At 48.2% G+C, this 143,752-nt stretch overlaps 1 protein-coding gene and 2 long non-coding RNA genes across 35 annotated transcripts; all 3 read right to left on the bottom strand.

Moving 5' to 3' along the window:
- Positions 1–2,336: 2,336 nt before the first annotated feature.
- On the bottom strand, positions 2,337–6,915 carry LOC134481804 (uncharacterized). Its single transcript, XR_015637205.1, has 4 exons — positions 5,684–6,915; positions 5,172–5,305; positions 2,978–3,180; positions 2,337–2,870 (listed from the first exon to the last, which is right to left on the bottom strand). It is a non-coding gene; the product is annotated as an uncharacterized LOC134481804 (long non-coding RNA).
- A 34,073-nt stretch (positions 6,916–40,988) lies between these two features.
- LOC102557119 (uncharacterized) lies at positions 40,989–43,882 on the bottom strand. Its single transcript, XR_015637204.1, has 3 exons — positions 43,640–43,882; positions 43,453–43,547; positions 40,989–42,443 (listed from the first exon to the last, which is right to left on the bottom strand). It is a non-coding gene; the product is annotated as an uncharacterized LOC102557119 (long non-coding RNA).
- A 4,617-nt stretch (positions 43,883–48,499) lies between these two features.
- Positions 48,500–143,154, bottom strand: Bcl11a (BCL11 transcription factor A). Of its 33 annotated transcripts, none has more exons than XM_087583622.1 (6): positions 142,257–143,154; positions 141,219–141,391; positions 134,002–134,331; positions 63,505–63,606; positions 58,479–58,621; positions 48,500–48,998 (listed from the first exon to the last, which is right to left on the bottom strand). In XM_087583622.1, exons 2-6 carry the CDS (start codon positions 141,271–141,273, stop codon positions 48,897–48,899), a joined length of 732 nt encoding a protein of 243 aa, XP_087439748.1. In that variant the 5' UTR covers positions 141,274–141,391; positions 142,257–143,154; the 3' UTR covers positions 48,500–48,896.
- Positions 143,155–143,752: the final 598 nt, after the last annotated feature.

Genomic DNA, 143,752 nt, shown 5'->3' with positions numbered 1-143,752 from the left:
AAGGGGAAGGGGCAGGGGAAAGGGAGAGGGAGAGGGAGAGGGAGACCCTGGTGCTGGCTCCTGACTCCTGGCTACCTATATCATATGTTGATAGTTTGAGCTGGGCATCTGTCACCTGAACAGGCCCGACTGGGAATCCCAGGCAAAGTGTTCATCTCTGGTTAGGTCCTTGTGAAGACTGTAGATGCTGCTGTTGATCTCCAAGCTCCATGGTCCACTCAATAACTATCTCTCAGAGGACGCAGACTTGGACCACAAGGGCACAGCAATGGCTATCGCCCAGGCTGTACTGGTTTCCTCATTACGCCAGTCTTGGAAGCCAAAGCCAATCTTGCCCTCACTTCCCTCCTCCACAGTTAGTCCATTACTCCAAGGTTTCTGCTTTCTACCTTTACCTCAGATACATCACCATGTAAATCTGCCTCTTGCTTCCAGAAAGAATACTGGCCACAGCTGTTGTGAGCCGTCTCCCAGGGACCACAGCCAGAAGCTTCTGTGCAGTGAGGTCCTGTCCGCAGGCTGCCTCATACTGTGGCTCTGGGGTTCACAGGGAAAAGCCAGGCAGGTTCCAGTGCCTGGCACCCCTGCTCTAGCCTTCTCACCTCTCTGAATTTTATCACCTCATGTAAAGGAAAGACCCCAAGACGTCTTCTAAAACCCCAGTTTCCTCATAGGTAAGCTGGAAGAGTTTAGCATTGCCTACCAGAGCTATGTCCAGAAACAAAGAAAGACTTCCCAACACAAGCAAGCTGTGACAAACATCAGTAGCGCTGTGAGAAAATCCTAGAAGGACCTGTTAGGAATGATGGTGAAGGCAGCAGAGACACTGCGTGGCCAGCAGAGAATCCCCCCCCCCCCCCCACGGTCCAGAAAGAAACCGAACACTTTACACCTGGTATCCCATTTTATCCTTACAGGAGTGTTCTGGGACTCACCACCATCTCCACCTTCCAGGAGAGGATCCTAAAAGTCTCTCAGTTGAGTGGCCACAGTCAAGGTGATGCTGGGTTCTGTTGGAGCTCCATGAACATCATGGTGCCCAGGAAGTCACTGGTCACTGGGAATCTGCCTTCTCCATCTCCACCCTGCAGCAATACTGACCACTTTGCTTCCTACGTACAGGGTTTCTGAGAGGGTCTGCAGGGAGGGCTCAGAGAAGCTCTAGAAAAACATCAGGTCTCATTATTACAAAGGCAGTGGCTAACAGTGGCCCGTGCATCTCTCTCTCCTCATACTCATGCTGACGGTATGCTGGAATATGTCAACAAACACTGAATGTGCCCACTAGAGAGGAGATCCACACTGAACCTGCTTTCCACAGCAGACAGGCAGACTCCTGATGGGCAACCTAGGCTAGGGAGACACTCTGGAGACACATAGTCAGGATTAATCCTAGACATCCGCACAGCCCCAGAGCCTCATTTCTCATGTATAAACTGGGAAACCTAATTGTACCTATTACTGAGTTTGAGGAGCAAAACAAAGGGTTTTCTTTGGGGGAGACAGGGCATTTTGAAACAGGATATATCTGTGTGGCCCAGACTGGCTTCCTTCTTGCTGTATAATACAAATTGGCCTCCATGTCATGGCAAGCATCTTGTCTTGGTCTCCCAAGTACTGGGATTATAGCATGGACCACTACAGACGGCTTTATCTTTCACCTTTTAAAAGCAAAATATTAGATATTCAAAATATAATAGGATGCAAGTCACCAGTGTCTTAGGGTTTTATTGCTGTGAAGAGACACCATGACCAAAGCAACTCTTATAAAGGAAAACATTTCATTGGGGCTGGCTTACAGTTTCAGAGGCTCGGTCCATTATTGTCATGGCAGGAAGTATGGCAGCATCCAGGCAGACATGGTGCTGGAGAAGGAGATGAGAGTTCTACATCTTGATCCGAAGGCAGCCGGAAGCAAACTGTCTTCTGTAGGCAGTCAGGAGTGGAGCTTGAACATAGGAGGCCTCATAGCCCACCTATATAGTGAAGCAATTCCTCCAACAAGGCCACACCGATTCCAATAAGGCCATACCCCCTACTAGTGCCACTCCCCATGACTAAACATTGAAACATGAATCTATGGGGCCAAACCTTTTTAAACCATCACAACCAGCAACTTGAAAGATGCATGCTGTTGATGACGTTAGTTATGCCATGAGGCCCCTTGGTTCTCTTCCCTGACAGAGATCAAGCCTCCAAAGTTGATGTAGGCCAAGGGTCAAGGCACCTTCACTGAATAGGGACAGGTAGCAGATTTCAAGTGCTTTCAACTTTGTGGACCACATGGTCTGTGGCAAGCATGGACAGGCTCTGAATGAAAGAGTATGGAATTGTTTCAACAAATTTTATTACGTAGAAATTTGAATTTCGTATAATTATCCGACGTCAGGAAGTAATTTCCTCCTGTTTTTTTTTTTTCCCCAACAATTTAAAACTGTAAAAAGACCATTCTCCGCTCAGAGGCCATACAAAAAGCAGGTGGACTTGGCCCATGAGTACAGTTTGCCTACCCCCAGAATATCTCCTTTCTCCATGTGTTTTAATACCCCAGGTCCATGTGCATTTATCTGTGTAAGTTATTGCTCTGTGTGTCCTAAAATGTCATATAAATGCTTTTACTGTACCTTTTCTTTTATAGCTGACTATCCAGGCCCTGCCTTCTTAACATTACACTTGTTGAGATTTATATGAACTGTCACACATGACTTCAGTGTGTGACACTGCTTAGCTGCTGAACTGGGTCTCACTCCACGACTTCCCCACAATGCACTCACGGGATGACTCTTAGCATGTCACTGTGAGTTTATGTCAACCGCCTCTCCATTCCTTTTGAATGAATGTTCAGTGGTTCCTATTTTATACAGGCTGCACTGTAAAAAAAAAAAAAAAATCCTGTCTTAGGATGTTGTTGCTGTGAATAGACGATGTGACCATGGCAAGTTTTATAAAGAACAACATTTAATCAAGGATGGCTTACAGTTCCGAGGGTCCAGTCCATTATCATCATGGCGGGAAGCATGGCAGCGTGCAGGCAGACTTGGTGGTGGAGGAGGAGCTAAGAGTTCTACATCTTGAGCCACAGGCAGCCAGAAGACTCACTTCTACACTGGGCAGAGCTTGAGCATAGATATGACCTTAAATCTCACCTCCACAGTGATGCATTTCCTCCAACAATGCTTCCTATGGCCAAGTATTCAAACACAAGAGTCTATGGGGGGGGGGGAACCTATTCAAACCACCACACATCCTTAGAGCTATCTCCTTGTGACAGATGCTAACATTCTCTAGGAATGCTCTCACAAGTAGGACATCATAGAAGGCCTTAGCATCCGACCTGCCTCCAGGCTGTCCTCCTCTCACCCGTAACTGTCAGTCTCCTGGAGGCCTTCAACGTCAGCATACAGTACTGATGTGTTGATTTGAAAAGGCCAACTCTGGCAAAGTGTGCAGACCAACAGTGGGTCCTTTACAGAGCAGATCATAGGATGTTCACACTGCCGGGAACCAGGAGGTTAGCAGAGAGGAATGGAAGCACACTTCTAACAAAAGACATGTTAGGATCGAGCATGCTGCAGGGACCCCAGGAGACCAGCTTACACAGAACAGACACAAAACCTTGCAGAGTTTGGATGTCAGGCAGAGGCGTTGGGTCAACGGTGGAGAGTAAGAGTCCAGGCAAGCTGAGGCTAAGGGAGGTGATCGCTGTCCCCAGGAGTGTTAGCTCAGCCAGTTCTGAGTTCATTGAACTTGAGAGTGGATAGGGTGTGCCAGAGCTGAGATAAAAGATGTGTCATGGACAGATCCAGACTGACAGCCTCTTACCGTAAGGAAACAGCATATGTCCCAGTTTGGGCTGGGCCTGTGCTGCCATTGTAGGCCACACTAGATCTTTTGAGAATCTGTTGAGGCCAAGGAGAGAGCTGGCCTCTTTCTAAGCGGCGCCTCCCACTCTCTGGTTCTGGTCGTGGAAGACAGCATAGCAAGGGGAAGTGAATGAGTGTCATGGTCCTGCTAAGCCACCCCATCAAATCACCTGGCCTTCTGCACACTGTACCTTTAAACCCTCCCAATGTGTGTGGTTCAGGCAGAGGTGGGCAAGCCACTCTTTAACCCCATTGTGATCACAGACGATAACGTTTCCCTCTTTCCCTACACATCAGTCAATGACTGTAAGGTCAAACTTGAAGCAAGCTTTTATCAAATACTGGACAAGTGGAGGGGCTCTGGCCAAGCCCGTCTTCGGTTTTCTAGAAAATGGCCATGAGTCACACTTGCAGAGACTTTAAAAGGCAGCCCCACAAGGCCACCATATTACCATCAATTCCTGTCAGAGACAAGCGTGCCTCACGTATTTCCTGCTCATGTGCTCCCTGCCTGCATCCAATCAGGGACAAGCATACATCTTGATGTAGTTCCTCTTTTGGCCTCCCATTAACTTGCAAGGTGTATTATTCTTGTCTCTGTCTTGGTCTCATGATTATTATACTCTGGTTATGACATAATTTCAGAGAAAGAGAAAACAGGGGACAGAGGACACTCATTGCACCACTCAGCACTTGTACATTTCTGAAGCCCTTTGTACATGCATCTCACCTCACACAGCAGGCCACGGGATGCACGACACAAGGCGTGTGCATCCCCTGGTGGGCCAACGGGGTTGCTGGTTCTAACCGGGACAGAGCAGTGTATGATAGGGGCCAGAATTTACCTTTCATGCACAGTGTATGTGATGGGAATGTGAGGGAAGAGAGAAAACCTGCGAGAGGTGTTTGCAGTCAGTGTTCTAAAGGACGGAGGCGCGGAGAAGCAGTAGGGAAATGAGCAGATGAAAGGGAGAAAATGCGCAAGACTCACTGGGGCTGAGTCCATCACTACGGGCTCTGAATCTCCCCAGTGCGCAGCCTCTCAGGATGACCCGAGTATGGTGGCTACAACAAGCACCTGCGTTCTCTCTTCTCCGGGTGTCCTGAAGACAGGCCTGGTCCAGCTCAGCCTCTCCTTCCCAAAGCCCTGAGAGAGCCAATGCCTTGGAAGTATTGCAGGCTTTACTATCTGGAGCAGACTCCTTACTGCCTCTGCACTTTCCTGCACTTGATTGGCAGATGAGACTGGCTATGCTCCCGTTCATGTAGCCATCATAAACATAGAAGATGGAGTCTGTGCCTAGTCACCTTGTGACTCGAAAGTGGACCCACTGATCCCTTTCTCCAGATGTAAACTCTGAAAAGCACTGGTCTCCTTAGCAGTGGAACCTCTGTCCATGGCTCCGGATTTCTGGGTCCCCGCAGGGCAGCGTGCACGGTCCCTGGAAAAGGTGATAACAGTTGAAGTACTTAAAGCCCAAAGGAGGGACGTGATTTGCTGCTTCTCAGTGCACTTGTGCTGCCTTCCTCTGGGTTAGTTGTAAAGGTTACAGAATGTGCCTTGAAAGTTCTTCCTCCCCGGCAGAGTCTTTAACATGGTGTCCCTATACCCCTAAAGGACGAGTAAATGAACCCCGGAGTAGAGAGTCTTAGAACTTCGGTGTACACACTTCCTAGACTCTGTGCTGGCTTTCTATCGCGGCTGTAACAGATTACCACAAACCAGCCTCTTAAACAACAGAAAACGTGAACCCAGTCTTTGTAGGTCGTGGTCATACCACATTCAGTCCTCTGTGAGAAGTCTCACACGGTCAACTCACCCCTCACTGAAGAGTCTAAGGAAGACAGCTCGTTCCAGCTTAGTCAAGCTTTGGCTGAAGTCTGTTTCTCCTTGGAGGGAGGACTGAGGTCTTCTCTCCTCACCAAACAAGTTCTGATCCAAAGTCACCTATAATCTATCTCATGATCCAAGGTAGAAGCCTCCGGCAGCAACAGACTGAGCCCCTGTAAAGTATATTTTAAAGTCTCCTGGGGCCCGCCTAGGACTGACCTGTGTTACAGCTGTGGATCTTGCTCTTCTGGCGGAACTCGGAGCGGTGTGAACAGGGTGTGTGTCTCTGACTCTCTTGCTGGCTTTTAGGACCCTTTTCCTCACAGCGGCTTGCTCCATCTGGCCTTAATATGAGGAGAGGTGTCTAGTCTTACTTCACCTCACATTTGGTTGATATCCATGGGAGGCCTGTCCTTTTTAAAGTAGAAACAGAGGAGGAGTGGGGAGGGGAGGGAACAGAAGGGGGACTGAGAAGAGAGGAGGGATGTGAAACTATGGTTGGGATGTAAAAATAAATAAATAAATAAATAAACAAACAAACAAACAAACAAACAAAAAGAAAAAGAAGTCCCCTGGGATTAGAGAAGATTCACGTAGGTGGCTCAGGACACTCTCTTTTGAGGTCCTTTACCTTAAATGCTGCTATAACCCCCCTGAGGCCTTGAAAGTAGTATGTCACAGATCTGGAGATCAGGACATCGCCACCTTTGGAAGGCTTTCTGCTGGCCACCATACCAGAGATTTCAGGCCCTCCTACCATTGTAGAGACTGGGGCAGCCGAGGATACTTAGGGTATTCTGACCAAAAGACGAAAATCCCCCAACACAGAAAGATTGATATCGGTGCTCCCAAGACTCGGTTTGCATTCAGCATGATATCAGATTATATTATCTGTCATCTCAGACGAAGAACCAGTGTGTGTGTGTGTGTTGGGGGGGGTGAGTTTGAGTGCATGACGTGCACGATGGAGATGTCATAAAGGACCTCATCATTCGTCTAACATACACCAATAATAATGATAAGCGTGTGCCCCTTCAGTGGCTGGGACTCAGAAATAAGAGCCCAGTGGCCTTCAGGGAGGACTTACCTGTCTTTCTTAGCTCCGGCAACCTATGGGTTTAAAACACAACTAAGAATACGACATCTGCTTTTGTGTGTCGAAGAACCTTGTAATACCAAGCTGTTAAAGACCGTGTGCCCGTCTAGCCCCGTCGCTCCCACTAGAAATTTGATGTAAAGTTATAACTGTTAAGAATTTGTTTTCTGTCTGCCGAGTCTCCTCATTTCTACTGAGGGGTGTGTTTTGAAGAACACGAGTTGATACAAAAGTATAAATAAATACGTGAGGCAGCTGTGAACTCCCAGATATATTTTTATATTTTCAGTCTGAAGTTCTTGGAGTAAGGTTTGGAAGAAGTTGGGGGATCATGGGAGTAAGGACCTGCGATGGAGAAAACATGACCCTCTGGGGTTATTTCAAAGCTTCCCCAAACTTCCAAGATTTGTCGCTTTTGAACTTGCTTCTCTGGTTGTGTGTGATTATGAAGCAGTTTAGAGAGTGTTTTCCACACATCCCCAGCCCTCACACACGGCCTCTTGCTTAGCCCGAGAACCTCAGGGAAGGAAACGTAGGTCCCTGCAGCTTCCATTTCTAAAGGTGTAAACAGAGTTGGGGTCTGAGCCTCTAAGTTTCTTGCCTTTGGGGACAGCAGGAGTCAAGAGTTTCTGAATGGCCGTGGGGGTGGGGGGCTTCCTGTGCAGGACTTTACACATTTGCGGGCCCATCAATCCAGCACCTCGGGGACAGGAAGCCAGCAGGGTTTGTGGAGTCAGATAGCCAAATAAAAAGAATCACTCTTGCCTTCCTGGAGTTAATTAATGCTGAACAGAGCAGCTCAGCGCCAAAACTGACCAGGCTTCTCTGAGCACAAAAATCCACATTTTACCCATAAAGCCAGCTAAGCCTGACCCTGGGACCCCACCAAGGCAGGTCAGACCTAGCTGGGGGGTACAGAGGAACTCACACTTTCCCTGCCTGCTCCTCGTGGTGTTTCCCTTCTGGGTCTTGTTTTTATTCATTTTTCCAGTTTATAAAACATGCTCACTGATGGGCCCTTGGGCCACATGTGGAAAAGCTTAGAAGACACAAGTACAAAACCAGACTGATCAAGAGCCGGGAACCCAAAGCAGGAATTCCCCTCCATTAGCCCACCTCTACGCCTGCCCGCCCCAGAAATCTTCTAGCCTCCCAGAATTCGATGAAAAGTCTATAAAATTGGGTTTTTATAGGAGGAGAAAGAGGTAGGCATGGGAACCACTCTGCCTGATACCTGGGCCAGTAGCAGTTTGACAGGGAGGATGCTTGAACAAGGAATACAGACCTCAGTGTTGGGCATCACGAGGCTCTTCAGCTCTTTCCAGGCCTTGGGCTTCCTCCTGGACATCCAAGTCACACCCACGTTATCCAAGCCTACACCTTGCGAATCCTTATCAGAAGTTCAGGTTTCCAAGCCCAGGACGGGAAGGTCAGACTATGTTCTGAGAACAGGCTAAACAAGAGGCTTTAAAAGCTCCCCCTACCCTTGTTAGAAGCGTGGCGCTGAGATTATTTTAATCTACTATTTTATCCTGCCGACAGATAACACGAAAGGGGGAAGAAAAGACAAGGAGGTCAGGCATCGTTCCAAGCACAGAGGCCGCCATCTTCCTCGGCAACATTCACTGAGTGTCTACCATCTGCCTGGAGCTAAACATGAGATGAGCTTGTATTCTGGAGGAAACTGGCTTAGTCTCAGGGTGGAGGAACACATACTGGAGCAGGAACCTAAAGGATAGATGTGGGCTACCCAGGTCAATGGGGGAAGGCGGGTTAGGAGCAAGCTTCTGTGGATGACATAGGATACTCACGTGACCAAAGGAGGCAAGTGACCTTAGATACACAGTGAACGAGCAGTGTAATCAGTTCATGTCTTCAGAAAACTAACCCCAGCAGGTGAGCTATCCCCACACCCAGGTGAGCTACCCCCCAGCAGGTGAGCTTCCCCCCCCAGCAGGTGAGCTACCCCTCAGCAGGTGAGCTACCCCCCAGCAGGTAATTAACACCTGGAAATCTACTTTGTCCTAGAGATGAAAGTCCTCAACTTAGAGAGTTGTGGTCTTAGCCCCCATTTCCATCAGGACTTTTGCAGTAACAACCAGAATTATGTCCCCATTTATTGAGGATGATGGGGGAGGGGGGACCTCAGAGAGTGTAGGGAAACCCAGGCATGGCCCTGTGGGTGTATATGTCCTCTGGCTGGAGACAAACTTACTGAGCAAAGCATCAGACCGTGAGGGGAGAGTTCGAATTTGGATGCCCAATAACCAGCTAGAAGCCAGGTACAGGAGCTCATGTCTTTAACCCTAGCTGGAATCCAGGAGGAAGGGCAGGTAGTTCTGGATCCTGGGGTTTCCAGTCAGGCAGCCCAGTCAACCTATGAGTATGGAGTTTAGTGAGAGACCCTATTCAAAAGATAAGAATGAAAGTAATAGAAGACAGCACCCATGTCAGCCTTGGGCCTCCACACCCCACATGGCAACCCAGGGGCATGGCTGTCCTTGTCCCTCTTAGGCTCGGAAGAAGGTGTTCACAGGCCACTCAACACATGTGACATCTGTGCGCGTGCAACACACAAACAAACGCATGTACAAAAACAAAACCACTAGAAATAGCACAAGTGTGGACTTCCAGGTGGGACCTGCTCCTCCTTGGGGGTTCAGCAGGCATCTAAAGACCATGACCCACTAGCTGGAGTCCCGGTTGGCCACGGATGACTCTCTCCAGCCTGTTCTGACCCCTCCAGGACAAAGGTGAGGAAATGAGTGAGACTGTTCAGCCTCCTCCTCATCGATTGGCAGTACCACTGTCAGACATGTTGACTGGTCCGTGAACATCTTCCTGAGGCTAACGGACTAAGCAAAGCCAGGACATTTGCCACACGAGCCAAGACGTCACCAAGATCCTAGACTCTTTTCCCCACATAAAGGAACCTTCCAGAAGGACAACGTACTCCAGTGGCTGCTGCGCTGTGGTATTTCTCACAAGAAAGAGAAGGGGGGTCTCTATCAAAAGCAGCTATACACCCCCAAGTTGTCTCAAAGTCAAGATAATGCAGACATTCTGTTCCCGATTTCTGAAGGAAGGTTCTCTGGGGTTTATCAATCCTGCTTCCTCCCCTTCATTTAGTACACAAATAAATGAAAAAGATGTACTTGGCTGAAAAGAAATAAGAGACTAGGAGACACGCCCTGGCCAAAACATGGGGGGTGGGGAAACGGGCAATTTTCCCAAAAAGCCATTGCATAGGTTAGAATCACCCCAGGGAAATGTTTAACTTGCTCCTTGGTCATTTATGTGAGCTTTAGGCCACTCTTGGGCTGAGGAACTTAATGGAAAGAGTATTTACCTTAGCAACCGCAGCAAACTGGGATCCAGCAGGCATGCTGAGAGAACACAAAATCCCTTCACAGAGGAGGCCATCAGTTAAGAAAATGTCACACTTCACATTTGGGGATGCCATCAAGGGATCTTTTAAAAATATTTTTCTGTTAATGATGGCCAAGGGTGGAGAAAGGGAAAGGAAAGGCTTGCTTGAGGTCCTGTTCAGTTTTCACATGCACGCACGCACACACTGGTCCCTCCTATGCCCTCCATGCTGGGCAGTCTTAAAGCAAGGAAGGGTGGCTAGGAAAGAAGGAAACTCAACAGAATGTGGAGTGGAAACCATGCTACCCTTCCTCTCTATGACCAGTGGTGGCTATGCCGGAAACATGCCCCTCGAAGATATGCATAAAGTCTGGGTTATTTCCCCACATGCAGAAAGGGCCGGGTATCCACAAGTGTATTTCTTGTAACTCACTACATCCAGTTGGTCCTCCATCCCTAATGTATCTCATCCTAAGGGTCTGTGTCCAAGATCAGGCACACAGACAAGCGTATATGCACAGCATGCATGCAAGCACATGAAGGATGTGCTATTTAGATGTGGTCGGCTGGACCAGATGGCACAGCTGGCCTACTTGTGGACGTGGACTATCCAAAAGGATGCAATGTGCACATGAACCTTGCAAGGAGCTCCAGCATACTCTTAGCCTGACAATTCCCTGTTCCACATGGGAGGCAGGCTTCTAATGGTGGGGGAGGGGCACAAGTGATAGGGGAGGAAGAGGATGAAGGTGTGCAAGGGAAGTATAAAAGGGCAGAGAGTGGGAAAGGATCAGCATGAAGACCTTGATTCCAGTGTCAGCAAGAAGCTAAAGTCCGAAAGCACCATTGCCTGTGGGGTGTGCTTCAGCAGGGCCTGCTCTGTCTCATCACCCTCTTTGTCAAACAAGTTCTGCTGCCATCCTTGTTCACAGTTCAACTCCTGCAGAAGCCTGCCAAGCTAGCCAGTGTCTTCCTTTCTGTGCTCCTTTTGCTTCTGCCATGCCTCACAGACTTCCACACACCCTCTGAACATCCACGGACGCCCTTCCAACACTTTCCTTTGGATCAGATCTGTCTCCATTGAAACTGAAAGTTTTTACCCAGAGCCCACTTGCCAATGTCTGAGGATCTCTAAGGTGGTCTTGACTCAGGGTGGTATTGCTGGTATCTGAGGGTAGAGATCAGAGTTTTGCTAAGTACCCTAACATGCATAGAGCAGACCCCCACCCCCAGCGTGACTTACCCCCAAACATCAATAACACCCAGCTGATAAAGCCTGAGTGCACAGGACAAGGGCATCCCTTATCTTTGAAATCACCCTAGTATGTCAGTTTACCACATCAAATACACAGTGGACTCTGAACATGTTACATGAAGAGTAGATAAACATATCAACATGGTTAAGTCCACAACCCAAAGTGTGGCTACATTTATCTCCCAAAATGCATTTGTCATTGAAAGAGATAGAATTGCTACACTTTAAGCTCTGATGGCCAGAGGACCACGGTTACACTGCAGAAGCTACCAGAAAAAGCCCTGGAGGCTACGGCTCTTCACAAAACTCATCACAAAATTAATCACCTCAGTAAATATATTGGACAGTATTTCAATACGTAATTCAATATGTATCTCTTTTTTCTCAACCTGTATTATGCTAATTGGTTTGCATAAATTATGATTTTCAACATCAATAATTTGCATTCTTCTGCTCTCTATGTCTTCACACCCTTTAGTCCCTAAGAACTCTGAAGTGCAGTGTTAGAAAAGCTGCTTTAAAGTGCACTCGAGAGGCAGAAGCAGGCAGATCTCTGTGAGTTCAAGGCCAGCCTGGTCTACATAGTGGGTTCCAAGAGAGCCAGGACGATGTAGCAAGACCTTGTCTAAGAAAAAGAAAGTTCATTTTCAGGATTTAGGCAAAACTTTCCATTCAGAAAGCAGTGTGACTCTCTGTGCATACCTGTAGCACAGAGACGCACCTTCACCCCACTCCCCTGTCCCCTAAATCCTACTGTCAAATAAACACAGAACCCTCAGGTGAACACAACATCAGGGAGACCCTGCTCCCAGTCTGTCTGTTACTCTGAGCCCCTAACTACAGAGAACAAGCCTGAAGATCTGCAAAGACCTTTTCCAAGACCCACAGTGCCATCAGGATGCCTGGGCCTTTCCCTAAGGGCACAGCCTAATTTGATTCAGGCCAAGTCCTAGAGCCTTTATAAAGCAAACACTTTGTGCTGGGTACCATGCATAGGGCTGGGTATGCTAAGCACAGCCATGAAAACGGGGTCCCAGTGGGGATGCAGGCCCTAGAAGATGGTGGCATGCTAGAATGGAAGGCAGACTCTGACCTACGGCCTCAGCGAGGTCCAAGACATCTGTGGCAGTCCTGAAGCAGGACGGAGGACTTCAGGGGCTGCTGAACTTCCTCCATGTAAAGTCCACAGGATTCTATTTCTCAAGGGGGGGCGGGGGTCAATAGTAAGTCAGACCTATCAGGAGCTGAGCCCGCTGGGGCCTGAGGGTCTCTCTCAGACTAAACATCTAGACCCTGAACTCCCACAGATGTCAGTCTGGCTGGACCGCACAGTCGGACACCTCTGAAAGGCCATCCACTCCCCATCTGAGAATAAACAGGACCGTGAACTGTTGGATTTTTTCCCCTTGGCATGCATGGGAGGGTCAGGGTTTTCTTCTTTAAGGAAAGAAAATGTCATTTCCTGAACTCGGAGGTCAAGAACAAAGCCCCCTCAGCCTGAGACTTTCCATGGCTGTCCCCTCACTGTGCCTGCCTGGCTCTGCCTATACTTCTGGCCCCCTCCCTTCCTTGAAGTCGGGCCCTCACACCTCTAGCAGGAGCACATCACCCCAGCAGTTGCCTTCGCTGTGACCCAGATTTGTGCAGAATCACCAGCCTAATGGAGCCAGCAACAGGCTGAGGGGGGGAGCCCGCAGGCTTCAGGCAGGGGAGCTAACCCACAAAGATGAGAAAGGAAACTGGGTTCAGACTGACTGCGCCAACCTGGATCAGCCTTGAGGGAGTCTAATATCAAGACGATTCACCGTCAGCGTATTTAAAGTACAGTACGATCTGGGAAGAGTTTCCAGGAACGGTCATTCTGCCTTCACCCCAGTTTCCAGGCAACCACCATTTCAATTCCAGGTGTACAATAAAGCGTACAGTGTGACTACTGGGAAAGTCCTACGCAAAGCACGGGTAACAGCTCTTTAGCTAAAGGAGTGTATGTAACTGAGATTGCATAGCTAAAGTCTAGTGTGCTCTCTGAGATAACACAGACAGACGTCAGCATGTATAAAGCACAGGTGACATCCCCCTCCCCCAAGGATGGGTTCTATCAACTGGGAGCTAATGAGGGGGAATCTGGAACGTTCTAAGGGGATTTGGGGGAGATCTGACTCAATAGCAAGCACTGGGTGGATAAGGTTTGCCAACAAAATGGCAAAAAGGTCGCCAGGTCATTAACAATGTCCATGCTCTGCTTTCTGGGTGGGATAATGTGTGTTTTACCTCCTCTGCATGTTTAACTTTCCTGGTTTCCCTGGTGATCTACCTGTGGGCAAATGCGTAACCCCAACAACAGGCTATCGCTGACTGAGCTAGACCACAGCCTAACTCTGGCAGCTTTGGACGGCCCAGCTCCATCACCGTGGTAGCTCAGAGTTCCTACCTATAGATGGTCCTTAGTCCTGGTGGGCTGGTGAGTCAAAGCTGGCTTTCACGTCAACGTTTTGGGGCCCCAGTACAAAGGAAATTACCGATTCTATAATATTAACAATCGTTATAGGTGGAATTTCTCTGTGGTGGGAGGAGAGAGACATGGTGTGCACAGACTGGAAGGAGCCACCAGTCGGATGATTCTAACACACTAATGTCTGTCTGCCCCAGAGCCTGGCACCTGCTCAGGAGAACAACTTCCCCTTTCCAGCCCTGCTCTAGGTTCATCTACTCTGTTCCCCAGCCAGGCACACCATCCCACGGCTGCTCAGGAGGTCTGAAGGGAGCTCCAGGGGGCCCCTTTTCCTTCTGCACAGCCTCAACCCAAGGTCTTCGTCAGGACAAAGTCCACTTTCAAACTGCCTGGAATTCAGAGGTGTGGCAGTGTGCACATCTTTGACTTAATTGATATTTATTATTTGTTAGCCCCTGATAAGCCCAGAACTGTCAAGCCTTTGAATGGTTAGCTGTGTCATGTCCAGATCTGTAGACCAGAGCAAAGCCATTGGTCCTTTCTCTTTTGCTATATTTATTTTCAGTATGACCACCATTCCCACTAAAACGTGCTTACCCTGAGCTAGCCTAGCCTAACTAAAGGCACAAGAAGCAGCCTTTAGCCATCTGCTCATCCATCAAAAATAGGATACATATTACACTAAAAACTTGGGGGTTGGGGATTTGGCTCAGTGATAGAGCGTTTGCCTAGCAAGCAAGCTCAAGGCCCTGGGTTTGGTCCCCAGCTCAAAAAAAAAAAAAAAAAAAAAAACCCAACAACAACAACAAAAAAAACTAAGGGCCCTGTAGTCATCTCTGGCCCTTTGTCCTTACCTCTGAGCAGTCAACCTCCCCCATGTTTGTTCCAGTTCACTAGCTCAACGCATGCACACACCCATGTGGGCCCCCTTATGTCCAGGCTGCCTCCAGGATCCAACCCTTTCTCACTGCTTTCAAAGAGCAGAAAAAACTTGACAGCAAGCCAGCAAACCCAGGACCGTCTTGGTCTACTAAGCCATTTCTCCCAACCCAAATACCTCTCTCAGCACTTGGGGCAATATCTTAAACCCCTGCTCCCCAGGTCAAAAGCCTCTGACTCCACCTTCCAAAGTGGAGTCTATCAAAGGCTCCCAAGAAGTGGCTTTGGGTCATACTTCCACGACTCTAAGAGATCTGTATCTGGTCCTTGACACAGTTTAGGGGAACGTGCCGAAAGGCACAGAAGCAGCAACATCTGGTGGGAAGAACCTGAAATTTTACTTAGAAAGATTTGGAATAAAATACTGACTTCAGGCTGCCCTAGAGTTATATAATCTTGACTGAGTTCCTTGACCTCCGAAAGTCAGTTTCTCTGTTGAAAACATTTATTCCATGGGGTTGTTATAAAACATAAAGCCAATAGCATAAGTGGATGGTCAATCTCCTTCTTTTCTCTTACAAAAAGGAATTCCCAAAGAAGCAAACAATATGATATTTATTTCTCCACCGAGCCCAGAACCAGTATTATCTTTCCGCCGAGGCAAAAATAAAAATTTGTAAGTAAAATACGTTTTTAAAGAATGGAGAAGTTACGCATTCTTAGGAGACCTGTGTCATAGCACATTTAGATGCTGTACCAGAGACTAGCAAGCCTTTCATTTCAAGGGCAGGAGAATGTGTTCTTTGGGCTTTGAGGTCCCATCTCTATCACAACTACTAGACAGTGCCACACTTTAGACAGCTTAGCTACACTAAAAAGCACTCAGAGAGGCCTGTGGGATAGCTCAGCAGGTAAGGTAAGGTGAGCAGACAAGCCTGACCACCTGAGTTCAGTCACTGGGACCCACAGGGTAGAAGAAGAAAACGTCCTCCTGTAAAAATCAAACTAAGGTAGTCTTTGGAAAAACAGAGCCTTTCATTAGACTAAAAGAATTGCAGAAAGAATATCTTGTGTATTGTATGGGTGCATCACCTGTCAATTAAAAAAACCTATGGCCTATAGGAAAGGGAGGAATAAAAGACGGGACACCTGGTAGGCAGGAAGAATTCTGGGGTAGAGCCAGGTGCTGGTAGAGTCACTGGGGAAGATGTGAGGACGACAGACACTTGGTACCCAAGCAGAGGTAACCAGCCACGTGGCAGAACGTAGATTAGTATAAATGGGTCATTTTAAATTATTAGCTAGTCAGGGAATGAACCTAGCAATATGGCCTAGGTGTTTGTAAATATATTTTGAGTCTGAGTTGTTATCCTGGGAGCTTGGGTCAGGGAGGAAAACAGACCATTGTACCACAGTCTCCTACAAACTATGCCCTGACCCCCACATACTCACCAGGACACAGGGTCTCCTGCATACAAACACATGCAGAATGAATTGTAAGGAAAAGAAGCTGGGGAGGGGGAAACATGTCTGTTGCAGCAAAGTGTGCTTAGAAAAGTTCCTGGGTACATGCCAGGACCCCCAGGTCAGCATCTCACAGAGACATTTGCATATCAAGGTTTCCCACAGCATCCTGAACCCAACCTAGGAGTCCAGCAGCAGAGGAATGGGTAAAGGTGCTATGAATATACAATGGAATTCTTTTCAGTCATTACGAATGAAGTTAATGTTGATTGCAAAAAAAAAAAGTAACTAGAGGTAATCATCTTAAGTGGATTAAGCCAGTTTCAGACGGGCAAGCACCTTCGTCTCTCACTTGTACTTCCTATATTTCATACAGTTACATAACATGTGCATATATATTGTCTAGTGGAACAAAGGGATTCATGGATTAAAAGTAAGAAAAGGGATGACCGAGGGGCATAGGGTGGGGTGGGGATGGGATATGTCAACACACAACAAATACCTACAAGAAAGCAATTAAAATCTTTTAGAAGAGTGGGAAGGTCTGGGTGTGGTGCTGGGCTGCAAATGGCAGACCCAGACCCGAGCTCCACTTGAGCCCCTTGACTTTTCCTGATCACCACTTGGCTACAATGTTTCAAGAGAGTCTGCAGTCTTACAATGTACGGAGTCCCCGCATTACCCTGAGGGGAGCAACCAACCTCTGTTTAGGCTTCTGGTGGTGCCTGGTTACCCCTAGGGAATCCAGTGAGTTCAGACCCAGGCTAACGGACCATGTAAAACATGGCTTACCTTCTAGAAATCCTCAAGGGTTAAGGAAACAGGCAAGGCGAGGAACACAGTGTTTCTGTCTCATTCATTTTTGGGTGCACATCAGGGTACCATTTGAGGTATATGAAGGCTCTACTTTACAGACCTCAGAACTGAGGCACCAAGGGTGAGCAAGGGGACCTGACTACCCAACATGCCTTTCACCAGAAGCCAAGCTCAGTCCTTGTTCTTCTGCCATGCCACATCTCTATATACTCAGTTTTTCTAATCTTTCCTAGGTTCCCACTCTCTTCAAATCAGCAGGGAGCAGACGGTTGCCACAGATAGGAACTCAATTGTTTTAGGGGCGAAGGTGAGTTAACGTATCGAGTCCCGGTTTTCTCCACACGTCGCAAAGATTGCACTTATTTTAAAGAGCAGCCTGTGCACCTGGAAGCTGGCTCGGGGCAGTTCACCAGGGCTGGGCTGCCAGCCCACATCCTCTGCCCCAGACCGGGGCTTTTCTGTGTGGCACCCCTGTCCGGACTTCTAGCTCATTCCTAAGCTCTGGTTTTGTTATCCAAGCAGGTCATTAAGCAGGTGTAATTGACCTTGGTCTATTTAAAGACATTGTTCAAAGCAACAGCTGGTCTAAACGGAGCAATGAGCACTCGTGCCCATCCTAAGGGTTCTGCATGCTTGCTGGAAGTGGGAGTCTCACCACAGTGCACCCAGGAGTGGAGAATTTTCCAGGTAGCTAAAATCAGAGGGCATTTGAGTTCGTCAGAAGTGCTAGTGGATGGAAGGACTCAGAGCTTACTTTTAAGATGTTCTCTTCCTCTCTGCCGAGTGTACTTTCTCAGATCCTGCTTGTACCTCGACACGCCTCCCCGAGCTATTCATGCAAACCGTCTCATTCTTGCCAGCAAGGGCTACCTACATCTCTCTCCCACCAAACTCCAAGTTCCTGAAAGTGCCTTCCAGGCGAGGACATGTTGCCTGGGACAGCTCACTTGGTGACTGTACAACCTCACAGCCAAGTCAATGCTGCCCCATTTTCAAGATCAAAAAAAAAAAAAAAATGTTTGGGCAAAGCCCAAAGAGAGTCGAGAGAAGGCCCAGTAGACCCCGGCATCTGCACCAAGTCCCTTGCTTTCAGTGACTGGGCTCTTTTGTAGAAGTGTCCCCCTTTGACACTAAGCAAAGCCTAGAATAGTGCCGTTCCCCCAGAGTGCCTCACCTCCCTGCCCACTCTGCATGCTGGACAAGTGAAGGAGAGTGGCTACAAGCCTGCATCTGCCCAGCCTTGATAATGTGTCCTCTGTCTATGCTGTGACACCTATGTGGTCTCCAGGGCAGTGGGGTTTATGTAGGACTGTGGTTAACAGGACAGAACAGGACCAGGGCTTCAGTGAAGATAGATTATCAGACTCTGGTGACCAAAGCAGAGATGTAGTGTGGTCCACAGATGAAAAGTCAGCTGTCTGTCTGTCTGTCTGTCTGTCTGGGCTTCCATCTCTCACAGTAGAACTACAGACAGCCTGAAACCCAGCCATCCCGATGCTGCTCCCAAAGCCATTCTAAATGCATCTGACCTTGGAGTTTTGCTCCTCTCCTTTGAGATTTCTGGATAACTGGACTCTGTACTGCAGACCTGGATCTCACCTTCAAGGACACAGCTTGAAATCTAACACCACTCCCCTCCTGGCCAGCCTTTCTGTCAATCCCAAAGCCCCAGACAGCCGCTGTACCCAAGAGGGGAGGGGGCGGGGGGGGGGGGATGCAGACTGGCCAGCCCGGGGGAAGAAAGAGAGCGCCTGACCCTCCAAGGCTTCTCATGCCACCACATTAGAAAAATATGGAGCAGGTCAAATTTCCTTCATTTCTTACGGTTTATAAAAAGCCAGTCTGTGAGTTTGGGTGGGAAGGCGACTGCAGAGGAAGGTCCCTTAGGCATAGAAACCCAGACAGCCTGCATGTCTGGGGGAGGGGTGACACACTGTTTGACAAAGGTGTCATGTGATATTAAACATGGTCTCAGACCTGTGAACACTGACCTCTGCCCTTCCCAGCCCCACCCCCATCTGTCCTTTGCCCCCCCTACCCCCACTTCGAATCTGAAATGTAGATTTGGCTTGAATACAAACACCTTCCTCTGGCCAGAACTAAGTGTTCACACACTCTGACTGCATTGAAGTGATACAATGCCGGGGTCAGAGTAACACAAAATACTAGGACCGCTAGACATAACACAGACTCGATTTCTAAACACCATTATAGGGCTTGGCAGTCCCAGCCCCCACCCAGCCCAAGCAGCAAGCCCAGGACACGCCCCCCTTCCTCTCCCCTGCTTGCCCCGCTGCTGCTGCTTCTTAGGTGTCTTGGGTGCTTTGGTTTTGTTTTGTTTTCATTTTTCAAATATGGGGTCTTATCTAAAGCTAGCCTTTTTTTTTTTTTTTAAAACAAGACCAGGAGCTAGAAAAAGGTTGTGGAAATCTGTTTGTAACCTTCTAAGAGTATAACCCTAAACTGCCAGGAAGAGTAGCCTTCGGCCGGCCCCATGCTGTTGGAAAAATCCACCAGAGCACCACAGCCTTTCTCACTCACCAGACAAGACAGCCCCTCCTGCTGAGAGCTGGGTTCTATAGGAGACCTGAGGGAAACAACCCAGAGAAGGGTCTTCCCCTGAAATGTCACCTCTCGGTGATGATCATCTACTCTGTATCTGTGTGTGCTGGAGTTTGAATGAGCCCCTGTGTGTATCTGCAAGTTAAGCACATGCATGTGAGAAAGTGTGTAGGTCTGTGTAGGGACGTGTTTGCACGTGGCTGAACATAAGAACGTTGGTCGAGCAAGTAAGTGGGCGTTAGCAGTGTGGATGTGATGCACACATTAAGGGTGTGTGTGGCACCCACTGGGTGAGCCATAATAAAGGGTCCCATGCCTTCTCCTGACCTGTTCTGGGACTTCTAAAGAGTATGCCAGACTCTCTCTCTCTCTCTCTCTCTCTCTCTCTCTCTCTCTCTCTCTCTCTCACACACACACACACACACACACACACACACACACACACACACACACACACACACACACCTGGCTTTTCCTGAGACTATCAGTGAAATCCACCCGTGCTCAGTTGTCCTCAGCAACTGACTGACCCCTTAGAAGCTGCTGCCTTGTGTCTCTGGTCCTTGGGTCCTCCATATCTCCAGGTCACTTCAGCCTCAAGTTTGTTTAGATTTAAGGAGCCCCCTAGTCATTGTACCCAGCCAAAGCTATCACTCACCCTGCAAGAGACCTGCCGTAGTAGACGGACCAAGAAACACGCATCCAAACTATTCGTTCCTCTGAACCTTCCTCCTCTCCCCCTCTAGTCCCCAGCAGTGTACCTAGCAAGTGATAAAAGACTCCAGAATTTAAATTTCCCTTTTCTCCATAAATTCATGCTCTTTTCCTACCCCCTTATATTTCTAATCTCTTAAACTCATTTAATTATGTCCAGAGTAATTAAACTTGCTATCAGGGGGCATCTGGAAGGCAAGTTAATACATTTTAATTTTACTTATACAATGAATCTTTGATGGCACCCACGGTGGGGTAGGCCCTCACACACTCATGTATTCTTGCATCTATGCTCGTGAACATAAGCAGTGGTAGAGGTTGGGGTGAAGCTGGGAGCCTCACACAAATCAGAACACCTCATGACAAGGCCTGGGGACAGAAGGTATTGGGGAGCAGTGTTGGAACACAGCAGGGTGGGGTTCTCCAGAATCTCCAAAATCCTCCTGACCAGACTTGGTTCCCAGCTACACAAAATCCTCCGCAGGAAACCTGAGGCCCTGCATTTCCTTTTAAAAGTCAGAGGAAGAGGATACAAATTAATTAATTAATTTAATCAATTAGTTAAAGTGTGGCTTGTCTTGAGTCTCCTCTGGTCAAATTCTTAAAAAGGCCTGGATTATCTTTAACCAGCAGGCAGGCAGAGGAAGAAGTAAGAGGGAATCAGCCTCCCACAGTTATAGCCCAACATGGTTCTGTTCCATACCATGTCCCATTTGTAAACGAAGAACAGATTGGGGGACGGATGCTAGGTACATAGCACGTCCCTACATGTGGTCACATGACTCTGGCAAGGTCCTTCCTGTGTCAAGCCATCCTCCATTTTACCACCTATGGAGTCAGTTGCTGAGCAGAGGTTTGCCAAAACCCCCATTGTGGGCCCAGCCTTGAGACTCCAGGGCTCCTGGGAAAGAGAAGCTCAGGGTGAGCCCGGTGCAGACTTCAATGCCGTGAAGGCGTGAGGAAGAGAGTCCAAATCTACAAGCCACATGGGGACGCGTAGCATAACTGAAGTTTAAACCAGTAAATGACAAAAACACGACAGTGAAACGGGAGCCCATGCTGCCTGACTCTGCAGTCCACGCTTACCGAGCGCCCGGTCTCTCTCTGAGAGTTGAGTGGACTCAGATGCACCCTCCTGCACTGGGAGGCCTCTGGTCTCTGGAAGGCCCTGTTTGCTAACAAGCAACCAAGACAAAATGAATCCCCTCAGAGAGGGTGAAGGATCCCCTGTGGGAAGCATTCACCTCGCTGGAAACAGATGTCCTGGCCCCAAGGCACCAATTGTGGTATCACATCCCCAAAACACAAGCCCTCCCATAAATCACTCGGGGAGCCTGTTTCGTTTTCCTGTTCTGATGAAAGTGACCCCTGGGGGGCTGTGCACAGGCCAAGAGCTCTGTCACACTTGAGGGCTCCACACTTCCCTCCGGCTTACTGTAAAGGTACTGGTCAAAACCACCACGGAACGCCCCGGGCTGCAGCCTTGGACCACACCAGCCCTGTGGGCGGCCCAGATGGCAGCCCTTGCAGCCTGGCTTCCCACATGAATTTGGGGGCGCTCTGAGGCTCAGCTCTTATGTTCTGGCATTCTGATGACATAGGTAGCATTGTCTGTTCCGTGCAAATGTATGTCCTCTCCACTTCTTTAATCAGCGTGGCTCAAGTGGGATTTATACAAAGGAACCTCGCTGATTTGGGGTGCGGTTCGCTGCAGGCAGTCACAATATTGGGTGGAAGAGAAGTGCGCTGGATCCTCTGGCCACACTCATGATTCCCAGCATTCACTGCAGTGTTACTTTGCCTGTTTTAGAACTTACATTTAAGTGTGTGTGGGGTGGGGGGGGGGGGGGTTGACTGTGCAGAGTCTTGTCCCTGGCCTCTTGGAACTGTCTTTGGGATTCATTCATATTCCTCTGTGTGTGTGTGTGTGTGTGTGTGTGTGTGTGTGTATGTGTATGTATGTGTGTGTATGTGGTATGTGTGTGTGGGGGTGTGTGTGTATGTGGTGTGTGTGTATGTGGTGTATGTGTATGTGGTGTGTGTGTATATGTGGGGGTGTGTGTATGTATGTGTGTGTGTATATATGTGTGTGTATGTGTGTGTATGTTGTGTGTGTATGTATGTGTATGAGTGTGTATGTTGTGTGTGTGTATGTGGTGTGTGTGTATATGTGGTGGGTGTATGTATGTGTGTGTGTATGTGTGTGTATGTGGTGTGTGTGTATGTGTGTATGTGTGTGTATGTGGTGTGTGTGTATATATTGTGTGTGTATATGTTGTGTGTATATGTGGGATGTGTGTATGTATGTGTGTGTATGTGTGTATGTATGGGTGTGTATGTGTGTGTATGTGGTGTGTGTGTATATGTGGGGTGTGTGTATGGGTGTGTATATGTTGTGTGTGTATTTATGTGTGTATGTGTATATGTGGTATGTGTGTGTGTATTTGTGGGGTGTGTGTGTGTGTGTGTGTGTGTGTGTATGTGTGTGTGTATGTCTCATCTAGCATACGGATATACCACAGTTTACCTGTTCTCCAATTGGTACACAGTCCAGTTGATACATTTCTCACCCACAGTCCCAAAGGTTTCTCTAATATAGAGTACCACTTCTTTTTGAACAAGAATTCCAATTATTCTCACTCACTTAATAAAAAGATAATCTTGTCTATCCTCTTTGTCAGAATTCAGCTGATGGTTGGCACATGGTCCACCTCTGACTCCTGTGCTCTACCCCATCCCATGGCCACTGTAGACAACCACCAGAGCCTTTTCAACATAACTTTAAATCCTGAACTCAGGGGTTGGGGATTTAGCTCAGTGGTAGAGCGCTTGCCTAGCAAGCACAAATCCCTGGGTTCAGTCCCCAGCTCCAGAAAAAAGAAAAAAAATAAATCCTGAACTTGGGTCCTCCAGCCTTTATTTTATTTATTTCCCTGATGGCTTTGGCTATGGTAGGAATTTCCATCTCCTGGAATTCCTACCATAGGAAATGTAAATGCGACAGCCAGTTCATCGGTGTCATCGAAACCCAGGAGACTTTAATCAGATGCACACGAACTCGGGTCTTCCTCCTCTTAGGTTTTAAGGTTTTGGAGGACCAGGAGCTTGAGTCATAATCTTCCATGACTCCTGAGTACAGTCAGACCCACATTTATCTGCATAAAGGCAGCTATCAGCAAGCACAAGGAGGCCGGAACAAGACAGGGGAGAGCTGGACAAAAGCAAGGAGCCATGGGAAAACCTCAAAGCCTCAGAGTCTCCCTTGTCGCCAGGGTCACTGTGCTCCACAAATGGAGACGGCTCCATAAACCATCAGAACTTGGACATTCTAAAAGCTTGGAGCACCTGGCAGGTGGGATCTGTTGATCCGCCACTAAAGAAGGGAAAGGAAGCTGACTTCATGTCTTTCTGATGGTAGCTCCTGGAAGACTCTGGAACGCTCTAGCAAAGCAGAGCAGGAGGCAGAGGTCTAAGAGGTCAGTAGTAAGTTAGCGTCGAACTGTCCAGGGTAACAAAGCCTGCAGCTTCCTGTGGCCTCTGCCGGATCCCAGCCTGTTCCAGGCCACGTGTGTCCTCTCCATTCAATGGCAATTCACTTCACGGATCTAAGCTTAATACCTTGGTCAGAAAGGCAGTTCAAACCCTCCCTATTGGTAAAGACCAGCCTTCTCCAAGTGACTGCGATGGGGGTCTTCTGTGTGCCCTGGAGTGGACTTCACAGCGGGGTGGACTTCAACTGGCTGCCAGTCTTTCCGGATCATCTTCTTTGCAGAAAAGGAACCGCTCAGCCTTGGGCTCTTGGAAACCCCTCTCACTCACAGGTCAGGACTGCTGGAAACCCGCCTCCCAGGCCTGACCCACCTTCTTAGAGGCATCCCAAACCACCTCTGAGCTTCTTCCTCACTGGCTGCCTAGACACCCGGTAGCTGAATCCTCTACAGGGTATAGGTGCTGGCATCCCTAAAGTGAGGCTTAGGAGGCTTGGGCCCACTTAAGTCTTTCCTTGATGTCAGCAAGGCCTGAGACTTACTTCAGGGTGAATCAAGCCCCATCTAGTCCCGGGTAGACCTCCTTCGACCAGTCTTTCTCTCCACAAACAAGAGCCTCCGAAAGGAGACAGGCAGGGCTGGAAGGTCCCCAAATCAGGGTACCTAGGAACAATCTAGGAAGAGCTCACTTCTCCTGTAGGAGCAACAGAAGAACTAAATTAAGGTATCCCATTATTTTTCTAAGCACAATGACATTAAGGGAATACCTGTCACTAATGGTCCCGGCCCTCCCTCCAGCCAGCCTCCCTTCCCCTCCCCCAGTAGAACTTACAGTCCAGTCTCCAGGGACAGCCTCCCATTTCTATGCAAATCGAGTGTCCATAGTGAATGGGGAGGAGGCGGAGCTGCACTTTCTCCATGGCTGGGTGGCTGGAATATATGCATAATAAAATGCCATTAACAGCTTGGAATTAATCACTGCTCTTACCCTGAATGGCCTAAGATCTATTTTCTGGGGCCTCCTCTGTGAAAACCGTAGATGGCATTTGAAGGTAATGGAGCCTCTGAATATTTTTCTAATTAACACCACATTTTTCCCCTCTCTCTTTCTAGAATGTTGCCCTATCCTAGAATATCATAAATTGTTGTAGATATCCAAGGATTTTCTAAAATCGTACAATAATCCTCAAATGTTCAGCAATTCCCCCAAGTGACTCCCTTTCAGCTAGGCGGTAGTGTTGGGTAGATCCATCCGTGTGATTAGGGTAGCAGAGTCAGGCCCTGATACGCAAGCTCCTTCTGTGGGGACTGAGGAACACACCTAGCCCTGCTAGGCCTCCATCTCCTCCTTCTAACATGGCCTCATTCTTGCCTCCAGCCTATGTGGAATCCACCTTCCACTCTTGGCAGTGAGATCGTTCTAGAACTTTGCTTGTGAGGAGGGGTGGATGGATATCAGTCTCAGGATCCTGTTGCCCCCTGCCTATTCACTCCGGCCAAGCCTATAGTACCACGCGGCCAGCTGCTCTAGAGAAACCAATGTGCGGACTGCAGCCGGGCCTCTGTGGAGCTGAGTCCCTCCACTCTACAACAAGGAATTGGATTCTGCGAGGAGGCACTCTGTCAGTCTGGAAGTGGACCTACTAGGCTAAGCTTCCAGAAGATTGTAGCTCTGCCCAGCACCCCATCTGCAGCCTGTGAACGACCCTTATCTGGATGAACTGCACCTGTGTTCTTTCCCCATCAGGACCATGAGATGATAAATGTGCTGGCCCGACTGCCATGTTTGGGGTGCTTTGACCTGTGCCATAAATAACTAACCCTGCTTAGTGTTCAACTGATAAAAACCTTATAGACTACTCCTCTGGGGATAAGCATCTCCTAAGCCTCGGGGTTGTAAATTGTGAAGCACCTTGAGACCTAGAACATGCCTTGTTTGGGGCCCAGCCAACAAGTCACATTCCTAAATGCTCTCCTGGCCTCCTCCAGAGAGCCAGTCTGCTGTCCCGTACAGTATATCCTGCAATGAGTTGCACTGTTCTGAGTTGTAGGTAGGACATCCTCACCAAAGCCAGTGCCTGAGCAGGGCAGCACTGAGAAGGGAGTCCACTGTCACAAGGAGGTTCATGCTATGAAACCGATCTTACGAGGCTTCTGCCCATGAGATAAACACCTATTAGTAATAGTGATATGAGTCCTTATTGAGCAATCAGGGCGTGCCAGTAGCTTTGTGACTGTCCTCTCGTGTTCTAACCATAGCCCTAAGAATATCTTGGCAAATTTAAATCACTTGCCAAGTGATAAACTGTTAGACTCTGTCAAAGCTGGAATTAGAAACGAACACTTTTTTTTTTTTGCTTGTGTTTATTTATTCTTGTCTTGTTTGTGCGCTCCCATATAAACTATTTTAGTAAAATTAAAATATATTTATTTCGTGTCCCTTTCTGTCACTCAGCCCTTTAGCATGACCATCTCCCTATGCTGTCGTGCTTCTTGAAAATACTTATTTTACTGGCTGCATAATATTCCATTATGAGCAGACTGACCAGGTCTTTACTGTTCAGTACCCAGGCTACTTCCTGTGGCTCGTTCTCATAAGTTTATGATAAACACTCTTGTACTAAAATCTGTGATCACATCTCTATTCTCTTAAGATTCTGTGCTAAAAGTGGGACTGCCGGGTCATGCACGAGAAGGCGTCTTTAAGGCTCCTAATGCATGTTGCCGAATTGCTTCCCTGAAAGGTTGTGCCAGTTCCTATTCCCAGAGAGATAAACGCTCGGCTTGGAAAGCAAGGGGAGTTTAAAAGTGTGAGATATGCTGACCTCTTGTTTAAAGAAACAGCTCCTCAAGTTCCCCCAAAAGGGCCATCTAAGGCACCCTGCGACCCCTGCCTGAGGAAGACTGGTTCAGCTTCCCTGACTGGCTGCTGCAATTCCCAGCGTCCCCAATGTCATTTTATCATGGTTGTAGGAGGGGATTGGCTGAAGTAAGAGGGGAAATGGAAACATTTGCATGATAATAAGCCTGAACGTTAATAATCATGCTCTCACAACATCTGGATATGCTACTGTCTAGCTAGCTTCTCCAGAACTGGAAGGCATTCTCCAAGGGTCTGGGGTGCTCTCACTGCAGAATTGGGGTACCTGTCGGGGTGCTGAAACTATTTTCTAAACACATACATAAAACACAAAGAGAATGAGTGAGCCAGGTCCAAGTGCCACCTGCCTTGGGAAAGAGAAAAGACACTTCTGTGACCAGAACTACTCTTTCTAATTGTGAGAGACCGCACCATTTTGTTACATGTTGTTGTGACCCAAATGAATGATGGGCCTATTTTAACCTTTGAACGATGCCATTTTGCTTTTATAAACAGAAGATGAATTTGGAATGTTCTTCCTCAGCCAGGGCATCTGCAGCTTTAACACTGCATGGTTCTATCTCCAGTTATGTGGGTCCCATGTAGATGAAGGAGTCCAAAGGAGGTCTACTGCACGTAGCCACTCGGGGATTCGGAAAGATGTAAACCAAACCAGGAACCACACCCCTGGATCAGACGGACAAAAAGTTAAATGCTACAATAGTAATACACATGCGTATAAATGTGTGCATTGCACGCACGTGTCAAGGACACAGGCCAGCTTGAGGGAATCAGTTTGCTCCCTCCACTACTTGGTCCCCAGAGCTGAAAGTCAGACTGCCAGGTTTGGCAGCAAGCTCCTTAACCCACTGGGCCCTCTCACCAGCCCTTCTTTGTGTCCCTAGCTTAGAGAATACAGGGATATGCCTCCAACACAGAACTAAGGATAGAGGGAGATCAGACAAAGAGACTTGAAGTCATTTGTACAGCCTACCAACTCAGAAGAGGCTTAGCAGAAAGGGTAAGGAGTCAAATCACAGTAAGAATTAGTAAATGGCTGCATTTCCCTGACAAGCAGTATTGGCAAAGCCCTTTTATAGAGGCGACAGCCACCGCAGAACCTTCTAGATAGGTCATGTAGACTAGGGTGTCTTAGACTCCTGGGCTTAAAGCTGCCTTGCTCTCTCCTGATGCCTCGACCACACTGTCATCTAGGAGTCTGCTCACAGCAGAGGCTTGGGAAAGGTTCATGGTTCTACCTAGAGGAATGAGGGGAGGAGATACAAGCCCTGGCCAAGCCTGGCTGCCTGACACCATCTGCAGGACTTGGGGCAGGGGAATGATGGAGCAGGAGGCCTGGGAAGATGGTGGCTTCAGGGCCAGGAGTGTAAAGCTAGACCAGCTTCCCGCCAGTCTCTGGGGCAGGAAGTATCTTAGTCACACAAGCCCAGGGCCAAGGGAAGAAAAGCATTTCACCATTCCAACTTCAATAATTCACTAACAGAGTTCTCAGCAGACTTCTAGGGAAACAGGATAACTAGCAAAAGAAATCGGAACTTCCTGGCTGTTTCAGCTTCTCACCAATACCTCCATTTGTTTGGGCTGAGCAGCAACTTACCATTACCTCAGGGCACATTATCCTTAGGGTGACCAATACATCTCACTCCGCCTGGGAAACCCCTCCATCTGATGCAGATCAACCTAGCCGGTTGCCAGAGGCTGACAGTACAGTCTCATGGACAACACTGAACTGGGATTATTTTATACAGAACAGCAGGGATCTGGCCATCCAGACAAGGGAACTATGGAACCCCTCACACAGACAATTAAGATGAGGACAGATTAGGTCAGTTGTCAGAGTCTGTGGAATACAGCACTTTCCCTTCCCCGTGAGGACAGAATTTATAGTTTTGGCTTCTCGTCACCCGGGTGGAAACAGCTTGGAGATCATCTAGCACAATGGGCCATAGAGTAAATGAGGAAGAGATGGAGAGATCTAAAGAGCTATGAGCTGCACAGCAACCATCAAGCCTGGTGCTCCTTTCTCCTCGAGAGCTCGCCCCACCACACACATGTGAATTGGTCACCGGAGTCAAAAACAACCAAATTAATAGGCCCCAAGAGATAAGCCTAGGCATCCACGAAAGTCCCTGAAGGAGCATCCCCAGCAGTCACCACAGGGTGACTGTCACCACTGGTGACAAGGCAGGGTGGACAAGGTGGCAGAGTCCTCCTGGGGAGCTCCAGGGTGATGCCTGTGAGGCCAGGATGTGGCACACTGCCATGAGCTACCGTGTTCTTCTGGGTCGTCACAGCTCCAACTTCTGACCAACATCAGAGCCTCAGTCACCCCACAACCCCCACCACACACACACACACACACACACACACACACACACACACACACACACACGCTAAGACCAGAGCAGACTGGAGAAGGGGAGTTGATAACAGCTTCCCCAGAGACTGTCTTCAAGCTCACTGGAACTTTCCAGAAGCCCAGGTAAATACCTGTTCACGTGCACTACAGAGAAGAGAACTTCAAGCAAGGACCTGTTGGCCAGTGTGTTATTTTTAAGGGACAAAAAAAAGGCTTGGTTCCCAAAAAAGGAGTCCTTTATGCAAGTGACTCCTTAAGCCCTAGGGAACATTGGGCTTTTCAATATGGTATCTCCTAAACTCCATCTATGTGGACAGAACTGCGGGAAGGTCATTTGGGGCAGGGCTATTGCTTTGGGAAGCATCCGAATGGACAATGAACACCTCCGCTCTCCTTCTGGACTCAGAGGTGGCCACTCATAAGGCACAAAATTAGTGGGAGATAGACCACTGATGTTACTACCCTGACCAATACTTGTGAACTGAAAGGGAGTTATATTTCAGCCCTAATGCGTGTGACTTTGCAAAGCTAAAGGACCTTTTCAGTTCACTTCTGATGAGTCAAGCCCTAAGCACAATTGTAGTCTGCCACCTCTCCCTGTCTCCCCTCGTGTGGACTCGCTAAGCTCTGAAACCAGCTGAAAAAACGTTCTTAAGCATCGTACCGTACTCTTGGAGCTCACACAGCTCTTCCTCATCTAATCCATGCCTCTCCTAAAGAAGGTTCTCATTTAAAATGTTATTCTTTGCCCTTCGGTGCCTGCATGATTTAGCACACACATCACAGCATTCAACTCATGTGTGCTATGAATGAAGGAGTGAATGGGTAAAAACATGGATCTGCTGACTCTTAAGACAGGGCTTCGCCTTATTGACTAGATGGCCTGTATCAAGCACCTTAACTAGTATGAGCCTCAGTGCCTTTATCTAAAGGAATAGCAGCAATGCCACATGGTTTCACAAACAAAACATGTGTGCCAAGTGCTTCCAAACCAAGCGTGTTCTTCACCCTTGCCAAGTGTTCAGTGAGCTGCCATTTCCCCCTCTTCTTTGTTTTTCATTGCTCAAGAACTTTTGACGTGGGTGTGTTTGATCCCATCCCCCATCCCCTATTTATCCCTCCAACTCTTCCTTGATTTCCCCATATATCCACCTCCCAACATCATCTCTCCTTCTGACTCCTTCTTCTCATCCTCCTCTTCTTTTTCTTCTAATTCACTAAGTCCATTTAAAACCTCCTGCAGGTGCATGGATGTGGAGCCATCCACTGGGGACTGGCAACACACCATTGGCCAAAACCCCAAAGAAGAAAGGTTCTCCTCCCCTAGCAACTGCAGACCCAGCAATAGCTCTTCAGCTGATAGGATCTAGATCAGCCATTCTCATCCTTCCTAAGGCTGCAACCTTGAATATACGTCCTCATGTTACGGTGACCCCCAACCAGAATGCTGTTTTTGTTGCCGCTTCATAACTGTCATTTTGTGACTGTGATGAATTGGAATGTGGCTAGTTCTGGAGATAGAGGTTTGCCACTAGGGTCGAGACCCACAGGCTGAGGAGAGAGTTCCTGTCTCCTGTGTGCTCAAGTTCTGGCTGGCTTGATCTTATTCGAGTCTTAGGCAGGTAACCACGGGTGGTTCGTGCCCATGCATGCAACAACCGTGTCTCATCTAGAAGACAGCATTCCACAGCTCTGGCCCTTCTGTTCTTCCTGCCTTCTCCTCTGAGATGTTCCCCAGGCTTTGTCAGGCCATGGTAAGGAGCTGAGCACTTTGTCAGTGAGCAATCCAATCCATTGGATTGACTGTAGCTTTCTGGATTGTATGACCCACAGTTCTTTTTTTAACTTTTCACTCTGGGACGTGCCTACTATAGTTGATTAGAATAAAGTTGGACTTACTGACTGTGAAGAAGCTCAAAAAAAGGGGGCAAAACACTCCAAAATAAAGACACCTGGAGCCCCAGATGCAAATGCATGTTTCTGTGTCTTCTCATCTCTTGTCACAATTCAGCAATGTTGTCTGAGTTGCCCTGGACCTCAGCATCCTTCAGTATTGCTTCCCTCCTCACAGCTGAGTCTTGTAGATCCCTGTAAGCACTCCATGTATCTGTGTAAACTCGCTTATGCCATGGTTCTCAGTGTTGGAAATTTCACAAGCTAAAGAGGAAGGGAAATGTTTTCAGGAGCATTTAACTTTTTTTGTGTTCTAAACCATATTTCAGCAAATGAGACTCCAAAGCTCCTGAGGACCACCCGAAGCTGTAGCCAGGACAGCCCTGGGCCAGTGGTGTTGAATAGCGTCCTTTAAACCTTCCCTCATAAATACTCTCTGCCTAATGACCCTGGACTGCTCTGCTAACCCCAATACACATTAAATTTATGATTTCTAAACAAGATGAAAGACCCGATTGGATTTATTTCCCTTTTTAAAAAAAAGAAGAAGAAGGCATTCCACTCCTGGCTGTGTGGAGATCTGGCTTACAGTCTGCCTGTTGATCCTTGGATAAATCCTCCATGTGAATTCCTTGGTGCTTTCACCAATCAAATTTCTTTCCCGCCCATTCTAGACCTATCTCCCTCTCCACATATTACACATGGCCAATGACTCCGCATTGATTCCCTGTCTTCTCCTATGGCTATGTCTGGTGTCTTCCTGCCTATCTGTCAGAGAGCAATGGTCTCCAAATTGCCCTTTCTCGGTTCTTCCTTCCATGGAAAAGAATAGAGTTTTAGCCAGAAACAGCCTTGAGATTTCCTCTGCTCAATTTACAGTTAAGAAAACTGAGGCCCAGAGAAGACAATGAATTCAGAAAGCTAAGCCCAGAAGGAACCTGGGTGTCCCCGTTCAGAAGCTGGTCTACTCAGGTGGCCTCACCAGCTCCTCCCCTGGCACAGCATATGTTTCTACTGGATCCCTTGTGATGTCTGGAAGCCTGCCTTCCAGCTTCTAGCTTGGCCTTTGATGTCTAATTGGGAGTGTCACTTGGCTACCATGTCCCCCAAACCCAGTTCTAACAGCTCTAGTGAGACAAACTAAGCCATCCAAGGAGAGGAGACTTAAAGTCAGTTTCCGGACAATCTGAGAATTATAAACCAAGAATCTTCTAAGGGTTCGACTCTGTCATCCCAACCAGAAGACTATTTAAGGACATGCCATTTGAATGTGGAGAATTCACTAGGAGTTGGCCTCGGAAGGGTAGAGTATGGATCTGACCAGGCTCAGGTGTGGTCAGAGGAGGCTTCAGACCCATCTGATTGTAGAGCTGAACAGTTCTGTGAACTGGACACTGGAATCCCCCTTCTCAGAAAAGGTTGTCCTTGGTTCCTCTTCCTATGACAGGTTGGAACCAGCTCTGGACTGAGCACATTAGACTTTTCAAGAGCCAGCTCCCCCTGCCACACACACACACATGCACACTTACCCCCTTGTACACCTCAAAACACTCCATCCAGGACCTAGCATGGGGCCAACCCTAAGGGCAGGCATGCTAGAAACTACCAGAATCTTTGCAGCCTGTCACAATGCCTGGGACATCGTTGCTGGCTACTTCTACCTAGCTCTTCTCCCCTGACCAACTATTGTAAGCCTCAGCTGGCTCATCTGTAAGGATGGGGCATTACCAATCGCTTGACAGCATAGCGAAAAAATGAGAAAATAAAGTCTCCATAAGGTGCACAGCCTTCGCAAAACCACCAGCGTTCTCCTCCCGGGTGTTCTAAGACCTTCCAGAGTGCGCCCCAGATTAACTAACCGGTTTGGAAGAATTAGCTCCTCCTCCTGTTTAACCCCCTCGCCCTCAGTCTCGACCTCCACCAACTGAAGGGTTTTCAAGATTACAAGGGAAGAACTTGGCCAGGTCACTTCTCAGGAACCAGAAAGCAAAATAATTTGGTGGAAAACAAATTCTAATCATCTGCTTGGTTCCTGAGCAGATCCTGCTGAACTATGCCAGGGCATAGCTCACTGTACTGAGAGCATGGTCCCTCTGTTCTGGCCCCAGGATGCAGTCTGGAGCATCTAATGTTTCTTTGCTTTGGAGGTTAAGTCTTGGCTCTGCTATGGTCTAGGCAGATCCCTGCCATTCCCCTGCCCACACCTTACCCTCCAGCCCCTGTCTAAACTTCAGGGCTGGACAGATATGCAGATTGGGACCACAGCTGCACTAACCCCACCTTTAGGCTGCGGGAAGAGAGAATGGCACGCAAACAGGGCAGGTATGGGCAGTGTGGAACTCGTAGGAAGACAGGAATCATTCTCCCCATGCTTGGGTAACACTGAGGAGCCCATCTCTTGTACTTTGAAAGAGCTCAGAAATTATTCAGCAGCGAGAATGCAATCAGAAGGAAACTTCCCCCAGCCTCCTCTTCCGCTAAAGCAAATGGCTCTGAGGGCGCAGTTCACTGGGAAAGCATTCGTGTCAAACCCTGGCCTTAAAGTGGACATAAATATCAGGTCAGTTTCACCGTCATTTATTCCACTCTGGTGATACACACATAAATAAGCTGGAAATGGATCCTCTCCTGCCCCAGGGATATGATCCTGCCCCAGACTCCAGGCTTGTGGCCATGTAGCAAAAGCAGCTGGCCCTTTTCTGCCTGAGTGGGGCAGTGGCAGAGGGACAGATCCCCAAGGGCCAGACTCCTATACTTTCCACACCCTCTCCAGAGTCACCCGCTCCCTCCTCTCCTCCCTTCTGTCCTCCCTTCTCTTTGTTGCTACCACTGTCCCTTCCGTATCATCCATCCTTCCCTCTGGGTCTTCCAGGGTCTACTCTACATCTTTCTGCTGTGCTGATGACACTTTTTTTCCTGTTGTTTCCTAGTTGGGTCTGTTGGCTTGCTTTTTAAACTATTTTTTAATTGCAGTAGAACGTGCATGTAAAAATGCCTGTTATTCGAACCCTTTCCAAATCGTTCTTATCGTCCCGGTGTAACTTCCATATACCATTAACGGTGACCCTTCTCCCTGCCCTGTCAGCTACTGCCAATCTCTAGTCTAGGCCCAAGACTGAGAATCAGATATCCTTTGGTTCTGCCTGAGAGTCTCTCTCTGGCTTATTTCACTCAGCCTGGTGTTCTCAGGGTCCATCTCCACTGTGGCTTGTGTCGACATGTCACTTCTTTCAGTGGCTGGATAGCATCATCCCACGGTGTGTGTGGTCCCAAGTTTTGTTTGGCCTGCATCTGTTGGTGAGCACTCTGAAGCTTTCAGTTTTCAGAGTTGTGAGGAGCACTTCTGTGAGCCCGACTGTTGTAGGCATCTGGCCCAGCCCTTGCTTTCAGTTCTTCGGGGTATATGCCCAGGAGTGATGGTCCCGAGTCACAAGATGTGTTCTATGTTTAACTTTCTGAGGAATTGCTAACATGACCAGTCCCATCGGCAACACATGAGGATTCAGTCCCCACTTGCCGTCAATGGCTTGTGCTTCTCTGTCTTTATTCGATTGTTCAGTTCTGCACTTGTGTTTAATCATCATCTTAGTGTGAGGACTGATTGCATTTTGGTGGGAAGTTGGGAATAGGTCAGGATTTCTTCTGAACTAGAATCAACCCACGATAAAGGAAGCCCCAGAGACCACAGACCAGCCCTGAGGCGGAGATGCTGACAAGGGCAGTCTCAGAGACAATGCTCAGAAAAAGCAAGGACAGTCTCCTCAGAGAAGAGCAGTGGCCCACAGACCTCACTCTATGCTGCTTTCTTGCCACACTGAAACATCTGCCTTGGGGTCTGACCTGACCTCCAGCCAGTTGTAACCTCAGGAGAGCCTCTAAACCACCTCAGGTCTCAGGTTCCCAGTCAGGGAGCCAGGGGCAAGGCAGCTGTCCTGCTTCTGGTTGGTTCCTCGGTGCCATGATGGATACCCAAGGAGAGGATGGAGAGACTGCCTCACCGGCTGGCGTTGCCTATGTGAAGAAACCTAGGGTAAGACCCAAACAACAACTGTGGCCCTCTGTGATTTTGCTTTTCCTCCAAAACCCAGGGTCTGCTTCCAACCAGTGAAGGACTGCCGCTTGGGAGTCTCACAAAAGTGGTGTCATAAATTGACCCACACTGTTTCTTTGAGTCTCACACAGCAGGGTGAAGGCCAAACAGAGCAATGGCCTGGCACAGAGGTACCACGGCTCTCCATTTCCCAGAAGCATCTGGGGAGATGACTTCTCAAAGGCCAAGAGGGAACATGAACTATGGGAAAACCACATTTGAGCGCACACACTGAAAAGTGTTAATTAGCAATCCCACACCACCCATCCTCAGGCCCTGGCCCATCTGTGAACATTTAGATCAATCTGAAGGGGTAATGTGAACTTTAAGAGCCTCAAGAAGAAAATGTCCACTCTGCCTTTTTTTAATGGAAGGGGTGGGAGGGAGTAGGTTTCTCCAGTGTCCTGGATACATGCGACAGTTCCGGTGTACACAGGAGTAAAAAAAAAAAAATCTATTCAGAAGGGAGAAAACAATCTACCCCTTGGGAACTCATCTCAGTTCTTCCAACGGCCTGCTTCCACCTGGGTGACTGTGTAAAGCTGACTCACCACTTCAGAATTCCATTCAGGGCACTGGGCCCCTTGAAGGCAAGGCCACAGGCCTATGGGGTGGGGCCAGGTAGAGAAGGTTTGGCAAGGTAAACCTGGAGTTTGTGAATCAGGAAGAGACTCATCCTGTGTAGGTGGTCACCTGCCCTAGACACTGCAAAGTTGAGGGTTCTCCTCCACAGCCGTGACACTAAACTACATGCTTGGATTCTCCCTCTCCTCCACCCAACTTGAAGTGAGCTGGTCTTCGCTTAAAGCCAGTCATCAAAGTCTACGGGCTTCATGCTCTGCACCCAACCCTCTTAGCAACTCCCCTGTCTGTTTCCCACCTCAGATGGAGGATGTTTATGAAGCAGACCCACAAATCCCAGACGGGCTGCCTTGAGATGTGATTGCTTGTCAGGTTATCTGTTAACTCATTCACACCTGAGTGTTACTGCTCTCCTGCTCTTCATTGGATAAGCACTTTCTCTCCCAATCAATGGTGTTACAAGGGGCTCTCTTCTTTCTTTCTTTCCTTCTTTCCTTCTTTCCTTCTTTCTTTCTTTCTCTCTTTCTTTCTCTCTTTCTTTCTCTCTTTCTCTCTTTCTCTCTCTCTTTCTCTCCTTTCTCTCTTTCTTTCTCTCTTTCTTTCTTTCTTTCCTTCTCTCTTTCTTCCTCTCTTTCTCTCTTTCCTTCTTTCTTTTTGTTTTAATTCACTGTACATCCCACTCACTGCCTCTCCACCCTGTCACCAGGGGGACTCACATCTTATTAGAGGACATTTCAGAAGGCAGCAGGATAAGGGAGGCCAAGATAGTCCGAGTTGCCATGAAACCTTTGCCAGAGGTCAGCTATCCTTCACCATCTAAGGCCTGGGGAGCCCCACCCTGCTCCTCGCCCTTCTCTCAAGGATGTTTTGGGAATGAGTTAGGAGGGGGACACACCCATACTTTCTTCTACTAAGCCAACATCACTGTCAGAACAAATGACAGCTGTCAGTGGATCTTCGAGATCCTGGGCTTCAAACTTTCAGGAGTTCCATCAAAACTCAGAGGCCTGGAGGAAAGGCTACCGCCAGACATTTCTAATGGCTTACAAGAGATACTCAGTGGCTCTGGCTCCATGGTCACCCCTGAGGTCTCAGGGATCGCACGCTGCCAACTGAGGAAGGCTTCTGAGAGAATATGAGAACTGAGGCTGTTTCATCGTTGAGCTTCACAGGGTCACCCACCTGGAGAAACACAGGGTGCAATCCCTTGGTGTTGACCTAAGAGGAAAGCACACCTCACCTGCTGGGGTGGACAGTGGCAGGAAGTCCAAGTGCCCACACAGGCTGTTTGTGCCACTCGGGAAAGAGGAACTGACCTTTTTCTCATGGGGAAGTGCATCTTCTCCTCTAGAAACCACAGGCCCACCAGCGAAGGAGCTGGAGTGAAGTTCCTGTGATTGGCCACTGGGTGTGGGCCTATCATTCGCAGCCCCACCCAGAGGGGCTTCCTCCCTGAGAGCTGGCCAGACCCCTGCTCTCCCTCAGGAAACCGAGCTCTGTAAAGCAGAGCTTAACCTCGGTTGCCTTCCTTTACCAACTCTTCGCCTCTAAGCGCCCAAGCCAGGGAAGCAAGCTGTGTACGCTGACACTTAAATTAGATCCTTGCAATTATCTCTCAATCCCGACTCGCCTCGTACTTCTTTGTCACTTCTTTTTATAGCTAAAGTTGCTTGCCCTCGTTTTAAGTACATTGTGCATAAGACATAGGCCAACTTCTGATATATTCCCACAAGCAAAATTAAATACCAGTAACATGTGTTTTAGTGAATTGGGTCCCTCAATTTGCATCTTATAATAAGGATGTTATCATACTGGTTTATAGCACAGCTCTTTAGTTTTATCTCTCAGGGGCTAGATTCCCCCTCATGAGTTCAATATAAGTCTAAGAACTAATGCAATTCCTACAGCACTTTTCTCCGTGTTCACATTAACACTTTTGTGAGTGGAAGGGTTTTATCCTGAAGTGCACAAAGTACGATTGCCTTTGCTGGGGATGTGGTGAGCCTCCGGGTCCCCCATGCTCGACTGCGAGGGAGAGGAGTAGAGGACTAATCTGGGCTGCCACGCGGCCCAGTCTCTCCCACCTCTTCACACTAAGACATAATCCCTAGTGTGTTCATTCCCTTACATTTAGATTAATTATAAAACATTGTCACCAGAATATTAAAGTAATGTTTAATACACAGAAGGGAATAAGGTACTCTGGAAAATGCATAATTTGCCTAGAATGATTTTGCCAGTTGCATGCAATATGATCTTTTGATTGCCAGCTATAGAAATATTATGACTTAGCTTTCACTAGCTTTTTATTTTTGCAACCATCCTGTCATAGCGCTTTGAAAACTGTAAGCTTGGCCCACAGGGAGAAAAAAAAAAAGGTGCCCATGCTAGAGTTCCCTCTGCTTGGTTCCAAATGAGGGTGACAGAAAGAGCCTTATGAGGGGCGCACCCTGCACGTGGCCAGACTTATGTAACTGTCGTAGTGGAGGACAGACCTGATGCATATATGTGCACGCACACACGCCGTGTCCTTTGAACAGGAGGAGGCGTCCCTGCCTCCTAAAAGGAAACCTTGAGTTGACTCCCTTACTTCAGAGGTTCCAAGCTCTACCACAGCCGTGGGCCCAAGGGAGACAGAAGTCGACACAGTGCTGCCAGAGGAGGGTTCCAGCAAGCAGTAACAGAAATGGGACTGCTGCTCCCTGGGGAACAACAGCCCTTGGGGACTGGTTTCCTTGGCCACCTTCCTCTAGGTACTGGGCGTTGCCCTTGGCTGTGTTGGTTAACAACCAAATAGTCGTCATCCACAGAGGGCTCCTGCCCTTGGACGTCTCACTGCAGGTCTCAGTAGGTGAGGATTCCCACACCAGCAATGGCTTTACAAGTAAAGAACTATAAAAGAGGGGCCCTGTCCCTTCCCACTGGCACTCAACAAGCAGGGCTGGTGACCCTGTTCTGTCATAACACCACGAATGGTAGGATTCTGAGCTTTTTAAGCCTCACATCATTTTTGAAATGTTTCTTGTTGCTCCATGGCACCTAGTACAGCCAACACCTGTCATCTTGTTTCCATTTTCTCCAAGGCTTCCGCTGCCCCTCCAACCTCTACCCTCTGCTCTTTAAAACATACACTGGATATGAAAAACTAAGCCCTCTCCCTCAAAGGGCTTAGTCTGGTGACTTAATTGCCTCTCCATTTGCAGCCGGGAGTCCCCTTGGGTCAGAATTCAGTGTGGTTTCCAGTAGGAGAGGGGATAGGTTTACTCTGCTCACACCCAGCCCACAGCTGCTCTATAAACACAAAGACCCCTCGGGCTCTTAGAGGGTAAGCTGCCCTTCAGCCTGGCTTGCTTGTGGCGACCGTTACCTCTTAGAGAGGAAGGGTAGAAGCCTAGGAGTATACTTTCTGAGAGGAAGACTCTAGAAACAAGAGAGTAATGGGGACCAGAGACCAAGGCCCCAGGTGTTACTGAGGTCATCTCAACCATTGTGGGTGAGGCATGTTCTTCTGTTCCGAAGTGAGACAGGCAGCCTGGAGACGCATATGTGGTAAATAAGATGCCCTTAGGAATGTCTTTGTGTGACTATGGACATAGGCCCACTTCCCATACATAAACCGTCACCCTCACTCAGTGGGAAAGGGGAAAGGCAACTGTGTGCAAAGGTCCCTGACATCCACACATGCGCTTGCTAACTCAACCCCTTGTGTCTTTGAGTGACTACCTTACCGAGATGTGGCTTAGAGCCTGCACTAACCTAGAAGAGGAGACTTTGTAGAGAAGAGGACTTTATTTTCTCACAAGTCTCCAAGACCCCCTTCTCTTATTCTCTATCAACTATCAAGGTTCACAGGGAGACTAACTTCAGTGAGGGGGACACTGGGGCCGTCTTTCTAATACTGACATCCATTTGGATCTCTGGGAATATTTCCTCTCTTCTTACCGACCACCGGTGCACACCTATATCCTTGCTTTTTAAGCCACTGTCTGAAGGATGAAGCCATCACTGAGCCACAGAAATAGTCGGTCTTGTCCTCTGGGAGAAAATCTAGGGTGGAAGAGAGAGTTTGGCACCTCTGTGTGCCTTAGATATCCTGACTTATGACACTGGCAGTTGCAGACTTAGCCCTATGCCTAAGAAAGACAGTAGTGGTTGGAGGGGGGAAGTGAGGTATGGTGCGTCACCAGATGATACAACTCACAACCACAACGCAAAAACATAAAGTCGCTATTTTTTGAAACATTGCCTCCCAGAGAGCAAAGCCCCGGCCTGTCCTGGCTTTGAGCAGGTAATACCTCTCTGACAGGCTGTGTGTTTGTTTACTCCGATGCTTGTGAAACACCTTTAATGACACATCGAAGGATAATAAGATACTATCGTGGAACACAGCTTGTGTAGACAAGTAGTGCCGAGAGGGAACAGTGCAAGGAGCTTCCACTGACCAGACCGTCTTTCGATTCTTGAATTTTCTTGACTCATTTTGAAATCTTCTCTTCACAAACCTCGGAGTTTGATGACCTACCAAAATCTTTGGTTTTTTTTTTTTGTTGTTGTTGTTTTTTGTTTTTTTTTTTTTTTGTTTTTTGTTTTTTGTTCTTTTTCTGGTTGTGTTCGTCATTCTCCTTTCAGACATAATGCTAAAGGGTTAAACGCTCAAAGAGAAATGATGCCTTCTGTATGTACAAATTGTCCCTCTAGGCACTTGCTGGCCTGTCTTGGCCCCAACGACGGTGTATTTAAGCTCTTCTTCATACAGGCCAACGGTCAATCAGTAAGGTAGAGTTTGGGATGGTTTTAAAGGACAGTGTGGGGTGGACCTAGACAAGCACAGATAGGAAATTTACATGACCATAGAAGGTGCTCACTGCCAAAGATGACTAAGCAGTTTGTTCCCAGTGCGGTCGCCATAGCAGAGCCAGCGCAGCTGGCTAATGTCTTCAAGAACTGGCCTCCTGTTGGTCACTTTCCTTCCTCGGAGTCCCCTTCAGGCCACTTGACATCTTGCTATCCAATTTCTTAAGCTTGCCTGTGGACAGAGTTCTGAAAATCACTTACTGACCATATTTTTTTTTTAATGTGTTGGCTATGGGATAAAAATACAAGCCGTTTAGCCCACTATTTAAAGACCTCTAAAATAAGGTTCCAAGTCAGTTCCCAGCAGGTTCTGTGTTTATCGGGATGTTCTAGTGTTTTTGCAGATAAGCCTCTCCTCCAGCCCCACTGGGAGAGCTTTCACCCCCGAAGAGCCACAGTGTTTCCTCAAAGTGGATTGCGCTGCTCGTGTCTGCTTCTCGCCGGAACCCTAGCCTGCTTTCGAAGACCGCTAAGACTTAGCTTCTTTGCACCCCTCCGGTTTTCACCTCTTGTCTATGAATTAATAATCGCAGACCCCTCCATCATCCTGTGCTTTTATTCTTACAGTCTTATCCACCAAACAGGACAGACTCCAAGGAGGGACACTGGACTTGTACCTCCTGATTGTTCTCCTAGTGACCCGGACACTACTTGGCATACTGGAGAGCGCTGGAGAAGTGGGAGAGTGTTTATGTATGTGCGTATTCTGAGGGACGTTGTAATACTGGACATGGGAGAAATACAGACTTTTTTTGTTGTGTTCCATTAGAATAAACTGGCAGCAGGTAATTGGTTACGGTTCAGCCTGGGGGGTGGGGTTAAAATACCTGGACTTCACCCCACTATAGGTCATTTATCTCTGATTGCAGGACAAAGACCGTGTCTCCATTACTTCTCCCTTTCTAAAGCCTGTGGTGTTGGTCTTTGTAAGCAAGACTAGGCCAGTTCCATGAGGAGACATCAAGCTATGCCCACCTCTGCCCCTTGAAAGGCAGTTTGTATGTACTCATGCCTATGATGTTACCTAAAGGAGAGCATTCTCAGTCACCCCCACAGAGCCCCCCTCCCAACTGCTGTCTACGTTGGCAAAGCGAATTATAGATTAGCATTTTAAAAGGCCCACTGTTCTCACCCCATCAGCTTAACTGAGACCAGTTATTTAGCGGGCTTCTAATTAATTTAATTCTCCACTGGTGGCGATTTCTGATGGGCAACAACTGTGCCTTTTGCCTCTTTGTATCCCTCCCCCAGCACTTTACTCAGTCGGCTGCCCGTAGCAGGGCTGCAATAAATATTTGTTGATTGAACAAATGAATGAGCCTTGGCTGCAGGTGGAAAAAGTTCATGGGTAGATTCTTAGATTAGCCACGCAAAACCAACGTGGTCCTCCGGCAAGGACGCGAAGTAATGTAAACCAACGTGGTGCTCTGTGAGGACGTGAAGAAGTGCGCACGTCCCAGGAAGCAATCAGAGCAGCCGACAGAGGTCAACCGTTCACAGCAAGGCCACGTTAATTCTGATTAGCACTGTTGTTGGCTTTTTAAATATGACTCAGCAGTCTTGGTGTCACGAATGTGGACAAAACTCTTAGACGAGAGCAACACTGGGAGCCAGCATGCAGAGGGAGATGAGATGTTTAAGGGTGGGGATTCTCGGGGCTGAAGAGATCCATATCCCATCTAAAGGAGTGCATATCAGCATGGATTTACAACCCTAGAGTCAGAAACCAGAGCCAGAAAGAGTCCTGGGCCCACTGGTCAATCAGCCTAGCCAGACTGAGTCACCGAATTCCAACCTCAATGGGAGAGTCTGTGTCAGAACAATAGGCACAGGAGGTCAACTTCTGGCTTCCGTGTGTGTGTGCATACATGTCCATGCACAGCCAGCCACACGTGTGAGGTCATACTGTAGAAGCAGGGTAGGTCATCTGGTGTCTCTCAGCTTCCGTAGAATGGGAGAATAGTTCCCAGCCCATAAGAAAGTGATGAAGAAGACCTAAGAACGGAACTAAAACACGAGTCAGAGGGGTCTCTCCTTGACCCTAGAAGGTAGGAAAACCTCAACAAATATTAGCCAGCATTATTTGCATCTTAACACATATTGTCCTCTAATCTACAGTCTGGGCAGGCAGCTCACCAGCTTAGGACGAGAAGGGTTATGTTTTTAGTCAGAGATGGCCGGTGGGACACGTCCAATCTCTCCATCTACAGGCATCAGAAGCGTGGAAATTTACCTTTTCTATATTCTTTCAGAGCGTGGGCCAGAGAGAGACTTGTACCCTCGGGGCACAGATAAAATGACCCAATGAACTAGGCCTCACAATCGCAGCTTAAATTTTTCCAAACCAAAATCACTATTGCTTTCTTTCCTGAAACATAGACTTACAAAGAGTATGGGTTTCAGGCCAAAAGCAAAGCACGCACCCCTAGGACAGCCATGAACACTGGGTTCCAGCTCTCTAAATCCGTTTGCAGAGTCAGAGAACATGGAAATGTTCTCTACTGCTGTAACTGTTACTGTTACGTGCTGCTTGAGAGCGGGGGCTAAGAGGAGGGACGCAGGCTCTGATTAGCATCAACTCACAGACCAAAGCAACTCGCCAGTCTGGGTAGAAAAGTACAAGAGGCTATCCTGGCACATCAGCTTCTGTCAGAGGGGGAAAAGCAAAACACTCTTGGAGAAGCAGAAAGGCAAGAAGAGACAGAGTGGCCACAGACCAGTCCACGCAGTGGGACCCTGGCGATGGGAAGGCACCTCTGTCCCTGAATTCTATGCTTTGGGTGGGTTTGTGATGAGGAGTGTTGCTCTGTATGGGGAAGCAGTCAATGGGCAGAGCTAGTCTCTCTGAAACTGGGGTGTGAACCTCTGCCACTCCTAGAGAGCAAAGGAAGGCCACTGATCTCCACAAGCCAGCACTCTCTGAGGAGAGGAGACAGAAGGCCAGAGAGGGCAGCAGGAGCTGCCTGCTCACATTACCACAAAGGAAATTCATGGAGTTGCCTACCTCAGAGTGGGAGAGAGGCAAGTAAGCCTTTCCCCTCATCGGGGATAATCCACTTGCTGCTGTCCAGGGATGCTGCCTTCCAACCGGGCCCCTTCCTGTTTCAGAGTGAGCTCTGCTGTTGCAAATGCTGTAGACAACTGCAGTTCCCATCAGCCCACGGCCATTGAGCATCAACCCATGTCCTCACCAAGGCAAGAAGAGAGGAGACAGAAGAACGGAATACCGGGTTGAAGAAAGGGTGAGGCTGACCATGACAGGGGCCTGATCCAAAAAGAAGATGAAGGCTTTGTCCTAAAGAGAGAATGGACAGACAGCAAAATGGAGAGGCAAGAGGAAGAAGTCTCACGGCCCAGCGCGGTGGGCCCTCACAGCAGCCTGCCTGCCAGCCGTCCCACTTCTCCACCTGTATTATCCAAATTCAATATCCTCCTCCGGTAACAAGATTCAAGGCGAAATATTAGCTCTCTGGATTCCTAGCAGGATGTGATGCAGCCTTGAGATTCAAATCAAGTGGGCGTTTCTCTTAAATCCTGTCTAGAGAATGGAACAGATTGTGAGATCTATTTAAGTCATTCGTGATGAATTTGGTGTGATGAGTGGCCCCCTTTTATGCCCTTTTAACTTCGAAAGCCATCACTCAGCAATTCTTGGTCCATACATTTATTTCTACCGTTGGAGGTGTAGATTCAAGAACCCTTCCCGGAAGTAGCCTGAGCGTTCTATCCAATTACGGACACCACATCGTAGTCCTGAAGCATGGGGCAGGCACATGAGCTCCCTGCTGTGGCTGGTACCACCAAACAAGCCTTTGCTTGTTTGTCTGTCTGTCCCCTTCCTTCTTCCTTCTTTCCTTCCTTCCTTCCTTCTTTCTTTCTTTCTGAGGGGTATTTTTTTTTCTGCCGCCCAAGTTTCTGTTTTTAGCAGAAGGTCAAAGGACAGGGTCTGTCGTTTTAGTCCATTTGCATAAGAACTGGACTACTTGGTTTCCATTTCCGGCTCAGCTGCTAAGTCACCGAGCTTTCCAGTTTGGCGGGGACTGTTCTGTTCACCATGTGACCATAAACTCTTCCTTCACCTTCAGGCCACTTGTCCAGCCTGTGACATGAATAATTGCTATGGATTCTTCCAGCTTTAGTTTCTTCCTTTTCATACTGAATTGACATAGCCAGGAGGAAAATTGATCGTCATGTACATGAAAGTGTTCTGCAGAACGGACAAACATGTAACAAGGAAAAAGGCTATGTGGTTAAAAGTTAGAAGTTTTAATTGGTGCTTAGGCAACAGAGATGTAATCTCAGCTTCTGAACCCTGCTGGAAACGAGTTCTCCGGTTTGACGCAAACCCAGCAGAAAGCAAGCTGAGGAGTGGCGTCACCACTGCAGACTTGGAGGGAGAAGTGTGTCACCACTGCAGACTTGGAGGGAGAAGTGTGATGCTGTTTCTGGAGGGAGAAGGACAGATGCTTTGCAGCACTGTTGAACTGAGTTTCCACTAGACAAAGGATCCCTCAAGCCTGTCTGCCTCACTCCAGACCCAAGAAGGAGCCAACCCCATGCTGGGTACTGCAGGGAGAACACTGACAGTCAACACAGCCCTTGAAATCTAATCAGGACCCTGTCACTACGGTTGGGCCAGAGATTTGGTAGGGAAAATTTTTAATAGAGATGAGTATTAATACCGAGGCTTAAAAACCCATAGTAATATTAAGTCAGCTTCTTCAGATCAATGCTATTCTCTAACAATAACAGACAAACCATCCTAACCATCAAAGGACCTGCCTGTAGTCCGGTGGCTCTCAAAATGCCAAGGATAACTAAGCAGGACATGTCCTGCCAAGGTTTGGGTGCACAGCAAGGCCTCAGTAGAAGCCAAATTTGCAGTCCTCCTTGAAGATCTTTATTAAACCATCACAGGCATTTCTGATATTTAACAGGCTGGTACTGAAAGCACTTCGAATGGCTCTCTGACATCACAAAGTCTTACTGACTTTTGTATGTATGACAGTTGGACAGATGACAAAACTAACGTGCGTAGTCCAGGTCTGAGAAGAAGGTAAGGATGAAGCCTACGTTGTTGGTCCCCACCATACGAGTAGCCAACACTGTGTCCTCCGATGTGTGAGAAGTGCATTCTGGGCAGGCAATTAATCTCTCTGAAATTTGAAGTTTCTCTCTCCAGAGAGGGCACAGAGAGGACCCTTGTCAGATTTGTCGGTCTCTTTCCTGGCTTCCAGTCTTCAAATAACCCTGACCTTGACCTATCACACAGCCAGATGACTTCTCAACCCATCAATCCTATACGAGTCTTCGAAACTTCTACCCTCACCATACCACAAATGGCAATGAGCCCCACATGTGACTTTTCATTTTCTTGCATTGAAAGGTATGAGCGGGGAGCCATGGAAAATTTTTATTTACTTTTAGTGAAAAGTCTTTCTTCTCCAACGGAAGAAGAAGATATTTTTATCCACTTTAGTTCATTACCTTCCAACAACGTGACTCTTAATGCTACCTGCTCATTTAGCCTCAGAGTCTTAGAAGGAATAAGAGAAGTGAGGATGGAAACAGAGCAGATCTGAAAGTGGAGAACACCCAGCACAGTTCTCCAGGCTGCCGATGTCTCTCCCAGGTCTCCTAGTGGAAGAGGAACCACTATTTCCAGGTATCGGCAAAGAGCTAAAGCATCTAGGAGATGCTGGTCACTGATCCCTTGTGGGACTAGAGTTAACAAGCCAGAAAGAGGGTGGCACAGGGTGGCGGTTTCTCTTAGAAATAATTTCTTGTCTGGCAGTCCTATTCTGACCTAGGAAGACTCAACAACAACAACAACAACAACAACAAAAACTCATCAAGGAAATGTGTGTGACCAGGGCTATTTGTCATGAAGATTCACAGAGGGGATGAGGAGAGGAAGAGTCACAGAGAGGGAATGAGGAAGAGGAAGAGTCACAGAGGGGTTGAGGAAGAGTCACAGAGGGGATGAGGAAGAGTCACAGAGGGAATGAGGAAAAGTCACAGAGGGGATGAGGAAGAGGAAGAGTCACAGAGAGGAAGAGGAAAAGTCACAGAGGGGATGAGGAAGAGGAATAGTCACAGGAAGAGGAAAAGTCACAGAAAGGGGATGAGGAAGAGGAAGAGTCACAGGAAGAGGAAGAGGAAAAGCCACAGAAGTGATGAAGAAGAGGGAGAGCCACAGGAAAAGGAAGAGTCACAGAGGGGTTGAGGAAGAGTCACAGAGGGGATGAGGAAGAGTCACAGAGGGGATGAGGAAGAGTCACAGGAAGAGGAAGAGGAAGAGGAAGAGGAAAAGTCACAGAGGGGATGAGGAAGAGTCACAGAGGGGATGAGGAAGAGTCACAGAGGGGATGAGGAAGAGGAAGAGTCACAGGAAGAGGAAGAGGAAGAGGAAGAGGAAAAGTCACAGAGGGGATGAGGAAGAGGAAGAGTCACAGGAAGAGGAAGAGTCACAGAGGGGTTGAGGAAGAGTCACAGAGGATGAGGAAGAGGAAGAGGAAGAGGAAAAGTCACAGAGGGGATGAGGAAGAGGAAGAGTCACAGGAAGAGGAAGAGTCACAGAGGGGTTGAGGAAGAGTCACAGAGGATGAGGAAGAGGAAGAGTCACAGAGAGGAAGAGGAAAAGTCACAGAGGGGATGAGGAAGAGGAAGAGTCACAGAGAGGAAGAGGAAGAGGAAAAGTCACAGAGGGAATGAGGAAGAGGAAGAGTCACAGAGAGGGGATGAGGAAGAGGAAGAGTCACAGGAAGAGGAAGAGGAAGAGTCACAGAGAGGATGAGGAAGAGTCACAGAGAGAGGATGAAGAAGAGGAAGAGTCACAGAGAGGATGAGGAGAGGGTCTCTTGGATCCACCAATAGCCATCCCACTTTCTGTGTATGGAAACACACACGTGTGTGCTCGTGAGCCTTTATATCCCGTGTGCTAACAGCAGAAACACTTAGGGAGAAGCGCGAGCTTTGATTATGACGGAACAGAAGTCAGTAGCTTCTGCTCTGGTTCAGAAGCCTCTTACCAGCACGGGCTTAGCAAGCTTTAGCTCCTCCACACCGGAAGCTGAGGGATCTATCCCATCGAGGAGCAATGCACGTGAAAGTGCTGTGCAGAGCATACACCAGAGCACTATTACTTATGATGAAGAAGCAGGAGGGAATCCAGCTGCCAATTATTGTGCTATCTTTTTACTAGGTTGGGTAATCTAGCCAGAGGGTGAATGGGTAAGATTTTCCCCACTCAGGTTCACAGCCAGTATGTAAATCTGCCAATGCACAGGTGTCCGAGATCTATTATTTATGAGCCTATTTTAATACGCCATATTGTTTCTAATTCTCTTCTAGATCTGTAGACAGTGGAAAATACCAAGCTGAGGAAAGTTCTTGCCGAATTTAGCACCTATCTTTAGAGCAACTAGAGTCACTGATCTCTAAAGTACGAGGCACTCCTGGTGACAACGGTCTGACGGGCACCTCCTTCCTCCAGCAATGACTTCCCTTGTGAAGATCTTTCCCCACATTTTCTTACGTATTAGAGAGTTAAGAAAGACCTAGTTGCTGGGAATGTGGAATCCTAACGTCAGAATATTTCTTAAATAACTCCTGACATTTACTGTCCCGTCCAGTATAGTGTTATCTTTCTTGAACTACATTACAGACAGATTCAGACCCTACATGGAAGTCACCAAAAGCATATATTTGAGAAAGAGGATTCAGTGTGCCATATTTATGCATTATTTAATGGTATGCAAATTATAAGTCAGACAGGAAAACCACACGTCAGCAGTAATAAACAGCAATGCTACTACATTAATTATGATATTACTATGATTCATTCCCTGGTTTTGCATTTTGATTCTCTTTGAAAATGTATGCTATCCAAAAAGCCTACTTCCTTTCCTACGCCTCCTGCCGAGACTTGAGTCTGGTCCTTCTGCCCACCCTATGAGTTTCTGAGGTAACAGGTTCAACAGTCGTAAAGCCTGGAGCAGCCATTGTCTTATGAGCGTTAAAAAAAAAAAAAAAAACAAGCACACACAGCCTAAAGCTCCAACATTTATTATGTCAATGTTAAGCACACTTTTTAAAAGACAACATAGAATGTATAGAAACGAGGGGTTAGGGACTCATGCTCATCTCCACAATACGGGTAATTAGGTCGGCTGGTTTCACAAGGGTTGGACGCCTCTTCGACCGCGGGGCAGTCCGAGGGCCCTCTGAATGGGACGGATTCACTGTTCCAATGTGGGTCTGTTTTTTTGTTTTTTACGTTTTATTAAAAAATATAAATAAAATGGCACTGCAGGCCCAGGCTGGGAGGACTCGGCAGGACTCTTGTCTTCTTGGAGGCTACTGTCAGAAAACATCACAAACTAGCAGGATGACGGAGCTCGCTGACATCGGCTGGGCGGCGCATGTCCAGCCCCGCCCCTGGGGGCTTCAGAGTTTCTCAGAACTTAAGGGCTCTTGAGCTTCCATCCGAAAACTGCCACACATCTTGAGCTCTCGGGGTACTACGCCGAACGGGGGTGTGTGAAGGACCTGGAAAGAGGTTGGAGACAGAGGAAGGAAAAAAGTACAGAGTGACTTGGCCTGGTGACTTTCTGGTCTCTCGCTAGCTTCTTAAAATTATGATTTAAATCAACCACAGGTTGAGCCACTGCCATGATCTCAAATGTACTCTCCCCTCCCCGGATATTCCCACCGCCAAGGTGCTTTGCCACGCCTCCCGCCCTGTTACCCAAAGGACCCAGACTCCCTACCCCGACACATGGAAGTCCTACCAAACTTGGGACACACCTGGAAGGAAACTCTCTTCCTTACAACTGAGAAAACTTAGTAGCGAACAGTCCTTTGTCAAGGATAGTGGGAGAGGGAGGAGGGAAGGGAGACATTTTCGTAAAATGATAATAAAATTATAAAGAAACGAAAATCAAAACTGATGTAAAAGCAGCTTAACAAAAACGTGAAATGTCACCAACGTCAAGGCAGCCAACGATTTACAAGAGGTGAACAGTCTCTCAAGAGGAAACCAGAACCCAAGAGTTGCCCTCAAATTGCACCCACACTGCCTGTAGTTTCTTTCAAACATGCAGGGATTTTCATTTGTCTTTTGTGTGCCATGGGGAATGGTAGTGGTGAGGGGACAGGAGTAGCAATGTTCCTCCAGGATCCCCCTCTGCTGTGGCATTGACTTGCTGCAGCGACCTCAGAGTCCAGATGTGCTGGGGAGGATGGGTACTACCTGGCCATTACAGGCCTCGTTGCCATGGTAACCTGCAGTTTGGGGGGGGCGCCTGGGGCCTCTTCTCCCCTGACTCCATGAGGCAGGAGGCCTGGGGTCTGGAGCTCAGCTGTGCTCCCATAGAGCCCCCCTGAGCAGTAGAGATCTGGACTGAGGGGCCTGCTGTGACCGGGTAGACTCTGGGGAATTCCATTCCTGGTCCAGTGCTAGCACCGCCCTTGAGGCTTTTTTAGATGCCCCTCCAACCCCCTTTGTTTGACCCACTATCTATTTAAAGACCTAATGGGCAAAGTACAGCATAAGCATGTACCATATTCCTTGTTATTCAAAAGCATACCCGTCCCCCTGGGTATCCAGGGGCCTCTGCATTAGAGGAAACGTTGGGGAAGGTGTTTAATTTGCCTTTAGTGGTTGTCTCTGTGACAAATGCGGCAGACTCCCGTGTCCTCCTCACACAATTTTTGCCATGTGAAGAAAGGAAAAACAGTATTTGGATCAATCATAAAGTTGTGCTCAGTCAAGCCTGGTTACTTAAGTACAGTGACCCTTGTGAACTGTATTGGTTCCTTTTCCCATTTGGGAGCCAGGGAAGAATCTGCTGCTCCAAGACAAAGGGAATTAGAATCAGGCCCGACTCCTTCCCCAGACTCCTTCCCCAACGGCTGATTCCCTGTGCTGCAGTGAATGGTAGTGGGCTAACAGGATGAGGAGTTGCAGGAAAGCAACTGTGAATGGCCAAGCACCCGCGTCTACAGTTTGCTGGGGCAGCAGCCCTGGAATACAACCTGTGTTCTAGTGTCTGTTTCTCTAAAAAAAAAAAAAAAGTTTTGGGCAAGCCTTCCCGATGCTTAGGAAGACACTGAATAGAGATGGTGGCTTTCAGTGGTAGCATTCTCTCAAAACATCTCAGGGAGAGGTGCTAGAAGGTCAAGGCCGGCCCAGGGGCATCTCAATTTCTTTTCAGGATGTTCCCAAATAATCCTGGTACCTTTCAGTCCAGCTCCCAGAGTCTGTGAATAAGAAGCCTTAACTTTGCAGAAGAAATGGGATCTAGACCGCCCTTCCCGCCGCCGCTTCTTTTTGAGTTCTCACTTTAACCATTATGAGTATACACAATATGGACTTACTGCATATACAAAAATGGCATTTAAATAACAGTTTTATCCACAGAACACCCCAGGGGAAAGAAATCAACTACTTCACACTTCCTGCCAGGGCTGGCACAGTAGAAGGACCATGTTCACCCCACATCTTAGCCACCTTTGAAACCTGTTGGATTCGGACTTCCTGCAGAGCCTATGAGCAGGGAGAAAATGGTCTCAGAAGGGCCACTAATGCTGGAGCATTTAGGGATTAAAATGTGCAATTACAGCATTTGCCGAATTTCTGCTTAAGTTTTTCCCAAATAGAGGGCTTTAAAAAAAAAAACAATTCCCTTTGGAGCATACTAGGTATCAGGGTTCACATACGTCCTATGGGTATGCCAGGACTTACAAAAACTTAACAGAATTCTCAGTGACAGTAATGCATGCCACGGTGAGAAACTTTTGTTTTTAGGTTCCTTCCTAGTGCAATTGAAAGGGTTTGGGTTCAGGATAGGAAACGTCATGTGGGAGTTCTATTCTTGTGTCTAAAGTTCCACGTCCCCATTGCTCGCCGAGCTTCAGAAGTAATAGTTTATCGGAAGGTTGCAATAAGTCAGAAGACGGTGGAGCCTGAAGAAGCTGTCTCCCAACAAATTTATTTAACTTTGGGACCATGTAAATCAAACTTAGTCAGTGATTTATCACCAGATATTTGTGCCCCTCCCCGTTCCCAGCTTGATTTAAGATATCTCAACCTATAAGGATCTCGTATCTACCATTAATTCTGTCTGTCAGGATGCGAAATCTAATTACGCTAAGAGCATCGTATACTGAGGAATTAAAATAAGTACTGTATATAAAATCTGCACAGCTGCATACTGAGCTCCCCTCAGCAGCACAACAGGGACACGCAGAAGCCGTGTGGATATTTAATATGGTGAGGCATCCGTTGTCACCATCTTGTCCACAGAGGACAAGGCACAGGGAAAGATTTCTGTTTGTTTTGGAATCGGTGTGGTACCCAATTGAAAATGCAGGTGTCTTTCCTCAGTTCACTGACAAATGCCAACTTCTCCAAAGGTGCTTAATTCTCACCCCTGTCCCACCCATTTCTCCACCTGTGCAAGAAATCCTCCAAACTCCCCTCGGTCAGGTCCCCTTCCCCGCTCAAACTGACTTAAAAAAAAAATAACAGCAAGAGACAAACACGTTACTTTATCGCTATGTAAAAAGATAAAAGTCTCCTGGCCCCGGATAAAAGGCATCACACGAAAAGGCCCCTTCACAGTCACCATTGGGAAAGAACCATGAAACAAAACAAAAACAAAACAAAACAAAAAAAAAAAACCCTCTACCATGGGAGGACGAGAGAACAGCTTTTGTTCAAGGTTTTACAAAAATAAAATAAAATGCTGTTGGATCCATTCACCTACACTGGGAACATGGAGACAGTACCACAGAGGCACGGGCTAGATCGTAAAGCAAACTGATGCTGTAACACACAGTAGTTGGAAAACTGACAACACAGATTTCTAAAGAGAGGACTTTTAAAAACAGACCTAACCTGCCTACCAAGCCATTGCAAATTATGAAAAGATAGCTAATCTATCTATCGCCTACAGCAGGATTCAACCATACATATATACATATATATATATACATATATACATATACATATACATACATATATATATATATATATATACACACACACCGTCTGCAGCACGTACAGACCGGAGGATTTCAGAACCACAAGGCAAACCATGGTGTGTCTTAGGTGCTCAGTGGTGGCCTCCCGAGACTTGGCTCGCTCTTACCCTTGGCTGCTGATTTCTGTTTTGTTCTTCCTACATTTTTCCTCCCCTTGTTTTATTATTATCATTATCATTATTATTATTCAACAGAGTTAATATATTTGCTGTCTTTGTTTCTGGATCTTTAGGGTTGAGGTGATTCTCACTATGAGGAAAAGTCGTTATGCAGAATAGGGAGCTGTTTGTTTAAGGGCCCCCACTTTTGGCATCACACTCTAAAACAGGGAAATAATGGAAGAACAGAAAGGACTTTTAGACACAACAGGCACAGCAGAAAATCCAAAGGAGACAACTGAGGGGCGGCTCCCGGGCTCACAGGTACCTAGTGGACCCCGCTAAGGACGGAGCAGAAGTTTTGAACAGTGCACAGAAATTTCCTTCCAACTGATCTAAAACTGTAAATGTCTAAAATTGCTTCCATGGCTTGAAGTATGTCTATTTTAATAATAGTGAGTATATTATGCTCCTTTAGGATAATACACACGTCAAAATGCCCATAGAAATGACCCTGAAAAAGACTGACTGGCCTTCTCTCAAAACTTGTTACTTTGTTGAAAGTAATTTACAGAGTGTGTCAAATGAGGACACAAGAAGCTTACATTGTACTTTAATTTTTTTATTTTTTTCAATAAAGGGACAAAATGGGTGTATGAACAGGTTAATGCAGACAACTGCCAAAAAAAACACAGACAGTGGTTTTTTCCAATAGAACTTAACAAAGACCAGAAACAAATACAGTAAAAAGCCAGGTTGCAATGACCTTTGGTCATCCAAATAAAAAAAAAAAAATAATAAAAACAGAGAAAAATAAAAGATCAAATTAAGCGCCTCTGTTTTGAACAGGGCCCATAAGCAATAATAAATAGTGACTCCCATAGTAAAAGATAAAATTTCAAGTTACGACAAACAGCTTTGATTACAGGAATAGAAAAGGCCAATAACAAAATATTCTGCATTGCCATTTACAAAAAAGTACTGACTAAAGCGGGCTTTCTCTTTAATATGCTTTGCATATGAAATTCTTTCCAATCTAAATATAAAGCACCATTTAGTTTTTGGCAATGAAAAAAACTGCAAAACATTGTTGTTTTTTTTTTCCTTTTTTTTTTTTCTTTCTTCCTTTTACTGCATATGAAGGTAAGATGCTGGAATGCTGGGTGATTGGGGAGGAGGGGCAAAAGCACACTACATAACAAACCAACGCTATTAGCTTGCAGTACTGCATACAGCATGGCAGCAGGAAAAAGGGGGGGAAGGGATATGTACAACCCCTACGACAGCCATCCATGTGACATTCTAGCAGGCTCCCCAAAAACCGCCATTATATGGCTTCTCTGTACAATGTCACACCTCTCTCTCTCTCTCTCTCTCTCTCTCTCTCTCTCTCTCTCTCTCTTTCTTTTTTTGAAGCATACAAATAATTTGCACTATATTATCCTGCCAAATTAAAAAAATATACTGTGGCAGCCTGTCTTTTTTTTTCTACTAACAAAAAAGGTACATTGATACCTTTTGAGTGAACAAGCAACAGTTAAAAATACAAGCTTCCATATAAATACTATAGTACCTAGCACTAGATGAACATTGAATTCAAATACCATTCTAGAAATACAGAAAAAAGACCATAAATGTGTTTTAGCATAGGAATCAACATGAGTGTGCATTTTCCTATATTTAAGTACTATATAATCTTAAACCTTCCCCCATGTATGTTTCTTTTTTTTTTTTTTTTTACAACCTGAAGAGCGGTGTGTGATCCAAGGCATAGAATTTCCACTACCATTTTTAAATGGATAACAGGTCTTGTAACACCACCAAGACAATGGAACCCTAAAATGCTGTTCCCCCTAAACATAATGAAGTGTCTTTTTTAAAAATTCTTTTCTTAACATTTATACTTAAAAAAGTTTTGTACAAAAAAAAAATCCTTGCAACTGTAGAAGCGAAAGAGTCATTCGTTTCTAGGTTAAGTGTGTTGTTTCCATTCACAGCGCTTGCAATGTTGCGTCCAAGTGAGTAAGCTCATTGGTCAAGTAAGTGGCTGGCAAAGTTTGTCTTAGTTTTTTTTTTTTAGGTTTGTTTGTTTTTTTATTATTATTATTATTTTTAATGCTCATCAATGAGATTGTGTTCCATTTTTTTTTTCAGCATCCTTGCAACGTTTCCCTTAATAAAGACCTGTAAACTGGGAAAACTGTACAGTGCACTTAATTGTCCTATCTGGGCAGGTTTATTTTATACTCAACCTCTGTATCTCTGATTAGAGAGAAGATACAGGCGTCACAGGCAGAGTCAAGTGCTATTTCAACACCAACTGGGGCAGATGCTAGCTTAAAACAAAGAAGGAAAAAGAAAGGAAGGAAGGAAGAGAGAAAGGAAGAAAGAATCAAATAAAATAAAAACAACGAACCCTCTTCCATGTTAACACAAATAGCACACAGTGTATGGAAAAGAACTTAAGCACAACTTCCAGGGAGCACGGACATATATACTGCTGTCCTTAAAGGTCTTCCTCTTCTTTTTTGAAGAATGTCACATTAAATGTAAGTCTTATAGATTCATAGTTAATCATCATTGTATCACTACTCGATCATACACCTGTTCTAGTTTCAAATGGCAAACAGTATCACATTGTGCTAACCAATCTCTTACTGTTTTGTTTTGTTTTGTTTTTCCTCTCTCTCTCTCTCTCTCTCTCTCTCTCCATATCAGCCTGTTCTTTCAAATGTCCCCTAAAGGCTTAAGTTTATAATTCGATTGTCCATTCGACAACCAACTGCAGCTGGATCTATTTCTTTTGGCGCCGGAATTTCATTCAATGTATCGTTTTAGACAAGTACTGTCATAAGACTCCTTGCTAGTGTTACCCCATCACATTCCAGGGCCTTTGCACGTTTCACATTCAAATTTGATAACCATTTTAAAAAAATAAAATAAAACTTTAGGCAAACAGCCCATTTTTTTTTACGGTCTCACCAGGAGCAAAGTAGTTTTTATACTGGTATAATCAGGTTTTGTTCACAAAGTTAAAGGCAAAAATGGATGATTAGCTAGGACACAATGGGTCTTTTTTTTTTTTTAAGGTAGCCATTGTTGTGAGAAATACAACACAGAATTACATGCTAGGTCCTAAAGTTTATTACCTCACCCAATGCTGGATTAAGCTACAAGTTTATAACAAGCAGAAAAAGCCATCAACATGGTTTGAATAGATCCAAGGCACTCGTTTTAAAAGCCAAATGACAGAATAAACTTGTTCTTCCGTTAGTTTGTCAATTCAAGGCCTTTTTTTTCCCTCTCCAATTAATATGTGTAACCCTTTAGAGACAGACATTCAGCACGTGTTCTCAGTGCTATCTGTTCTGTCTGCAGAGGGTTAATTGACCCAACACTGTTTCCCTCCTCTTGTTATAAAATAAAGCTGTACATGATATTACAGAATTATGCAGCATGGTTTGTGGGTTTTTTTTCCCCCCTCCCTCTCTCACACTCTCAGAACGGAACTGGAAACAGCAACATGTTTGCTCATAATGAATTAGGGACAATTTAAAATGGCCATAACATACCATACATGCTGTCTAAGTTAAGGGGAAGAAGAAAAAAAAACAAAAACAAACAAAAAAAAAAAAACAACATACACAACATGAAAATTATTGCACAAGAGAAAGGCTCAAAGTTTGCGTAAAATGCAATAGTATTGCCCCAGACATGCATTCAAACGGTGAGAACATAAAGAATTTAAAATTAAAAAAAGAAAGAAGAAAAAGAAAAAAAAAAAAGGAAAAACAAAACCAAAAAAAAAACCAAAAACCAGATGTGCTGGTGACAAGCACTCATTCATATTCTTAGTTTCCATTACTTCTGTTGTTTGTTTGTTTGTTTGTTTGATCACATGGGACTAGAAAAAATTCTACAGGGAGTAGGGCTGGAAGGACGATGGGGAAGGGGTTAAAAGGTGGGCATCAGGTGGGAGTGAGGGAGGGAGGGCATTAATATACCTCTATTCAGTTTTTATATCATTATTCAACACTCGGTCACTGTGCCATTTTTTCATGTGTTTCTCCAGGGTACTGTACACGCTAAAAGGCATCTTACAAATTTCACATTTGTAAACGTCCTTCCCCACCTGGCCATGCGTTTTCATGTGCCTGGTGAGCTTGCTACTCTGGGCACAGGCATAGTTGCACAGCTCGCATTTATAAGGCCTTTCGCCCGTGTGGCTTCTCCTGTGGACAGTGAGATTGCTACAGTTCTTGAAGACTTTCCCACAGTACTCACAAGTGTCGCTGCGTCTGCCCTCTTTTGAGCTGGGCCTGCCCGGGCCCGGACCACTAATATGGGGCGTGCTCCCTCCACTTCCCGTGCCGCTGCGCCCCGAGATCCCTCCGTCCAGCTCCCCGGGCGGCGTGGAGAAGCGCAAGCTCCCGTTCTCCGAGGAGTGCTCTGACGAGGAGGCAAAAGGCGATTGTCTGGAGTCTCCGAAGGTAAGGAAGGGATCTTTGAGCTGCCTGGAGGCTGCATAGCCAGCGAGCCACTGCGAGTACACGTTCTCCGTGTTAGGCATCGCAGCCGGGGGCAGGTCAAACTCCTTCTCCAGCTTGATGCGCTTGGAGAAGGGGCTCAGCGAGCTGGGGCTACCCAGCAGGAGCTTTTTGGACAGACCCCCCGAAGCCGATTCGCCAGGGGAGCAGCCACGACCATTAACAGTGCCATCGTCTATGCGGTCCGACTCGCCGGCCACCGAGTCTTCGTCGCAAGTGTCCCTATGGCCCTCGGCCTCGGCCAGGTGGCTGCGCTTATGCTTCTCGCCCAGGACCTGGTGGAAGGCCTCGCTGAAGTGCTGCATGGAGCTGAGCACCATGCCCTGCATGACATCGGGCAGGGCGCGGCCCTCGTCGCCCACGCCCACCACTGCGCCCCGAGAGCTGTTCTCGTGGTGGCGCGCAGCCTCCAGGCTCAGCCCGAAGCCGTAGTCCACCCTCTCGCTCTCCGTCAGCTCCTCCTCCTCCTCTTCCTCCTCTTCCTCTTCTTCCTCGTCGTCCTCCTCTTCCTCCTCATCCCCGTTCTCCGGGATCAAGTTGGGGTCGTTCTCACTCTTGAACTTGGCCACCACTGACTTGAGCGCACTGCTGGCGCTGCCTACCAGGTCGCTGGTGCCAGGTTCCGGGGAGCTGGCTGTGGAGAGGCCGTCGTCGGACTTAACTGTCATGGGGGACGACTTGTGCATGTGTGTCTTCATGTGACGCTTCAGCTTGCTGGCCTGCGTGCACGCGTGATCGCACAGGTTGCACTTGTAGGGCTTCTCACCAGTATGGCTGCGCCGGTGCACCACCAAGTTGCTCTGAAATTTGAACGTCTTGCCGCAGAACTCGCATGACTTGGACTTGACCGGGGGCTGGGAGGGAGGAGGGGCGGATTGCAGAGGAGGGAGGGGGGGCGTCGCCAGGAAGGGTGGCTTGCTACCTGGCTGGAATGGTTGCAGTAACCTTTGCATAGGGCTGGGCCGGCCTGGGGACAGCGGTGGACTAGACGTGTTCCCTGCCAGCTCTCTAAGTCTCCTAGAGAAATCCATGGCCGGAGGCTCCATAGCCATTGGATTCAACCGCAGCACCCTGTCAAAGGCACTCGGGTGATGGGTGGCCAGGGCCATCTCTTCCGCCCCCAGGCGCTCTATGCGGTGGGGGTCCAAGTGATGTCTCGGTGGTGGACTAAACAGGGGGGGAGTGGGTGGAAAGCGCCCTTCTGCCAGGCCGGAAGCCTCTCTGGATACTGATCCTGGTATTCTTAGCAGGTTAAAGGGGTTATTGTCTGCAATAGGAATCCCATGGAGAGATGGCTGGGAAGGACATTCTGCACCTAGTCCTGAAGGGATACCAACCCGCGGGGTCAGGGGGCTTCCGTGTTCGCTTTCTAAGTAGATTCTTAATCCATGAGTGTTCTGTGCGTGTTGCAAGAGAAACCATGCACTGGTGAATGGCTGTTTGCAAGTTGTACATGTGTAGCTGCTGGGCTCATCTTTACCTGCAAAATAATACAACACCAACATCAATGTTTAAGCACCGAGGCAGGCATCAGCAATTGCTTATTCCAACAACCAGCCTCTCCTGCGCTCATCTCTCAAGCCCCCGCCTTCACCCACCTACCCTGCTGCCTACGTGTTGTCTTCCGTGTCTGGAGCCCAATAAATATTTGTCAAGTTGGTCTTCGTGACATTTAACTCAGCTCCAAGAGTTCCATATCCCAGCCCCACAGCCCAAAGTTCAAGCTGGTCCAGGCTCTGTTAAAAGGAGCCCTCCATTCTAGGGGGGTCTCAGCAAATGTCTTCCATTTGCTGAGGTGTGGGAAGTCGTTACAGCTCTGGGCCACTGTCTCATTGGTTAAATGGGAGTACTGAGACAGGACAAGACCAAGGCCAGAGTCAGCTTGATGTCACTCAGGGAGACGTTTGTACCCTGACTCCTCTGGTCCTAGTCCATTTTCCTGTGGGCCGTAGGAGGCAAAGAGCTAAACTTTCTAACAAGGCAATATCACTGCATAGAGATATCAAAAGGAGATCAAAAAATCAGTGCAACTCCCTGACCCTGCACGGTTCCACTGGAAACACACTCACTGTCGGTATTGCTAAGATGACAAGAGACCCTAGGAAGGGTTCTGCGGAAGAGAGTGGCAATGTTCTCTTACCCTAGTCTGTGTTGGGTTCCTTAACATCCCACAATCCCGTGTTTAATCTCAAGGCGGATGTTGGGATTAAAATCTCAGAAGAAAAATGTAATTCTGATTTAACTGAAAAACTGTATTGAATCCTTTAGGCGTTTGCTCCAGTTCAACAAAAGAGGGAGTAGAGAAGTCAGGAGCGGCTGCTGCCAACTTCAGCAGACCCGGCATACTGGTTGTAGGAGCAGCGGCAGCAGCCAGCACCATGACAGGCGGCAGGCTGAGCAATGCTACCCTAGCCGCCTCCTCATTATTTTGAGAGGCTAACAACGTGAACCAAATTATACAACATCCTGCACCCTCGGCTGAGACTCGGCTCCAGTTGAGAAAGAAACAGAAAGATACAGTTCAGCTAGTCAAACTCTTTGGCCTGTAGCCAAGCTGTCTGGAGAGGGGCCCTGCTCAAGTCACATTGTTTCTCTCTTACTGAAAAGAACCCAAGAGTGGTAAATGCCACTTTGGCAAAGAGGTGGCCAGCTTGACTTCACAAAAAATCATTCATTTTTTTCCCCTGATAGCTAAATTTAAATATATATTCTTATATATGTTTATATATGTGTACACATATACGGGTTTTATGGAATAACCAACCAACGGTTTACCAGCCAACTGTAGCATTTAAGAATAGAGAAGAGACCGTGACCTAGGGAAAAGGGTGAGACTAGCTAATGGCCCAGGGACTTAAAAAAAAAAAAAAGGCCAAGGCTTAAACGATAACTGAGAAATACACTTCCTCCCTGTGTGAGGCTGCAAGAGTCCCTTAAGCCCATGGCTAGCATTTCTAAGTAACTTTTTCAATGGGACAAAATTCACCAGGGAGCTAAGGAGTGGGCACGAGGAATTCATCAATTATATGATTCCTCCATTTAGCAAGTCAGAAAGAAAAGCTGCCAAGGTCTTCTCAGGAGCCCCAAACACTCATATTCCAAAACAAGCCAGCCTCTCTCAAGCGCTTGTCTAAATAATGGACTCCTGCCCTGACCTCGTAATTTACTTTACAATGCATTTATAATCTCACTCAATATAGCCCACTCCTGGGGAAATCTCCTTAACAAGATTAGATGGTAAGATACCAAAATTAGGTTTCAGACATTTGTCTAATGTGGAGGGAGGAAGGCAGGGATTTTGAAAGAAAGTGCTGGCATTAGAATCGCATTATCTGCCTGTTTTCTTCAGAGAGAAATAAAAAGCTTCAATGAGGGTATTTTCATAATTTTTTGTTGTTGTTGAACAATGACTTGGGCTCTAAACATTCAGGGAAAAAAAAATCTGGTTCCAAGCACTGCGACCCTTCATGCCTCTCCTCTTTGCCTCCCTAAGACTTGGGGGTCATTATCATATATTTAGCCTATCAATCAGAGGCCTGTAGCTATGAAGGAGCTTCACTCAGCTGAAGCAAACCCTTAAGGGTCACCCCAAATGCCTTAAAATCATATTTGACCCTATAATCTCCTGAAGCCTGGGAGTGGGCCCATGATTAGCAATGACGGTTTCAAATGTGCCAAGAGGAAGCCCCTGATAAGAGCCAAATTCTGGGCACACTAAGAGTCTCACCTGTTAGCTTCCCATGAGGCTTAAGAAAAGCTCATTGTATTTTGCTTCCTAAAACTTAATTCTTCAGAGCCAGTTTCGTGGTTGTGCTACCGAAGGTTAACACTGTCCCCCCCCCCCAACCACATGGGGCCAGAGGAAACCGTTTCTGAACTTATAATGAGTGCAAACACATAGCCTCACTATCGCCTTCCCATGCTCCCATCAACTAGATGGTCTAGATCACAAGGGCACCTACTGCAATCACGATGTCAATGACTGAAGATTAGGCGGAGAGAGCCTCTCGGAAACTGGTAATTATTACCAGTCCACTAAGAGCAAACGAGGCATTGCCATCTCACCACGTAATCTGCATTTCACTCTGCCCGTGCTGGTGCACCCCACATTACCGTGCTCACAGATTCTAAATCCCTAAACTGCAGTCATCAATAAACGTGTTACTCACTGTAATTTGTGAAATTACTTTGTTCATAACATCTTTGATGGTTTAGAAAGAGCAGAATTGATTTCCTGCATGACAAAATTAGGGCTACATTGATTTATTGATGTGTAAAATATAATAATATTCTTCATTTACTCTGATGAAAATCAACTTCTCACTTTTGAGAGCTTTGCTGGGCATTTTCCAGGATTGTTTTGATTTAATGCAATAAACTGAGCCCTGCCCCTCCCCAGGACAAGAACTCAAGGCACCGAAAGGGTTAAACCCAGCTGTTTGCCCACCTACTTACTGACTTCTACTTTATTTTATGAGAAGGAATGCTCTCCATTTCTAAACGTGTCACCAATGTGGGAAAGTCATGTGACTGAGGCTCACAATTCAAAAGAACAAGGGGTTCTGTGGCAGGGTCACTGAATGTCATTTCCTAGCTTGTGACTTGGTGCCCAACTGAAATGCCCCTGGGCCTTGGGATTCCTACATGTGAAAGAAGCATTAAAAACAGGGTCCCTAAAGGAGAGAGAGAAAGAGAGAGAGAGAGAGAGAGAGAGAGAGAGAGAGAGAGAGAGAGAGAGAGAGAGAGAGAGAGAACCTAACTAGATTGCACTCCAAGCACGGCTTGGAAAGGGAGGCCCAGGGCAGTCTCAGTGCAGGCTTTGGCAACAGAGACAAGTGGGAATTTAGTCACTGTTACTCTTTCACAGCCAAGGAGGCCACCAGGCCAAGGGCTCTGCAAGCCTAGACGGCTGGTCCACACAGCTGCAGAGGACGGGCACATGCCTTCATCTGACTGCTCCTGTACTGCTAAGTATGCACTATTCAGTATGTGGAGGGGGTAGCCATCCACTCCAGGCTTTCCTTCCTGACCACCAACTGGGGCTCCCAGGCCTCAAGAGCACCACACTGTCCTTGGCCTCTCAACTCTGCGCTCCACAGTCTCCGTTCCCAGCCAAGTGCAGACCCCAGACACTATGGCAAAGGGAAACTGCTCCCTACCCAGATGCTGTGCAGGGACCCACATCTGTGAAGTCAACACCTAAACTTTCTGCGTTCTGCGACCTAAGCCAGGCTCAGGCCCAGCTGGGGATGGGGGAGAAGACGAGGTGCTCTGGCGCCCACTGGTACCACCCAGCCCTCAGGACCCAGGGGCTTATGAAATCCTGTAAAATCCCTGTTACCTGAGAGTGCCTAGGAGGTTTTGAATCTGCTCTCGCAGCTCATGGCCTGCCTTGCAGACACCATTCCCATGATGGCTGAGGCTAGTGACTTGTCTGTCCCTGAGAGGAAGCCTCCTCGATAGGCAGACGGCCTTAGCTTTTGGTCTTACGCCTTGATATATGCTCCTTTTTGTTTTCTTGAAAATAAACATTAGCTACCATATCATGTGTCCCTTTCTCCTGAGCCTGTGTGTGTGTGTGTGTGTGTGTGTGTGTGTGTGTGTGTGTGTGTGTGTGTGCGTGTGTGTGTTTGGGGTGGAATGAACTCCTCCTTCAAATACTTTGGCCACACATGACTCATACCACACACTTTTACACAGAGAAGAAAGCCAACTTGGTTTCGAAGACGTCTGGTGGAAAACACTCCAGTTTCATGAAGAGTTTCATAAAGAGATCCCTGCTATAAAAGTTAGTGGTGGCAGAGGCATGCATGTGAGAAGGCAGAATGGACTCTTCAAATTTTACCTCCACCTCTGCGCGTCTTCCTTTAAAATAAGGAGAAAAACAGAAAAGTCTATCTATGCGTTGCGCCTCTGAATGTGTGTATATATGTACACATATAATATACGCATGTATCTGTAAGTATACCACGTTCAGATACACATGCGAATGTATGTGTAACATGCGCTATACGACCTCTGGAGTGGCGGTAAAATTGCCTGTGACTCTGGCCCCTCCCAAGGATGCAAGCCAAGCAGTGAAGTCCAAGCATCCGAGGTTGTAGGAGGAATGAGTGTCCATTGTGAACACAGAGCCACCAGCCACAAGCCAGGTAAGACCCGGGAGAAAACCCTGAAGGGGAAGGAAAGTCACTCTGGGGCTCTGGGTGGGAGGGGAGCTGGCACCAGGTGAGTGAGTACATTTGCAGGTGCCAGTCTATGTTAGAAGAAACTCCCTTCAGGGCTTAACAAGTAAGGCTAATTTTCAGACACTCTCATCTCTATACACACGGACATTTGTAGAAGAGATAATGTTCAACTTACAAATACCCTGCGGGGCATATTCTGCACTCATCCCGGGCGTGGGGATTAGGGCTCCGTGTGCAGACCGAGGAGAGGACAGGCCCCTCCAGTGCAGAAGTTTATCTGTGAAAGAAACCCAGAATCAAGCACCACCACTGTAAACAATGAGCATCGTAAACCACAGGATATCACATTTCCCTTCCATTAAAATAGATGAACATCATTACAACAGCCTTGCAGATAGTACCAGGCCCAGGGCCCAAAACAAACAGCAGCGAGAGCTGTTCCCCACTGGTTTTGTTTTGTTTGTAATTTTGGTCTTTTTTGGACAACAAGGAAGGGGTTGGTTTGAAGTATGAAGCAGGGGCTGGTTCTCGGGTCCTTTTGCCTATTCGTTGTTACTTGATTGTTACAAGGGTAGTAAAATGAGTAGGCCAAGGGAAAGAAGACAGGATTTATCTGCAAGGCTGGTTTATATCATCCACACCGACTTTAGACGAACCCCATGCAAGCAATCAGCTAATAGGAAATGAGTAGGCTTGGGACTCAGGCTGTCTTTCTGGGAATAGCACTCCTTCGCTTCCTCAAATCACAGGTATCTCAGTACTTGGTGGGCGCACCCTAGAGTCCTGTCAGCGCATACTGAGGAGGTATGCCTCTCCACCATACAAAGCAATGAGGAAGAAGTTTAGCTTTTCCATGACTTTGGACAGGACATCCCTTCAGGGTAACAGATAAAGCAACAAAGTGGCGAGGGGAAAACAAGCAGTATCCAGCAGCCGCCTCAAACCTGAGGCTATGCTCTGCACGCCCTGAGGCAAGGCTGGTGATCACCACTGAGTGGGCACTGCAGAGGCATATGGGCACCTTTAGCCCTGGGAATCCTTCGCTCGGTGTCCCTTTTCCCAAATACACGCCAGGTAACTGCCCCTGGAGAGGATGGCCTCCCAATGGAGGGAGACAGGCGGAGGTCATTGGTGGTCAGGAAGGTTGAGTTTGGTGGTGAGTAAGCAGGGCAAGCTTAGTCGTGACAGCACTGGAAAGCATCCCCGGCGAGCGAGCGAGCGAGCGGACCCAGGACACTTCCTTACCCCGTGGGTCACAACTCCACATGGGGTTAAATAGCTAATGTCCAGAACCCACTTCTCATGCATATGCAGTTCAGAGTGGCAGGGGTGTGGCTAAGGCTGCCTCAGAAGTTGGTAGAAGTTGCCCAATGTTGCGTGTTGCTGCAGCCTTGGTTCCAAAACACAGCTCGTGCAGGTCACACGTGCATGCCATGCAGGCTACACAGCGCCAGGAGCACCGCCTGCCTGACCCGGACTTCAGATGGCTGTATGCTCCACACTGTAGCATTTTTGCTGCACATACAGGGTTGTCTGCTCTTATGGAAGTATAATGGTTTAGTGACTTTCCTTACTGCCATCTTGTATGTCAACAAGCATAGCGACTCGTCTGTCTTTGGACTGGATGGTGATGCGTACAATAGTTTATTTTAAACATTACTTGAATCACCATTGTGTTTCAGAGGAGAAAAAGAAATCAAACTAATTTTGGCCTTGAATCCGTGCAGAATTTCCAACAGCCTTAAACATACTTCTGCCGAGAAGTGGGTTCTCAATTAGTGGTTATAAAACCAAAATATCAATGAACTCTGAAAGACACCGAGATGCTCTCCATCCTGTGGTCCCAAATATTAAGCCAAGATTTCATTATTTATGTAAAAATAAATACATTCATCTATCTCATTAGCATGCAAATTTGCTTTGGCCTTTAATAAATGTTAATATTTATATGCAGACCAGATAATTGCTCAAAAGTGAATTTTCTTATAATGTGCCTTAAGTAAACGTTGGATTTGTACATTTGTTTTATGCAGAGTCGTGGAGAAAAGTTTACGAAATTCAATGTGATCACTTGATGCACGTTACCAAGTGCAAGTTGGTACTGTGGGGCCAGATCCCCTTTTATGAGGAGCCTGATGATTACAATGGCCTGCAGAAGAAACCTGCTATTGCTGGGCTGTGATGGAGGCAGACCAAGCCTTAGGCCAGTGGTTCTCAACTTGAAGGCTAAGACCCCTTGGGTGGGAGGTTTCATAGGGGTCGCATATCAGATATCCCGCATTAACAGATACTTACACTGCGATTCATATCAGTAGCAAAATTGCAGCTATGATGTAACAAATGATATAATTTATCGACAATGTGAGGAACTGTAATAAAGGGTCCCAGCATTCGGAAGGTTGAGAGCCTCTGCCTTAGACCATCTATGAAGACACTGTATCCTCTAGGAACAAAGCCCGAATAGAACCACAAAAGGGAACCTGTAACTGTGGGAGACTCGGCTCAAGAAACAAATACGTGTACCTTTTGTCGTTTGTGCTAAATTGGGAAGGGGGGGTTAAAAAAATCAGCTGTCAGCTACATTCTCGAAGTTTTCAAGGAGAAACCTGAGAACCCATTCTTGCACCTGTTCCTGCCTGAGCAAGCTTTTCTGTGGCAGAGCATGAAATTCTCTTCTCAGAAAACCACACACCTGAGGTATTTCCGTGACCCCAGCACAAAAGCAACAAGGTCCCTGAACCCCTGCAGGGGGAGAGTCCAACTTCAAACTCCCTGCCACTTCGGGGAGAGACCCTACTCCAGCACCTCCCCCAAGGAACGGGAGAGCTGTTAGCCAAATTCCAGCCGGATGGCCCATGTGCACCCTAGATGCCTGCTAACCTGTTAGCAAGAAACAAGGCCATCTCAGAGCAGCAGGAACCATCGAGGTCTCAGTGACCAAAGCACTCGAGTTTCCACCTTCACAGTTTGGAATTTTGTTCTTGGCGTCGTAGGAAACCTCGGTGCTCACTCACCCCTGTCCTCATTTAAAGATGGGAGGCTGGGGTCTTGAAAGGAAAGGTCTTGCCATGGCCGTGAGCATAGTCATCACAGGGTAAAGACCTGATTTAGCTCCCAGATCCCAGCCTGTGTTCCCTTCTCTGTTCCCTCTGCTGTGGCCTTCACTGGCTAGGAAGTACCATAATGGTTCTCTCGTGCCAGAGAGACAGCCAGCCAGTGTGGATGTGCTTACTGCCAACCAAGCCTGAGAACCTGAGTTCAATCCCAGGACTCCCACAAGTTGTCCCCAGATCTCCAGATGTCGTGACACATGTGCAGCCCTCCCCCCACTCCCCACCATACCAAAAATACAGAATACTAATTTTCAAAAGGAAAAGCAAGTTCTCATTCTTCTAACTCACCGGGCGGGGTTACCGCTTCTACTGGGGCGGGCCAGCCTATCCGTGTGTCAAGGCTTTCAGAAGGCCTAAGGACACTGACCCCCAGTGTCCTAAACTGGAATACATACCTGCTCTCCAGCAAGAGCCTGTGGCCACCCGGCTATCACGTCCTCTGCCTATGCTTCCTCTGCAGACAAGCCAGGGGGAACAAAGTGCTGCCCCTAGCTGGTAGTTTATTTTAGGAACTAGCACAGGGTCGCGGTCATCGTGACAGAGATGAGGGGTGGGGGCAGCCTGAATGTCCTCTCCAGGAAGAGGGTCAAGCGGGGCTGATTATGAGCTCAACTGGCCCTGCTGCTTCTTTCACTAAAACCACCCTTTAATGTTCTCCCTAGCAAGGAGAATCGACATTCCCACACGAACTGGAAATGCTAAATTGTTAATAGCCTCCCTAGGGTTTAACTTCTTGCTATGATGCCTTCAATTGTCTCATCACAGCTTAGGCAAAAGTAAAGGGTCACAATTAATGCTTCTGAGCACCCACTGGAGGGGACGAGGAGCCAGTCTGCCTTCCCCAGCAGAGGGAAGAGAGCCGCGTTGGCTGGGGACTCCTCTTTTCCAGCTTCTTCTCTCCCCCAGGGAGAGGTGGGCTCCGTAGCTGGCTGGGAAGTGATGATCTATGATGTCTTGCTCTGTTTCTTTGTGGGCACCCTTACTGAAGGGTTCCTAAGTGCAGACCCAGATCCAGCACCGGCTTGATGGAAATGCAGACTTCTTTGGACTGACCTCAGAGTCACCAGTTCAGGAACCGCATGGGGTGGAGGAATGTCTACGTTAAGCAGCCCTCCAGGTGACTTAGATGCAACTTAATTCAAAGCACAGAGTAGGTAGACACTGGAAGCTTTGACACCCCCACAGACCACGAGACTGTCCCTTCCACGACCCTTCTATTTTAAGATTGAGACAAAAATCAGAGAAATTCCTAAAGGTCCTTCCAGGTGGGAGTTCAAAGTTCTAGTCTACCCTCCATCTAGCCATCACTCACCTAGTTGGCCAAGCTCTTCACCAAGTAGGAAGCCCGAGTGAGACAACACTCCGATTACCATACGTCAGGCAAGAGCTCTCAGTTGCTTTCTAGGCTACAGTCGTGGCCTGCCACATGGACACAGGTAAGACTGCACTTGCCTTCCTCTTTCCAGACTCTCAAGTGTGGCGTATCATCTTTCTCTGAAAGTTTCTAAATGCCTCCTGCTCCTTGGGTAGAAGGCTTTTCAACGTGCCTCCCTCAGAAAGGTGATTTGTTTCCAGATCTTACTAAAAAGCAACAATTTGGGAGTGAGTCTGACTTTTTCCAGTCGCTTTGCATTTCACAGGATACTAACTTTTCACAAACTGATCCTGGCAAGATCCTCTCAAATTGAAAATTATTGAATAAAGTGTTGGGTTTCCTCAAGAACATCTCAAAGATTTCTTGCCTGCTACCATGTGGCTTGCTTCTGCAGCTAGCCAGTAGGCATGGAATACAGCCAGCCACGTGGCTGTCTGCTCATGACCGAGTGACAGCACATAGAAACAGCCCAGCCCTGCCCATCACTTCCACCACTCTTCCTCAGTGCTTCTGGAGCGCAACCTCTATGGGAAGCAAAACACAGGCCTAGAGGGCCGAGGCTGACTCAGCGGTGGAGCACCTGTCTGGCCTGTACAGGTGAGACACCAGGTTTGATCCTCATCCAGCAAGCCCCCTTCAAGAAATATTAAAATAAAAATCCCAGACGTCTACACAGAATTCAAAGATGTCTGCTGGTCTCTAAAATGTGTGTGGGTATCTTCCTCTTAACCCTGCACATGTAGCTGACTTGTCTCCAAGCTTAGAGAGCTCTGCTGTCTGTCTGTCTGTCTGTCTCTCTCTCTCTCTCTCTCTCTCTCTCTCTCTCTCTCTCTCTCTCCCTCTCTCTCTCTCTCTCTCCCTCCCTCCTCTGACATCCTCCACAAGAGAATGCATGATGAGCCACTGGGAGAGGTTACAGGCTAGAACACAGAAGAGTCCATCTCTACAGTGCTCAGGTCTTCCCTTCTCCTAGGAGGTAGCCTAGTCTAGAAGCTTCTTTATCCAACTAAAAAGCAAACCCAACCCTTAACTACGCTTTGGGGTCAGCTACGTCTAGCTCCTGACCTGCATTTTTACGTGGGCTACCAGCTCCTCTGAGAGCCTCTGATGGACCAGTGCACTCTAGAGCAGACCAAGCCTGTGTCCTGAGCTGCGTTCATCTGGATTGAACACGCCACAGCTCTGTCACTGCGCAAAGAACCTTCTGGTGTTGCCAAGGTCTGCTGCCTTTGGTTCTGGATTGGGTGTTTTACCCTCTGTTTCTTTTTCTCCACCAGCTGAGGTTTTACTGAGTCAAGGTGATGTTTGTTTTGTTCAGTGTATTTTTTGTTTTTTGAGGCAGGGTCTCGCTTTGAAGCCCTAGCTGGCCTGGAACTAGCTACATAGACCAGGCTGCTCTTTGCCTCATAGAAAATGGCCTGCCTCTGCCTCCTGAGTGCTGGTATCAAATTGTTGCACCACCACACCCTGTGAGTCTCATAAAACCTATTCCGCAAACGCAGAAGTGAGCTCGCATCCCAAACATCGCCCTGCAGAATGTCCTTCTTTGAAGCCTGCTTGGCCTTTACAGTACTGAATGCTACACCAGCGACTTGATTGTACCACTCATTTAAGTCTCTAGTTCTCTGGCCAATTCTCCTCTTTCAGACCTGTGATTATCCACACAGGTTGCTAATGTCACCTTTGCAGAGAGGTCTCATGCTAGGCCTCCTCTCAACAAGGGAGAAGGATGAGATGCCATCTTCGGTGCCCCCCTTATCTATAAAAATGCAAGCCACCAATCTGTCAGGCCTAAACAAAATCTTCTGCAATCTGTGTCTTCAACATAAGCAAAGCATATAATTCAAAAAATAAAAAAAAAAAGAAAAGAACTTGCTTTTCTGAAGAATAACTAACCGAGAAACATTGTGTCCCATCTCTGTGTGGGAATGCAGATTTCCCACTAAAAGGCAAATCTTTCATTTCAAAAGGTTGAATAGGATGGTTCTTAAAAAAAGAATTCCAGCTGGTTAAATTTAGGGTGTTGAAAAAAGTTCACTCCAATAATATTCTTTGGCTCTGGGCCCAAAGTATTTTCACTTGATCGTGAATTAGATAAATTTTATTACACTTTAAGCTTTTGCCTTAGAATAGTGAGGCTTTTTGAGGAGACTGTAAGGGCAGCTGAATAAAGAGACAAATTGTCGTACAACGATTCTTCTGATTGTTTAACCATGTACCTCCCTAGGCGGAAATGTGTGTCCCAGGATACATTCCTCTCCTCGTTCATCCATATTTACCCACAGTGCCCACAATGCCCGAAGCTATGGACGGGCTTCCGTGGGCAGCCCAAAGAAAACTCACTGTCGTGCAGAGCCTCTGTCCAGTACAAAAGACCAAGCTTGAGGAGACACTGCCCCACTCAGCATAGACACCATGTCCCGTCATGAGAAGCCCAAAGGAAGGAAAGTTCTTGTGGGGTACCAGCACCCACAGGCAGTGGGCGGGTCCCTTTACAGTAGCATAATATTTGCATATAGTGAACATTCTTCCAGATTCTTAAATCATCTCTAAAAACACTGCAGGTAAAAATCGGTACATGTTTGGGATAGATGCAATCTTTAAGAGCACTTTTAATAGGATATTGGAGAAATATCTGGACACAGGAGCCCCTGGACTGAAACTCCCAGGTGTCCTTTACTTTGGAAGAAAGAAGAGGGACCTTAGGCGAGAAGTTGACTTGTGAAATAGACGTGGAAAGTCCAGAGAAAAAGCTTTCTACACAGAAGCAGGAGAAGATGCGGGGGGGGGGGGTGTGTGCTCTGCAGAAGGCAGCTTCATGGCACCTAGAGCAAAGGGCTTACCAGACGGCGGCGGCACTCAAACTAAAATACTGCCCAGCCGTTCATCCAGGCGACAGCAGTGAGCGTGGTCACCCAAATGCGACGTCTTTAGCTCCATCCTTTGAAATACCACGTTTTCTTAAAATAAGGGGCAGGCCCAGGTGGGCGGACAGCGCACCTGTCCTGCTTTGCCTCGTCCCCACCCAAACCCACAGTTCTTGTCTCCCTACGGCAGTGGGTAGTCTGCTAAGACGACTGTTTTAGTCCCGAGGCAGAAAGCCAACTGTTGATAGCCGTGTCCTTCTCTGGAGCCATTGCCTCCCTGGCTTAAATAATCTATTTCAGATGTCTCATTGCCTGTCTACGATAGCCTTGTACTTGTCCAACCATTTTCAACAAACAACCGCGGAGAGATGTTGGGGTTTCCCTACCCTTCCTTGTCTGTTCCACCATCAACTTATCCCTTCTTCTCTCGGGAGCCATGGGGAAGGGAGCCAAAGCAGGGGCCTTTGATGACTTATAGAGGTCTTTGAGGATTGTAGGTGTGTGAGTCCATTGAATGCCTCTCTCAGGTTGCTAGTTGCAGGGAAATGGGGGTGACTTGGGAACTGCGTTTAAAGAAGCTAAAGATGGAGACTGTGACTCCTGTAATCCTAGCCCTCAGAAAGCTGGTGCAGGAGGACAGGGAATTCGAGGTTAGCCTAGGCTACATAATGAGTTCTAGGCCAGTCTGAGCTATGAGAGTCAGCCTTAAGAAAAAGAGAATTCCTTTATTCAGTGCACTGAGCCTTGCCACAGCCTGTCCCCACATTCTTCTCTCGCTGGAGCAGAGCCAGGAACCTTAGCGCCTCAGTCCTAGCAACTCACCAGCCATTTCTCACTTAGAATAAATCCCATCCTCTTCCTGGCACTAAGTCTTCTCAACTTTAAAAAAGAGGAGGCTGGATCACCCGAGTGGCTGCTCCCTGCTTCCCACGCCTGGTCCACGACTCTGTGCAATCATTATGGCAGCCGCGTCAGGGTCCTACAGGACACTTCATTGCCTCCTCGGGCACAGACTTGCAAAGTTCACCGCCTGCAGGACCAAAGGGAACCCAGAGAGGTGAGTCCTGAGTCGATGAGAGGGGAGGTCAGAAAACCAGGAAGAAACTTCCCACACACCCAGGCTAAACGTTAAGGGAAAAGGTCCCTGCAGACCGTGCCAGGACAGTGGCAAAGCAAGGACTAGGCTGTACAGAGCAGAGCAATGGCTCGAGAGCATACACTATCTCTCCTCAGCCACCCTCAACGGGGTGGCACGGCCCAGGTGCCCTGAAGTTCCCAGTAGGGAGTGTTCCTGGAAAACCAATTTGTATAAACTGAATCACATTGGCTAACTGATATGACTTCAGAGAAGTCTCCTCGCTCTCCTGGCATCACCAAAACTCCTCAGGGCTTCTAACATTCTACCTTTTAAGTGTGCACCTCCCCCTACAAACATCCCCTCCACCAGGGAGTTAATGATCTGTAAACAAACACTTTAAATTCAGTGGGGGAGCATGCTAGTAAAGAAACCCTGCTGGGAAACCTTTGAAAAAAGTTAACAATCTTTCCGAAATGAGAAAAATTACCCTCTATCGGTTTCCATTGATGGAATCTTGGTTGCGTGTTGGACCTTCTGGAATTTGAGCAAAATTGCAGTCGGTGCCCCTGCAAGCGGCCCCGAGCATGGTTCTTGTGGTCAATTGGTCTAGCCTCGGAGAAACATGCTCACAGGTATCGTACCCACAAAATGAACAAGAGGGGAGGAAACTGTTGTCTCAGTAGCCTGCTAGTCTTTAGAGCCATGCCCTCAGGTAAGTATCAGATGTCAGAGGAGGGGAAATAACCATTTTCAGCTGAGCTGAGGAGAAAGTATCTGGGCTGTGAGGTCCAGGAAAATAGCCATTTGTTTAGCCGCCGCCGTTTAATTCTGATAACGCCTGCCAAGGCAGAGGAGGGTTCGTCTATCAATGCCAGCAGGACACACCACTTCCCAACTACTCTGAAGAGATCCACCCTAGCCTTTTTATCTGTGTCAGTTCACAGCAAATGCCATCTATACCTCTGTGTCACCATTTAATGAGCCTTGGGGAAATGCCAGAAAAAGCTAAAAGAACAAACTTGCAAGAAGACCCCTGCTTTTCTAAGGGTGACAAGGGAGAGAGAGAGAGAGAGAGACAGAGAGAGAGAGACAGAGACAGAGACAGAGACAGAGACAGAGAGATGGACCATTCGTGTGAAGGACCCAGGCAACACAACGACCCAGCCGGCTGGGGAGTCTTCTAGTCTACCCTCCAGGACTGAGCTGAACAACCCTTTCAAGGAGGTGGGGTTTAAAGAATAGGAAGACCCCCAAGAGGAATCAGGCAGGCATCCTGCACAGGGTCAGAATATCAAGTCTTTAGAGCTGGCCCCTTTCAGGAAAGTGTGTGCCCTGGCCCCTGTAAGCTTTCTAGGCTTAGAAGTATCCCGCTGTTAGAGTCGTGAGGTCAAGGCTGGACCTCAGAGCCCTGTTCACCTTCTGAGTGCATGGCCCCTCACCATTTACCTCAAGACCCTTGAGGTGGGCCACAGCAAACTGCACAACATTTCCACAGACACTGCAGACAATTGCTCGGCTTTCCGGGACTATTTCCTGGTACGTGCACTTCAGGGAAAATGGGAGAAGGCCCGCGCTGAATTGAATATTCTGTGATATTCTTGTCAAGAGGTTCCAAGAATCAGAACTGGCCATTCTCCAGAATTAAAACCTCTTAATGCCCCATGGTGAACAGAGAACCGCTCAGAAATTACCAGAGCTAATTTAAGGAGTCAGAGCTCCAAAGGCAAAGGAAAGAAAATGGTGTAGCAGGTCAGGTTCTGACATTTCCTCAGGATCAGAACTAGGCCGCCCTTTCGCCTGAGGTGAGGCTCAATCTAGGTGGTTCTACCGTGAGACGGGGCCTCCTCCCATGACAGCCCGTCCTTTCGGAGCAGGCCTCTGCTCTGGACAGGCAGCGGCCACTGTGCTGTCTCAGCCGCTCAGCAGCTCAGCACTTTGGCACAGCCAAGGCACAGGGGTAGCCCTGACCTGTCACAGAACAATAGGTCCGTTTTCTTAGCTTTGTGGTCTTTTTTTTTTTTTTTTTTTTGGTTCTTTTTTTCGGAGCTGGGGACCGAACCCAGGGCCTTGCGCTTCCTAGGTAAGCGTTCTACCACTGAGCTAAATCCCCAGCCCCATTTTCTTGGCTTTTAACCCAACTTCAAATCTCTCTCTTCTACCACTGACCAATCAAAAAAAAAAAGCAGTCCCTGGGCAAAAAGGGGAAGTGGTATACCAGCACACGTCGGTCACCCCAGAGGTGCAGTGCTGCTGGCTCTCCTGAAATTTGCTGATTCTGCTGGTGCAGAGGGAGCACCTCCAAACCCCTCACACAAAGACTAGACATTCATCAACTCCCGTTTTCACTCCCTAGACACATCTACTTGGGAACTGGAGTGCGGAGTGAAGAAGCTGTTCACCACAGGCACTGAGGGGGGTCTTGGGGGATCGCACAGGCCAATATTCATTTTAAAACTCTGAGACTGCTTGGGGAGGGGTTCTCCAGAAACCCTCTGTTTCCATGCTGTCCCAACCTCTAAGACCCCAGTGTCAAGACCCCTCAACTCTGCTCTGAATGTCAAACACTGCACTCTCCCTTAACAAGCCCCTCAGGCTGAAATCCTTTTTCCTCAGTGCCTCAACCTTCAACTGCCAAGTAGAAAGCCCCCTGTCACAGAGCCACAGATCTCTGCCGCCATGGTGCTCAAGCCCTGTCAGGTGATACAGCGGGTGGACAGCAGGCTGATGCTGTTTCAAAGAGGCCGACCAGGCAAGAAACGTCCTGTACTCCTGCCTCAGCCCTAACGCAATAAAATGTCTTTTATCAATGTAATTCAAGCCCAAGAGTCAAGGGTCTGTCACCATTTTAAAAAGGCTTATTACATGGCCACAAAAATTTGCCTCAGGCTGAAACCTGGCATGCAAGGTACCAGCGTGGGACAGGCTCTTTTGATTTGATTTTATTTTCTTACAAAATCCGAAAATGAAACGCTTCTATCCCTCCCTTCCACCAACCGTTTTTTGATTTATGGAGAGGAAGACAGAAGTCTGAAGTTGACAGGTTGGGACAACTCCACTCAGTTTTTCCCACTCAAAAGCTGCTTTTGTTAAATCACATCTAGCATTTATGGCCTGCGGCTCTTGGCTGACTTTAATGGTTCTTCCAGTGTGGAGCAAGCTGTGGACTTCCCCAGGAAGAGGCCCCGCTGAGGTGATGGCCCTCTCTGTACAGAGAGGAGGAGTGTCACAAAGGCCAAGGGGGCTGAAGGTTAGACAATGCAGGGGGTCACAGAGTATTTGCCTGTACTCTATGGCACTTAGGTCCTTGTCATCCGCATGTGCCTGCCATTGGTTCTCCAACTGGTGGTCCATTCTTGTAAGAGCCCAGTTCTGAAGGCCAGACACCACGTTGCCCAGGCCAAGAAGAGCCCTTAAGTTCTCAGGAGTCTGACACAGAGAGAGTGCATCTTCCTATTGGAGAGCCTGTTGTGAGCAGCTAGAGGGATCCTTCCCCTCCCCAGGGCACCCAGGCTCCCTAATAAATTACTCACTAGCCAAGGAGCCTCTGGGTCAGCCTTGAACCAGAAGGTGATTTCAGCCCCTCGAGAGTGCCCGCTGGCCCATTGGTTCTCTGCACTATTTTGGTGATCTGTAATTGTAGATTTACTCGATGGTTGTTAAGAACAATCAGGTTAATAATTCACTTTGTAAATGCTGTGTAATTACACAGTAAGAAGAGCCGAGATGGTTGTCAAATTTCCTTAGTCTTTGATAAATTCACCTCAATTACTAGTCTGAGATGCTTTCTCTCTCCCCCTTTCAAATTTGTAAAGGCAATTCTCCAACTCGCCTCTCTATTCTCACCTTCTCCGGCACCCTAATCATGCTGTCCCCCTCAAAGGTAGAATCGTGAAAGTCCATCTGTCCAAATACTGCTACCGGGAACACATACAAGTTTTTTCTCCACAAAAAGGGCATGCAGTCAGCCTAGCAAGCTAGCTGTGGAAGGCACAGGTACAACTCCAGCAGCAGCCAACATCTCCTTACCAGATCCCCCCGATCTCAGTCCAGGGAGGAGAGCAAGCTAGGCCCCAGGATGGTTGGGATCTCCCAGTCAAATGACTGTCGAGCACCACAGAACGGGAAACCGAGTCTGTGGCCCAGGCTAGGGGAGAACCTCCCTTCTGGGAGGACACCTATTCACCAGATCACATCCAGCTTGGGACACACACCTCTGCTTGAAGAGGTTGGGAAGTGTGAATGAAGAAGCAAGTTTCACAAAAATTTAAAAGTGGGTGTTCAGGTCCCCCCTGGAAAAGTAAAGACCTTCACGGGGCCTCACATGTATCTCCCAGGAGCTACACAGAAGATCCACAGGAGAACATGCTTCCATGGCTGAAGAAGTGTCTGCACTAGAGAAGCAGTAATATCGGGGCCTGGGTCACCCTGAGCTAGACCTGAGGCCATGCAGGCCACGAGATGGGTGAGCATAGCTGGTAACAGAGGGGAGAGGGCAAGGGTGAGAGAATTACCTACAGCCAGCCTCTGCTACAAGGGTCTGAGAAGAGGAGAGGGGCCATTTGCACTCTGATGCTTTAGGACTCTTTGAGTCTCTGGTGTTCCGCCCAACCATGAATTCTCTCACCCATACTCTCCAGCACACATAACCCATTGGTTCAAGTATTTCCAGAGGCTTCTTTCTGTCCCCAACTACAATGAATCCTCCAAAGGACATTGTTTCTTGTGGCAAGGGGGCTTATAGACCAACACAGTGTCTTAGAATGAGCAGAGCACCATGAGCCATTTGGAAAGTAAGCTGTGGAAAGCCTCAGGGGTCAGACGGTGCCTGTCCGACTGCCAGTTGCTGACACTGTGCCTGCTACCCAAGGTGAGTCCTAACCTCAGTGCCTAGGGACAGGGTGGGCTGCTGATCCCTGACTGAAACACGGCCCTCACCTTCAGATTTGACATGCAGGTGTGGGGCACTTGGCACACTGTGGGAGAGACGAGCCCACAGAAGGGGATGTCCGTTCTCACAGTACGTTTTTTAAGGCCACTCTTTCTGGGGAGTTCAGTTGGAGTTTGCTGGGTTGTTTGTTCAGGTTGTGGTTTCTCTTCCTCCATTAAAAAAATTTGGATCTGTTTTTCAGTTTCCTGTTCATGGAGCGGACAGAAGGAGGGTGCACAGTGAGTGGAGGAGGTGTGTGGGGAGGAGGCTGAGTGGTGGGAGGAGGTGTGGGGAGGAGGCTGAGCGGTGGAGCAGGGCCGAGAATATCCGGAACTGGAGAAAAGTGAGAAACAGAGCTTTTTCTTGGCTTCCACAGTTGTAATTTCCACACCACTGCTTAGTTCCTGGGCACCAGGCACAGAGAGTGGGGAAGGGACATGTGACAAGTTTACCACAAATCAGGATTTGGCATTTAAATCCACAGGAAGCAGGAAGAATAGAGGGACTGCTTATTTATAGATTTGCAGATGAATTGAACAAGATAACCAAACCATACTTCTCGTGTCTCTGAAGGAGCAATTCCATTTCGGGATCTGGAAAGTTCCCCAAAACTGAGTATCGGCCGACCCCAACATACTGCACCGAGGCTGAAGCTCCGGCTCCGGAGAGCAGGGCAGAAGGCGCTGCTTCTGTGGCAGCTCAGGAGTTCTGCTGTGAAGGACAGGTTGGTCCCACACTACATTTAGCTGGAATCAGTTCATCCGATTATACAGTGCCTTGTTTTCTGGAATATGTAATCATCTCTTTCTGATGACATTTTAGATGTCCAACTAAGAAACAATTCCAGCATTAATTGATGGCAGAGTGGAGCTGGAGGAGAGCTGATTGGCAGACCCACCTCCCCCAGCCCCTCACAACAAATCATCCCTTTCAAACCTTGCAGGAAGGATGCTGGAATCTAAGTTTGCTGATAAATGCTTAAAGTCTGATCTACTGATAAAGGAGCTGCAAGAAAGCCTGCACGTCAGCCTGTGATTGTCTTGTGAGATGTTTGAAGAATCAGGCAGCATGACTTACATTATTTCCCATGAGTCACTGCAAGGGTAGAGTGGGGGGAGTGAGGTGAAGTGGTGAGCAGAAGGACGCCTGCTCCTCAAGGCCGCTCTTCCTGAACAATACCAGTGCCATCCCTTGGCCTTCTATTCTCTATCACAGGGTGGAGAAATGGTCTCCACAGGAGAAAACCCAGATAAAGATACCCAAATAGTCCTCCGGGCCTTTGAAAATTATTGAAATCAATGACTTAGATCAAAACTCAAATTCTCCTTCTTTGAATAAAACAAAGCTGAAGAGAAAGCCCAGCCAAGACCTCCAGCTCTCTGCCTGGGGTCCAGCAAGACTCCACTGATCTCAGGCAAGCTCCCACTGCAGCAACAGGGTTCCCTCGGCGTCAATCCATTCCTCCATCTAAGACAGAACCCAAGCCAGTCCTGTCTCCATCAGTCATTTTGATTGTAGTTCTCAAGAAGACACACTGAGTTTGACAGCTTAGATCCCATCAAACACTGCCATGGTCAGAAATAACTCAGAGGATACTCATCTCCAGGAAGCATCAAAATGAATGAGCTGGTGTGTTAGCAGATTATAGATTACAGTATCTGAATGAAGGATACGGTTAGCCAGTCCATGCGTGTGTGCATGCGTGTGTGCGTGCGTGCGTGCGTGCATGCATGCGTGCGTGCGTGCGTGCGTGTGTGTGTGTGTGTGTGTTTGTGCGCTCGCATGTTAGGAGCATTCACGCCAAGTGCACAATGCAGATTTGCTCATCCCTTTGCTTCTCTGCCTGTTTTCTTTGCTTCATATTCTTTCTTTCCTTCCCTCTTTCCCTCGGTGGCTTTCCCCTCTTGTAACCGCCTCATGGTAGGCGAGTGGGTCCCATCACTTTGGCTGAAACCAGACGCTTGTTAGATGTAATGATTATCTGCGCTGTGACACTTACCGCGTGTGAGGGGGTTTGTGGAGCGCGTTACTCTCATTTAGAGCTCCTCCGTTAATTAGGAAGCCCTCAGACTTCCTTGACTGCAGGTCACTATCGACAGCTCACGCTTCTGATGCTTTGCCTGTGACAGTTGTTGGGCTGCCCTTCCAGGAGCTGGCAGGGTTGTCCAGACTCTGACAGTGTCAGAGAATTCGGTCGCCACAGCCAATTCACAGGAAGTTACAGGGAGGTTGCAGTCTGTTTCCCCACAGCCTAGGAGCCTCAAGGGAACCACATTCACGGTCAGCTGAAGAGAGCTCCAGTTTCAAGACTCTCCGCTTTTCTCTTTGCCCTCCTCCTTGAACTCCTCTTTCCCATCCTCCTCTCCTCTCACCTCTGCCCCTCCCCCTCCTGTGGTCCTCTACTGTGGGAAATGGACACACTTTTGAGAGAAGGAGCTCAGACTCAGAGGCAGCCCATCTGCTTTTCATTGAAACAGTAGTGATGGTGGAACAGAAACTGGCCTCCACCCCAGCTGCGCTCTCTCTCTCTCTCTCTCTCTCTCTCTCTCTCTCTCTCTCTTTCTCTCTCTCTCTCTCTCTCACACACACACACACACACACGTGGTCAGCAGGGGCACTTGGTGAGGTCGAGGTCAAGTCTATACTTCTAGATGCCTCCTCACGTGTTTTCCTCCTAAGGGGAGGGGGACTTTGGAGGGGCAGAGAGAAGGGAAAGCTAACAGCTCAAACACTGCATGTGGGGCTAAGGTTAGGAGAGCCACCCCTCCCTTTGGAGGAGCTCAGGGTAGGATGCAGACGTACAGGGAGATGGAGCTCTGCCTATGACCAAGTGTATGTGACTTTGTATACTCTAAATTGAATTGAGGTCTTTCTGTCTCCTGCCTAGGGAGTGGTCACATTGAACTAGGTGCCTCAGACTGGATTGGTAAAACTCTCTGCGGACATTCGACCCCCCCACCCCCACCCCCAACAACAAGGTAGGCACTGTGGGAGGAACAAGCAAGGCAGGAACCACACTTGCAAGTACTCTCAGTTCCCCAACCAGCCCCCTTCTCCCTTGAGGTTGCTGCACACGGATGGACGGATGGACGGGTGGACGGACTTCAGCCTTGCAGCCACTGTCTTAGGACATGCAATGGCTTGGGATGTGACGGGGTGCTGCAGGCTTGCAGTTTGCATGACTCTGCATCTATACTTGGGGCAGCAAGGCAGCCATGGTAGGAGCACCCAGGCTGCCACCAGCTGCGGTCTAGAGCCAGGCCTCTATGGCCCTTGCTGCTGTTGGCTCAGCCATCCACCCACTTGTAGATGCTCATCCCAGGTAAACCCTCTGTGCCTTTCAGCTCATCAACCCACGGCTGCCAGAGCCAGAGTGGACCCCTCGTCCTTTAGATCCTGCCTGTGAGAGGAAAGCAAACCTAGACTCAGAAAAATCATATGAAAATAGAGAGACCTGATCAATTCCTCTAATGAGAAACCTCACTCCAATGTCATCAAACTGCCAGATATTAGATTCTTAGGGACTGTCCCAGAGGCCCAGATAGGAGAAAGGGTGCTTGCTATTGTAGAGTGAGAAACGAGAAGTTCCCTTCTTTGGGAACTGTCACAGAGTGTCTGTCTATAAATAGCAATGCCCCTGTAAACAATAAGATGAACTCAGCCCAGAGAGTGTTAGTATTTTCCTAAGGACACACAGCAATCACAGGTCCTCCACACATGCCCCTGCACCTAAAGGGCGGCTCTCCTTCCCACAGGAACAAGCATGTGGCTCCCATTCTTAATGTGCATGAGGAATGGGATCGTGTATTGCCTCCTTCCCCAGCTTCCCTTTCTCCATCCTGCTGCTCTGGTTTCCTTCTCCACCGGGAGGGGGACCCACTTCAAAGTGTACCCAAAGACTCCTAAGAACCTTCTCACAGCAGAGTGGGAGCAAGGACGGGGGCCTCGGCACTGTAAGGAAGATTTGGCCAAATGACTGCTGGACCAGGGTGTTCTGTGGGAGACTGCTACAGGGTTTGTTCTGTAGGTGGGTCAAGGCTCCCTTCCGGAGACTGGCTTGGTGATTTGTTCTCTCCCCATACTTCACCCCCAATACCAGTCACAGCTCGACTGGACCATTCTGCCTGGCCTCCATCTAGCAAGTGTTAAGCCTCCTTCTCACAGAGAGGGAGAACAGTGCCTCGAATCTGGAGTCCAGTTCACGTGCATATGTACAGTTAGGTGCTAAGGGAGAAGCTCGAAAAGCTGGATTTGGGCGAGCATGGACATACGCAGGAGACAATTTATAAAGACCTACCAATCCAAGACATTGAAAGAAAATGGGTGTACCTGGCCCAGAAGAGCCTTGACCTGTCCCCTTTTTCCAAGCACCATGAGCCCAGTGGTGGACATAAGTGGGGTCCCGGGATTTAAAACTCAGCACTGAGCACATGGAAACCCCAGCTCGGAAACAGGATTGGTCCAGGAGCTGTTTTCACAAAGGCTCTGGTAACAACTGACAACTGACTCGGGGACGGAAAGACGGTGACAGAGAACCAGACCACAGACTTAGAAGGGGTTTGTGTCTGAAAGTTCCCCATAGGCTCCCATGTTTTGACACTAATCCCCAGCAGGTGGCACTGTCTAGGAAGGTTATAAGGACTTAGGGCAGCAATTCTCAACCTATGGATCAGGAGGGGCCAAATGACCCTTCCACAGGGTTTGCCTTAAGACCATCAGAGAATACAGATATTACCTCATATTCAAAACTACCAACATTGCGTTTATGAACTGTAACAAAAATGGTTGGGGTTCCACAACATGAGGAACTGTCCTAAAGGGTTACAGCAGGTTGAAAAATCACTGACTTAGGGTCTATGATGGCCATAGGTTACTAGGGGGAGACCCTGAGCCCGGCCTTCCTCAGGTACTCCTGATTTGTGTCCACGAAAGGAGTCAGCCCAGTTCCCATGTCTCCTTTACTGAGATGGGTTATATTCTCTAGAGCTGTGAGCCAAAATAACCTTCCTTCACTTAACTTGCTTCTGTCGGGAACAGTGAGCGCCAGGAAGGGGAACTAGAACAACTATATCCTTTTTGTGAGCGACACTGTGAATGCTATCACCTAAAACCTAAACGCTTACTTAACTGCATGCCCCAAACCTAGCTTCTGCATCACCCTTTCCTTGCTAACAGAAACGGATTCGGAGCGAATTAATACACAACTTTAAAATAGCCTGCCTGAATGAAGAAAAAAAGACCTAAGACACGCAAAGTTTAAGCAAACAACCCTCCCTTAACACTAACTGGGCTGCTGAGCCAGGCAGAGCGCTGTGAATGGCGAATCCGCCCGCCCTCGGTCTCTCACCTGCCATCCGCAGGCCCCTCAACAAGCATACCTCTTACCCTTGTAACAATCTACTCGATATGATATTGTGTCTTTAATCAGGAAAGTGCAAGACAGTGTGATATCCCGTAAAACTCCCTAACCTCTATTTTGCAAGTCAATTAGTCAAGTGGTCACACTGCACCTCCAGTCAGGTTTCAGGTGTCTGCACCCCACGCCATTACACACAGACGGGATGGAGCAGGGGGAGCAGTATGGTGGGCAGGTACATTTTGCCATCCATATGGAAACTTCAAACGGTGACAATCTCCCCCCAGGATCTTGGGGAAGGCTATAGATAGTAGAATATACTGATCAACAGTATATATTTAAAAGTTAATACAGAATCAGGTAAAGGGGAAACTGAACAAGGTTCTTGGCAAGTTCAAGCTAAAGTTCCCAGAGCCGTGAAAAGCAAGCCTTAACTGGTGCCCTTAAATTGGCCTCACTCTCTGGCAACCGAACCAGCCTTTAACAAGGGTGTCCACGGTCACGTCTTACTCCCTTCTCGTGAGCGGAGGAACGCAAGGAGCAAGAGTGATGTCATTGGACAGTCAAACTAAGGAAGTAGAGGGAGGTTAAGACTAAAAACTCTCAAACCCTTTATGGGAGAGACGAGCAGGAACTTGGCTGACGGATGTGTAAACCAACATGGTCAGGTGACAAGAACAAAAACAAAACTACTCTCACAGCTGCTGCGTCTGGACGTCTTCTGACTCAGTTTCCCAATCTCCAGAGTGAGGTCTCCCTAGCTAAGCCTGGACTATGCAGCCCTAACTAACCACATAACTAGGGGTACACAGCGCAACACAAGAATACCTAGCATTCATTCCCTTACGGAGAAACATTGAACTATCCTAAAATATTTACCTCCATTGCTGCTTCTCCTTCTTCTCCTAAGAAGGAATGAATCTGACTAATTCGTCAAAACCTGTGGAAGACGGGATTTCTGACCCTAACTCAGTTTCTCCAAGAATTCGGCCTATCGGAAAGGATGACTACTCTCTTCATCTCTGTTGAGCTTCGGGAAATGCCACTGCGCTCTCCCCTAAATCCTCTCCTCTGTCCTTGGCAATCAGTTACGATTTGACAGCATTTAAAAATGACAGTACCTGAGGTAAAAGGACAATGCCATAACAGGATTAGAGCAAGTGTGAAAGAGAGGACGCACGTAGCCACTGTCATTTAGGTAATGTCACCCATGATCAGTTTGTGTTTCATATTTTGCTGACACAGGAGTCAGTATCACTTAGGGGAGCCACTGTAGTAAACCCTGTTGTGGCTGAAAACAGTTGCCTTTTGGACGAGGGAAGGGCTCGTCCCACTGCTGGGGGGATTGGGTGTGACTTCCGAGCTTTAGTGGATATAAAAATAGTTAACAGTGAAATGTATTAATAACCGAAGGTTACAAACTAGCCCAAAGTCACTGCCATCCCAAATGAAGCTATCTTCAGACAAAGGAGAAGCTGGTGTGGGCCACGAAGAGGAGGGGCCTTAAGGTCCAGACACCCAGGTAGACTCACACTGAGGGAGCTGGCCCACGCAAGCCCAAAGGCCTAACTCCTTGATTCCTCAGCACTCCAATCTGTGGAACGGCAGCCTGGGGATGCAGTTGCACCCTGCTTTCTACCTTACTCCTGCTGCTGGAGGCCTTGCCTGTACCTACCACGTCTTCTAGAAGCCACTATCCCTTGGCTGTAAGCACGTGGTGGCCCTGCCTGACACTGAAACAGCTTCCCCATTGTCCGGGACAGCCCAGCTGTCCAAGCGACCATCTACAAACAAAAGCTCATTTGACCAGCACCTGTTTGAACCTGACCAGAAAGGGGAAGGAACATCAAAGAGGCTGGAAAGAAGCTCTGACATTTTTAAATCCAAAAGGCACTTAAGCCTTTTCTAGAACATTCTAGGCCACTAGGCTATCCGCTCTCTTTGTTTGCTAGCTAATCTCCAGAGATGCCAGGCCCCTTTCCCTTTTCAATTACTTATCTATTATCTTCTTTATTAGCCCCATTTTTATTCCATTCTAATAATTCATTCACACTCAGGCTAACCTGTTCAACCCCCAAACAGAAGGGTGCTATTAAAGAGGGCGGAGAAGATATGGGTTGTTGCTACCTGCCTTGCTAAATCCCATCGTGATACACTGCAGGTCAGGGGTAGGCCTGACAAGGAGCTGCTGGGCCTTTATTACACAACCTCAGGCCCAGCCCTCTGCATCCACAAGAGTGACACGTACATTTTCACACCCTGACACGCCGTCTACATTGGTAGTAGTCAGATCTTGGTCTCCTACAGCGCTTAAGCTCCAACTGGCCTCATCTTCCAGAATGGACAAGTCAGTCAAAGAGAACCCACTCCGTGCCCTATAACCGCTTCCAGAATGCCACCTTTGACCCCGCTCAGAGCATCTTAAGAACATGGTCTGCAGAATGCAGACCGACTCCTGCATTCTGAGTTCCATGATTCATGTCCAGATAGCTATTCTGACCTTGGTTCCCAATATCCACCAATGGAGAGAGTCTGTTCCGGTGAACATCCTCTTCTAGCCTCACTTACTTCCTGGCTTTTCTTCTTCCTCTCCAGCTTTCTAGAATGTTGTGCTACTGAAGGTCAGTCGGGTCAAGAGGATAGCTCCATCCAGCCTTGCAGGGCAGCAGCCAACCACTCCCTCCTTACAGCCTAGTGCTCCTTTGTGATTGCCTCTCTGTCTCTGACTAAGTACATGTCTTCTCAGCCTGTTTCCTCAGTGCAGGGCCTCTGTCTTCTGCTTGTTCTTTATTGCACAGGAAAAGCATCTGAGATACGACACCCTAGGAGTGCAACCCGACTAGAGTGAAAGACTGCTTTACTTTTTAGTAAAAGGGAAGTCACTCTTCCAAATACCATTTCTGCTCAGAACCGTAATTTTAGCCTCCTCGGTTCCCACAAACAGTCCCAGTCCGGTATCTGTTTGAACTTCCAGATAAAAAGGCGAGTGACCGTTGCATGCTATGCTACACAGAGATTAGCATGAACACCCGCCCTCTTTCAACAGCCACTCCACAGCCCGGGGAGAGCCAACGTGAAGTTCGTAGACCACCTAGACCACGTGTGGGGGATGAAGTCTGACTTGGGGGAGTCAGCCCCCCCACAAATGGCATCTTCTTTATGTGAAGCCCAACTTCAGGGTGGTACAACCCTGCAGCTGTGATTCAGTCACTCACACCTGCACCAACAAAGAAGTCAGCTTCTACATGAGCGTGTCCTGGGCACACCACCGGAAAGAATGGTTTTCCTTTGTTTGTTTTGTAGAGGCAGGGTCTTGTTGTGTAGGCCGTAGCCAGTCTGGCGTCACCGTGTACATCAGCTTGCCTTGAATCCAAGGCAATCTCTCGGCCTTAATTGTTAGGATTAAAAAGCGCAGCCCTAAAAATGCATTTTTAATATTCTTTCGAATCCAAAAACCACTAAGAATAAGACTCAACTTTGAAGCCAGTGGCTACGGGGTCTGTTAAGAGGAACTCCTAGCAGAACCGAAGGCGGAGAGCGGATAATTTAACTGTTGCTGAAAGTGTTATGCAACGGATTCTCCGGGAGAGCGCCCATAGCAAAGCACCCTGGATGGCCTTTCCCAGCCAGGAGAGCCAAGACCTGCAGTCAGGAGAAGCCACCAAGTTGCTAGCACTCGACAGAGGTTTTCACAATAAAGACCCAAATCTACAGGACCCTTAACACCCAGCCCTAGGTTCAGGAAAGGCATCCCATGCAGGCTCAGATGCCACGTGTTTGCCATTGCATCGGGAACTGCGTGACAGGCGGTTTGAAGAAGAAGGTGAAGGTGAAAAACAAAACCTCTCACTTTCAGGAAAACAGGGAGTTACACAGCTAGTATTTTCCCCGTAGAAAGTGGGCCTCAACTGACAAATATGACTGAAGCTGATACTCTTTGTTTTTGTAACACCCACCCCACCGGGATCTAAGAAAATAATTCCCCCTCTATCTCCTTTGCTTTCACACTCTGTGTTGCACACGCATCTCTAAGAGTGCGCTCTCTCTGTTCTGAGTAGATAACCCAGACCAGCTCTCTCACGTAGCGAACGGTGGTACCTACTCAGAGCCCAGACTGCATGTTCAGGCTTTGTGAGTCTTAAGAAAACCCAAATGGCTGACAGACAGACAAGCAGCCTTCTGCCCTGGTCTAGCTCTAGGAGCTCCGTCTGACAGCTTGACAGAAGCGTAATTTACATACAAGTCACTTGCCTTAGTGTACAGTTTGACGTGTTTGGCTACACAGTCGTGTAGCCTCCACCATTGCTTTAGTGTATGGTTTGATGCAGTTGGCCATATAGTCTTGTAACCACCACCAAAATCCAGAAAGAAAATTTCCATTGCTCTGAAAAGCTTCCTGGTGACCTTTCGCTGTGGATCACCCACAAGCACTATCTCTTTGTAATTAGTGATCTGCTTCCTATGAATATAGCTTCGACTCTTCTAGAATTTCATGTAAATGAAATCATACAGGCTGTCACCTCTCATATGTAACTTCTTTTCCACGGAGCAAGATGATTTTCAGACTCATCGTGCTGTTAAATTATTACTGTTTCACTCTTTTATCGTTGGGGAGTATTATCACTCAACTGCTCGCCAACTGATTGACATTTGGGTTGTTAACACTGGACTACGGCGGTCAGTAAACATCTGCCTAGGTATTACATTTACAAGTAAGCATGGCTATGCTTCCCTTACATAAATATACCTAAGGCATTTCGAGGACGCAGAGAAGGTGCTGGCCTGGACAGTCCAGGGAGCCCCACCGTGTCATCCTCCTCTGTCTGCTCCACTTCCACCCCATTCCCTGAGGAGCTCAGGCCCTAGGTCTGTGTTCCAGCCATCTGTTAATCTCCACAACCAAATGTCATCTTCCGTCAGGCAGAAAGCTCCCAATACACTAAGGAGACGATGGGTACAGAGCCCAAAGCATCCACACAGTAGACATCCTTTAGGCCGCATGCAACCACGTAAAAATGAAGCCCTAAGAGCCCCTGTCAGGTCAAAGGATGGATGGCTGGGATGGATTAGCAGGAAAATTGAACTAAAGATTCTTAGGGGGGCTCTTGTTTTGCCTAAAGGCCTAGACAACCTTTAGCCATGGGCAGCACCCAAGGGAGCAGCTGTTGTCCAATGCGATGACCGGTAAAGAACCACTACAGGGACTTCAGACACCCTGTTTCTCTTCCCTCATCAGCCTCCCAGGGCAGGACCCTGGGAGAGGGAGAGCCTCAGAATTGCATCTGCAACAGCCCCACTGCAGTGATAGAAACAGCAAGGGAAAGCATGGAGAGGCCAATGGGTGTGGACAAAAGGCGGGGGTAGGGGCACCTCAAAAAGAAACGGCTCGCTCAGAAGCTGCAGAAAGAAACAGAAAGGAGACTGCTACTGGAAACAGTGGGTTGGTGAGGGGAGGGGTGACGCCCCAGGAACGAGGCACACCTGAGGTAGCTATAACCCTGTGGCAGGAACTAGGCACTTGAGCTTCTCATCTGTACACTACACTGGCCAATGATCAAGACCACATCTCCTTACCCTGCTGGATCTCAGGCATCCACCATAAACAAGCAAGTTGGAATAAACTGCGCCTAATACCCCCGATGCTGTATAAGTCACGTGCCATTTGCAGAGACTAGAGAATGGGGAGAGAAGAGTCAACGTGTTGCAGAGTTATCTGAGATTAGGCAGGAAGCAAGGTAATGGGAAGAGGTATCCGTCCCACCCACCTAGTCTTCAGTTGGCATAGCCAGACAGGGCAATATGACAGGGTTCTGTTACGATAAATAACTCCACTCACTCCTGAGGATTTACACAAACTTGGTTCTTCAATGAGAACTAAGAAAAAGGCTCATCTGTAAAATAGAAGCAATTAGAATGGCTTCCTCCGTTGGGCGATTAGGAAGGCTAAATGAGTGAACATTTATGAAGTACGCACTCATGAAGAGCAAGAAAGCTCTGAGCTTGCGAGAGAGAGTGCTAAGCTCCTGGTATCTATTACTTACGCCCCAGCAGACATGAGGCGAGCAGCCCTTTTCCCAACCAACAGCAAGTGTGGGTCTACAGAGAAGAGGAAAAGATCAATAGTGAAGGATATGGGGAGAAGGTCAGACTCCGTCCCAGAAGACAGAACATGATAGATGGACGTGAAAACTGAATGGACGTTGATAAGGCGTAGGGGTACAGAGAGTGGATCCTTCATCTTCCTTACAGTTTGGGGAAGGACGATCTCCTCAGCCAATAGGGCATATAAATACTTTTCATCTGCTTGAGAAATAAAATCCAGTTCTCCACTGGCAAGAGCCTTCAGAAAGAGCAAACAGCCGTAGACCCATAGACCCAACCATTACTCTTCTATCCTGAACACAGGGGCTGAACCCTTCTTTGGGGCCTGGATAAAGAAACTGTTGCCTGGTTCTGGTAGCTCATGCCTTTAATCCCAGGACTTGGGGAAGCAGAGTCAGGCAGAGCTCTGAGGTCGAGGTCAGCCTGGTGTACGTACGGAGTGAGTTCTAGGACAGCCAGGGTTACACAGAGAAACCCGTCTCAACAAAACAAACAGAGCAAGGGTTAGCCTGCACTAGGCCAACTCCAAAGGTTCTCAAGCCTGGTGCACTGTGTCAATGGGGGCACTGCTCTCCCTCCCTAGCCAAGGTCACATCAAACCTGCGAGGGTTTCGAGTCAGCAGCGAGCTCTTAGACAGGCCTGGGCAGAGATCAGCTTGGTACTTTCTTCAGTCTTATCACTACAGAGAGTGGACAGTTCCTGCCACACGTCCTTCCCTCCGCAGAGACAATGTGTGGGCTCCTTTAGTACCTCAGAACCCAGCACCTTAGAAGCAAGCTCAGGTTCAGCTCGGCCAGTGGGCGCTGTGGGGCTGTTTTCTGAGTGGAGTACAGACATCTTGTGTATGTTGTGGTCCCTGTGGTTTGAGTTTGGGGTTTCCCTAGAGGGTAAATGTTTAAAAAGGACCCCAAATTTGCATGCACAGATATAAGGTGCCAGGCAAAGTCCCTTCTCCTCAGAGGAAGGTCACTCAGCATCCCCTCCCAGCACAGAGCCCTCAACATGGAGGCTTCAGGGGGAGGACACACAGTTGGGAGCAAGGCTAAGGCTCCTGATGCCCGGCTGTTCCCACCACTTTAGAATATTTTTAAAAAACACCTGCAAAACGTACCGTAGATCTGGAAGCACTGAAACAAAGGAGGGAACGAGCCCAAGGCTGGAGGTCAGAGGATGGCCCCAGTGTGAATGCCGAACTCAGGCTTTGGGGATAGCAAGCAGGGACGAGGCTGAAAGCCATGAGCCGAAGTTCCGGGAAGGAAGTACACAAAGGCAACTGGGACTTGTTTGTGGGATCCCAGAACTCCAGGGCTGAGAGGTTCTAGGGGCTGGAAAGAAGCAGGACCTTTGCAGTGGGGCTCTAACACGCATCTATAGGACACCTGACCAGTCAGGCTGTGCCAAGTGCCACACACAAGGGGACAGGGGAAGACATGACTATCCAAAGGGGCAGGACGAAGCAAGCATATAGAACAGAGGCAGAGTGACAGGCTGGCCGAGTGTCTCGTGGTGTCTGCCAAAGCCTTTGGTCAGCTCTGGACACACAGAATACAATTCGGTAAAAGCTGCCTTTAGGAAAGCAGGAGAGAACACCCATCTGCCCTAAGATGGACGGAAACTGAGCAGGTTGCCTTCTGAATGAGGCTGGGTCAGTAGCCTTTCACTTTCCGGATATCAACTTGAGCTCTCTCTGTGCTTCTGAGAGGAATCTGAGGTTAGCTCCTCCTCAGACCCCCTTCCCTGTCTGCAATGCCGATTTCTGTAGAACAGGGCACACTACAGACAACCACCACAAGACATGAGTCAACGGCGCTGACCACTCCTCCTCCCTGCAGCAGAGTACACCCGAGTCCTGGCACCTGTTGGCCAGCCAATCCAAACTCTGTCTGAGCAGCATCCTCCAATAAAGCAGAAGTGAGAGGCGTTTTCCTTGCAGCCTTCCCTTTCTCTACTGACATCCTTTAATGAGCTAGAGAAACGGTCCATGAAAAGGCATACCACTATGGGGCAGGGCGGGGCGGGGTGGAGGGGGGTATAAAATGAATCAGTTAAATGTTCTGCTTTATAAATTTAGATTTGGATTAGACTACAAATATCCGAGAAGTGTTTTTGAGTAAGTCCCTAAAACCTGCTGCCGCCTTAGCAGGCCAGGGATGCATCAGAGAGCTTCAACATGAGGACTCAGACACCAGCACCGAAATGAACTCACAACAGCACGGGCAGACAAGGCTGCAGCTATAGCATCAAGAACGGGCTGAAAACTTGCTCAGCGCTCACCACCTCCCCCACACCACATCCTATAACGGTAATGATAGTGACTATTATGATGATGATCACAATAACAATGGCTTCCACTGGATGGTATCTTGGCAGCTCCTGGAGCCATTTAACAACCTTCATTTGCCTTCAAGGCCTTCCAGCCCAATTGACTTTCCTGTTTCTCTGAGTGACCACCTCAGTACCAAGGATCCTCTTGCTCTACACCACAAAGATAAGGGACTTGGAGAGCCACAAGGCAGCCCCGAACGAGTTGGTTCCGGCCCTTTGGGAGATGACGGTCCAAGCAGGGCTGGTACACACCCAAAGTCCTAGAGGGTGGGCAGGGGGAACAGGGTTGGACTCTGAAAAAGATGGGCCTCTGGGGAGATGGGCGTGAAGCTCCCTGAGGGGACTCCACAGCCCTGGGCAGAGAGGTGGTGGGTGTAGATAATGCCCATAGCGATAACCACAGAGCCCAGGAAGAAGAGGCCCTGGACATCACAGGCTGGGCACAGGAACAGCTTGCAGGAGGATCAGTGTGCTCCTCCCTAGCCTCAACCCCTATCAGTACCAAACAAATCCATAACACACGCCCCGGCCGGGTTGGACAAGAGGGATCCCCATAAGGGGTGTGCCCCGAGAGGGTAGTGAGGTCCCAGTCTCCAAGTGTTGCGTTACCCTGGTACCAAGAAGGCATCAGGCTGCCTCCTCCCCACCTCCTTTCCTAGAAGTGGCCTGGCACACTCACGTACCCTGGTCACCTCTGGCACCCGGTTCTCTCAGATTTCAACAGCAAATAGGTTTAGGACACTTGGCCAAGCTGAGCAGAAGGGAGCTGGTCTCCCCACCTACTCATCAAGGCAGGGAGCAGCTGAAGAAAGGAAGAGGGGAAAGGCAGTGAGGCCATCTTACAAGCCCAAGAGTGTTTGGACTCACCCCATTGCTGGCCAAGAATAACTATCATTTGAGAAGCCTGGAGACTGTGCTTGAGAACGCGTGTGCTAATACCGGTGCGTCTCACACAGGCATTTATACTACAGACCTGTACATCTCCCTGCTAGAGCAGGAAGCCAGTGCGTGCGGAGCAAGACGGGCCGCGTCCCTTCCTGTTTCCCTTCCTGACTCTGTCCAATCCGCACACGTGGACACAAAGGGGAGAATGTTCCGGTTCCAGTTCTCTTACTTTTCTCGGGGTGATATTTGGGTTGCTATGGCTTCTGTTATTTTTTCCATCTTTGGGGGTCTAGTCCAATGAGCTGGGGAACAGTGTCTGGCCAGGCCAGGCCAGGCCCAGGTCAGCCAAGCGCATGACAATAGGGTAGCTCTTTCTTCAGTGGGCTGCCATGGTACAGGCCTTCTTGTATCCTTGCTATAACTTCTGTCCTACTCCCAAGACTGAAGTGAAACAACACACCTTGCAGGAGGCTGCATGGTCTGCACTACCTCAGAGGGCAGGCCTAGGCATACATTGTTCCTCGGAGTAAGATGGGGTGCTAACTCCATTTCCGGTAGAGAAGCCCAAGACCCAACCCAAAGCCACCTGAAAAAAATTAATCACAGCCCAGTTTTGGAGCCCAAACCTCTTAAGAGGTCCACCGTTTTCCCCCTTGGGTCCCTGGCTTAGCAGTAACTCAATGTATAGACCAGGCTGGCCTCAAATTCACCAAATCCCACCCTCCTTTGCCACCCTAGTGCTGGGACTAAAGGCATCCATGTGCTTACACACCAGGTGAGTGTTCACTTAGGATGGCATTTAAGAAAGCCCTGCACTGCTTCACCAGCTCCAGGAACAGGCTCCCCCACACCGAGGAGCCACCAAGGGGCTACAGCGTATGGAGGGTGACACTTTCTTGCCATCTCAGCTCACCTCTCCCCCTCCCCCTCCTCCCCCTCCTCTTCTTCCTCCTCCTCCTCCTCTTCTTCCTCTTCCTCCTCCTCCTCCTCCTCCTCTTCCTCCTCCTCCTCCTCCTCCTCCTCCTCCTCCTCCTAACCCGTAAGCCCCAGGTGCAGCCCCGGCAGCTGGCAGGCATCAGGCAGGACTAAGAAGGGTAGGCAGCAGGCGCCAATCTGCCTGTTCCCAGGGCAGGCCAGCCTGGGCGAGCCCCTTCAGCCAGGGCACCCACCCCATCACAGACTGTTTACTCCAGCTGGCTTTTGTCTCTGGTCTGCCCGCCCGGCTGCTGTTGCTGTTCCCTTCCCTCCTTCCCTCCTTCTCCTGCTTTCGGTCCTCTGCCCAGGCTTGCCTGAGGCTCCTTGCCAACGCGATTGCACGTCAGGGCTATCCCACAGGCACTGAGGGCTACAGCTCCTGTGTCCTGGCTACCCAGGATGCCTGCTACATTCTGAGGGTAGAACGGGGTTGTTGGTTGAAGAATTGCCCCCCAGGGGAGGAAAATCCCCAAGATCGGCCTGGGTGAAGAGAGGACATGGGGCAGGTAAGGTTCCCTGAGACCAGATTCCAAGGCCTCTAACTCCTCCACCTCATGAACCACACCTCTGTGGGCTGACAGACATGCCCTCTCAGCAAGGCAGGGAGTGGCTGGTGGCCTGGCCAGCACAATCACTCAAGCAGTGTGGGCATCAGAGCAGGGAAGCCAGGCGAAAGCAGGGGAAGAGTGGGGCCCTGGTCAGACAGGCAGGAATCCTCTGTTACAGGGCTTCCTGGCTGTGGACTCTCTTTGATCTCGTCAAGCCTCAGTTTCTTCATCAATAAAATGTGTGAGCTGGTGATATTCCAAACCACTTGGGGTTGCTTGGGGACCATCTATAAAGCTAAGCGCAGAGCAGGAGGCCCCTAGTCCCTGAACTCGGGATCAAAGCTGGGTGGGATGCAAGCTCTCTGGGTTCCTTACACTCATCCACAGTAAGGGGACCTGAGTTGCTTGGCCCATCCTGCCGGTAACTGATTCAGCACCGGAGGTGCTCACCAGCTTCCGAAGTCCTCCCAAACCGGGTGCCTCCTCGGTGGCATCCCACACCAGACCTGCTTCTAGAGGGTTGTCAGCGAAGACGGTTTTGTGCTTTTCTCCAACTGTTAATTAGGAAATGCTATCTTTATCCTGCTTGCACTCAATGGCAGCCAATCCTGTACATGCGAATTAGGGGTCCCAGGGAGTCTGGGACGTTTGGGAAATGAAAGAGCCTTCTGTCACATGATTAATGACAAATTAATTCCCAATGTTTGTCCTGTCTTGAGTGTTCTCCTCAGGTGCTGCCTTGAGCGGCGGCAAGAAATGCTGGCCTTTCCTGAGCAGCCCCATGCCTCCTCACAGCCCAGCACTCACGGCACACAAAGCCCTGAGGAGAGGAGCGGGTAGACATACCCAGAAAAGTTATGCTTGCCTCTGCCTTCCAGCTAACTTCTTAGTGAGGGACGGAAGAAGTAAGGATCTTGTCCACTAGTTGTGTTATTCTGGGTGAGATCTCACCCTTGGGGAGCTCCAGAGAAACACGACCAGAGCTGACTCCACACAGAGGCTGGGCACTGGAGGCACTGGAAACCTGGCTGGCGGCTCTGCTTGTCCTAATGACACAACTCAGCCCTAACAGAGACGTAAATATTTGTGCAGACTCTCATCTAAGCAACAAGCAGAAGATGAGTCCCCTCACATGGCTGATGGCCTTACGTTTTATCATCCTAATTTATTTTCCAGAGTAGCCAGAAAGATGCACAGCAGATGTGTTGAACCCCAAAAGCCTGAGCTTATGGTAGGCCAGCCCTGACTCTGTAGGCTGTGAATGAATGGAGAAATAAATCCTTGGGGAAAGCCTCAGACTGATAAAATTAGAGAATAACTCCTATGAAACAGTGCGGAGAGCTGTGCCAGCAAGGTTGCAAGCCTGGACACTTCACTCCATACAGAGCATCTGAAATTTCCCCTGGATCCCCTCCCTACATCAGCCTCGTGAGAGAGAACATACCCATCACACCCAATTGTGCTTTCTTGTTCTAAGAGTTAGATAGACATTTGAACGTTTTCAGCCGTGCGCCAAGTAACACACCTGTAACCTAACTAGGGAAACAGAGACGGCGGACCCCAAGTTCAAAACTTCTTGGTAAGATCTTCTCTCGGGAAGTCTTCTAAACGTGACATTCTTTTGTGTGTGACACAAAGGAATTCTTCACACATTGTGGAAACTTTGTTTTTGAATCGTCACCGTCAGAAAGAAAAAAAAAAGCCTACAAAATTAGCTAACATGGTAACCCAAAGGGCAGAACATAACCAACAGGTAATGATCGAACAGAAATTCTAGTCCTGTCACTTAGAGGCTCCATGACCAGGGGAAGGTGCTTAATCCCTAAGTGGGTTGAGTTTCATGAGGGTAAAACGAGACATAGAAGGGACACATAACAACCACAATAACAAACAAACAAACACCACGGTCAGGCTTCCTAACACCCACCTCTGACCCGTCTTCCAGGGCCCAGGTCTATGTAGGATGGACATCTACTGGCTTGGAACAAAACCAAGGTGCCTCATCTTAATAGATGGTATGTGGGTTTTGTTTTTGTTTTTTACATCAAGGCCAATAATGAAGGTGTCTGTGTAGAAAGGGCAGATCAGGACCCACTCACTCCTACAGGAACGCTCCTACTCCTTGGAGGATGACACCTCACAGACTGCGCCAGCACCATCCTGCAGCTGGGCAGTACCTCCAGACAGCTAGGAGACACACTCACTCCAACCGAGAGGACCAGGACTGCCTGAGGGCTGGAGGGCAGCTGAAAGGAGCCTCTCTTACCCAGGGAACCTGAAGTGTTAAAGCCCCACTCCCCCAACCCACCCCCAGCACACACTACACCACTGCATTCCAAGAACCAAGCCTCTGCCCAGGGACAGCTGGCTCTTACTAACGGTTCCCTGTACTCCCTCCTGCCACTGACTCCCAGGGTGAGCACCCGCTCCCACCCACAGGTTCCCCTGCCTGGCACAAGCAGCCACAGAGCACTAACCACGCTCCTGATGCTACTGGCTGTTCCCAAGCTTACAAAGCCTTAGTGAGCTCTACAGCTCGAAGCTGCTAGCCCAGGACCTGGACCAAGCACCCGGTTGACCCTTGTCCGGGGAAACCTGCTTTGTGAGGACTAAACTGAACCTGTGAGGAAGGTCTGAAAGACAGCATGCAAACTTAGCACCTGTTGATAGAATATTCTGAATCTTTCGTTGGTGTAATGTTTTTGTATTTTTTTCCCAATTAGGCAGTAATTCATCTAAGCTTCCTGAAAGCTTATGGTAACAATTTATTGATTCTAGAAGAGAAAAAAAAGAAAGGGAGGAGGAGAGGAGGGATTCCGTAACACCAAGTACTCATGCCCAACCGAACTCTACATTTCCCAGCACCTGCTGGTAGTCTGAGAACTTGAAAAGTGTCATGTAGTCTAGACTGTCCTTGTGCCAAGGGGCCCTGTTCTCCTTGTCACTTCACAATTGTCTGGCAGGCAGGACTCCCCACAGGAAGCAGAGATACTTAGCAAAGAACAAAACAGGACCCTGAGCTTACCCACACAGCAGCAAGCCCAGCATCCCCCCCTGAACTGCTGCCCTTGGCCTAGCTGTGAGGAGACCAATCAAGACACACAGTTTTCCAGGCCTGACTGAGTCTACCTTCCTCTAAGCCACTGTGTGGCCTCACCCAGGCCAACCACCCACTGTAAAGGCCAAGGAAGCCACCCAGGTCTGAAAGCCTAAATTCTTACACACACTCGAACCTGCCAACCTGCTCTCCTAAAGAGGAAGCTATAATAAAAGAAAAGTCAACTTCAGACTATGTGTGTTTTTAGACTTACGCTAACACTCTCCTTGAAATAGGGGCTCAGCCTGGAAGCCAGGGAGGTCAAGTTCACAGCAAAAGTAAAGGGAAGAACAGGTCTGCTCAAACAACCAGCACCATGTCTGCCTCCTTGAAGCCCGCCTATTCATGTCTTTACCTCGGTGTTTCAGCAAGAAATGGTGAAACCACAAAACAGGTGCCGGGACACTCACTGTGCTTCTCCAAGTCTGCTGCGACTTTGGGGCTGCCGTGATAACAATTTTGATATCATATTGTCCCCTCAAACCTTAGAAAGATCCGATGAGATCCCAGCAGGGAGCACTTTCTACCACCTCCACTGCTCCAAACCATTACAGTATGTCATCCACCAAAACCCGGCTTTCTGCTGAAAGCCCGAGTCTGTGGCTCTAAGAAAGCTGTCATGCCGCTGGCCATCTCTGGATTGAGATGCCTCTTTCCCCTGCTTCCTGACAAGGTAGCACATGAGAGGAAGGACCGCTAAAAATCTCTCTCTCTCTCTCTCCCCCCCCCTCTCCTCTCCGCTCTCCCCTCTCTCCCCATTATTAACAGCATGGTGGTTGTTATGTGGGATGGGGCTGGCTTTTCATAAACTACTATTAGATTTGAAGCAGACACAGAGAAACTGCTTCGAGGTTGTCCTTTAAGAGTTCCATCCTTGCAGACTTTTCCAAATGCCTGCTGCAGTAATAACAGAGCCAGAGGAACACAGTATTTGTCAGGACTTGTAGGCGAGATGTGCTGGAGCGGCTGTCAGCCTGGGGAAAGTCACTCATCAGGAAGTCAGTGAGTGGACTGCCTTCAGCTGGACAAATGCCGCATCTGCACTGTGGGCACCAGAGGCAGCAGATTCCCTGTCTTGCCTCAGAGGCCAGACCCTCCTTCTCCTTACTGCTCACACAAGCCTCCTCCTGCCCCTCCTTTCAGTTTCCTAAGCTCTGTGGAGGGCGGAGTATCCTCTCAGTCACTAAGGTTGTAAAAGAATGTCCCCTTCCACCGGACCTGTCTCCCAAGGACAGAAGTCAAGAAGGCCACCCTGTGATGAGAGTAACACACACACACACACACACACACACACACACCACACACACACCTCCCACACACACCCCACACACCACACACACACACACACACCACACACACACACACACCACACACACACACCACACACACACACCACACACACACACCACACACACACACACCATACACACCACACACACACCACACACACACCACACACACACCACACACACACACACACACACCATACACACCACACACACACCACACACACACCACACACCACACACACACACCACACCACACACACACACACACCACACACACACACCACTCACACACACCACTCACACACAACCCACACACACCATACACACCACACACCACACACACACACCACACCACACATACACACACACACACACACACACACACACACACACGCAAGTCTGTAATTTTAGATTAAGTTGTTCATGGTCCCTTGCATAGGAAGGACCAGTTCTACCTCAGTAAGGGAGCGAGCAACCCTCCAACAAGGATGAACAGAACAATGTGCAGCCAGCACACCCCCGAGATCGGCAGCAGCCACACCTCGCTTCTCTGCCAGACGCTGTGGGGGTGGAGTGGTGGCATTTGGCAAATACTCCGAATGGGCTTTATGCTGGATATGGAAACCGACTACCCTGGACTCCAAAGTGCAAGTGATACCAGATGGCCAAGAGGACGATGAATTACCCGGTCAACAGCACACCTTAAAGATCCTTCTTTTTCAGCCACCAGTTGACACCCACCAGACTCAATCACAGAGAAAGGCCCAAAATAGCTTGCAGAATGCTAAACATTAGGTCTCCCCCTGCCAGAGGGCACTGGGGATGACCAGTAGCTGACACTCTGGCCTCTTTGTGGAACACCTTCCTCCTAAAGGGAAAGTCGCCTTAGACGGGTACACCCTTATTTGTCTGACTTACCACAGGGCTCTGCTAGAGGCCTGTAACGTCTCCTGAATCGTGAGACAGCTTTCAGCACGCCTGGCCTCCCTGGGCAGTGTCTTGTGTTTTCATTCCCAGCTGGTCCTCTGCACCCCAGGAAAACTACGGAAACACAGCACCCACAATGCCTCTATGCACAACCTCTCCTAGGACTAATAACGGGCAGCTCACCCAGCAAATGGCCATGCCCAGCATCCTCCGACATTGTGAAGGGAGCGTTTACCACCAATGAGTGAGCCCCCTCGAGCTTTCATCTTGATGCCTGATGGATACCCATTTTTCCGTCAGCGACCTCAAGTGTCTGTAACGTTGAGATTTACACATGTGGACTTGTAAATGTTATTCCTTCAGAAAACTACTTTTCTGCCTAAACATTCAATTAATGTAATTAAATTGCTACCTGATGGCATTATCTAATTTAACTTGGGATCCAAACTATTGAATAGCATTCGTCTTTTAACACCCTGGCTGGGAAGGCATGTGATGGGCAGAGCTATAAACATGTTGGCGGAACCGAGCTGTTTAAAAATAAATTAGCAAACTATAAAAATAAACAGTGGCATACACATGTACTCAATTATGAACTAACTCTAATTTTTGCTCTGAAATACTGTCTTTGACCTTGGTCATAAACAAGCACTATTAAAAAACGTAATATCCCCACAGACGGGAGGCCATAGATTAAATGGTCTTCCAGCTCGGGAGAACACAAAACCAAGACACCAAAAGACAGTGAGAAACCGAGGAGGAAATCAAAGGAGAGAACGTGTCTGCCTTTCTCAGAAAGGCAATGTGCACAGCACCCGAAGCCGCTTGTGCTTACTGACACGAAGCTGCTTTCTGCCCAAGCCAGCAGTTAAAACCATGGCTGAGTACTTTTGCATTTCCAAATGTTTTGCAATCTCTCAAGAAAAAGAGAAGGAGAACGGCTTCCAAATGCAGCTGTTGCAAAAGCTCACAGTCTGCGTGTGCCCTGCTCTGGGTCATGCTTGGTCTCCTCCCACCTGAGGTAGCCCACCATCCTAACTCTGAGTCCTGAGCTTCTCAAAGACATGTGGCAGAAGTGTGGAAACCATCCTCCAAACAGCACCAGACAGAAAATGGGGAGGGGGCAAAAACCAAGCTGTAGAAGCTGCACCCCGACATGTTTCCACACTAATTCAATACTCTCTTCACAAAGGAGAACATGGGGGTGGGGGGAGGATACTGAACTCTGGCTATCATTACAATTGCTAAAGCAACAGAACACACAGCACTTGCCCGGCTTTCTAAAGCTTCAAAAACCATTCGGTCTTCAGGGTTGGCTGTACCCTAACTTGGCAAGACAGTGAGACCCCACCTTCTACAGAGTCACGATAAAGCTACAGTTCTCTCCTGTTGTGGTCCTCATTGTCCTTGATTTCACAAACACAAGCAGTTGAGCAACCGCTACTAAGTTTCTCGTCTCAAAGAAGCTGCCTAAAACGCCGGTTACCTGAGGGTTTGTCTGCTCTCTCCCTCCAACAAGAACAGAGTATAGAAATGAAGACTAGGGGACACTCAGACACACTTACATTTGGTTCCGGGCAGAAGCTGGTGGGAAGGAAGCTCTGGGAAAGGATTTCTGAGAGCACATCCATGCACCCCGGGCCAGCATCCCTTCAGGAGCAAGAGCAGGCCCAGAGGTGTCCAATCAGGATGGGACATCCACAGACACGGAGGTTGCCAGCCGCTGCTGTGGGACAGGCATCCTCAACAAACACAAGCTGTAAGGTTTGGGAACAGCACGCTGAGTCACTGGGCTGGCTTTTTCTTTTTCTGGATAGTACTTCACTTGCCTCCTACGTAGGACCCTGGGGACAGCTGAGGCCCTTAGATCTCCCTGCCTGTCCTGCCAACAAAGTTGTGACCTGCAGCCCGAACTCTTCGGTGGGCCCGCCTTTGGGTCACCTCTGATTCAGCCTGCTGTGTTTGGCAGTGTAGCACCATGGTGAGGACAGACTGAAGACCAAGGCTGAAATGGAGGCAGGACATGCTTCTGTGTAGCGGGGTCTCTCAGACAGAGAAGGAAAGCACTGTCCTGTCAGCCCTCAGACATGAAGACCTCCTCAATAGGAAGGTGGCCTGGACAGAAGCAAGGACTCCTCCGTTTCTCACCAAGTTTGCCAGATCACGGTCATCTGGTCAGGAGAGCTGAGCGGAGGTCAGAACCAAGGAGCGATGTGCTTGTCTCTGGTCCTCACAAATTACCTAACCTACATAAATTTCCTAGATCTCGGTTTTGGGGGCTTGGGTGTTGTGAGGATGCCAAGAATTATTTGACTTTTCCATGAGAGGGCCCTCATGGAAGGGAAATCGGTCTGTCTGCCAGCTGTGCCTTTTTGGGAATCGGGAAGGAAGTAGGGTCTGTGGGAAAGAATCAAGAGGTTGACCATCAGACCTGAGCACGATGAGAAGACACCACTAGGAAGGCTCTGGAGGTGCAAGGCGCAGGGGTGACTGCCTTTCTTAAAGAAGTCCAGGGTGGACGTGCTCAAAGAATCTGAGCTGTAAGGAGCAGATGAAAAGGTCTTCCAGCAGCTCTGTCTGAAGGTGGCTTGCTGCCCCTCATAGCTCTCTGTGAGAGGCTGTGCGTCCTGCACTGAGGGGGGTTCTTCCTTGCCCACCCCCAACCCCGAGGTCTAATTCTACCCCCATCCAATCACCAAGCCAAGCATCTCTGCTCCATTGTATTCTTCCTCTCGACCCCGACCTGTTAACAAAGTCTGTCAGTTCTAGCTAGCCTCAAAGTCTGTGGAGATTCCAACCCCTTCTCACATCCTCATTCTGTTGGCTCCGGCAACCATCAGCTTGCCTGGGTCATGCTTGTCTCTCTCTAGGCGACCTCCAAGTCATGTGATGTCACTTATCCCTCCAATGATTTCCACCTCTCTTCAGCCAAAGCCAGAGTCACAGGACAGCCCTCGAGGAGTTATTCCCACTCCCAGGCCTCAGTTTCCACTCACCTCCGATTCCCCTTCGCCCTTCTCCAGAAAGCCCTGCAACTGGGTTGACCTTGCCCAGAGGGTTTGTCTGCCATTACTGGGTCGGGAAGCTTGTTCCTCAGACCCACAGGGCTGGTTTCCTCACACGGGTCTTCCCTACCACAAGTCTGGCCACCGTACATCCTCTCTCTAGCTCTTCCTCACCTTATTATTTTCCCAGGTGCCGTCATACCAAACACTGCATGCATGTGATGGTTTACACGGTGTGCGTCTTTCTCAGCTAGGCTAAGAGTCTACCTCCATACAGCAAGAATTTTTTTTTAGGCTCTGACCACCGCTGTATGCCCAACTCCAAGAATAGTTCCCTCTTTGTGGCAGGTGTTCAAAATATTTGTTGAAAAATGAATGAGGAAACCTTCACCATCCCGAACCGCCAGGAGGCTGCTCAACGTTGCATCTATAAAACTGCCAGGCAGCCCAACCCGGGGCGCTTGGATCTAGAGTTTGGTTTAAAGCCAAATTCCATTTTCCCCACAGGCCCTGGGGCCTAGAGGGAAGAGCATTTTTGCATTATAATATAAATGAAGGTGTTCATCTGGTTTGAGGAAAGAAAAAATGTGAGGTGGGGGTGGCAGCGAAGATCAAATGGGAATCTGTTTAAGGTTTACCAGGAGCCATTAGAAGGAGAAGAGTTGGTTAGAAACTGAGGAAAGGTTGACTTCAGTGCACCACTTGGTGGGCATCCTGTGTCCCATGGCCCCTTGAGGCCACCGCACACCGCACAACGTCCCCCCTCCGGGAGATGCTTTAGGCTGACAGAGCCAATCTGATCAAAGCTGGAGACTTAAAGAACACAACTCTGTTAGTGACCACCATGCTTCCCCTGTTGCAGGTCCATGAGCACATTCGCCATTCGTTCAACCTATGCTTCCCAAGCCATGGAGAAGCTGTGTGTACGAAGCTGGAAATCCAGCAGGTGAGGCTTGTGATGGAAAGTTCGAGGAGAGGGGCACGCTCCTCCTCCAGCCTCTGCCCTCTTCTCTATGGCTGCAAGAGTGCATGGCAACCCAGGCGAGAACAGATCTCTTGTCCACGATCAGCAGATCAATGACCTCGGGGGGTGCGTGGGTACATACATGATAGGCTGCAGTCAGATGTGCAGACAGCAGTCACCAAGCAGCCCCAACAACTGGGAAGGGGACTCTTCAAAGGGGAAGCAAATGGCGCCTCTCAGACTGACTGAGCTGCGCACGTAGCGGCTCTTCCCAGTGTCTCGGAACTCTAAAATGGGAGCGTATGCAGCCTCTCCAAAGCTGAGGAACTAGGAAGGCGCTCACCACCCGAGACAGCAGTCAGAGAGGAAGCCTGCTTACTTAGTGGACTCGGAGATCATCCGTGCCTCCACCTATAACCCTGGGACTTGCAGGAAGTGGCAACCTGATGCCCTGGGAAGAGCATGGCCTTGAGACTTGGTGTGTTTGGATTTGTGGACAAGTTCTAGGTGGTAACCAAGTAACTAGGTGGCTGGCACAAGCCATCTGGCTTCCCTAAGCCTGTACATGTTAACCTTCAGGCTCCAAGTCTTGGTCTCGGGCAGAAAGGATTTGCCCTCTTCACTCCAACGCTGCCTCCCCACATATCCAGCGCTCCAGTGAGAACGTTGGCATCCATAAAGGGAGCTGGCCTTGGCCCCTTCACCTCCCTTCCAGCACCGACCATCACACTTGGCATACAGAAAGTGCTCAACAAACAGAAGAGAGCTCACTGACAAGACGGGATGAGGCGGCATCTCCTCTAACTTCTTGCTAGATATTAAGAGAACTTAATCCCCGGTAACTACATGTTGTTTGTCAAATTTAAGTTGGCTTCAATAACGTAATTGTTTACTCGAAGTCGGTTCAAATCCTGGCACTATCCATGGCCCAGTGCAAACGCTTTCCTCTCTTCCGGCTTCTCATCTGTGAGTCGCCTTTGACAGGGGCAGGAGAACAAGCAGGCTTTATTGGAATACGCACCTAAAATGAGTTAACCCACTCAACCGCATGCCCCCCACCCCACCCCACAGCATCCTCCTGGATAGGACACAGAGAAAGGAGCTTCAGCTCATGGGTGTGGTAGACTGAGCTCACGCAAAACTAAACCCCAGAGCAGCTGCTGACAAACCTCACCAGCCCACACCTCTTTGTCTGGGTCGATAGTGTCCCCAGAAGAGTGCAGTAGCTGCCTGGGCTCCAGTGAAGGCCACACAGACCACTTCCCCCAACTGATTACCTCAGCCACCCACTATGCCTCTAGAAGAGAAAGCGTTCTCACTGGGCTGCCTCTAGTGTGCAGCTGGAGACAGACAGGCCAGTTACAACCCAAGAATGTGGGCTGCCTGTCCATGCCTGGGCTCCTAAGTTGGAAGCCACTGTCTTACCCTCTTGCTGTTGCTGCCATTACTATTGCTATTACTCGGACAGTACTAAGTCTTGGAGAACAAGCTGGCTAATACTGGAGCCAAATTGAACTTGGTTGGGTTTTTTGTTTTTGTTTTATTTTGTCTTGCTTTCATTAAGAAAGGTAGCAGACATATCAAATAAATCTAGTTGGTCTGGCTGACCCTATACAATATGACATAGAGAGTAAGTGAATCCCATTGATAAGAGGGTTTCCCTACTTAAACAGAGAAGGCAGAGAGAGGGGGAGGGGAGATGGAGACAGAGACAAAGTTTTGAAACAACTACCAGAACAGCCAGAGCTACCTGGAGGCAGGCAGCATTCAGTCCTTTGGGAGCCCAGGCCATGGCCCGACCATTAGAGGCAGCGTCAGGACTGTGGACAGGATGAGCTCCAGTTCCTACGCCCTGCAACCTCCACTGAGGGGCTTCCTCTGCTCCCTGGAGTAGACCTGCTCTAGACTCTAGGTGACTAGAGGCAGACGGTGCAAGCTACTTAGCCATAGAGTGAAGGCTCCAAGATGCCATCCCTGCTCCCAGTCCCTCCATTTGAAGGGACCAGGGATAAAAGACAACGATGACTGTCCCAGTCTCACGTCTTGCAGTGACAGGGAGTCAGGATATTCAAATCAAAGCTCAGCCTCTAACCACCTACCAGAGTAAGCTACAAACTGAACACCAAATGTGAACCGGAATCATGTGGGGGAAAAATATGAAATTACAACAACAATAAAGATAAAAAGATCTGCGCTCCACAAAGCCTATGCTGAATCTTCGCTAGGCTGGGCAAGGTGGGAAGTACGTAGATCAACCTAAGGAGGGTCCCATCGGGAGTTGCCCTCCTCCACTGGAACAGGGGTCCCTGAAGTCAGAGGGCAGGTGGCCCTGCTCGCCAGTTTAGCTAATCTGTCTTCACTGAACTGAGTGCCAACAAGGGAGGCGGGGACCGAAAAGCCAGCCTCGTGGCTATCAGCCTGCGATGACTCACGCCACGTCTGTGTACTCTGAAATGCTTTCCCATGTCTGTAATGTTTCTTCTATCATCCTACACGCTCACCGTCACCTCGCCTCACCCCAACACACAGGAAAGATGCACTTATCCCGTGCGTTTGGGCTCTGTTCTACCATTAAACGCAATGACCAACCCCTGTTGTCTTAACATGGGTTTTGTTGGAAATAAAAAGACTTGGCCTTGCTGTCTCCCGGGGAATCTGGGCTCTGCTTCTCCAAAACCTTTGTTCTCCACATGTCAGCAGAAAGTTATGGACAAGTCTCCCCAGAGCTGAGTTACTGCACAGACAAGAAAGGACACTCTATTTCTCCGTCTCCGTGAAGTTGTCACCAGCAGAGCAGTCGAGAAGAGGCGCTCTGGGGACAGGATCATAATTCTCCACCACCCTGAGAAGCTGTGGTAGGAAGGACAGGAGAACCAAGTTTATCTGGACTAGTCCCCCGGAGCTCCCAGAAGGGAGAGTCTCCTGCCCAGTTGGGATGACCAATGAGAAACCAGGATTCCTGTGGCCATCAAGCTGGGCAAAGGTCTCCAGTGAACACTGAGTTATCAAAAAGTGAGTGGAGAGTGGGAGCACGTGGGAGAGACACAGGAGGGACACGGGAGGCTCTCGGGTGGTTCATCAATGTCCTCTGTGATCATCGGACCGCTGTGTGAAGAAGAGCTGTGAGGAAACGGCAGGTTCTACAGAGAAAGAAAAACAAGAACCAATCTAGGAGTTGAGCTCAGGGAAGAGAGATTATTCAGGAAGATAATAGTGGCAGAGAATGGAGTGAGGAACTCTGAAATACTCGGGGGTCTTAGCCCCGTGCCGATGAAGAGATATTCTGTCTTCTCTGGAATGCAGAGGAAATGGGTCTACACTGAAGCGAAAGAGATTGAAGGTAGACAAAAGGAAGGATTTCCTGCTATTGAGAGACAGCTTTAAAAATAGAACTGTATGCTTAGGAAGAGGTCAGGATGGCTGAGTCTAATCCTGGTCTGCTTCAGAGAAGGTCACCACCCCAACTCCGTCTTCCCCAGATGTCCCACAGCCTGTATAAGAGAGGCAAGCTGTCCAGGAGAGACGCTGTGCCAACACCAGGACTGCCAACCCCTGAGTATCCAAAACGTCAGGTGGAAAACCGACTGAAACACAACAGAGCACACAGGGAAGAGGAGGAGGAACCAGTGGAGGACTACCCAGAACAAACTGGTGTTTTCCTGGGTTAGCTACGAATGCTCCAAACTACACTGGCAGAGCAAAGCTCAAGGTCAGGAAAGGGCTGCAGCCATCACACACACACACACACACACACACACACACACACACACGGCCACATAAGGCAAAGCAGTGTCCCTGGCTCCTGCTGGATACAACGGTGTAAGCTGGCGCAGCCAGACCACTGTAAAAATGTGGAGAGCCTGCTCTGACTCTAGCTACTGCCTAGCAAGCAATCTCACTGCCCACCTCTCCCTGAAACTCTCCTCAGTTTCAAAGTGTGTGTGTGTGTGTGTGTGTGTGTGTATAGATCTGTGTATGTGTCTGTGTGTGTGTCTATATGTGTGTATGTCTCTGTGTGTGTATGTGTGTGTACATCTGTGTGTCTGTTTGCCTGTGTGTGTCTGTGTGTCTATATGTGTGTACATCTGTGTGTGTATGTGTGTGTATGTGTGTGTATGTGTGTGTGTGTTGTGTGTGTGTTGTGTGGTGTGTGTGTTGTGTGTGTTGTGTGTGTCTGTCTGTGTGTGTCTGTCTGTGTGTCTGTCTGTCTGTTTGTGTCTGTGTCCATATGTGTGTACGTCTCTGTGTGTGTTGTGTGTGTGTTGCTGCAGCTGGAACCCAGGGCTTCCCACAAGGCAGGCAAGCCCTCTATCACTGGAGTTATATTTCAGCCCTCATGTTCAATAAAATTTTTCTTCTATGATGGAAAATACCTGTTCTCAAATATCTATCCTTTCTTCTAAGATCCCCCAGATGCTCCTGTCAACTACAGGAACAAAAGAGCCTTGCCCTAAAGTCAATTTCATGGGAGACGGGACTTTTAACAACAGTTTAGAATAATTACTGAGGTTTAGCCATCTTAATCTAGGAATGAGACCCAAATTTTCTCTACCCAGATTCCATCCGACAAGCCTGGGCCCGAGCTCATCTCATCTTGTCCCACTCCTGTCGGCTGCGCCCCCACTCTGCGTAAATAGCAAAGGTAAGGAGAGCATGAGCTCAGACTACAGTCCCACACAGGGTATCTGAGACAGAGCCCAGGGATGCTACGGCTGGGTACCAAGCAGATTGAAGATTGTGCCTGCAAAATGACTGCAGCTGACCTGGGCCACAGTGGTCACGCAGAGGGGAGGAGCCAGAAGTGGGAGAGCCATCTTCCACAGGGACGCCAGGTCCTCGCACAACGTGGGGGACAAGGCAACCCTAGATCACTAGACCTCATCACACACCAGTGATATACTACACTAGCCTTCCAAAGGGCCGTGAAGCAGTTACAGTTCTGGCTGTCTCTTCCTCACTGTGGCATTCCCCCTAACAGGTCATTCAGAGATAAATGGAGTAGCAAATGCCAGTATTTCCAGCCAGTACTCCAGACCTGAGGCAGAAGGATTTCCACAAATCTCAAGCCAGCCAGAGCTACAAAAGGCACTGTCTTCTCAAAAGCCAAAACAAGCCAACAAGCCTTTGTTGTTGTTATTGTTGTTGCTGTTGTTATTGTTGTTTAGGCAGGGCTATCATTATGTAACCCCTGGCTGGCCTGGAACCTAATATAGAACAGGCCGACTTCAGGAGCCAAGTGATCTGCCTGCCTCTGCTTCCTGAGCAGAAAAAGAAAAAGTCCGCCCAGATTCAAATTACAGGACAAGGTGCCACAAAGCATGCTGGGAGGGCCATTTCCAGGACCCAGCAGTTATGATTCAAGATGATCTGGGCAGATTGCATGAAGTGCCCCTGTCAGAGTGCAAAGGTTATGATGCCTTCAGTTAGATTGAGACCTGACGCCAGTGCGCGTCAAGCCACGCTCTGGGAAGTGGGATTTTCACCCAGCTCCTGCAGAGTGCAGGGAGTCTCTCGTGGGTGGCGTCAAGGCAGAAAAGCTCTGTTTTAGCCAAATGCACTTTTAAATCCTAATGGTGCCAAGGGGAGCTTGGTGGTGGAGCAAGAACGTGTTCTCCCTTCTCCATCTATAGGCATTCACATCTTTAAGGCATTTCGTGGGTTTTTTTTTTTTTATTTCTTTAACCTCTATATGGGAAAACATAAAGCACAGAACATTGCACCTGTCAGGTGCGGGCCCTGAACCATCTCTAGTCAGATGAAAGTCGGAACATCAGACTCTTAACGACGGGAAAGTTAAAGATTAAAAACATGTTGGAACACTTACTCTGCGCAATGCCAAAAATGTGTCTATAACGTGTAAGGAGAGATGAGTTTCAGGCAGAGCAGGAGAAAGACAACGTGTGCGTGCTGAAGGGGGAACGGAGGTCCTCACTGGCTTTCCCCCCCCCTCTCTCTTTCCTGTGAGGGAAATTGCTACTGAAATCTGACATGCTTTGCAATAGCGGATTAATCACTCAGCATAGCGAGGTTGGAGCCACTGTAACTCTGTGCAGACTCCCAGGACCGTGTGCTCTGACGCATGAGGTTGGGAGGAACTGCCATGGCCACTTCCACAGGCACCGGGACACACCTTGCTGCATCCTCCTCACTGCTGCAGGAGCTATAGGGTCCCACAGAAAGGGAGAGCATTTATGGCTGGCACTGCCACTTGCCAACCCATGACTTAGGCATTAATGGCCATGCTTGGCTAACACTCTCTTGGCATCCATCTCCGCTCCTCTCTCTTAAACAAGGCACGTCAGTGAAGCATGGCTGTACTTAATAATTCTCCTTGCAAGTCTCAGGCATAGCTGGGGCGATCTGTGCTTGACCGTGTGTGTGATGTAGTGTTAGGGCATCTTCTTTTCCAAAACCGGACGATCCAAAAGCCAACAATAGTGTGATATACTCTAAATAACGCAATGCACCCTACACATCCTATAGGCAGGGACCCCCCCACCCCAAAACTTTCAAAGGTTTTTATGCAAGACTATTGACGTTTCCCTTAGAAGTTCCCAGGCAAATGGGCACGTGCTACATTTTCACCCTTACAATAAACTCTTCTGCAGGTTTTGTTTATTTTGAGGAAACATTTCACTTTTTTTTTCCAAGACATGAGGTGTGAATGATGCAAAACAGTATTTGGATATGGAAGCTAGTGATTTGCATAATGCATTGCTAATCGGCGAGTATAAATTCTGGAATCGGACGAACTGAAATCAAGTGCCACGGAATTCTTTAAAAAAGTCTAGATAATGAAAATAAAGAACCCCACCCCGTGACGGAGTAATGCACACTTTTGCTCTCCACGTCTAAGAAGGACAAATTATCCCCACAGAGTTTCGTGAGGAATTTTAAGTAAGTGGCTTTGATGTACACCACTACACTCCAACCCAGCATCCTGAAGCATAAAGGTCCCGGATTCTCAGGCACAGAACACCAAGGGGGGCAAAAATATTTGCACCACAAAAAAGCAGATGTTTCCCCCCACCCCACCCCACCCGTGATGACCCTAAGGAATCTACCTTGCTCCTCCTCCTCCTCAGTTCAAGCCAGAATCCTTCTGTCTACTCGGTTCCCACTGGTTTCAGTGGCATTAGCATGCGAGATTAGAACCCCCTCTTTGAAAAAATAAAACGAAAAAAAAAAAAAAAAAAGAAACCAGGAAATAGTCTGAGACAGTAAAAACAAGAAGAGTCACTCCAGCTTCGTAAATTCCCTGTCGCTCAAGCACGATGACGAAACTGAGTTTGAGAAGTGATGTGTCTGAACCTCTCTCTGAGGGAGGGATACAACAGGACCTGGGAAAAGGGAGGGGTAGCCGAGTGATCAGCGCCAGCCCCATTACCCTTAGCAGCGTGTGTAATAGGGACCCAGTAATGCAAAAGGTTAATCAGGTCAATCTCCCAAGAGTCACTTGGATGCTCGAGCACAGACAGGAAACACGTGTTCACACACACGCACACTTCCACATGTGTCATGTTCCATTCACACAAGCACGTGTGCGCACATACACAGGTGTGCACACACACTGGCCCTTGAGGGTGTCGTTATATTTACACACACACACACACTCACACCATGTTACATTTCCTCAGCAGCTGCTCCCTATTCTCTATGCCAGAGAGGCCAAACCAGCCTAAAATTTAATTTAATCTGCTGTAAGCCCAAGTGTTAGGCACTTGGATGGCAGCTAAGAGCGCCACTCTCGGATAACTGAATGACACTTCCTAATAACAGCCCATGCGTTGAGGCAGGCAGGAGTAGACATTTTGTGAAGCCACAGGGACCTGGGCCTGAGAGGGATCTGGGCCTGAGAAGGACCTGGGAAACTTGGCCTCAGCTTCCAAGAGGCAGATGCTGCTAAGAGTGGGTCCACCACCTTGGTTCCTGTGGTCAAAGCCTGTCCCCATCACTGACTTGTTTTGAAGTCACACAGTGAGTCCTGGCTCTTGCTCTGTGGAGGAGGGATGCCTATTCGAGCTCTTCTTGCTCCCACACCGACTCAGGGCTGTACCCCAATCCTACCTGCCACTAGGTGCTCCACAGCACTTGATTGGGTCCTCTCACCCTCCCTCCATGGAGTGTGGTCTTTACCACAGTGCCACCACTCTGAAGCCCTGCTTTCATCAGGATGCCTAGCTCCGGTCCCCAGGACTCTAAGGAAAGAGGCACAGCTCTGACACTCCCACAGAAACACCACGGGAGGCAAGGAGTCTCCTTTCTTCTGGGATTCTCCCTATCATGGGAGCACCATGATAGAAGAGACCCCAGGAGCCATTTTCTTCCATCCCTTCTCCTTAACAGTGGCCCTTGCCCTTCCTGACCCTGACTCCTGTGGGCCCGAAGCAGGTCAGGTCCTAGTAGTCAGGTTTTCCAGAAAACGTCAAACATATAGAACTTGCGAGCATAGCATAAGTCAGGGCCCATGCGGCCACCATCCACCTCCACCTGTGCTCGTCTCATCTACAACCCCAATGCCCGCTGCCTGGTGGATTAATTAAGTTGATCCCTTACATCATATCTTTTTATCAGTAAATACTTCAATATGTATTTTTTTAAGATAAGGGCTCTTTTTTTTTCCCTTTTAAGCACAGCCACAAAACCATTACTATACCTAGAAATAATACTAAAGTGACAGTAATCCTTACCCAATAGGGCAGAACAACTCTAAACTCAAAACCACCTTTTCCCATCTGAGTATGCATTGGAGGACCCTATCCACCCACACGCCAGACAGAAGCTTCCAAGGAAAGCATTCAGAGAGTCAGTGTCTGGGAGCATGAGTGACCTTGTTCAAAGCCACCTTCCATACCAGTCCCCACTCCTGCCCACTTAGGGCAGAATGTACCACACCCTCCAGGGTGCTTACTTCCTTAACTCCCAACCCTGCCCTGCAAGTGCATTCGACGAGCAGACGCACTCCCAGTGTTCAGAACTGGTATTTTTTTTCCCCAAGACAGTGTTCTCTTGGACAGCTCTGCACAGAATTCATTCACAGAGCTTGTCTTAGATCTACAGCTGACTAGATGTGTCAGTTATGCTCCAAATGGGTTTTCACAGGTCAAGGTTCTGCAGGCAAGAGCAAATACTATTTTTAGACAGGATAAGGTCACAATGCTTTTAGAGACAGTGAGGTCTACAATAAAACCTATTGATCAGCCTTTGGAGCTAGTGCTCCAGAGAGACACGGACAGAAACAAAAATTGCCTGGCCGTTTTCTCTGTAGACCTGGTGGGGAAAATCACATTGGCCTTAATATCTTTCGAGATGTACAGTAAGTAACAATAACTGTGTACAGATTACTGACGTTCATTTAACAAATGCAGATGCAGGTCACAAACTTCCCAGTAACTGAGTGGCAGCCAGGCAGACCTCTGCCTGGAGTTGTATTATATCCTTACACTTACAGCTGGGCTCTCAGCTGGGCCATGCGAGCCGCAGGCTGACAGATAAAAGGCCAACCCGGGCTGGGGCTGAGTAAAGTGGGGTCTCCTTGGCTGACACTCTAAAAACTTCAGGACTGACTTAACAGATCATGAGAAATTCCTAAGCCCTCCCTACACAGCTGACAGACTGAGATCGATTGATTACATGTACTATGGCCATACCACCGTGAGCCCATCTGATCTCATCTGACGACAGACAGATCTGTGTGTGTGCGTGTGTGTGTGTGTGCACAGATCTTTTAATGATACTTGATTTGTTTGAAGAGTTTTTCTTTCTAAAACACACAGTAAGTCCTTCATAGGTGTACCACACTAGATTCAATAAGAAAAACATCATTCTTTGCCAGATGAAACTTAGAGTTAAATTTAGAAATACACTAACAGAAGCCCAAGAAGATGAATCATACACTCATACACACACACACACACACACACAGAGAGAGAGAGAGAGGGGGGGGGGGAGATCTCAGGACCAGCCACTAGAAACTCTTTCAGCCAAACCCAAAAGTTCCTGAGTTTACCAAGGTTTAAACAACAACCCTAAATGATTTACTTAAGTGAGTGGGAGCCTTAAGCAAAGCTATGGTTTTAAGGGATGGACAGAGCATCATAGCTCAGATTTCAGAGATCAACTGCAGGATCAGTCAGCGTCCTCATCAACACTGTTATCAAAGGGGCTTTATTACTTTGGAAACTCAGGACCACAGGAACTAGTGTGAAAACTGAAGTATCTCCCATCTCACAGCCCAGCTCAAAACCAAAATATACCATGGCAAACCTAATCCACACGTCACATTGTGACAGAGCCGACCCTATCAGGGAGCTGGGCCTGCAGTAGCAACAGCTTCCCACCTATGCTGAGAAGGCTTGGCTGAGACATCTTCGAAGTAAGGGCAGGAGGAAGAAAGGGCTCTAGTTTTTCCTCAGCTTTCCTCATCGCTGCTGTCCTTCCCCATGATGCTAACATGCATGTACCTGGTCTTTTATCTTCCTGGATTGAGTCTAAACTTAGCTTTTCTCCTTTGTTCAGAGGGCTTTAGTTTTAATTTTTTTATTTTTGTCAGGGATTTAAAGAGCATTTAAAAATCTCAAACAATTTATCATCAATTAGAGAGGTGGTCATTTAAATAAATTACTTTTTATTTAAGTTACAGATCTCAAGTGTGTCTCCATCCTACAAGGGACACACATGTCACATTGGGCTCATTCCCCCTTATTCTGAGCCCAGAGTAAGTTCTAGACAATCATTACCCAAAGGGTAATTGCAAATGCTCCTTTTTGGCATGCTTCTGAAAGCGCTGTGCTACATCTGACTTAATGGCATATGAAAGGCGCTCTCTAGAAAAGGTAGAAGGTAGATCCGTCCATGCTGAAAGTCAGCTGTAAACACAGTATTTAGAAAGATGGCCTGCAATGTTCCCTTGTCCTAGGACAGGCCGTATGCTTTTACCTACGTGACAGATTAAAAAAAGAACAGTTCCCCTCAACTTATGCTGTCTTCCAACAATAACAGAGGGAGAGTTCTTCTCAACACGCTGCATCGGATGCCTTTAACAAGCAAAAACGTGAAACTCCAAGAGCTCAGCATATGCAGGCTGTGTCCATACAGAGAAGCCAGCTTTTAGGGGAAGGAAGGAGCAAAATATCACTGAATTCAGCCAGTTAATTGAATTTAAAATACCTGCTTGTTTGAATGCAAGTGACTTTTTTTTAAAAGTGTATTTCTATTTTGATACAGTCAGAGTTGCCAAGAAAAAAAAAAGAAGCAAGATTGAAGAAAATACACATTATACTCTTTGGAGTTTATCAAAAACAGCTTGCAACAATTAAAAGATGGAGCTTGTGTAAGGTGTAAAGTTCTGTAGCTTGTCACCATTCCACCATTCTGTGTTCCGGTTCTCCTCTCAGAGATTTGAAAGACACCAGCAAAGCATTCTGCTGCCCACTAGAGCGCCCACCTTTGAGGTAAATCGAGGAAATGCTCCGCCCTCGTTGTTGGTGAGACACACTCAGCATGTAAATTCCAGGGAGAAAAGGGAGAGAACTGTGGGCTGTCTGTGCTGGTGGGGCTTAGGAGAGCCACCCGTTGCCAGACACCCGATCCACAGATGAGAAAGAACAGGATGCCAAGATGTGACAGAGGGGCGAGAAAGATGGTGCAGCAGTTAAGATCTCACATGGTACCTCACAGCAGCCCTTAACTCCAGCTCCGGGAAAACGGGAAGTCTCTGACCTCAAAGGACACCCTCAGTCACGTGCACACACCCACCCACAGACACAGACACGTCATTTAACAGGTGTGATGTGAGCCCAGGGCTCCAGGTGGAGTATAAGCAGGGTCAGAACTCAGATACCCTGGCTATCACCCCAATGGCTTTTTCTGTCTTAGCTTTCTATTTAGAGTTACTTTGACATGTAGGATAGTTTGCCTACATGCATGTATGTGCACCACGTGCATGCTTGCTGGATGCCTAGTAACCAGCGTTATGAATGGTGGGGAACATGGGTGCTGGGAATTGAACCCGGATCCTCTACAAGAGCACAAGGGCTCCTAACCACTGAACCATCTCTCCGGCCTCAAGTGTCGTTTTAATATTAGAGGTTAATAGCTCTTGTCAAGAACAATCTACCCAAAAGACCTCAGATCTTCATGACCTCTTAGCAAGTCTTGGTAATTTTGCCATTAATTTTATGGGAAAGTAAATATTCGTCTGTAGAACCTCTGCAGGCTCTGTATGGTTACCGTCGTACTTTATCGTTTGTTGATCACAGTTTATCGGAACTGTATCTCTTCACGCAGTTGGCAGACTTACTTTCTAACACAAAGGTCACACAGCAAGGTGTATGGCTTGCCACCCTCCCAAATTGCTTATTTGTCTATAACAATTATTTCAAATCCTAGGCACCGGATGGTGCTCTTACCAGAGACTTCTGCGAATGCTATATACGATCGGATTCTAAAATGGGGTGATTGGATCAAATTCGGAATCGCGTATTTGAAAGTGAAGTGTTCCAGCAGACAGCTACTAGTTGGCTCTATTTTGTTCTGTCTTCATCAAAAGATCTTTAAATAGTGTCCAGTTTTTAAAAAGGATTTCAACTTTGTGTTGTACCCATACCAAATTCTCTGTGCATCTAATCAAAGAATCGATCAGACAACATATCAGATGTCACCCTTTACCATTTGGGAATACACGTTAATTACCACAGTTTTGTCTCCCTATGCCTTTCCTACCCTCCCTTCCCCCCAAGACAGCAGTCCTCAAAAGCATCCAAAAAAAATGTATGGGGCAATTAAATGGATATTTGTAATTAGAATTTAATAATTTGCATCAGCAACAAATGAGCCCTGATTTTAATCTGCAGCGCATCTCGATTAGCCCAGAGATAGTGTGATTTGATGGTTTACAGGCCTCCTCTCGGATTAGGAAACAATGCCAAGCCTTCAGTCTGTGTCTCTGTCAGGAGTGTGTTAAGGAAGAGACACAATGAAAATGTTTGACAACCTGAAAGCAACCATAAATTACATGACAACTGTATAAAAGCCATGATGAGACAAATAAAGGACTGACCTATAACGCGCCTGACTCGTCCTGACACAGGACTCTGCACTAATGTCTGAGCAGCCAAGGAGTTCTTAAGCGGAGAACTACTTAGCGCCAGAAACATTGTATATTATCAGTAGTCAACAGCATTGATTTTTAGTCTACATTTCAATCAGGTTGAAGTAGAAATACTGCCCAGTTCATCCGGCAGCCTCCTGGCCCGTCCGTGGCCCCTCTGTGGTCCCTTCTGTCATGGCTTTGTTAAATTTCCACTGTACTCACCATTCAATATTTATTGTAGCTTTGCCACATCCAGGCACTTGGCCTGAAGGGTTACTAGCTTGCCTCTTGGGACATTAAATTCATGCTTACTTTTAAGGAAGTCAGAACCAAAAAGAAAAAAAAGAAAAAAGAAAAGGAAAAGGAAGAAAGACAAAAGGCCACCATCAGCGATCTGGCCTGATTCTTAGGGGAACAAGCCAGAGAGAGGTAGCAGGGAAGCCGGGTGTTCTAAAGGAACCGGATTCTTTGTATCATTTTGCTTTCCAGCGCTTCTCTTCTGGGGCAATCCTGCAGCCCCACTGAGCTCCTGACCCGGGATTCACAGGTTACAGATACCATGGATACAAGGTAGTGAAAGAGAAGAGAAAGGGAGGCAGGACCTTGAACAGAAGCCACCGGCACTGTACATGCTGTCAGCCAACAGAACGGAAGCCAACACGTGGAGCTCTTTGCCCTCCAGTGTACTCAACAGCCACTGCCATCCCCCTCACCAACTCACAGGATCCCCTGGGGACAAGCCAAAGACAACATTTTGGTGGTTGATCTGAACAGCCTCCTTGGGGAGGCACAGAGCTTTCCAAACCGTACTCCCCTCTGCCAGCCTTCTCCTCTCTGGTGTGCCTCCACACATAGTAGGTGCTTCTAAACAGGTGCAGTTGTGTGAATGAAGAAAGAACCATTTGGTTCTGGGACACATTAAATAATTCCTTTACAAGAGATCTCAGGTCTTGCTTCTGCAAATGTTCATAGTGTGGACTTTGTGTGGAACATCCAGGAGAGAGCTTGGCGGAGCTAAAAATTTGCCTCAGGTAAAGCCACAGGAGATTGGATAGACTTGTTGACTCTAATTTCCAGTCAAAATTTCCCTCAAATCCTGCCTGCCTTTCTGACTTGCCCAACCATAACGGTCTTCAGCAAGAAACAAAACCTCCTTGAAGCAGGTTATGCCTCCCGCTCCCAGTCTCCCCGGTAGTCACCCCACCCCACCCCCACACACATACACACACAGGTACACACACACACACACACACACACACACGCATTTTCTAATTCTCACTCTATACACCATGTAGAGGTGGAGACAAGCAAACTGTTGCCAGACTTCACAGCCCTCAAACGCCTGTTGGGTTTCTTGGTCACTATCCCCTAACCAAGTCACACAACACCAGGTGATAAATTCTTCTCCTCCTACTGCCCAAGTCTGTCACTAATGTGTGGCTTCTTCTGGATACATGTGAAGCAAGGACTTAAAAAGCAGTGTTCCCAAGCCCGAAACAGCCCTCCAGTAAGGCTATGACACCCTGCCAGAGAATAGACAGGAAAAGTCTCCCTTTTCCTGAAAACTGGAGGAAGAAAAAGCTATCCACAGAAGCTATTCAGAGTCAGCTGTCCAGCAGCAGGGCTCTCTCTGCCCGAGATATCAGCCCCACTGCAGAAGGCTGCAACTGCAACGTTGCTAAGGCAGCCCGGGCCACACAGAAGGACTCCATCAAAAGACTATCTTAGGTAGCTATGCACCATCAAGAAAGCTGCCCAACACTCGGTGGGTCTCTGTTTTCTCCCAGAACTAATGGCGCCAACGGGAACACTTCTTTTAGAGGTTGTAGCTGCTCCAACAGCACAGCAGGTGCAGGAGGACTCCTCGACTCTCGTGTGTGTGCGCTGCAGAAGGCACTCCACATGGGTAGCATGGGGTTTGCTTGAACTCTCTCTTACCTGTTCCTTGGACCCTACAAGACAGGGAGTTTAGGCTGCCTTCTTTTGGCCCAGAGGCTGAATGGCTTCTCCAGCCATTTGGCGTCCATCACACATAGCGGAGCCTACTCCGCAAAAAGCAACAAGTGTCTATGAGAAAGGGGTGGACGCCCATGCGCTGTGGGAACGGCGCTGCCTCACTGGATCCAAAATGGCTTCCTCTCCCCGGGCTCACATAAGAAGGAATCCCTCCCACCCCACCCCCGCCCCTGGTTGCTCCTGGTCCCATCCTCTGCCTCCTTACCTCACACCTACAGCATTACACTAAGACCTACTTCTAAGCCTGAGGCACGGTTGTTAACGGTACCTGGCCTTTGTCAAGTATCCCGACCTAAGCCCCAAGGACTCCATTCATCCTCACTGGGATGCTTTGCGTCATCAGGGGGCAGGTGCTACAGGTTCCCTAACTTTACGGTTGGGGAAACTGAGGCGAGAAGAGACAAAACCCGTTCAAGGTCACATCACTGGAAATGACAGTGTCTCTCTACCCTCGATCCACCGTGTTTCATGTACTCAGATGCAGGGAAAGAAAAGAGAGGAGATGAAACACATTTTTAAGGGCCGTTCTCCCCTTTTGGTCCTGCTTCTCTTTCTTACCAATTCAGTTACAAAGACATCCTGGTGGAAGGGATCAGACCACATCTAAGACAGAATTTTGTATGTGGCTATTGGATGAGCCCAGAACCCCCAGATTTTCACATTTCTATTTGCTACTAAATAAGGAGATTTCTTTTTAATCCCACCTCCCTATGAGGCTGGGGATAGAAATGTAGATTCACCTCATTTTACAGGGATATTTGAAATGATGTCTTTGCAAGGATAGGATGAGGACTTTTTTTTTTTAAACATGTGAACAGCATTTCGGACAGTTCCCTAAGCCACTTGGAAGCCCTAGTGCTTCCTAGCTGGAATTCTACAAGCCCAGCCTCAGCCCAGCCTCAGCCCCAGCAGCGCCTCTGGTGGGAACTGGAACATGCCTCCTGCCAGCATGAAACAGGGAAATTCAATTACCTCCCTGACTGGTGGCAGGGGGGCCAAGACAGCACATTAAAAGAGCTAAAAATGTCAGGAAGTTATTGGGCTGATGGGTCATGCTTGCCAAGACTCATATGTGGAATGCATAATGTCACAATAAGCTCAAAACACAGAAACAGACAGAAAAAGATAAGCTAGTCAGACAAACTCAGCCCCAACACACAGGTTGCCCATGAGAACTGCTGGGCTGCCAGCAAGGGCTCGCTTCCCACCCTAGGCTCTCTGGGCCTTTCTTTCAGATCATCTTTCTCAGCCACCGAGAGATTAATTCACAAGTGCTTTCCAACAAGTTCAACTTCAGCCATTAAATATATATACATATATATATATATATATATTTCCCCCATTTCCTCCTTGCCTGCAGGCCCACTGGGCACGCCCTAGCCAGCAGCACCCGGCAGCTTACACACACTGCACCCCCAACCCCCCAGCACACATAACACTGTAGATCCCAGGCCCCCATCACTAGTCTTTATCCCCAACAGCAAACCAGAAAAGATGACAGGACCTGTGTATGTAGCCAAAAAGCAAGTCTCAACCGGATCGGGGAGAAGTGGGGATTGAACTGTCTGTGTGTGTGTGTGTGTGTGTGTGTGTGTGTATTTACTGTGTCTCTGTGTGTGTATTTTCTGTGTATGTGAATTTTCTGTGTGTGTGAATTTTCTATGTGTGTATGTCTCTGTCTGTCTGTCTGTATGCGTGTTATGTGTGTATTTTCTGTGTGTGTGTCTCTGTGTGTGTATTTTCTGTGTGTCTGTTGTCTGTCTGTCTCTCTCTGTGTATGTGTGTATCTGTGTCTGTCTCTGTGTGTGTGTCTGTGTGTGTCTCTGTATCTGTGTGTATGTGTGTCTCTGTATGTGTGTGTGTGTGTGTGTGTGTGTGTGTGTGTGTGTGTGTGTATCTTCTGCCTTTGACCAAAAGACTTAAGAGCATTTGATGTACAGTCAGCAGGTATTTTCTCAAAAAGAAAGAAAAGGGGGGGGGGGGACACTGGAAAGGCTTGACTGCACTGGGGCCCTGACACGCTCTCATCTAACGCCTGGCCCACGGCCAAGTTCATCTGTTAATGGACAGCCACAATCCAGCCCTGCCCCTCCCCCCACCTTCCCTGCCCCTCCCCAAAGTCTTCTCTGTTCTCCTACATCTTTGGAGCTCCTAAAAACTAGACATCGATTATGTCTGCGCTTTCCCCTTTCTATTCAAGATAAACAAAGTGCTTCAAGTTCAAGGCGCACCCTGGGACCCTTGACAAAACAATCTATCATTCTGTCTGCTAAACCAGTCTGGCTACACCATGGCCAGGGAGGCAAGGCTCCCGACGACGACGCACAATTTCCCTTTGTGCTCCCTCCCTCCCTCTTCCACTAACCTTTCCTTTACCATGTTCTCCAGAGCAGATGGACTTGACCACTGTTGCTTAAGCCCCTCCTGGCAACCTCAGAAACTGAGGAGAAGAAAAGCTCCTGGGTGTCCCTCCCCCTCTACTGTGCTACACACACCCCATCTCCTTAGACCCACTCCCTCCACTGTCACCCACGTAATAAATGGAATTCAGAGACTGCCCCTTCCTTCATTCCCTGCAAGAATATTTTAAGTGAGTTTTGTTTTAAATCATATCCATTAATTTACCCTGACTTGCAATTAAATGCAAGCACACTTTTTACAACCAGTACGGAATGTATTAATTATAACTACAAATGGTCAAATGAGAGCACAGTCCCTCCTAAAAATATTAATAAAATGCATAATAAATAATATTAATGAAACAAAAATAGATTCATAAGCCTTGGCCTGGAGTTTTATTATTTCACGAAAGGGGAAATGCAGCCAACAAAACTTGTTCCACACACTTTGGCAGAACTCTGACCAAGCACCACCATTAAACTCTAAAGAGTGTGTTTTGGCTACACTCTGGATTCAGGGGTGGGGAGGGATCCAGAGGCCACCATGAGAAGCTGATGGCCCTTATAGCCAAAACGGGGTTGGAAACGCGTTACCCACATGGTCAAGAAAAGCTGGCCCAAGCTGATTCGCCTTCCCAAGCCAGGTCCAGAAAACTGTTCAGGTCACCACCCCGTAGCCCGCTCCCCAAAATGGACAAATGAAAGCCACGGGCCACAGTGAAGGGTCTTGGCTAGCTCGAGAGTCTCAGAATTCTCCATCAGCATCAGGCTCAAGGCACCAGACCCTGCGCAAGTGTTGGAAGCCACCTTTGTCCCTGCCTGCCACTGCCTGCCACTGGCCAGAGCAACCAGCATCTGCATCACCAGCAGCCCCTGCCTCAGTCCAGCACACCCTGCCCTGCCCTTCCCCCATCCAACACACCCACGAACAATCGAATCTAATTAAGATGAGGAGGAAATTTGCATTTTTCCTTTCACTGAACCCCTAGTAATCACACAAGTTCTTCAAATTTTGAGAATTTTGTTCCCCTGCTAATTATTTCCGTCGTTTTGCTTTTCAAGGCAAACTAGCTAGAGACAGTCTAGCTCACTGGTGGTCTATTAATAGTTTTTAAGTCTTGCACTCAGAAGGTAGGGGCGCCCCCCCCCACCTTTTAAATTATTCTGTCATTTCCAGTTTTGTAAAAAGAATGGTTTGGGGAGCTTAATTATAGGTTTTGCTTTGGGTTTGTTTGCTTCTGATTTTTTGTTTTTTGTTTTTTTTTGGGGGGGGTTGTTTTTTTTTTTTATTTTTGTGAGGGTTTTTGTGTGTCAGTGTGTGTGTATTCTGTCTGTTTTGGTGACAACGGTATTAATATTTCCTCAAAACAGCAGCTTCTGCATCATTTCCCACATCAGAATGTAATCTAACAGTAGTTACTGTCTGCCTGGCCTATCGATTTAGAGAACCCTGGTATGTGATAAAAGAAAAGAAAAAAGGCAAGGAAGGAAGAAGGAAGAAGGAAGGAGGGAGGAAAGGAGGAAGTATGAACAGATGGATGGATAGACAGACAGACAAACAGACAGTCCCTTGGCAGCAGTGTGTGTCTGCTGATCGGATTTCACATTCTACATTGTTCTTTCTCATGACTTTACCTGCAGTCAGCCTGCCACAATGAGAAGGGTGTCCTTCCTCCTTCAGTGCTTCCCCTCTGTCCCTTTAAGGACTAGGAAAACCAGCACGGTGTTTGTAAGGTACATCTAAGGCCTGAACTGGTCTGGGTTAGAACAACGTTTCAACATCTGTAAATTCTCTCATGAGCTCTTTCTGAGCAGCTTACGCAAAGCCACACATGATTTTTAAGGAGTTAATGAGATTGTCCTACCAACAAAATTTAATGGTGACTTAAGAAATTCTAATACTTTTCACTTAACTTCCTGCAGAATCATTTGTGGGCTTGACATTTATGCGGTTCTCCATTACATAACAATCTACCCTGGGTGCACTAGATCATGCCAATCTATTAGAAGTAAATTTGTACTCCGTATAAGCAGAAGTTTCCAGTCGGTCTTGACTTACCATTATGCTTCGATGTAAAGTGTTATTATGGCTGGGTGGAAAACACAGCTACTCCACACTCACGTTTTTAACTCTAACACTGCCATCTTTCTTACTGTTCCTAGGGCTGTGTCAGCATTTACATTCCTGGAAGTTAAATAAACCGACATGGCAGAACTCCTGGATAGACTGGATACTGAGGCCTGCGAGGGCTGAGCTGTCTGCCTTCTGCCTTGTTAGAATCCCTTTCTTGTAAAGTTTGGGGGAAAGGCAGAGAGAAGGAATGAAGGGGGCTGGGGAGAGGGAAGGGGAGAAGGAGAGAGGGAGAGAGATTTACACACTGGCTTCCATATGTCACAAAGACCTTGCTATCCACAGCCAACGATACTGAGGCAGTGCCTAAGTGATTCTTACCCAGTCTGCGTTTCCTCTAATATCACCTGAACACCCCTTTCTCCAGCCCCCCTCTCACCCCTAACAGAAAAACGTGAAGGACTTTTTTTTTTTGCCCATTTTCAAATAGCAAATTCTCCATTAGATTTCATCATATCTTAGTAAAGCAATTACATCAAGAAAATGATAGCGCGTGTGGAATCAATTATGCATGCGGTTGGCCGGAGACCAAAGGCTGTGAAGTCGGAGAGGGCAGAATCGTTCGACACACACAAATAAAAAGGCCCTGCATCTCACAGATGGACCCCATCAGTTCATCTTACTGCCTAAAAAGTTCATGCACTTAATAATTTATTTGTGTTCTGGATACTGTTTCCCAGCTGAATATTAACAACTTTGAACTGAAGCGTGCTTTTAGCATGGTGTGGATAGAAGCCACAATAGGGCAAGGCTAGGGCCCTCGGAGGTTAAAATTATAGTTGTGTTCCTCAGACTCTGTTCGTTTCCCATCACAATTTATCCTCTTTCATTAAACATTCCTTTTAATCAGAATATCTGCCTCAGTGTTCTGATTCCTCTTGTTAACCAGTGGTAAACTCGTAAACCAAAGACAGGCATCAATAATACAGCAGAGACTGCTCCACGGCAAGAGCAACACCAAATTCCCAGGCCCTCGAAAATCGGAAACCGTTAGTTAACACCTTGTTTTCACAAGCAAGGCCCTCGTACACCTGGGGGGGGGGGGGTTGACAGAGGCTCTCGGGCCGTTTACTTTGGCAACTAGGAGAAGTCACAATGGAGCCCAGAGCAGCAGGCTCACTGGACCTACAAAGGACAGAGCCATCCTGGCCCAGTTTCTAGGCACAGCTGAGCTGCAGTCATTTATTTAAAAGCAACCAAGGCACCTTCCAAAGGTTTGTCCCTTCCTCCCTTTTGGAAGGGGAGCCTGAAGTCACAGTGCTGAAACACCCAGGCCTCTCCCCTTCCACCAGACTCCTAACAACGAAAGCTGCCCAGCAGCCTCTGGGGAGAAGGGACAGTCAACCCATTCTTCTGAGTGTCTCTGGACAGGTCTCAATCATGCACTTAAATTTGACAGTCTCTTCCCCAAACGAGAACAATTTCTAGCCAGCACGTCCACAAACTGTACTTAACGTGAAAAGAAAACGGATAAAACAGATGTAATTACTCAAGGTTAGACTTCTAATTCCTCAATTCACTAAAGGAAACTTGGCAAGAAGATGCATCATTTTCCTCCTTTCTACTGGGGCATCTGAGGAGGGAGAGCCACTGAGGCAGCTAATACACAAAACATGATCAAAAGTGATTAACAACAGCTTCATATGCAAATTGCATTAATGAAGGAGTGCAAAGTCATCATGTAAATTAAATATGTCAAATCTCTTGGTGAACTTTCAATCTTGAGAAGAAAAAACACTGCTTTAATTTTTTTACATCATCAATTTTGCAAGATTGAAAATCTAAGAATCTTGGTGTTATAAACAATTTTCACCTTTTTTTTCTCCTTCAGCGGGCTGACAGACCAGCCTGATGTGCACCGAATGTACATGTTAATAGGCCAATCAAAAATGCAAAACAATTCGCAATTACTGGAAGGACCTAATGGTCATTAGAATTTACAACTAGGTAATGAACTGAAGTCTGCCCACACCATGCATATTCATAAAGCAATTTCGCCTTTGAAGATTAAAGAAGTGCTTAAAATTCAAATGAGCTTTAGCAAATTATCAGGAAGATTCATCCAAAAAGCAAAGGGTTTTTCTTCCTATGATTTCCTCATTTTTTTAATGCAAAATTGTTATATCTTCCAGACTGAGTTTAAACTAAACATAGAGCCTCTAGTCAAGCCAAGGGGGCTAAGAGACAGACAGAGGCTGCAAACATCGTTACGGACTTTGTTCATAAAACTAAGCCCTTAAAAGCCAAACCTATCTCTAAACATGGGAATTTATCAAAAACAGCCCAGAGTTGCTCATAGCCAACACTGCACAGCCCTCCAACAGCACAGATTACCACGAGTTCCCCGCCCTCCCAGAACGCCTTTTCCCCCCCCTCGAGTTGCCTCTCCTGTGTAAACATCCACTGTGGTAGAAAATCAGCTTTTTCATCGGCTTGGAGTGGCATGCCTTTTAGAAGTTTCTGCTTCCAAAGGAAGGGAGCAAGAAGGGAAAGAAATGGAACACGGGGCAGAGAATGCTGCCTGGTTTACTTCTGGGAGAGCATCCTGTCCTCTGGTATTTGTCGCCCTGACTGCCCCCCGCCCCCCCCCCCGTTCTGCACTGGCACCACTTAATTCGAGAGGAAGGGGTCATGCAGACGTCAGCTGACATTCAGAAAAGTTGTGCAGTTACTGGTCTGGAGAAGCCTCTCCTTGCATGCTGACATCTCGCTAAGCTTGCAACATTTAAAATAATAATAATAATAATAATAATAATAATAATAATAATAGCTTAGAGGCAGAATTCCCAATGTATCCGTCTTCCCACACCCTCAAATATCACCCTCAGGTGTGGTGGGTTCAAATCATACCTCAGCGGGTGGACAAGCCACACTACGAATAGCTTTCTAAGGGCCACATGGCCATGCTGGGAGACCCACTGCTAGACCCAAAAGGCCTTGTGCTTCAGGGATTGTCTGAACCTCCCTGCCACTCTTGCCTCCCCTCCCCTCCCTCACGACCACCTCAGACTTTAAAATAGCTGATCTTACCAAAAACTGTGGGTGTATTATAAAGGGGGACCTCAGGTCCGAGTCCTGGCTCCTTGACTCGTATTAGTGGACCCAGCTTTAATGTTTATCAGAAATAAGAGGACACAGGGCTGGATGGAACCTTCATTCATGCCATCTGCATGAGCCACAGGTCCCCAGTCCGGACCAATTCTGCTTGACACTAATATTACTCTACACGAGTAGAGTTCAGTGAGTGCCGAGATGGGATTTGACAGGGTAAATCAGAATTAGATTAAAAACAAAAGTTTAGAGACTGATACTACACTACAGAGCAAATGGGACTTGAAGGCCAAATTTCCCCTAACTGCCTTGGAGTCATTTTCCCTATTAGAGCGGTTGCCTACCATCCCCCTGCTGGCCACAGTCACTCAGAAGAGTGAGATGCGTGCAGGACTTGGGATAGCCCTCTTTAAATACAATACCTATATAGTTAATATGTAGCAATTAACTTGTGGCCAGGAGTCTGCAGGCAGCAGGCTGCCCCAAGAAGATAGCAGGGGAGGAGGGACCAGAGCTGGGCAGGCACAAAAGACAGGTCCGGCGACAATGCCTGCTGTCAGCAGCTGAATTATTTTTATACAGGAATTTTTATCTCTATTGTACAAACAAGTACGTGTCTGTGCTGACTTGTTAAGCAATCCACTTGTATGTAGAATAAGGTTTTTTTTTTCCTGCTTGCTACCAGTCACACAGCTCTAAGATCAGAAGAAAGACACAGTCTTTGAAGCTGCTCAAATGTTTTAGTTAAAAGGACAGCAGTTGTTTTCAAAGATCCAAGAGTATCTTTATCAGAATTAAATTTTTCCTTATTGATTTTCCCCCTTAACGTAACAAAAACATAACATGAGAAGGTTACGATTTATTATTTAAAAAAATTTCAGCCTTGAAATGGTGTTTCAGTAGTCAGTGCTTGCTCGCTTTTAAATGTAGAAGAATAATCTTTTTTACTCTTAAGGTGGGATGAAGTAGAAGCTCCTGAGACTTTCATTTTTAACACTGGTTAATGCATTGTTTCACGTGTAGACTCAAAGGATTTTTGGCTGGGGACAGGGGTTAAAGCAGTTCCTTGTGGTCAGCCCCATAAATGGACGCACACCATGAAATCATGACATAGTGGAGTTGGGATGTGGGGGAGGCTCGATCTTTTTTGTCCAATGAGATGTTCTGTCTTTGAAACGTAAAAGACTAGATTCAGCAAGTCAAGCAGTGTGTCCAAACAGTGAGGAATCTTCCCTAAAAAACTAACAGGTGTGACCGCTCTCTTCAACACTCTTGAATGCATCTTTACTTAGCAAGAAAAGGAACAGGTAATGAGTACAGACTTGGTGGCCTATGCTTAGTAGGACATGTGGTGGCCAGTGCTTAGTAGGAGGCTTTTCCTGTGTGTTTTGGAAAGTTCAGAAATGAAAATGGAAGAAGGGTTGGGGAGGCACAGCAACACCTGTGTTTGCTTTGAAAGTGCTTCTTCAGGTTTCACAGACAGTCCGTTATTGATTTTAATGGGAGGTTTTAATAGGTGAATTTGCTTCTATATCTAAAGGCAAGATCAAATCATAGGTGTAATTGTTCTTCACCAACGTTAACGGCCGTGAGGACAAACAAAAACTCATCATGAGTGGCCCAAGGTCCCCAGGTATCCCCTTCATCAACATACCTGCTCCAGGACCCCACTGGGAATTGCCTGGCAGAGACAGACTTGGTTCTGAACAACACGCTACCAAGCCTGTCTGGAGGAGGCACCTTCCTCACCTCTTCCGGTTGTCTCACCTCTAGGTGAGTGTGGTTTGCATTTAGCACTCTTAAGACCTTGGTATTTATCTAGATAGGCCAAAAGGAGAGAAAGAAAGAAGGGACCGAGGGGAGCCATGGAAGGCCCAGCCTACCTCTGGTGCACACTTCTGTCAGCTGCACACAGCACATTGCCTTAGAGGAGCGACCTGCCCAAGTAAACCTTCCAGCAGGGTTGCATCACTCCTGCTCGGTCTCTGGGGCAAGCCCGAGATGAGACACCTCAGTTCCCTGTCGACAAACTTCTAATTCTCCAGTACTGGCAGCTTATTTTTTCCGAGTGTTTTGTTTCAGGAAAACCTGTGTATTTCTCTTTGTATGTTTTGTGGATTTACCACAACTGGTTCTGACAGCTGTTGATTCTGTTAAATGAACACATTATAAAAATCCTCTATAAAACCTCAAGCAATAACAGACTCAAAAATATAATGGAAAAATATTTTAATGGCGCTCCAATTGAGAGTAGGTTTTTAAAAAGAAGTATAAATAAAGGTGTGGGAGTCCTTAAATCAGCAGTGTGTGTTTGTGTGTGTGTGTGTGTGTGTGTGTGTGTGTTTGCTCGCCCGAGCGTGCATGTATGTGTGGATGTGTGCATGTGTTTAATGGGAGAAGAAGGGTGTTGCAAATCACCGCAAATATTTACACTGTAATCCCTTTGTTCAAATCCCATACTTTTTAACAGAAAAGGCTGGGACTGTGACTATTTAAAATTTTAAATATTCAAACGCCTGTAATTAACCATATGAAACAAATTATGCTGCATTTCTCCATACCAGCACATGGAGATGGAGAGAGAGGTGGGGGGGGAAGAAAAGGGAAAGAAAGAAAACCTAACTGGGGGTGGACTGGGAGGTGGCAGAGTTGGGGAGAGACAACTCTGAGAAGGAATGGAAGAGTGTTTTCATTTTGCTCTGGATCAAAGCAGAACAAGACAGGAACTGTAGCATAGCACACATTCTTCCACCGCTGTCTCTCACACCGGGCTATCTAAGTTTATACAATTCCCCAGCCTAGCTGAATATTAAGCTTGCTGTGTACAGCTTTATTATGGTGCAGCGGTGGAGGAAGCATTAATATTCCGACTCCACATCTGACAGGGCATTTACATGCGCCCATCTGAGCGGCACCTGAGAGCCCCTCCAAGGTGCAGTAACCGTGCGCCTATTGTAAAGGCAAATGAAGCTCACCTATTCCCTGCTGGGATCACAAGTGACCTCGCCACCCCCCCATGCCTCAAATCCTTCCCTTGCCAACCTAACTCAACGCCATCCCAGAATGACGAATGAGCTCAGAAACAGACCCCAAGTTGCTAACCCTGCTAAGAACAGCAAAAACCCTTCGCTGAGATGCTTTAAGAATGCAGGGGGAGTGCAGCTGGCCAGGGAAACGCAGGGAGGCAGATCCCGGCGAACCCAACGTGGGCTATGCTACATTCTAAAACTGATTAGAAATACAGTTTGACGTTTACCATCTTCAAATTGAGTTTGGCATCAAGCACACTGGCTTTAATAATGCTGGCATTTTAGTAGTAGTTGTCGTCGTAGTAGTAGTAGTAGTATTTTAAATTTGCCTTTGGTCTCAGAGAACACATGTGGAGAGCTAAAGAATTCTTATTCGTCAGATTACATTTCCTGGAAATTAAGTTTGTGATAGAAAATGACTCCAGTAGCAATAATATGGTCCGTGCTCAAATTAATTAGGTCATTGTTGTAAAAACTACACGGCAAATTACAAAGGTAAATTTACAGATATTGGCCAGGGCTCCACACCCTTGGCAGGGAAAGGGAAAAGGGGGCTTACGGGTGCTGATCTACCTGGGTCCACTAAAGGAACGGAGGAGGGTACCGTGGTCAATTTTCTATTTGTATTACAAATAAAAATAGCGGTCATTCTCCATTAAATTATATAGTCTGTATATATTTTTATGAACTTTATTAATGCCCTCCAAATTGACACATAAAATAAAAACCTGTTTGAAATATTAAAAATGGGCCCTATACAAAAAAATGTATTTTTTTTCTTTGAAATAGCAACAGTGCTGACATAGCCATGACCCAAATGAAATCTGAACCAGCAGAAAGGTACCAAAGATCCTTGGTGATTAAAGCTCACGCTACATTGTGGCAAGGTGCCAAACTGGGTCCAGCTTGATGCTAAGTGCCTTTTACTAAAAGAGGCTGGCACTGCTCTGTGTGGCCATAGACTGGGTCTTGAAGTGAATTTTGTCAAATAATTTCCTTGTGTGATACAGGATGCAAACGCCAACCAAGGAAGGTCAGGTAAATGCCCAGTGACATCTTCCATGGACTCCCCTTTCAATCTTACACCTTCCCCCCACAGGAAAGCCAAACTTTCTCACTCAGTGACAGCTATGCACAGCCATTTGCCTCTGGCCCTTTATTTTAAACGCCCAGTAAGACAGCATGAAAATCTAAAATCTGCACCCCGTGTTTGTTAGGTACCACATTTAGCTCCTCCATGTTGGCCAGAGACGGGAGCTACAGTGTGAAACTGATTCAGAACTGTGCCATTAAGGTCCCCGGTTCACCTCTCTGAGCGGAAGGTACCTGTCCTGACCCAGTCTGACCGTCTACACCCAGTTGCATCTCCCAGCCCATGGACCACCCCACAGTTAAATGCCACACTCCCTGGGAGAAAGGTGTGCAAAACATACTTCAGAGCCTGGAAAAGAAAGCGCAAAGCCTGCCCCACAGTAAGGATGGGTTGATTTGAGAAATTACAGCCCTTGGGGGGGGGGAGGTGTTTGTTTGTTTTAGTTTTCACAGAATAAATAGAGAACGGGAGGGAGGCTTCGTACCCCTCTGCCCCTATTCCTGAAGTGAACACATATTTGTGTTTCCAATAAAAGGCCATTTTTACATTTACTGTCTGGAGCAGCAGGGGATGGAAGAACAAGCACAATCTCCACGTCACACACAGGATGCTCTACACGTCACGTGGGCCTAACTCTCAAAACTAGTATTCCTGAAAGATACCCAGGAAGGCGTGCGATGCGTTTTTTCTGCAACACCGGGAGGGTGACATCTGAGGAACTTCGAGGTCCTCGGGATCTTCTGTTATGTTACATTTTGGTTTTTTTTTTTTTTCTTTTTTTGTCTTTCCAAAGTAAATTTAGCAGCCGTTCGAGCCTCTGTGTTTAATTAAGCTTTCAAAAGTCCCCTAACAATGCCAACAATTGTAGGACACTTCTGCAGCTCAACCATGCAGTCACTGTGACAGTTCTATTTACAATGTGTCTTAGAGTTTCTCTGACATTGTACTTTGACAAAACATCCAAGCTGCCCGTCTACAGCCTTTCCCTGTCTTATTTACAGATACTTATATGCAGGACTCCCAGTTCCACGAACATCAGCTTGTAGGCAGTAGCCTCACAAACACAGCCTCCCTAGGAAAATGCTAAGTATTTGTTACAAAACAATTTTCTCTGCTCTGGGGCTCTGGAGGTAAATAAACCACTTGCCAGTACTCCGCTCTGCATTCCGAATGCTGGTGTTTTTCTGGGCTTTGATGCCACGCTGAAAACTGACTTCGTGGATCAGTATTATTTTTATTCAGAATCATACAGAAAAAGAAAAATAAGTAGCCACGATAAGATACTGTCATTTATAGTCCCATGTACAATTAATATACAAACACATCCAAGGATGGGTACAGAGAAGGAAAGAGAAGCTGGCTCTGTGGGCTGAAAAGCACAGTGTGGCACTTGCTTTACCTGTAGGCCAGCATGCTAATAGCATTGCTTTTAAGACTTCCCTCTCATTAGAGACTCTGTCTTACATATCCAGATATCAGCTGGTCTGTGTAGGCAGGTGATTTCAAACACCCCAGTGGAAATGCCTGCATTCCAAATGTTAAAGGGGAGAGGGAAAAAAAAACAGTGTTCCATCAGTAGCAGTAGCTTCCCTGCATTTCAGCAGACTTCTGCGTTCCCATTCTGTTTAAAAGCTAAGTTTATGATAGGCTAATCCTGATTTAAAGATCCCGGTGTGCAATGAGCCAAGACTTCAAGACTGACACTGTGAGACGATGTTTGGGGTCTTTTCTGCGAAAGGAAAACAGCTTTGTACCCACTCATCTTCGATGGACATTTTACTCATTAAAATAAAAGACTCAAACAATATAGAAAGCTCCGTCGGTCAAAGGCTGCTTCTTTCTGGCTGATGTTGGGTATTTGACATGCACACTGATGGACTGGACCACACAATATAAAGCTACTAACAGCTACTTTAAATTAGCACTCTTAGGATGGTCTCTGTGTCTCATAGTCATATAAGGCTCTGAATGTCTAAACAAAACGGAGAAGTCAGCTTTGGTCAACGTTTCTGCACATAGGTAACACACATGTGCACAGCATATGAGAACACACACACACACACACACCCATGTAGTTATCAGATACAAAAGCATCCTGCCAAAAAGAACGGTCATCTTGGGAGGCCTGAGCAGAACCAACATGCAAGCTACTTTACTGCAGCTCTAAGGACGCTGTCTTATCCTCCCGTTTCAAAGTCCCCAGACTCTAGGCTTTCCTGAGTGAGATTTCACTCCTGCGCCCTGCCTGTGACGCACACAGGGAACCCAAATCTAACTTCTACCGTCTCAGAGAGCCTTGCCTCCCCAGCATGCTTAAACAACTGTCTCCCACGTCCTTGCCAAGCACGTTCTTGTAGCCATCCATCAATATATTTCTTCCCCAATACAGGCCACTGCTTCTCTCTTTATGACACACAGTTCAAATGTCCACTGACTGGTTACTGTTGGGAAGTGTGGGCCCCCCCCGTCCCCGGCCTAGAGAAACCAGCTGGGAGACCACCGCCATCTTGTCAGGACTTTGCTTCAGCTGCACCTGAGGTTCAAGCATCGTAATTTATGTGCAGTAGTAGAATGCTAACTTCGCTATAGAAGTGCCTTAATTCATTACTGGGAATTTCGAGGAGCCATGATTCTAGTTACTGACATCCCACGCTGAGGTATGACCGAGCTGTTTACGCTCAGCCGATACCAGGGGGCGAGGGCAGGTGATTAAACAGCTCGAAGGAGCTGAGGGGCTGCAATGGTTTGTGCAGGAAAGGTTACCTCACCTGGATTGAATATGTATACTGTGAGTAAGAGACACCTCAGGTCCCTTCCCATTTCAGAGAAATGGCTCACCCTTAGCCCTGCAAAAATCAGATTTCAAATGCTTTCCCTTGCTTTTCCCTTTCATTTTTTGGGGGGGAGGGAGAGGGGGCCTTTAGATTATGCTACCATACCATAATAGTCTTTGAAATATCATGGAATCACCATGACAACCAGTTAAGAACTGGTTAAGGACCACTTCTTTCCCTGCACATCCATGTAGAGTCCCAACCACAAAAGTAAAAAGCCCCAACTATCTATAAAGCTCTCCTCAGCCTTCGGATTCCTCTTCTAAATACAGAGGCCCTAATTTTCACACTGGCTAACCTGAAACTGGAAAGCTATTTAGGCCTTCGGGAGTAAGGGTGGCTTTAATTCTTGCCTGACAGACACTGTGTTTTGTCTTTTAAACGAGCAGTACGATATGTAAATACGATGTTACATCACACAAGCCTTACTCCATATTTGGCGATTTAGCAAGGCTTTGGATCTCCAAAGACGACAAATCCCCTTCCGCCTGCTCTTGCTTCATTAATCATGCCTTACACTTCTGCTCCTTTTCCTTCCAGTCACATGGAAATGGTCATTGCCATATCCTACAGGGAGGTGGGGGGGGGGGGGATAAAAATCTTAACCTACATGTCTCAGAAGCTAAATGTGGCGGCTTCTAGAAAAATGCTCGATGCACGCAGCATTCCTGGCAGGCAAATTCCTCCCTTCACTGAAGGGAAATAGTGAGTATTGTTGCAGAAAGCATAAAAGGGAAAAGAAGAAGATAGAAAATGCCACACCTGATCTTAATGATCAGATTCCAGGTTTGGGGGAGGGGCGACATGACATTTACCCTCCCCCCCGCCCCTGCCTCACTGACCTATCAACTCCGTGGTCCAACTGTATCAGAGACAAGTTCCAGTGAGTCTTGTGACTGGCTATCTAACTACCTTTCCGAAAATGAACACACCTGCTTTTGGAGGGTGGGGCAATGCAGAGAAGGAACTGTCTCCCAGATGTGGAAATCCAGTCACCACAGAAGCTGCTTTTGCTTTGTCTAACGTGCTAAGGCAAACAGTGTTGTTTTAAGAGCCACTACCTAGTGGTGCTGTTTACCACTAGGGCAGGGAATTAAAGTCCCTCTGTTAGCTTCTAATTCTTTCCCTGGAGCTGCTGAGAAACCCACACACCTAGCTACCTCCATGGTAAAATTAACCAAAAGACAGAGAGAGGGAGGGAGGGAGGGAGGGAAGGAGGGAGGGAAGGAAGGAGGGAGAGAGAGGGAGGGAGGGAGGGAGAGAGAGAGAGAGAGAGAGAGAGTTTAAATATGTGCATGCATTTTTTTTTCCAAGAAAAATTTTACATTAGGCTAGGCAAGAAACTGTGGAGTCGGACTGGACATTTGTAAGGGTGACATGTGGCTGTGTAAACCACAAACAAAATCAAGATACATCTGTCAAAACCACATCAGAGACAAGACAGAGCACAGAGGAGCATTTATCACTGAGCTGAGGAGGCAGGCTGCAGGGAGCAGCCGTTCCTGTCAAACCAACCTTTTGAAATTTCCAACATGCCCTTAAACTTTTCGAGTAAGCATGTCTGTGCGCTTCAGCAACTGCCCTCTCTACTCTGGCCTGGCCAGTCGAAAATGGCATCTTAAAGTCAAGGTCACTGTGTCATCCCACCACGGGGCTGTGTTTAATTACAGCCCCATACAGGCTGACAGCCAGTATGGATCCAAGGCTAGCCCTGGAACTCAGTTAACTCCTTCCAGCCCTTCAGACCAGTCATTGGCTCAACCGTGAACGCCCGTGTGGTTACCTTGCTCCTGATACATCCCCGAGGCCGTAAGTGGACACTGGAAACCGAGCTAGGTATAGTAAGGTTCAACACTTTAAGAAACGGGAAGGCAAGCAAGGGGAAGAGAGCGTTGGCATCGGTAGGACCAGGCGGGGGATGTCGGGCGTGTGTGTGTGTGTGTGTGTGTGTGTGTGTGTGTGTGTGTGTGTGTGTGTAGCTTCCCCACCTACATCTGACTCAGTAAGGTGGAAAACAATTTATTTTCAGAGTTCTGGAGGGAAGCAACGGGAAGGATTATTTAACATTACAAGGCTGCCATAGACAGTCACACGGAGAAATACAGACTTCACCTCCTTCCTGCTCCACTACAACGCCTCTGCAAACAAAAAGAAAACATGCAAACAGCTTTTCTCCTTGGCTTCTCATTTACCTGCTATGTGTTCCTGTTTGGGGCAAATTCCTCTAGATGACGTTGATAAACAATCGTCATCTTCTGGTGTCACCTGGATGCCAACCTCCACGGGATTGGACGCCTTTTTCATCTCGATGGGAGAAGGGGAAGGCGGCTTATCCACACCTTTTTCTAAGCAGAGGCTGCCATTGCATTGTTTCCGTTTGTGCTCGATAAAAATAAGAATGTCCCCCAATGGGAAATTCATCTGGCACTGCCCACAGGTGAGAAGGTCATGGTCCCCTTCTGGAGCTCCCAATGGGCCGTGGTCTGGTTCATCATCTGTAAGAATGGCTTCGAGAGGTTCGGCTGTGGTTGAAGAAACAAAAGCACAATTATTAGGGAGCCGGTGGGGAGGGAAAGGGGGGGCATACATTCTCAATCCCACCCCTACGCCTCAACAGACTAGGACAAGTGTTTGTTGCAGTCCCTACATAATACCCAGAAAATGTGTACACAGGCAACACGTGATCTGGAGGGTATCAATAATTAAATCTATCAGTGAGGCAGGCCATCATGTACTAAAGGAGATCCCTCTGACTTGGGTAACTCCAAGGAACACACACACTATAAATTCTTTCTTTAGAAAGAAAGTGACTGAATGGTTAACTCAAAAAATAAAGACTGCTTAAATAATACTACGGGGAAAACATGAACTGGAACCAGTTTTACACACACACACACACACACACACACACACACACACACACACACATACAGTAGGTTGTCTATTGTGCCCAGGACTAGAAGAGCAAGCGAGGGAGAACACAGCCTTTGTGTGTGGATCTCTCTCCTAACTGTGCACACATGGCCTCAGCACAGAAGGCTGCTGCAACCACACAGGACTGCCACAGCAGTCCTGAGGCAGGGCTGCGTTCACCTAGCTACCCATGGCAGCGAGGTGAACCTCACACTGCCTCCCCAGCCTCGCCACGCAAGCCCAGGAACACCACAGTCACTGTCACATCTTCCCAAGCATGTTCCCTGAACGGGAGCTCCTGGGTACTTAGGAAAATAAGCCAATTAGTCATGTTTTTTTTTTTAATCCCGGAGAAAAGAATGCCTAAAATATTCTGAACGTGTTTGTGCTTGGTGGCATCCATGACATTAAAAATCAGAGTGGACACCCAAGCTCTATACCTCAGAAGGCTGCATCCTTTCTTTGGGGTTGAGATGCTTTACCTAATGTAGTCAAAGTTGACTAATTTTCTGAATGAGCTCCAAAATGCTTCATTATGGGACTATTTCTGCACACATAATCACCAGCAAATGTTATAACAAGACATGTCTTTCTTTCCTGCTTGCCTGCCTGGGTTTTTTTTTTTTAAACTTTGCACTCCAGCATTTATTTAAGAAGGTTTTATCATTTTTTTTAACCTTGCAAGTCAAGAAAGGAAGGCTGGAAAATCTTGTTTATGGTATCTTTAAAAAAAAAAAAAGGAAAACTAAAACTAAAAAAAATAAAAAAAAATCACAAACTACAAAGCCTGTCCAGGATGCCGCCAGTTAAGGAAAAGTGAGCAGAAAATGTACAAGTCTTACACAGTTAATCAGCCTGACCTCCTTTAGCAAGCTGCCAATCTCACACTTAATGAACTTAAAGCCACAGAGAATCAAAAAATAGATTTTAATTTGAGTGTAGAATATTGGAACAGATCTTGATAAAGTGCAAAAATCCAGTGAACTCAGGTTAAATTTATTTCAACCCTACCCAGGCTGCATATTGAGGGGGAAGATCTGGAGTAACTCCCAGATGTGCTGGGTGAAATAATATTGAGAGAGTCCTGCCTAAGCTGCACCTGGGCTCAAGTAGGACATGTCATAATTTCTAGCCTCTGGTACGCCTCCTAATTTAACATAGGTCACGGTAAGAATATGAAGAAGGTTAGGTTATCTCCCGACTAACGGAGGCAACAAAGTAAGCACTTGGGTCTCTTTGCCCAACATCCTGATCAAAAGGCAAATACGGAATGCAGGATCATGCCTTGCAGATAAAGGAGGGACATGCCTCTGCTTTGTGTCTCTGTGTCATTTTTCTCTGCATTTGCTTTCATTTTGAGTAAGTGAGGAGTGGGGAAGTCATGATCCATGGTTTCTGTCATTTGGATTACGGATTTTAAATGAACATTGGCAAATGCGGCCTTTTCTGCTCCTGTTGTTTAGCTCCAAGTTCTGAGATTGAGAGACTGAAAGGCTCAGGGGGTTAAAAAAAAAATTGTTCTGTTAAAGGTAAAACATTTTTGCAAATCCTACCACCAGGATTCATGTTGGGTTTTGTTGTTCCAAGGGCCTGCTGGATTTCAGAATGTGGAAACAGTATTTAGGAGCAAAGGGGATATTCTCGTAGGTATCAAATAGTTAAAGGTAATTCAGTACAAAATAGACTTGGTTAAAGTCTTCTAAACGTAGTGACTGAACTGATTTACAATCAAAACCAGGAAATGAAGTGGTAATTCACAGGTTGCTGATTCCACCTCCACATTTCACCTAATTAATTTTATAGGAGGCAAAGTTCTTGAAAATAACAAGATGATCAAATGTACAGATATAAAACCTGTAACCTCAACATTTTCTATGCTCTTAACGTAAATTATTGCTAATTACCAAGAATTCTATCCTAATGTATGAAATGCATTTAATATCCGTCTCTCTGAAAAACATTTGCCAAGTAATGTGCAGAGAAATATCAAAACGTGATTTTATTATTGCCACTGCATTATTTAAAAAAAATCACACCAAATGGGGCACAAAGAAAATATGAAAATACAATTCTCTTACAGCAGCAGCCTAGTGATTTGCATTGACATCTCTCAGTGGCGATCAGCATTTCCTTTCTGGCCATCAGATAATTTCTCTGTATTTTAATGCAAATTCCTCATCCCCTAAAAACATTCCTAACCTCAGCCATTTTACCCCCTCCCTTCAATTCAACTCATCCTAATTCTCCCCTACGATACCACCCTTTCTGAGCCTGGGCCTAACTCGGGACAAAGCGGGGAGTCCTCGATTGAAGTGGAAGGGAGTGGACAAATCATCACAATAATTAGCCGCGAATTCTCGCTACAAGGAGAGGAAGACAAAATAAAATGCTTCTGCTTTCAGCGACAGAGACTGGACAGCCTCTGTCCCAGCGACAGCAGACCGATATATTTATTTATTCATGTTTATTCCTCTCTTTTCTCCCACTCCCCCTTCCCGTCCTTCCCCCTTCTCCGTTACAAACATAAAAAAGAGGAGGCAAAAATCCTCCTAAGAAATGTTGAGAAGAGGCGAGGAAACCAGGGCTGCTGGGGGAGGGGGAGGGGAGAAGGGAGCCGTGTCTCCCAAGTTTGCTTTCCAAGTGGATTTTTCTACACGCGGTAAAGCAAACGAAGGCTGAAAAAAATCGGAAAAGCAAAGCTAAGAAACAAAAGCAAAGCCAAGGGCTGCAGGCCCGGGGCCGGGGCCCTGCGGGAGTAGGCCGCGCAGAAAGTGAAGTTGAGCGCCGGGACTCCGAGGCACAAAGCAAGCAGCCTCCTTCAGGGCTGCAGGCTCCGGACGCGCGCGCTGCGAACACGTGCAGCAGCGGCCTCGGGGCCCGCAGTCCCAGCCTGGAGGCGGCGGGTGGCCCGGGGACTCGGCTGCCGCCTCCACACCCCTGCAGCCCGGCAGCCGCCGAGAGCCGGTTCCCTGAACCGGCCAGTTGTTGGAAAAAGGAAGTAAGGTTTTTGGAAAACTGAGCCGGACAACCTGATCGAGTCTTGGCTTCCCCGCGCACACCCCGAGCGCGGGTCCTGAAATTCATTCTGTGTGCACAGGCTAACACTTTTACTTTGGAGGATCTGTGCAAATGTGTTTCGCCCGCAATTCCGGGCACCGTGTGCGCGCCAGGCGGCGACCGCGGTTATTCATTATTAATGACGCTGCTAGCCCGCATCATTATGATGATAACTATTACTATTGTTGTGATTTCGGGCTTCCAGGCGAGAGCTGCAGGAGGCGGGGAGGGGGAGCGTTGGGTTGCCAAGCCGTCCGGTAAGCCTGCGGTGGCCGCAGAGACCTGCGCTCTGCGCGGGGATGGGGGTGGAAAAAAAAAAGTGAACCTAGAAGCCAAGGGCAAACTTGCCACATCCCTGTGTTCGGCCGTGCCCCTAAACTCGAGAGAACACTCTCCATCCCTCGCCACCAAAAATGCCTTCCCAGAAAGGACCCCAGCGTGCACCCGGCTCCCCGCCGGGAGCTCCCGGGTCCTCTCGCACGTGGGGGTGTCGGCTGCGCGCCCCAGCGCTTCTCCACGGCCCTAGCCAAAAGCATTTTTTTAAGTCAAAATGAAGAACAAAGACCTAAGGGGTAATGGGGGGTGGAGAAAGGGAATTCAGCCTAACCGTTCGTTGCCCCCCACCCCCACTCTCCCAACGCTCGTCCCTCCCCCGCCGAGAAACGCCGGGCAGGGGGTGGGGTAGGCTCTGGTACAGGTTCAAGTTCGTGGAGCTTTTCTTGATCTTGTTCTGCCTCCTAGCGACCAAATGGCTCATTCAGTCCACGTAGCTGAGGACGGGGCTGGGGGCGGGGGTGGGGGGGTAGAGGGGGTGGAGGGGAAGTCCTACGGACCCGGCAGGCTCCTGCCCTCTAAGCACCCAGAAAATGAAAGACGTGATCCCTGCACATACCCCTCCATCTGGCCTCCTAGTCCAGTGTCCTTCCCGGGACAACAGCGAGACTAGCCCTCCCAGCCTGGAGAGGCCCAGAAGAGACCTAAGTGGGAGGAGAGTACTGAGCAACTCGGACTGCGCCTCCCACACTGTCCCTCTCGCCCCTCATGGCATCCTTCCGAAAGTCCCAATGTCCCGGCTTTCCCGAGTCCTGCGAACACTGCCCTTCCTTCCCGCCGGTACCTGGCCGGGCTGTAACTTCACACCGTCGCGCGCCGCGTCTGCTCTGTATCCGGCGCGGCCGGTGGGAGTGGGGGCGGGGGAGAGCGGCGAGGGAGAGATGCGCGGGGGTGGGGAGAGGGAGGGCCCCGCAACGTGCCAGGGCGGGGGAGCTTCTGAAGTGTGTGACAAGTTCCAGGGCCCAGAGGGAAAAATATTCAATTCCCAATGAGCACCCCACCCTCGACAAATGCAGGAGAGACATGGGGGTCCTTCAAGCTTTCGTCGAAAATTAAGAGTCATGAGTGAAAAAGAAGGAATTGAAGGGGGGCTTGGGGGGGAGGCTCTATGTCTTTTCTTACTGGACTCAAACTTTCCTAAGTGCCCACCACCAGCCTCTCCCAGCACACCTCAAGTAGAGATTATCGTCACCGCCACTAACACTTTACATAAACTCACAGAAACCCCTGGCCAAGACAGGCCCAGGGTAGAGGGCAAGAACCCAAAGGTGAGGCTCACTGAGTGCGGGGACCCTGCACCCCCAAAATGCACACTCAACACACTTCTCCTGCCCCGCCCCCTCCCCAACCTAGCCAAGAAACTGCTTTGGTCCGAGAGGCTACTGGCCAGATTTGGGGGGGGGGGGCTGTAAGCACGTGGTAACCTCTCAACGGCCCCAGAGTTAAGGACAAGAGGAACCTAAAAGAGTACCCCGGGTGCAGTTGAAGGGACTAGCAAAACTCGCCTTTACAGTTGCTTTGCAAAATTAAAAAAAAAAAAATGTTTTGCAAAACCGAGTTTCATCCAGCAGCTTTCGCTGTCTGAGAGGTCGGTGGGAGGGTTGGGTATTGTGCTAGGGGCGGACCAGAGCGCAGGCCGGGCTGGCGGAGTCGCAGCGTGGCCTGCCGCCCTGCCTGGCGGGTGGGCGGCGAGCGCCGGGTGGGCGATCTCGACTCCAGACTGGGGCACGGCGAGGTCGGGCGAGGCCCAGCCGCTGCGGCCGCCTGCTCCAGGGCTGCCGCGGCGCGCTCGGTCCTCTGTCTGTTTGTTGGCAGGAGGCTCCCGCACACGCGGTGCTTGTAAACATTCAGACACGAGATTTTTCCCAATCAAAATCCACTTCCACTTTTTTTGAAAATCTTCCAAAAAATAGTAAGAGGAGGGAGTTCCTCGCTTCCCTCTCCATGCCGCCGGGTTCTAAGTTTGCAACTTGATGGGGTTTGGGGGAAGGGGTGTCAGGGATTTTTTTTTTCCTTTTCTTTTTTCCCCCTCTCTTTTCTCTATTAAAGACTGGAATTTCTGCAGGGGTGGGGGTGCGAACGAATCCAGGAAAGAGGTGAAAAATACGACTGGCAGAATGTTTGGCTTCTTTGGGGGAGCAAGAAATTGTACATTCTCTTGCGTTGCTTAAATTTATTAATTTTTTTTATTTATTTTGCGCATCTTCGCCTCGTCTCCTTCAGGGCTCACCCAGGAGGGGCGGGCAGCAGCAACCTAGCAGCGGAGACTCCTGCACCCGCCCGCCCTCCCTCTACCGCGTGCCCCTGGCTGCCTCTTCGCTCGGCCCTTGCTCCTGCCCTTCGGCAGCGGTGGCGGCGCAGGAGGGCAAGCGCGAGGAGCCCGCACAAAAGGCGGCGGGACAAACACCCACCTCCGGCCGGAACAAAAGACGGCAGCGCCGGGCGCGACTCCGGTCCTTCCCGGTCACCCGGCCCTCCCAGCCGCTGCAGCCCCTCTCCCCGGACTCGGCTGACTGGGAAGCGCCAGCGGCTCTCTTCTACAGTCCCACTTTCGTACTATTGTGGGGGTGACTACTTTCCTCCCACTGCACACTTGACCATGCACACGTTGGCGTCCTAAGGCCGGTCTCACCTCTTTTCTCCCCAGGAATTGTTTTTCAGACTTGACTCCCTCCCTCCCCCCCCTCCATTTTCCTATAGTGAAGTGGAAACAACCCCCTTTCCTTCAAGCTCCCACCCCCAGGTTTGCATGTGAGTGTCCGCGTCCTTAGCATTGTTCATTATTTTTGCAAAACTAGGGTAGAAATCATTGCATTCCTTTTTCAAAGAAGGAATAAAGCGGCGGAGAGAAGGAAAGAGGAGGAGTCAATTTTTTTATAAAAATTAAAAAGATGCGTGCCGTCTCAAAAGTGCACACGGTTCTCGTTCGAGAGGGCATGAGGGGCTTTTTCCCTTTTAATCTCTTTTTACTTCGACTACCGAAGGTTTTTCACCTGAAAAAAATTTAATGCATGCACACACCCCTCTCTTAACCTCACTCTTGCTTAGCGTCCCGCGCGCCCTCGTGATTATTAATAATTATTATTACTATTATTGGGTTACTTACGCGAGAATTCCCGTTTGCTTAAGTGCTGGGGTTTGCCTTGCTTGCGGCGAGACATGGTGGGCTGCGGGGCGGGCGGGCGGCGGCGGCGGCGGCGTGCGGACGACGGCTCGGTTCACATCGGGAGAGCCGGGTTAGAAAGAAGGAGACTCCAGAGAAAATATCTTCATCAGTGCCTTTTGACATCCAAAATAAATTAGAAATAATACAAAGATGGCGCAGGGAAGATGAATTGTGGGAGAGCCGTCATGGCTTTTTTTTTTTTTTTAAGAAAAAAAAAAGAGAGAGAGAGGAAGAGAGAAGAGGGATAGAGGGAGAGAGAGAGAGAGAGATGAAAAAAATGGCAAAAGCCCCCCTGAGCTGCAAGTTCAAGTGCGGACGTGACGTCCCTGCGAACTTGAACGTCAGGAGTCTGGATGGACAGAGACACACAAAACATGGGCAGGGCGAGCAGGAGAGAAGGGGAGGAGGGAAGGGGAAGCTCACACCAATGGACACACATCAGGGGCTGGACATGAAAAAGAGACCAGGACAAGCCAATGGCCAGTGCGGGGCGGGGGAGGTGCGGGGCGGGGGGCTCCGCAGACGCCAGACGCGGCCCCTGGGGGGAGGGGCGGGCAGAGGGGAGGGGGCTCTGGGGCGGCTGGCTCACCAGTGGCCGCAGCGAGCGCCGCGGCGGTGGCGTGGCCCGGAGAGAAGAAAGGGGCGGCCGGGTGGGAGGGAGGAGTGAGGGGGAGCAAGACTTGCGCCCCGCTCCACTCCCCCCGACACACACACACACTCACCGACCCCAAAATGAAAAATTATTGAAGTGGGGGGTGGGGGCAGAGTGCTCCAAGACGCTGCAAGCCCAGAGTCAAGAGAGGAGCGGGCGGAGGGAAACCAGGTAGAGTAGGTCCCGGACACCCTCCTCCGCTCGCACACCCACTTCCCCTCCCCGCCAGGGGACGCCGGGGACCGGAGTACTAGCCCCGAGCTCGTGGCAGCGCTCGAGAAACTTTGCCCAGTGAAAGCTAGGAAAGAAAAAAAAAAAAAAATCACCCGAAGTTGAGAGCTGAGCGTCCAAGTTAAGAGCTCTGCTGCGGGCTAGGGAAGACGGGCGGGAGCGCGCTGGAGAGAGAAATCCAGCCCAAGTTTGGAGGGTCGTGTGTCCGGAAGGCCAGTGCCGGGGCCCGGGGAGAAGCCGACGCCGCCTGGAGAGAGGCGGTTGGGGCGAGGCTGGCGGCGCAGGCCTGGGCTCGAGGGCCGAGAGCGCGCCCCCAAGGCCAAGTCAGGGACCCGGGATCTGAGCGACCCTACAAACAGTCGGGGGCTGAATGCCACTGAAGCCCTGAATCCCCAGCTCCCGAGGATTGCAGGAACAGAAAGGTCGAGATACAGAGACCGAGGAGCCAGATTCCGGGTGTGTTTCAGTCCCCAGATGGGAGCACTCGGGGCCAGGGCTCGAGGCGCCCAAGCGTCCACCTCTGAGCAGTCGGCGGCCCGAGGACAAAGCACGGGTAGCCCCAGGAGCCCGGGTCTCTGGGAACCTGCTCGCCGCGCCGCGGGAGGTCCCGGAGCCTGATCCCGGGGAGGGACACACCCCCTCCCACTCCGGGCCACTGCGAAAGCACTGAGCGAAGGACAGAAAAATGTTTCTTACGGACAGAACACAATTGTTCCTAAGCTGTTACTCGGGGAAAGAGAAAATGGGGAAAAGGAAAGAAAACTGGCTAGCAGGAGCTGCGGGGGGGAACCACGGTGGTGAGACCCTCGGGTCACGGCCGCGCTGCCCAGGCGCCAGCAGCCACCACGCACACCCGGGACCCCGGAGGCCCCCCTCGGTCCCCTCTGCAGACCTTCCCTGGAAATTAGAGAAAGACCTGTTGGAAATAAACCCCTGTCTCTTTAATGCACACGCGCGCGCGCGCTGCCGCTGTCAAAAAGCGGGCTTCGCTCTGGCGTGGGATACTTTCAGTTTTACGTAAAATATACAGCAACAGCACCCCCTGCGATTGGAAAGTTTATTCAGAAACGTGCTGCAAAGTCCCCCGGCGTCTCCCGCCTCCCAGCCTCCCAGCCTGCCTGCACCTCCCTGCAGCCGCCGCCGCCGCCGCCGCAGCAGCAGCAGCAGCAGCAGCAGCAGCAGCAGCAGCAGCCGCAGCAGCAACAGCCAGGGAGACCGCGCTCGGGGTCCAAATCTAGCTGCGCCCAGGCGGGGGCGGGGGATGGACAGAGTCCCTGGGAGGCGCCGAGGGCGCAGGGTGGAGACCCGAACTGCAGGTGGAGGTCTGTGAGTCTCTGCAGAGCCAGGAGCCTTCCTCCCCTCTCCTCTAGACCTTGCACCCAGAGTCCTCGCACCCCTCCTCTGAGAGGTGTCCTATCCGTAAATTCGCCCACCCGCCGGGGGATTGTATTGTTTTAAGGCAGGGCCCTGGGCTTGCACATGCTCGCCCACCTCCCAGCCTCACTGGCTTGTGGCTGTTTATTCCTGTGTCTTAGGAAAGTTTCAAACCTATTAGAAAATGGCTTGCCTGACTCGGCGAAGCTTCGGGCCC

The sequence above is a fragment of the Rattus norvegicus genome, chromosome 14 (assembly GCF_021556685.1).
Source record: "Rattus norvegicus strain SHRSP/BbbUtx chromosome 14, alternate assembly SHRSP_T2T, whole genome shotgun sequence".
Taxonomy (NCBI): Eukaryota; Metazoa; Chordata; class Mammalia; order Rodentia; family Muridae; genus Rattus; species Rattus norvegicus.
The sequence above is the reverse complement of the archived record's forward strand: the minus strand, read 5'-3'. Positions and strand labels throughout refer to the sequence as shown.

Coding starts and splice junctions, on each gene's coding strand:
- Bcl11a (XM_087583593.1), bottom strand. CDS start 139,137: ATGTCTCTCCTGCATTTGTCGAGGGTGGGGTGCTCATTGGGAATTGAA. Junction 134,332..138,896: donor TGAAGTTACAGCCCGGCCAG/GTACCGGCGGGA, acceptor CTTCAACCACAG/CCGAACCTCTCGAAGCCATT. Junction 63,607..134,001: donor CAAACAGGAACACATAGCAG/GTAAATGAGAAG, acceptor TTTCTTTCACAG/ATAAACTTCTGCACTGGAGG.